This window comes from Dendronephthya gigantea, unplaced genomic scaffold, assembly GCF_004324835.1.
Source record: "Dendronephthya gigantea isolate DGI-Jeju-01 unplaced genomic scaffold, DenGig_1.0 000163F, whole genome shotgun sequence".
NCBI lineage: Eukaryota > Metazoa > Cnidaria > Anthozoa > Malacalcyonacea > Nephtheidae > Dendronephthya > Dendronephthya gigantea.
The window spans coordinates 146,845-268,740 of record NW_021163173.1 but is presented as its reverse complement, the minus strand read 5'-3'; the positions used below and the strand labels follow the sequence as shown (position 1 = coordinate 268,740).

The following is a 121,896-nucleotide window of genomic DNA, read 5'->3' as shown; positions in this document are numbered from 1 at the left end:
TTTTCGTGCTCGGCGGATGATTTTACTAAAGTTCTATCCAACAAAGGTTGGCTTATAAACGGTGAATTTTTTGAACGAATGAAATTTTTGGCCCAGTGGTAAATTAAGCCGCATCATCAAAAAATATCTTGCGCGAAGCGTATGTATTCGTTTGTATTTCAGCAATTTGTTCCAGATGGGCGAGTTGACAGCTCTGAAACGAAAGTAAAAGGTCTCTTTGCCTAAAAACTATCGCTGGTCAGTGGAACACTGACCAATAGCCTAGGTTTTACGTCGCATTTTGGTCGTGTCAAACAAAATTTTGTTCCTTCATAGGGGGCTGGGAAGGAGAGGGTCCGTTTTTAAGATAAAAGGAAAAAATATTTACAATATCATTCAGTACAGTGGAGTAGGAAGCACAATAGTTGGGGGGAGGCACAAATTCGTATATTCATACTGTAAAGACAATCGATTAAAAAAAAAATTGATCATGCACAGGCATGAACATCAATATGTGAGTATTTCGCTACAAGTGTTAATGTCATGGGGTATGTAAAATAGTACAGGAATAGAATTACACTGTTGTTGGTGTACGCTCCTCTTTACGTGAAAAAGAAATAACAATTCTTGTGTTTTCATAATTCAGATAATGCAAATATATCATACATGTATTTTCTACTGTTGTAAACTGAAAATCTCGACCCACAAAACGAAGGGAATAGCATCTCCTGTATCCCAAATTTAAAAATTTCTTGTAAGAGTGCTCCCCCTCAGAATATACGGCATAGGAACGCGATTCAAGCTGCTGCCGACAACGCCGTTTATTGCTTTACAGTAGAATTTGCAGCAATTCGTTCGAAGTTGCAGAAGAGGACTGTGCATGAACAATACACGCTTCAGTGAAGAGGACGTAAGCAAAAAGAATAGAACAGCCTTTTCGTTAGAATAGAACCAGGGGCGTAGCACAGCACAGAAGGCACGTGCCCCCCAAATTTTTCAATTGATCAAGAGTGCCCCCTTTTCTGCGTTTGACAAGTAAGGCCTGTTTTGCAGCCTATGTCGCTGAAAATCAATTTTAACTTCGACCGAGGGACTATTAACTCTTTATAGACTTCTAAACACATTGGCGTATGTCCATAAGCACGGCTAGTTACAGTTCAAGTACTATTTTAAAAGTAAAAATGCGCTTTTTGTTTTTAAACACAATGCAATATATGCCGTTATGCTCAGTTTTTTTAACGGGCCTACATTTTCTTATAAATCCTCTTTTTTCGCTCAGCCGAAAAAATGGCAGCGATTGAAAATTTTTTGGAAGACTGAACAGAATAACTGAACCTACATCTTTAGAAATATGTCCTCCATTATTTATATCGAACTATTTCAGCAAATTGTTCAATAAATAGATCGTCGTTTAACCGGCTAAACACCTTTCAACAACGAGCCTTTGGGAGTAACTTGTTCCAGGGTCTTTTCTGGAAAGTGCCCTGCGACGGAGGTTGTTTTCATACCTGGATGGCTCTGGGAAAAGACATTACTTTACCCAGAGAATGAAAAACCCAACACGAATTCCATTGTTGTAGCTATATTTTTCGGTGTTCTAAATTGCAGAGGCATGTTGTTAAGAGTGTGACAATTTTTTCGTTTCCAAAAAATAAAAAATACGATTAAATTTTGGTCAGGACCATCTAAAGCCGCGTTTACCCTACGTGCTTTGACCTGGCCTGGACCAGGCCTAGGTCTAGATGTGAACGTTTTTTATCCGACCCAGATCAGGTCCAGGCCACAAAATCCAGGCCAACAGCAGAAGGTGGCCAGGACCTGACCTGGGGCAAGATTTTGGCAATGTGAACAGGCTTTACCGAGTCCTGACAAGTTTTGAACTTAATTAATATATAGTATGATTTGTACTGGATACATATAGCATTACCACTTGGCGTGTTTTGGGTCTTTTTGGCTATCCCATATCATCAACAAGGAAGACAGTGTGAACGCAGTGCATATTACCTAGACTTGTGCAATACCTAGTCCAGGCCAGGTCTAGGCCCAGGAGTGTAAACGCGGCTAAAGTTACAAACGGCACTTGAATTCACAGCCCCTGATTGGCTATATATGCATGTGTGAAACGTCATGTCTAATAAGGACGTCATGGTGTAGGATCACCTTTGTACGTTCGCCATTACCACCTAACCTAACGCCGAATCTGGTGCACCAAGAAGGCGGCGAAAGTATATAGATTTGGATTCTGATCAACTGCAACGGGCAATCCATGTTTATTCATATCAATAGTTGCCGTGTTTATCAAGATTTTATAGTCAACAATTGACAAAGAGATCGCGTTCCAGTTCCCAGTGTAGTCGACGATTGACTAAAAGATCGCTTTCAGCTGGAAATATAGAGATCACTAACCAACTGATCTTTATGAAAACACTGCAGTGAACCTATATTGATGTTTGCGCCTGGGTACGAGGATGGTTTATACACAATTACACATGACGATCATATCTCTGATTGGGGCTGTATGTGAGAGGTGCTCATAAAATAACTTTGTTATATTTCTACAGCTTTTACGTTAACATAAACATGCTATTGACACCAAGTGCACACATGTCTGACCAAGTCTGTGTTTGTTAGATATAAAACTGACATATTTTTGAGATCCAAATGTACATAACAAACTCCATATGAGCGGCGATCGATGATGCCGTAGGACAACCTTGCGCAGCCAAACAATGTTCTAGTTCGCCTTTGCCACTCGACGGTTCATCATGGTAGATGATTCGCCACTCGACGCAAATTATGCTACTATATTAAACTGTCTAAAAGTGGGAATTCGCGACATATTTATCAATTTCAAATGAGGTTGCAGAAAAAGGTCTTGGATGTAGACCATGCCGTTGAATGATATCGTATGACAGTATCATAAAATATTTGCGAGTCAAAATTCTCGAACGTGTATGATATAAGCTACCTTTCGTTATTGCATAATTTTGTTTATTCTAATGTGCGTTCAGTAAATTTGTTCAGGATAGCGGCCAACTTGTGACTGGATGCACAAACGATCATTGAACAGTCGAACATTCGGATAACTGTAATTTTGTATACGCATTCTATCATGACGATGAAGAATGCGTCATTTAGACGCAAGAATTTGATCTGTTTTTTTGCCTCATTTGTTTATACGTCTATAATAGCCTAACGTACAAGGTATCAAGTCAAAGCTACTTGTTTTTATACATATCTTAACAGAACCGAATGACATTCCATTCGTTTCTATAATTACACAACTTCTTTGCGCTCTGATGATCATAATAAATAGGGCGCTTCCGCACTGGTGTGAATTTAAATGACAGTCCAGATTTCCAGCAGACTAGGAAGAAAATTGATCAAAGCTATACAGCGAATAAGAAATCGCTTAACCAAATTACAGGCTAAGAATGATTTTGTACATCGTAATTCATAAATTCAAAATTCGGCATATTTGTCAATACCGCAGCGAAATTTTGTCTGTATTTGGGTTTATCTTGGTATTTACGTCCTTGCCATTTCCGAAATAGAATGTGTATGCCATACCATATATGGCGAATGTAACAAAATCCTTTGGAATGTTGCCTGCGTATGAAAAGGAGAGTTTTTTCAGGCAACGGGCACATTTAATGCGCCACACCAACGAGGAATACAGCACTCGAAGCCAAGGGTCTCACATTTAGCGTGAAGAAGCAAGAAGCAGAAGTAAGCATTTCAAATTTACTATTTTCTGTTCAATAGTATGATATTAGGAAAACGTATAGCTTCAAACGCTGACCCTTTCGTTCGATATTTATTTTTTTAAGGTAAACAGATTTTGTATTACAATGGCTGAAATCTGTCCAAGTTGCGATCAATCAGTTTTCTCAGCAGAAAAGGCCGCGATTAGTGGAAAGAATGGCGAAGTTTGGCACAAGCAATGCATGAAGTGTAGCACTTGTAAAAAACGGCTAGATAGCGTGACATTTAACGAACATAAAGGTTTGTATGAATAGTTATCCAAATATGACCGCATGATAGTCTGTGCAGGGTGTTTAATGTTTATTATGCTATTTGTCCCTTTCCTGTATGTGTCTAAAGTCCTAATATACAAATACCGATAAGAATTAAATAATTTTTTGCTTCAGTCTTGTCTGTTGAATAACCAGATTTTCAAAAGAGCTGCGCTGCTGTGGCCACGCCTGAACCAAACATTATTATTAGGTGCACAGCTGTTCTGTCATCTGAACTTCAATTGAATGTAATTCAAATATCATTTTAGATATTTATATAAGCTTAGACAATATTTTGCCTGAACTAACTTTGTCCAACGATCGCGAATTTTCCCAATAGGATAAACATTCCTCTTCAGGCTGTTCATAGTGATAATTGTGTATCAAATGACAATGTCAAAACATCTGTTCTAAACAACAGCTAGTCTAATGGTCTGTTCCTTTGATGAAGCTCAGGGACAATTTATCATTGCAAATTGCTAAGGCACTTTTGAAGAATAAACCTTTTCTTTGCTTCGTAGTGAAAATTTTTAGGGCTCGACGCACGAATTGTATATATATTTCAGTCCACAGATGTTAATCGCGAGAAATGAAAAGAGCTTATATGCAACAGTTATCTTGAATGAAAATGCTTTTATGAAATAGTTCACGGTCAATCGAATCAAGATATGCAAAGAATAAATTGAATCATAATTCGCGAAGTCGAAATGTAGAAAACATATAACCAAGGCTTCGAGAAAATAAGATGAACTGCAAGCTGATAAGCTATTAATAGGCGTGCCTTTGAACTAAATGAGATAGTACTAGACAATTGCTCAAAATTCTATGCGTATAATGGAGTATATTTTCGGTTTGTGTCCGCATAAAAGCTTAATTGAAAAAACAATGAGCACATGTTTTGTTTATTGTATGTCACAGACAGAATAACGTTTACTTTGACCGGTGCTTTGTTGGTGATATTTTTTTTGCCATTTCAAGCATTTATGCGTATTGTCATTCATGGCAAATATGAAGATTACATTAGCAATTTCAATTGAACTCGTTAAGTACGCCTTAATATATTTTCATTCAGACGAAGCAGGCATGCATCACGCAGAGCTGGCATCCAACGAGTACACTATAACAACGTTCGTATGCAATGCTTGTCGCTTGTTTTCAAACCCACGCAAACAATAATAATTTAAATGTGAATTCTTTCCATAATATTGCTTGGATCTATCCGGCACTTGTCTTTTGAAATCAAATTTCAAATCATCATAAGTTATAACTTACATGCAGTCATTTTATAACACCTCTTCCCGTTGTCATGGTAGCAGTGACGTTTTCAAAGTTTTTGAGCAAAACACAGCGAATTTGGTAGTGAAAACAATGTTTTTTAGATCTTTGCTTTCGCGGTCTTCCTGTTGTTTTTGAGCGATATATTCCTCAAGATCCCTTGAACGATCTCACGTTTAACGTGCCGATTACGCGACAGAATGTTGTAGAGCTGTTTTATAATATGCGCAATGCCTGCTATATGACCTTAGTTTTTTTTAAATACATTAATTTTGAACCTTCTCGAAGCATCGAAGTGCGCTCTGCATGTTCTTTCCGCAGTCTTATATGCAATGGCAAGGACGAAGACACACAATAGAAGCCATCACACGCCTAACTCGATTTTAAACACATGCACGCTAATATTATTTTTAGAAGAAAATTTGAAGTGAGCGAACAGCAAACAAAAACTCGTGTTCGTCATTGAACAATTAGCTATCTCGAAGTTGAGAAATCTTGATAATGAAAATGAAGCATGAAAAGTGAACTAAGCTGTCGAAAACTTGCAGGGTTTACTTTCAAATGTGATTTAAAGTTTGCCGCTCCCGCGGTTAGCGATTTGTCGTTAACGTCGATCTCAAGGTCTCTATGAGTATAAGTGCAGTGATATATATATTGTTTATCATCAATGTGTCGGCGTGTGTTGCCGTGAGGAAAGCTGTGTGTTACACAAACACCCCACTAAGAGCTTACTGCGATCCTGACATATAATATATATTCCATTATTCTCAGGACAACTCTTCTGCAAGGCTCACTACAGCAAAGAAATCGGGGCTAAAGGTTACGGATTTGGACAAGGCGCAGGAACATTCCACTACACGGAATAAATGGACGTAAATCGTAGTGATATGCATCGAGGTTTATTTTGTATAGATTTTAAGGGAATTATCGAAACTGTCTATGTTCCTTGTCAATTGCTGGAGTATTAATTGCTTTATTGTAACTAATGCTAAAACACAAATAAAACATTTGTTTTTAGAGTAAACACTAGTTCAAAATATTTCTCAAAAAGCCAGTATTGCGCAGTGAGTACATTCTTTATCACTTAGGGCTGCGTTCCACTGTCGCGTTTTTTGTACGTAGCCTACGTATACGCACGTAAAAGTTTAAAATCGTTTAAATGATACTTATGAAATCAACGATTGAATAGATGCATAGGGTTGGAATCTGTTGATGATTTGGTGTGTTTTCCGGCATAGAATTCATTATACAACAACTTACAAGGTTTTAAGCCTTTAAGTGCGTGTACTTACGTGCAAAAAACGCGACAGTGAAAAGCAGCCCTTATGTTAGTTATGCAGCTATACTAATTCTCTATATAATGATGCATGAGAATCTTTGCCCTATATTAGACATGGGCGGTTCTGATTAAAATCAACAGTAGCCTGTCGGAAGTAAACTCTATTTTAGAATTCCTGCTATGCTATTATCCAATTTAGTCAAGAATAGGCGCCGCACTAGTCATGGGTGCGCAGTGCACCTCGCCTATTGCCAAGCCACAGCCCCATGGACATTGGCCATTGTAAAATCTCTGTGCAGCTTAGATTTAGTTTCTGTAATAACATTAATTAAGGCACCAGTTTTAAATACTTAAATGGGCTCAATGCGGTGAAACACATACGTGTATGGCTACCAGCTGTGCAGCACCAACATAAATCCAATCGATTTATAGTTTCGAAGGCAACTAGCTGTCGTTAAGAATTTATGCTGGGTTGACAGTAATCCGAAAAATCTCGTACACGCATTTTTCAAGGTTTTAGGACATTTGGAGTCCTTACCCATAAATCGCCAATTCTGTCGATGTGAAATAGTGCGGGTTTAAATTTGTCTTTGTCTTTGCTTTTGGTGTATTAAAATCGGTCATTATCGACAACACTCATGCAGAATTCTATTACAACAACCAACTCGCCAATATGACTAAATGTATAACTATAAGCAAAGTGCCAAAGTTAATAGAACCGAGTTATCAAAGCACGATTCACACTTGTACAATGGCAATTGAGTTAAAAATATGTCACAGACAATGTTTATAGAATCGCCAAGTGCCCAAGTTCAGGTTACTAGAAATCTTGTCTTTAATTATCTTTGAAGCCCTTTCTCGCGAATCGTGTTTATTAAAATCGGTCATTATCGACAACACTCTTGCACATAGCAAAATTCTATTACATCAACCAACTCGACAATATGACTAAATGCATAACTATAAGCAATAAATCAATAAGGCTGAAATATAAACGTGCACAGTTTCGTGTTTTGATCTGGTCACTGCTTGCCATTTAAATCCCAGTGCAGACGTCACTTTTACAAGGCTTATTTTGAACTCGAATCCTCGTAATAATGAACCTTCAACCTGCCCTATTTTAGTTGTACATAAAGTTCGAATCCACCATTTTTGGTTCTACCAGACAATATATGCACCCAAACAAAAACTTACGCACAGGAAATTTTGGATTGGATTGCCAACTTCGAACCATATATGGTCAAGATATACCTCATAATTAACATACCAAAAATTAATCTCTTGATCAGTTTGACAGTGTCGGGTCTGAGACAAAATTGGGGAATAAATCTTTCATCTGGATATCATTTAGAGACAAATAAGATGGTATGATTATTATCGATTATAAGATATCTACTTTAGGTTTATTTAGATCAAATTAAACTCATCAGAATTCACTCAAACTTCTGTTAATTCGCCTTCGGAATGCATCAAACGGCCAAAACAACCGCAGGACATCAGTTTATATTAATAGATTATAATGTCAGTTAACATGATTGTTGTCCATGTATTTTGTAAACCGAGGATGTTAGTATCCAGGTGGTCGGTTTGCGTGAGTTTTAAGTCTTTTCACTGAAACGTATTTAGCGTATAGTACCAATCAAGGTACCAATAAATAAGAAACTAAATAGACTGTATAATTCTGACATATGTATACATAATATTGTATATTTACATGCACTTGCTTTATGTTGTATCTTTTTAGCCATTTTGTAAACATAATTTGCATGAAATGGTGATAATTACTGTAATGAATTAGAAAAGTTTAAATTGTATAAGACCTGCAATAATTATTTGACATGGTCCTAGAGATGATCATAGAGAGATTTGAGTGTTCTAGAAATTTCATCCATGTCTAGGTGACAAATAGCTGCAGGTGTTGACCTTCATTTTTCACAGTCAGACATTACCTGATCTAATGTGCTGGGGGTTAATGACATAAAAGATTAAGGGAAGTTCAGATTCAATTGGTAGAATCAAACATGATAGAACACTGCACAAACGAGCTTGTCTATTTAAAACAACTCCACTGTACTCACACAATGATGAAGTAAATAGTATAGCATCAAATTTTATTCTTGCATATTGATGTATTTAACTAAGATTCGCCTGTACCATATTATTACCATGAAACTTATGGGATACTGCACCAATTTTCCCATGAAACTGATAACTTTTTGTTTAATAACATGAGTTTGCAGAGTTACACACTTACACCACACCGAGGGCCTTAAAGGAAAAAGGAGAAAGGAAACATAAATATGATACTTAAAGTTACTACTGCAAGTGGCATATAGCTCATTTACTAAAGTTTTCCACATAATGCTCAAAATACAAAAGATTTCCAATTGTTCTTATCTACAAAAAGGTTCAATTTTCACTATACTAAAATTCAGTAAGGCTAAATAATAACATTAATTAATAGTTTTCATCCCACTACACAAAAGTATAATTATGTTAAAAGTATGGTTAAATTAATAACAGGGTGTTCCCAGTTGTGGGTCCAGGGTAAGGCTGAATAAATTACTACAGGTCTATAACTTTTAATACCATTGGTGGATTTTTATTTAAAAAAATTCTTTAGGAATTTAAAATTAAGCCTCAGCCTATTCCTTTGCCGGCACTAAAGTGTATAGGCCACTTGTGAATAAAACCTGAAAAACCTACAACCTCTGTTACTGGTTGTTCAAAACAATTATGTGAATCAATAGTCAATCACTAAAACCTCTTGAAAGATGTGAGCATAGACATTCTCAGGGACAGACAAAAAACAACAATGCAAAACTTTGCAATGTCTTTTGCAACACTTGTGATATAGGCCTGCATGTATTAAACATAATGCTATTTACGAATATTGTGACAGTGCTCTTTATTCACAATCATATGCTGTAAAGGGCCTCTTAGGAGCAGGAAAAATTCTCCCCAATGCCAGAAACAATAAAAGTTCAAGAGAAAGAAGAAGGGGAAAGTGACTATGTTATGAGTGTGGCAATGAAAGGGTTTGTGGGATTTGACATCCCCCAATAATTCACTGAAATTTTAAAACGTTGGTCAAAATGCTTTGTCATTGGTCAAAAATACATTTATATTGCAAGGAACATATATACACCATAATTTATATTACTCCCTTCAGTCCCTTCTGACACTCCTTTGTCTGGTCTGGTTTCGAATAAGACTGGTTTAATTAAAAGTACTTGCCTAGGATGTAGACTATAGTTGCTTACTTTTCTGAAATGAAATAATTTTGAAGATATGTAAATTTTCTTGGAAAATGTTGATTCAAAAAGCCACTTCCCCGTAACCCGAAACTGTGTTTGATGTGGTAAATATTCCATTATTATAATGTCATAAAATTTTAAAACAAACACGCACCTTTACGCCTTTTATAAGTTCTTCAAAAAGCGTCAATTCGCTTTCAACGATTTCCGACTGCAGGATGCATCCTGGAACATCCGCCATGTTTAATGTTTTCTGTGGCTTTTAGTAATTTACAGGGTTGGTACGCTTTCACGCATGTGCAAAGCCAAATGATATTTTAAAAAAAGCCAAATGGTACTAAAAAAAGCCAAATTTCATTTTTTTTAAAAAAGCCAAAAAAGGGCCAAATCTTATCAATATTTTGATGCCGCAATTAATTGAATTTATGTAAAATAGGGGCGGACCTCTGCGAAGTGTAGCTAGAATGTTTGTCATTGGTTAGTTTTCAGCTTTACGATTGGCTGAATTTCCTGAAATCTGATTGGATGACAATAGAAATATGTTATCCTCTGACAAGGATGCACAATTCTTAGATGTTGCTTCATTATTTAACTTTCGTATTTAAATACACTAAAAAATATGGAAAATTCCTGCCACTTGATAAAAAAGCCAAAATAGAGCCAAAAATCCAAACATTTTTTTCAAGGCCAAACAAGAAATAAAAAAGCCAAAATCGAGTTATTTGGCTTCAAAAAAGCCAAGTTACCAACCCTGGTAATTTAGTGCCGCATATCAGGTGTGTATGAAGTGTGGGTGTGGGCGTAGGGTGTGACATCCTTCAAAAGGAAAGAAAAGATTAACAACCAAAAACAAAATTTTAACAACCAAGTAGAGGCGGCGTTAAAAGAGCGAGTCAGCAAAACCTAGGGGCAGAGCACGTTTTGTGCTTATTACGTAACAGCTTCTATCTTAATGATATTCTTGGAAGTTTACATAGTGACATCAATAAGTAAATTAGCTTGTAGGTACACCACGTAAGTATTTAATACTTACGAAACATAATATTCTAAAATCTAAATCTTTTGATGAAATTGACGAAATTGCAAGTGGAATGATTTTCAAGATTCGTCACTTGGGATGTTCAAATGGCTTTCAATAAAACTTCAAACGTAATTCAAACAGGTTTTTTAACCAGACACGTATAAGAATCGAAAGGAATACCGTTAACCCGAGCCTTCATCAGTGCAATATTTGCGTGGTGTACCTACAAGCTAATTTACTTAGATTCTGTCTTGCCCCGAAATGGCTGTTACTGATTTTACGTATTATCGTTACAAGCACTCTGAAATAAAAGCGTTTCTTGTGCTTGTTAAAACATTCCCCTATAGGTTCTAAGGGCTGCAAGAAAAAGAGATAACGCCCAACTGTCGTATACGGGCTACAGCGCAATATATGTGTCTAACCGGGTGCAGCGAGACGAGTGGTTCACTCAACGCGAGAGTAAACGTCGTTTTGAAAGTTGAAACAATCAGCAATTTTGTCCAAACGAAAATTGGGGACTGTTGACCGCACAGTGAAATGGGACTGCCTCACTGGTTTTCTTCATACTAAAATGGTCCATCTTTAGATTTCAACATTTAAAAAAGAGTCCATGGTCATGGAGTATGTGAACTTCGGCTTAAACGGCATTACGGCAATAAGAAATTTAGTCCACAAAACTAGATTGTTACTCGGTAAAATTTTCCCCCTATACTACGATAAAACGTCTGCCTGTGCTGTGTTCTTGATAGGACCGATTGCTCTGACGTAGTATTTCGTACGAGTTCTTCTTCTCCTACTATATGCTTTCTTGTCTTACTGAAAAAATTGCTATACAAGAGTTTATATGGTTCGCCACACAACGAAGCAAATTACTAATTATTAATTATTCCTGTATTGTATGAGAATTTACGTTTTTTGCAAACTTTATGCTACGTTCATCTGTCCACCAAATTCCTATTGTTACATCATGGCTTAAAGCTTTTTATAATATAGCTACTCACTATATATGAGCTATTCCGCAATCTGATTGGTCGAGCTATACCCACCGTATATCAGCTCGTATACGGAGGGTAGCAAAACCAAAGAAAAAGCAAAATGGCTGACAGAATTATTTTTATGTGAATATATATTAAATTGTTAATAAATACTTTTGTCGCTCAACCATTGATATTTGACTATATATTTTATATCGCGGTATAATGGTATAGTAGTTAAATATATAGCATGTGTAACTGACAGCCCAGGCCGCCTGGGCAGGTTGAGCTTTTTATATATAATACTGGCACAGTTCGGGCCCGAACCCCCATCTAGACGAATAAAATGGGAGAAAACGTTTGATTAACCTTCTTAACGCATTGAAGGGATGAGCCCCAGATCTGACTTTCTCTTGGGCAACATCAATAAATAAAGCCTCATTTAAGGTTTGACACGGATGAAATCTATTTACAGTATTTGAAATCTATTTAGTCCAATATATAGCCCCGTTTACACTACACTCGAGTTATTGGCACGGCACGGCTAAAATGGGTACCTGTACCCATTTCATCTGTGCTCGGCCTTTGTTTTGGTCGCCTGAACACTAATAAAATTTTGTACGGGTACCAATTTTAGCCGTGCCGTGACGATAAATTGACTGTAGTGTAAACAGGGCTTATATTTGGCAGCACCATTTTTTTGTACTGTACCAAAAACTGAGTGTAGTGTAAATGAGGCTTAAGACGTTTTGGAAGATAGGTTTGGAAGATAAATTAGGGGGGTGGGGAGCGACTGCCCTGATGATGCATGACCGAGGCCGAAAGTGCGTTTCTCTATAATTTAAACTTCTTTTCATTCTCTGATAGAGTGGTTTTGGTGGTGGAAATCGTTGCAAAGTGTGTGGCAAACCTGTTTATCATGCTGAGCGTGCAGAAGGAAGCAACGAGTTTCACAAAATGTGTCTCAAATGCACATTATGCAATAAGCTCTTAGACAGCACAACTGTTACGATGCACGAGGGTAAGCTGCTATAAAATAGGCTAGCTTGTATATTTAAAAGTTCAAAAGGTCCCATAACGTGTTTTTGATTAAAAAAACCTTAAGGCTCTGTCGCAGGGTGCAAATTTTTTTAAAACTTGCAATGCAATTCTATTTTTGAGAGATGTACTGTATATTTGGCAATTACGAAACCTTTGTATTTATTACACTCATTACGTTGCGTTTAGACTGCGAGCCCGGCACCGGTGCTCAAAGTCAAAACTGGTTCATAAAACATGCTGAGTACAGTGCCCTTTTTATCACTGGAGGTAGTCATGTTTAATATAGGCGCCAGAAAAAGTGACGGGCACCAGTGCTGGGCACTCAGTCTGAACGCAAACTTACCTCTTAAAGACTCTTCACTAATATACGTCTCCTGATAATACAATTGCGTTGCAAGTTGCAAGGAAAATTTGCACTGTGTAAAGGCCCATTTACACTATGCGATTTGTCGTATACGCTTCCCCTACCCAGCGTATTTGAACGTATACGTATGAACAGTGTTCATTGAACGCATGTACATAGGTGAAGCTGTAAATTCCACCCTGAACAATACGAATGAAGATTGTGGCATAGGCACTCTTTTGAATTCGTCAAAACGATAATTGCATACAACTTATCGTGCAGTCCTTTTTATTTTTCATACCAACTTTTGATTTTAATATGCTAAATTTTATAAGCGAACTAATGGAGATATGACCTTTTAAAATGCAGGATGACTCTAAAATATAAGTAAACTTTCTAAAATAACTTTCTAGATTCCATGCTGGAAGACTTTCAATACTATATAACCTCTAATTTTAATTTAAATATGGTAACTTCCACTCAGGTCGTGTAAAACTTCATCAATGGTTGATGGGGAATGTCGTTAAAAGCGGGAAATTTGAAGGCCCAGGTGTGAAAAAATAGCGGACCATGGGCACGAACCGTTTGTTTTAGTTGAAATTGGCAGAAATTTAAGATGAAATGAAATAGGTTGAGAGGAAGAGAAAAGAAGGGAAAATGGGGAAAGAGAAAATGTTACATAGTTAACAATTGCAAGCTCTGCTATAGCTGCCAAATGCTTGAAGAATTTTTTTAACTTTCTTTTCTCCGGTGAAAGAATGTAATTTTTTCACCCCAGTCTTTTCATTATTCCATACTATATATTCAATACGTGACTCGAATCTCACTTACATTGACAGACAAAGCATATTGCAAATCCTGCCATGGTAAGAACTTCGGGCTGCATGGCTATGGATATGGCCAAGGTGCTGGGGTGCTTTCAATGGATTTTGGAAAAAGTGCTCCTGGTTCTACGGCACCAAGCGCGCCAAAGCCGCAAGGAACAAGCGTGTTTGACGGCAAACCCGTCGCAGGTGGTCCGGATGATTGTCCCAGATGTGGAAAGAAAGTTTACGCGGCTGAAAAGAAACTTGCCGCAGGAAGGGTATGTCGTGAAATATTGTATTTAAATTTTGTCGAAAAGGCAAAAAAGGCATTGATTCTGGCATTACGTAAACCCCTACGCGCGTGCCTTTATTGTTATAATTTCGAGAACTTACGTGGACGTCACGCGTGCGACCAGAAGGAATTTAATGTGGTAAAATAGCGCGATGCCTTTTGTGTTGAAATTGAGTATAGAGTAAAGCAAAACGAAGACATTAACGTTATTAAAAGAACAAAAACATACAGAAGTATTTCATTTTGAAGAGTATAGTTGATGAATTATTACATTTATTTACTGAATTTGCTTAAGTATGCTTAGCATGAAAGCGAGGTCATGACGTAATTACATTGTTACTTATTATAACATTGCACTGCCCGCATATTATTGTTTTGTGTGTAATCAAGCAAATTTGGAAAGTGACCATTCCTTAATAAAACCATTTTGAAACCAGGAAAATTTATTACATTAGCTCGAGGGAGCAGTCCAACATTAAGGCGGATTTCCATTTGGTGCAAAGTGCAAAACGTTGTGCGATCGACTTTTTGCAATACATTTCAAAAGAAACGATCGCAAAAAATCGATTGCGCGACATTTTGCACTGAATGAAAATCCTGCTTCAGCGTTGATTGAGTGTTGAAAAACTATCGCCGCGCAAAGTTACAACTTAATTGTTTCATCTTAATACAGCCCGGTACCGAAGAATTTTTTCAGTTCAACATTTAGTTAAATAGGGAACAGACAATTGACTCTATTGATAAATTCTGATCAAAATCGCGGTCCGTAAGGTTGTATTTACTGCTCAGAGCCTCAATGCTATACAGTGGCGTACTGGAGACGATAATTGGGGGGAGGGCACATATTCATATATTCAAGTTGCGCAAGATTAATTTCTTTTCAAATCCATTGTCTTTACAGATCGTTAACATGCATGAGTACATGAATATGTACCCCCCCCCCCCAATTATCGTCTCCCGTGCTACAGTTTTTGCCTTAGAGCTCTATATTCACCATCTTAGGACAAATTCATTAACACTATTTGAAACCTTATCAATGCGGTCTGAGGTTTTACATTTTCGTAGTAATTTTTTTACAACTAGTGGTATACATCCTACGAATTACAATACTATAGAATTTTATTTACTTATATTCAACAATTTTTAAGAACAAAACAAGTTGATGGTCGCGTTTATGTAAATTTCCCCATTCGGAGATCACGAAAGTGTTGCCTGGCTGTTGCATGGTCATAATATGACAGAAATATTTTATTATGCCTTTTAATGATATTAATCTTTCACCGGTTCATTTTTAGTCATTTCATTCTCGTTGCTTGCGGTGTTTCGACTGCGGTAAAGGACTGGACAGTGGTTCACTGAAGAGTCGAGAGTCAGCCATATATTGCCAAGGTAATATTTTGTTTTTTATGAAAATCTCAGGCTGAGCTTTTTAAAATTTATATATATATATAGTTACCCTAATCATCCGGGTTTCCACTAGGGAGTTTTTTCGCGCGAGGCGACTTTTTTCTTTTGTTAATTTGTATTTGAGAAATTTGTTCGATATGTTTTGAAACAAAAGTAAAATGTTGCTTCGCGGTAAGTTATCATTCCTAGTAGAAAACCGGCCTTATTCCTGTCAAGAAAGTGAACAAAAAAGTTTTTCGAAGGCATATTTATATGGTGTACTCATCCGAAAGACACGTTTGATAATTTTTTTTAATTTTGCAAAAATGCAAAAAAGTGTAAATAAACCAATACAGCTAGAAAGAGAATAATGAAACTAAATTGCCCTGTTCGATTGAGAAATGTTATTATATAGGCCTTTTCCAAGTAGGCTTAATTTCTTCATTTTCCTCTCGCAATTCAGAAGATAATCACGGAAAAAATCTCGTTCGATAAAAAATAATTCAGCCTTTAGTTTAGGGACTGCTTACATGATTCAACGAAGATTACCGAGATTTAACGAAGCTTGAGATGATTTTGTCTTTTTGATGCCAAAAAAAGCACATGCTATTGTTGCGATGACTACACGAAAGAATCGTGTTGTATACTCATTTTAACACCTCGAAGTCATCTCACGCTTCGTTGAATTTTGGCTGAGCGGAATTAAAATGATTTTGAGGTATTGAAATGAGTACCGGTATATAACATGATCCCGGTAGCCGTGTAGTCGTTCTATAGTTCTATAAAGACGTATTTTAATGCCTCAGAATCATCTTACTGGCTTCGTTAAACCTGGCGTAATCAGGCTCATGTGAACAGCTCCTTAGGGCCTGTTCATATGAGGTGGGCCAGCCCGATTTAGCCGGGCTAGCTCGGCAGTGCTGGAATTTCGCCCTAAACCGGGCTGGCCCGTCTCATATGAAAATATGAATTTTCGTCGCGTTGTATGTAATTCGAACAATAGACAGTGAGATAATAAGCTCAATGAGGTTGTTATCTCGTTATATCTATTGTTTAAATTGTATTGGACGCGATCATAAACGTATAAACTAGGGCTGAGAAGATAATTAACTAGCATTTGCTTGTTCGTTACGGAGTTCATAAAATATTTTAGGAGACTCCTTGAAAAGCTCCGAACTTCCTGTTCAGTTTTCTCGGCTGAGCGGGCTCATGTAAACAGTCCCTATAGGAAATGCATGTTGCTTGTTGATAATATGGAATCTTAATATGGAATAAAGAAATTTAAAGTGATTTTTAAATTTCTCAGGAATAATTTTTTTTTACCGTTAAGGATGTTATGGTAAGCAATTTGGTCCGAAAGGCTATGGCTTTGGTGGAGGAGCTGGAACACTCACGCACACGCAATGAAATTGGTCTACGCTGTGTCATCCTTTTGACTTGAATTTAATAAATTTCTAGGTTACTAATTAAAAATTGAGAATGGTCTAAATCAACTGAACCCCCATTTATATTTGCATTCATAATGTATACCTATAATAAACGATTACAAAAATATTGTCATAGTATGGATTACTTAGAAATTTGTATTGGTCGTAACAAGGTTAGTTCGTTTTGAAATAATAGCAAATTTGTTTACATTTTCCAGGCTAAGCCAATCAGAATATTTAAATTTTTGTACTTCAATCATATTGTACCTTTTTACCGGAAATAGTTAATAATGATGCATTCTCAAAATTTTTTTGGTTTTTCCAATGCCCATAAGAAAACAGTTTTTTGTAAAAAATGTTTTTGGACAAAATTTTGGGCCAATATTGTGCAACAATTCAGTCAAAGATAAAGGGAGATTGTATAGTTTTTTATAGATTTTTAAAAAGAAAATTAATTTGTTTTTATAGTTTAAAGGTTTGTTCACACCAGGGCTCATCCACAACTTATTTTTTAGAACTGCCTATTTTATGTTTTAGAACTGCCTATATTCCAACAGAACTGCACCTATATTCGATAATTACGTCACAGCATTATCGTTTTTAATTTAGAACCACCTTAACTGAGAGGGATTTCAAGTTTTACTCTCATAAGCTACGTGGAAAGATGCAAAACATCCTTCTTCAACACATGCATGAAAAATAATTTTTAACTTTGAGAAACAAGTTTGAAAATAAGCCATAACACAAGAACGAGGCTGCCGGTCGTGGCCTGGTAGCCTCGTTTTAGTGTTACGACTTATTTCTACACTTATTGGTCAAAATTAAAAATTATTTTTCATGCTATGCTTTCCACATAGCTTGTAAGAGTAAAACTTGAAATCCCTCTTTGTTAAGGTGGTTCTAAATTAAAAACGATGACGTTGTGGCGTAATTATCGAATGGGTTTATTAGAACTGTCTTTAAGATGACCATTGGTTGGTTCATACGATCCAATTTTGTCGGACCCAATTAACTTCTGGCGTATAGAAATAATAGAATGTACTCTGTTACTGATAAGACTAAAAGCAAGAATATGCAAAAATATCAAAAAATCAGTCAGAAGGCGGAGCAGTAGACTTTCTATCATGACGATCCCCAGATCAGTCAGCATCTGAGAAGTTTGCCTTGTGTTGACATAATAAGGCCTCTCACAGTTCTTGGCTTATCTCCATCTGTTTTTGCAGCAGTTGCCCACTCACCACAATAGGGTGGTAGCCGTCGATAGTTTCTGGTCTCCTTGGAACTTGAGCCTCAGGGGTCAATTGTTAAATAGCAGGTTAAATTTAACCCAGAGTTAGTGTTAAACCTGGGTTAAAACTGTGTTGTTCAATGCAGAATTAGTGGTTAGTTAACCCAGGGTTAAAATTTTTAAAATAGGATTAAATGTATTTTGAGGATTAAAAAAAACGCTTTCGTTTGGTCAATAAATGAGCGTAAAAAAACCGAGCCTCGAAAAAAACTCGTTGCAAAAACGCTAAATCACGTTACAGAATTTGCAGATCGCGCGAACAAAATAGCTTAGTGGAAACGGGCCGTTATGTTACACTATGCAATTTTCCTTGCAACATGCAATGCAATTATAATTTTAAGGGATGTTAATTTGTAAAGAGCGTTTAAAATGCTAAGAAAACGCACAGTTAATAGAATATACATTGTTTGGAGACTAAATAAAAGTACAATACAACTCATTATCTATGTTATTATCCAGGTTTATGCAAAAAATGGTTCCTTTCTCCTCACGTGTCTATTGTATTTTAGCCAAATTTACCAGTGGCATTCGTCTTGCTAAGCTCATCAACCTTGACTTCAAAAATATGTTAATTATAAAATTGCTATTGGTTTATCCGTGCAAAATACAATAGACATGTGATGAGAAAGGAACAATTTTTTGCATAAATCTACCTTAACGTAGTTAATGAGTTGTATTGTAGTTTTATGTGGTCTCCAAACCATGTATATTCTATTAAACTATTTTGAACTTTTTCCACAATTTTGTTCAAAATCAATAACAGCGGTCAATAATTTCGAGATACTTCATGCTATTTCTTTGTTTACAACCCCGCGCAAGCTCCACGCAAGTTAACTACGTCATTAATTAATCATCCGACAAACTAGGTTTCGTGCAACGCAGTTAATTCGTGTAGTTAACTAATCATAGTTAAGGATTTAACTACAGTGATTAGTGCTAATCATAGTTAAAGTTAACGACGTTTTTATACAACCGGGCCCAGGTTGCAAGGAAAGTTGCATAGTGTAACACCGGCTTTAAGGCCCACACAGACATAACGTGATTTGGAAACGCGGGGCGATAATTAAATTAATTCTAATGCTCTTGTAGATCACCAGTGATAATGCATTTTGACTGCTTTGGCCTTCATAGATTCCAAATTTTGCGACCAGATTTAATTCATGTTTCTGAAAATTGAAAATTCACGTCCGGTGTGTGTCGGGCTTTGCTGATGTCTTGGTCCACAGTAAAATATTTGATTTACTCTAAGATTCTTATTTAAATTTATCCCCCAAGGGATTATTTTGCCAGATGTCTTTTGTTGCCTGGACATTTGTTTAGAAAGTTAGCAAGGGCTTTGTAAGTGCTCGAGTTAGCCGAAGCATGGATGTTTTTCAGTAACTATATGTTACTATGTTTCAATAACTAGGTTACCTATGTTTTTCTTATTTCCAAAATGAAAGACTTCTATTCCACAAAATCTTCTTCCAATCAAGATCCGACTACTGCTGTACCATTTAGAGAAAATCATCACACATCTGTAGAATACAGAAACTGCAAAAACTTATCCTTAGGTTAATTTACGACCAATCTAAAATATCTCCATCGAGACCTCTTTTTATCCAGTCTAAAATCTTACCTATCAAATATCGAGTTATGTTTAAAACAGCAATCTTCGTTCATAAAGCTTTAAATAACCTTACTCCGGCATATCTTACTGATGTTTACACCATTAACAGCCAGTAGCGTAGCCAACCTGACGATTTTGTCCCGATATGTAAATTTCGATTTATATTATAATTACTAGGAGTTACTATCGCAAGTGAAATGCTGCCTGGGAGAAAGATTTTGTGCGCATACCTGCTCAACAGTTGTATTTGCGCGTTACGAGATAGGATGTAAGCTTATCATTCTGCCAAAAAACGTATGCTAGTCAATAGTGTTTAAATTTAATTTGTTTTTGAATATAAAATCAAATTGCGATTGCTATAATATAAACAGAAGCGCCGAATCGAAGATAGGAACGGTATTGAACTGATGGCTATGGCACATAATTATAGTCATAAAGTGGATTCATCCATTCTTTATAAAATTCTTCACAGTTACACGTTTTTCTATTTGAAGATTATTTAACAAAGAATTATTATTTTATATAAATAAATAAAGAGAAGACAATCACATAACATCACATCACATTACATCACATTAGTTAACATAATTGATTATCACATACATGACATAAAGAAAAGAAGAATTCCATGTACATGGTGACACTGTATGTATGCATTTTGTCAAAAAAATTTATCTCAGGTTAAGTTTATATTATCACATTTTGTATACTACTGAGATTATACCATAGTTCAATTGGATTAATTGATAAGTTGTTCGTTATTCCTCTTTCAGAAAGCTACAATTATCGCATTCCACGTATGAAAATATCTTAAGTAATAACATGTTTTGGAAGTAGAACACTGTCAATATTACATCAATACATGACGTTATTCGAAACTGCCAGATCCATGAGACTGAATGTTAATTTGGTTCATGTGTCCACTGGTAGCACACGACCGACAGGTAACAATATACCATACACGTTTCTTCACTATAACTGTATTTTTCTTGAGCAAAATAATGTCTCATCACTTGCCTCGATGAATCATTTTCAAAAAATGAGTGCACATAACAGTATTGCAGGTTCATTTTGTTTTCATTATTGATTGTAATGCAATTGTCTGATTTTGGCAAAAATCAGAGTCCAGTGGCAGTAATGTCATCAGTTTCTGATCAGTTAATTCCTTTGTATATTTATCCAGAAAAAGGGAATCTACAAAACAAAAGAGCGTAACCTTAAGAATACAATTAGCCTAAAATATGTCGTAAAAGGGGAGTGAGTACGAAAACAGAAAAAACTTACCAAATTAATGTGCTGATGATAATATTTTCACACATACAGTGACAATAACATAGAGAAACATACAATAACATAGAGAAACATACAAAAAACATTAAGGAATAAAGATAGTAATTTATACAGAATAAAGGTTATGGGATCTACATCACAATCCCATGTCTAATTTCAAACCTATAATATGGTTTGTCAATTTAAAAGGCACTGCTGTTGGTAGTCTGTGCTAAACGATCTAGGCGGTTTTCTTCCTCAAACCTGTATTGTAAATTAGCTGATGATTTCAAGCTTGTTAATCGCTCATATGTCATGGGTTCAATGACGCAAGATGAAGGAGACTTCACTCTGCTTATGGCCACGTATGAAATTCCAATATCTATCCAAGCCTTTGGAAGAGTTAATCCTTGGTTCTTGTGTATTGTTAGAGCCCAGGCGAGTCTCAGAGGCAGCTGTTGCCGTTCCTGAGAACCTGTTTCTGACTGTGATGAAACTGTGATTGGACAAATTAAATGCAAGATGGTTTATCCACATTAAAAAAAGGACCTCTATAGTTCTCAAACTCAATAATGACTGCAATAGGTAGGTCAGGTGGTTGATGGTTGTTCTGATAGACAATATCAACAACTGTTCCAGTAGCTCCATTACAGAGGCCAACACTTGACCACAAATTCATGGTTAACATGACCCTAGCACCCTTTGCTAGAAATACTACAGGCTCCAACCCAGACATATCATCTGAGGACATTTTTTTGGCCAATGCAGAAGAATGGCGAGCATTAATATGAGCAATTGGATGCTCAAGTTTTGTTAGTTGTTCATTATTGTAATTTGCAACTTGTTCATTACTATAGAAGAGTCTAGTAGCATCTTCAAAGTCGCATAAATTAGTGACACTTGATGGTTGACGTGTCAGAAGTAATTTCCAGTCATCGGCTGTTGGCTCCCCTTTGCGAAGTCGTAACAATAAATCTCTGAACTGTATTTGTTCAGATGTCATACCTTGCACACGTTGATTTACAGTGAGCTTAACAACTTTGTCAAACATATGATATGCTTGGAAACCTTGTTCACCAACAGCATTTGATGGTTTGGTATGGTAAAGAGGCTTATCCAGTGGCGGCGCCAAGGGGGGGCAAATGCCCCCCCCCCATATTATTTTCTGCCCCCCCCCATTTTGCCCCCCTTTCTCAAATTATTGCCGTAAAAGATAATATTTAATAGTAATAAATTGAAATACAAAATACAGCTACACAGCTTACCCCAGCTACAGGATAAAATGGGCGTGACTGTCAATTGTTGACACATAGTAATCTAATTTTAGTTCTGACTAATTGAAAGTTATGATATATTACAAATTACTATGCATGTTTCGAATGTAAACATCCTATATGACAGTATAAGATTGCCGATTTGAACTTGAAGATGGATATCAGAAACTTCTGTCATGTCGAGAAGTCGAGTGCAGATGAAGTTTGTGCGCCTGCCGAAAAACGTTCTAGAACAGATTTGCTACATAGTGATGAATTAAGTGACATGGGAGCGTCCGAAGTAGAGGAGGATGACGCTGAAGATATTCTTGGACAACCAGAAGACGTAAATATTTCATCTTCATCAATCCTGACTTCGCAGCTGCAAAAAACTTTAACTAGCGCCGGGCCTGGAGACATTTCGCTGTTACCAGACGACGGACCAACGCAGCCAGGATTAAAAAAGGAATTTCACTTTCCTAAGCATTACCAGAAATTTGCGACATGATAATTTGCATATATACTAATTTGCATTTACCTTTCAGCGTAATGGCCTTCAACTTTTACTATTAAATACATATAGTAAATACACAAAATCTAAAAATGCCGTTGACCTAGATCTTGCCCACTGTTTGCCGACCTCTGGATCAATAAAACAGCCGTTTCCCAACGTTTTAATGATCGAATTACTTACCTTAGGTATTTCTACGTTCGGCCAAATGATTGTGAACAAATGGGTATATAGCCTTCGTATTATTCAAGTTACAGATAAGACTGATAATATTTTTGCAGTAAAAATCCGCGCCGTACAAGAAAGTTTATACACAAATACGAAAGACGATATCTTTAACAATTTTTTTTGGTACATTATACGTCAATTTATCAACTATCTGAATCGAAATATTCGAATCAATGTGAGCGATTTTAAAAGTTCGTGGACAGAACACGGACAAAACTTTGAGCAATATATCTTTAAATTTGGCAGAATGCAGAAATTCCCAAGCTAAAAAATTCTGTCACCAAAACGCTTCTAAACAGCTGCTCTACCGATCTAGAGGTCGGCAAACAGTGAGCAAGGTCTAGGGCAACGGCATTTTTAAGTTTTGTATAATTACTATATGTATTTTATAGTAAAAGTTGAAGGTCATTATGCTGCAAGTTCAATGCAAATTAGTATACATGCAAATTATCATGTCGCAAATTTCTGGTAATGATACACGGTCGACGTTTTACTCCTGAGTGGTTTAAGAAGTTCCCCTGGCTCGAGTATTCCGTTTGCGAAGATAAAGTCTGCTGCTTTACCTGCCGTCACTTTTCCACGGTAGCTAAAAATACTTCACGTCCTTTCGTGACCGAGGGTTTTTGTCAGTGGAAGAAATGTACTGGTGAAAGTCAACAAAACAACAGACTATCAAAACATAAAAACTCCCAACTCCATGTAGACAGCGCGACCAGGTACAGTGTTTTATAATTATCCAAGTATCATGGTTGAAAGTTTAAAACAATTTTCAAACCTTTTGGCGCAGTTTTAACAATTTATATTTATTTCTGTGTAGGTACAAGGCTTACATGGAATCAAAACTTGCAAACCAGACAGTCACAAGTTTACTTAATGAAGGTCACAACAAACTAGTCGAACGAAATCGCAACTACCTCAAAATCATCGCCGATACCTTGCGACTGACCGCAGTTCAGAATATTGCTCAGCGAGGACATCGTGAATCCAACACCGACGATGACAACAACAATAGAGGAAATTTTCTTGAAATATTGTCCTTTACTGATGAAGAATTATTCCGAAATCCTAAAGGACAGACTTGAAAGCGGACCCCAGAATGCCAAACACGCACCACACTGTACAAGATGCTATTCTTGAAATTCTCAGTGATATAATATTGATGAAGTTACCAAAGAAATTCAGGAAGCCGAATATTTCGCTCTTTTGGTTGATGAAACAAAGGACTTGTCGAAACAAGAACAGCTTACTTTTGTGCTTCGATATGTGTTTGAGTACGAAGTGCACGAAGAATTCCTTGGTTTTAGAAATGCAGAGAAGCTCACCGCCGAGAGCCTTAGTGATGCTATTCAACGCCGAGAGCCTTAGTGATGCTATTCAAGATGAAATGAAACAGATCGGTGTTAACATCAACAATCTTGTCGCTCAGGGTTATGATGGAGCCGCCATCATGAGTGGAAAATGTTCCGGTGTACAAGAGAGAATAAAAACAGTTGTACCGCAAGCTCTCTACGTGCACTGTTTCGCTCATCGTCTGAACCTCGTGATTGTTCAGGCAGTAAAAAGTGTTGTGCCAGTGGCTGATTTTTTGCAGCGTTGCAAATGTGTTACAACTTTCTGAGCGGTTCCAATGTGCATTCAAGATGGATTGCATTTCAGAAAGACATGTATCCCGACCAAAAGCCGATTGAATTTAAAACCATGTCCGATACTCGGTGGGCTTGTCAAGTGCGCGCCGTCAGTGCTATAAATGATCGATTTGAATGCCTAATTAAATTTCTTCGTCATGTTGATAGCACTGATAATAATCGTGATCGAGCACTAGTCGCTCGCAGTATTTTAGATCAAATTGATCAGAAATTTATTTATTGCATGCTCCTTATGCATGACGTGTTACTTGAGGTAAAGGGGGCATCTGATACGCTCCAAAATTCCGTGACACTATTTCAGGATCGTCCGATATGAAAAGATTGGTATTATATCCTACAATTGATGTTTTTATAAGTGAGCTCAGAAGGCGTTTCAGCGAACAAAATCTTGTAATATTTCGATCACTTTCATGCCTAGATCCAACATCAAACGCATTTCTAGATTTTCATAGGATTTCACAGCTTGCAAGACATTACAATTTAAACTTAGAAGATATCCAAATGGAAACAAAACAGGCTAAAAGAATGCTTGAGAAGTCAGGAAAATGTTTTGAACAACTTTAATTTGCAGAATACTTGAACCCTTTAAACTTAGCATTTTCGGAGCTCTGTAAAGCTGTCAAGATTGCTATGACCCTCCCCGTTAGTACTGCGGGCTGTGAAAGATCATTTAGCAAATTAAAAATAATCAAAAACCACCTAAGAACGACAATGGCGAATTCTAGGTTAAAATTCTTAACAGTAATCAGCATTCATAGAAAAAGAGCACTAAAAATTGATTTGGAAGAGGTTGTAGATAGGTTTATTCAAAAGTTTCCGAGATGCCGAATTACCCTTGTTTAAATTACATTGAAAATTATTATATACATATAAGTGTATTTTAGAGTCTTAAGTTTACAAGGGGTACGTAATAATTATGCAACCCTGTTCACATTGTTGATTAATAACTGTAACGAAGTTGATATTTGTAAATAATAAAAATTAAATGTAAAGGGAATGGTTGTCTACCGTAATGAAAACATAAAGGCACGGGTAAACAGCAGTCCTTTTTCAAAATTCTTATTACACACCGGTTTATGGATTTCTGTTTGAAGGATTTTGCCCCCCCAAAATATTAATTTGCCCCTCAAATGCCCCTCCAAATTTTCAGACCTGGCGCCGCCACTGATCACATCATCTTGTTAAACGGCGAAATAGCAGTGATATTATTAAAATAGGACCAGAATCAACATGTATTAATATATTCTTACCCCAATTCAATCTAAACTTAATCGAACAGCATGAAACGCACGGTTTATTTGTTTCTCTTGGAGGAATTGCCGTATCATGCGAGCGAAATCGAATCGCGCATCAGTAAATTACTCAGAGATTTCGAGCTGTGCACCACAACTCTTGGGAGACAAGATTGGGACGTAGATAAATACGGTCACATACACATGTTAAATACTAGTATATTTCGCGCCATTACAGACTTGCGACGACGATCTATGCGACTATCTGGGACCAGTGAACTCTATATACATGGAAGGCTCGGTCCAGTTCAAAGTGTGAAGCCAAACATGGCGGATCATGAAGGCTGCTTGGGTACCGAACCAGTCCTCCACGAAGCGTAAAATGCGCGAACCGCGCGTGGAGATTAAAAACAGGAATTATAAAACTGTGACGAAAAATAAAAAAGCTAACATTTCGGACGTTACAAAGTTTTTAAAAGTACGAAGTTTTTAAAAATGAATACATACAATTTGTTACAACCTTACCTGGCAATGTTATTCTCTCTATAGAGGTAACTTATGCCGTATATTTGTGTTGTGTTTACAAAACTGACCGAGTTCAACTCCTACACCTTGCCGCCATATTGAATTTTAACCTCTCGTTTGTGGAGGTTTGGTTCGGTACCCAAGCAGCCTTCATGATCCGCCATGTTTGGCTTCACTTTTAGATTACGCAATGTACTAGAGCGAGCCTTCCATATATATAGAGTTCACTGTCTGGGACTGAGAGAAGAAGGAAAGGTTATTAATTCAGTGTTTCGTGCAATTAGATATACGGTGCGACTTCGTGAGGAAATCTCCAAGATGACAGAAACCCAATACAAGGCTCGCTTCAATATATAATAGAATCTTTCTAAAGTTCATTATATATAGCATTCATTCCTAAAGTTCACAATGGCCGTTCTCGATCTCGTACTTTATGTAAAAACAAGACGCCAATTCTGGCGGTTACTGCGTCACGCCAATCGTTTCATGCAACCGTGCCCCATTTCCTGTCAATATTTATTCCTTTAGAAAAATGTTTCTTTCTTAGGGTTTCTAGTAAATAGAGCACTTCGTACAGAATATAGGGGTAAAACTGCATTATTGGTGCTAGGTATTTGTAGCTAACGATATACGTGAATAAGGCTGAGTTTGGAATCATGTACTCTGGGAATCAGTTTGTACTGAAATTCAATAGGATCGGTCTAGCCGTCTTTACCCTTGAAAGGAAGGTGCGGTTTGATTGAAAAATGGCATAGAATGGCATACAAGGCTTTCATAGCATACAAGGCTTTCATGGCATACAAGGCTTTCATGATTCATGTGATCGTTGTCTGTAAACCCGTTTTAGTGTAGGTTTACCATCATCAGTGTGTGCTAGTGTATGCAGTGTGAGCATATCAAACAAGACAAGACGAGAATCCAGCATTATGATTACCTGTACGTATTTTCTCGAACGACAGACGTCTAGATTTCCTGCGCTATCGGCCATGCACAGCGACTCGTGTACGTGGTATTTTATATGACGTGCATTGTGCATGCAGTTTCCTGCTTTTGGTTCGCACGACCCGAGTTCGAATCCCGGCGACAACAAACTTTTTCAATTTTTTGTTTCAGTAAAATATTTCTTTTGTGGGGGTTACTAGGCTTAGATTACTATTTGAAGTGTGTTTAGCACGAAAATATTTCGATACGAAATCAAACGAGTTCAAAATACGAGTATCTTAGTTGGCCTGCGCGGCCAGGAAGACCGGGTCGAAAACGTAAAAAACACAAAAAAAACAAAAAACAAAACACCGACGGCAATTTAAGACTGCGTTCGCGCAGTGCGCGACGCAGTAATAAATGGAAAATTAAGCGTTGTGAACCTAAAATACCGTCGTCAACGCAACTTTGTGGACTTCGACGTATATTGTATATTGTATGTTCTTCGACGTGTAAAAGTGACAAAAGGAAATATCACCCTTATATAGAGGATACAGTTATTTAGAAAGAAACAATTGGATCAATGCTGCTATAAAACAGAAACAAAAAACATCTACCATCTGCTATTTTACGAATCCCGGTGTAAAATACATAAACGAAATCAACTCACCCCTTGGAATTGATCACACGTAAATTGTTTTCTGTGCAATGTTGTTGTATTTATATTGACTAGAAGTCCTCTCGTCTAACGGCTGCGAATGCAAGAACCACTTTTTCGCTGTTTTTTTATGATATGTCTCATTGTCTGACATATTGTGCAGTAAACGTTTGTCCAGTTTGGAAATTTATATCGCAACGGCGATAAAATGGAATGATGAAGGCTATCGATCGAAATAAATACCAAATTAAACTAAATATTTTGTTAATTATTTACAAAATGATAAAAATTGCAGTAGAATATTTCAACATGTCGGATAACCAACCACTGGCACTGACCGGCATTTTGATTGGCTTAGCCTGATAAATGTAGGCAAATATGGGGATTAGTTCAAAATTTCAATCCAATTCAATCACTGTGATTCAATTAGCCTTTCTCTGTTTCTCACGATAACGTTTTGGGGTACTTTCAATATTTCTTAAATAACATAAAAAACATGAAAAGCAAAATTTTAGAATAAACAGACCATTTGAAGAACAAATTCAGCCTAAAATGAAAGAAATGCGCCGTTACGAGGTCTTACGCTGATGATTTTGGAAAAAGTACCCCAAAAAGACTATTTCCTCCTTGTCCCACTGGGCGATAACGCTATAAATTCTGACACTGACACACTGACGTGTATATAATTCTATTCGTGCGAATCATTATTTATGAACACGACAAACATTCACTCCAGTTTCATATAAGAAGATCATACTGCGCGACGCACACGCAGAGGTCACGCACATCTGTTGGTAAAACGCGGGAAAAATACAATGATAAAGATGCTAAAGTTTAGATAACTCCTTTTGGAATCGCATATTGTCCAATCTTTTTCGAATCACAGTATGACAAGAAGCGAGATTAGTGTGCGCGAAAAATGTGAACATTAGGAAATATAGGTGAGTGATTTTAATGTGTGAAAGGATTTCATGTGAATGAGGTATGGATTTCTTCAGTTCAAACAGAGGAAGGGAGGACAGAAGGGGCAGTTTGCCCCCAGCACCAGGGTCCCAAAATACTAAGGGAATTAAAATGAAACTATTGTTGGAAATATATAGACCTTTTTTCAACAAACCTAAGTTTTGGGGGTTTTATAGTTAAGTTGAGGTAATGCAATTTATTATTATATTTAATATTCAAAAAAAATTCCCCTAAAGCTGAAGGAAAACGAAGTAAGCTTAATTGCATGTATCAAATTATTTACACGTTTTTGCTTCTATGTTAAAACAAGCAATTCAAACCAAACATCATCATCTATGAATGCAAATTTAAGTGGAACAAATGATGAAATTACTCTCTAAAATTATGATTGTACCATTGATAACTTTTAAATCTGTATGTAAATTCTAAGATCTAGGTAATTAATGGTAATTAATTTGTAATCTATAACTCGTCATCTACATGCTGTTTAGCAAATATTAAACCAGTTGTGCATGTGCTTGCATTTTTCAAAATGACAAGTTAATTTTTGAATATGGTAAATGCTGCCATATATTATACCAAAAATGATATTGAAAAAGCTGAAATTAATGTCTGGCAATTTTCAACAATTTGGGCAATGCCAGAGTTTTAACAATGATTTTTAACAATGATTACATATTTAAATATGAGAGAAAGCATTGATAAATCTCTATTAGTGCATGCAAGAATATTAAAGTTGCCAGTAAAATATATCCTCGCATTTGTTTCTTCGAACTTTACAACGCGTCGTTGTAAAATTCTCCCTTGTCGTACGAGGGGGACTAAGGAGTGCAGCCTTCCTGCAGACACGGTGTACCGTCCATTTTCCGGCACAAATATCAGATTATATTCTACATTCTCTATTCCATGTACATCGACACCTGAGCAACTTTAGTTTTATTGTCAATGGGGTTACTTAAAAAGTCTAAACTAAAACCGTTGGTAAAACACTATACGATCCGATAACGAAACACGCGTGTGTGGAGGTAAAGTCCCGCAAATTTTGGCTTCACGAAGACAATCAGGAGGTATCGTTCCAGTTGTTTATTAGGGAACTTTAGATTCGCTACGGCTACGAAATCTAGTACGACTACGTGATTTTTTCCATTAAATATCTACAAGTGCAGGCTTTTTATCGTCCTTTCTTTTGCATACCACATCTTTATAACAACAGTTGCACCAAACTGATGTACTGTTATAACTTTTAGTAGCACTTAATGGAAAAAATCTCGTTGTCGTACTAGATTTCGTAGCCGTAGCGAATCTAAAGTTCCCTATTACAGTCCACTGACCTGAAGTCCTGAACTCTGTATATATGATACACGCTATTGACACACGCATTTCTAAGACGTATTGACCAATTAAGCAAGAGACCAAATCGACTAGTGCGTCAATACGTTAAGTAGCTAACTAAAAAACGAGTGCTGAAACGAGATTCTAACACCAACCAACACCTGAAAACTACAAAGTTTATTGGCTAGTCGTGGATCACTCCACATTGTAGAGGCAACATTTGCGTAAAAAACCCACGAACACGCGTGAACAACAGGAAATCCTCAACAATGGATCCACTGGAGTAAAATCATGTGAAACGTCAAAAAACTCAACAAGACTGACGAAGTTGACTGAACGAAAAATAAACGAAAAGACGAAGCATAAGCAGGAAGAGCCAAGACACAAACATCACGAACATTAATTCAAACTATATAATTAAAATATCCCTAGCTCTAGTAGAAAAATAGACAAAAAAACACTTAAATAAAAAAAACAAACAAAAAAACACTAGCTTTCCTGAATGGAGCTATATGTTGAATAAATTTGTGTCAACACATACACCGTTTACATATGCAAGTTAAAGAAACCAACAAAGAATAAAGAATAAATAGAAACAAGAAGTATTCAAGACTTGTCTCACTCTCGGGTAAAGGAACCAGTTGAACACCTTCAGCGCTGCGGATTTGGATTGATTTGTTATTCTTATATTTCTGCTTATATATTCTTATCCTGCATTATGCTTTCAAAATGTAATGTTTTCAGTCTCAATCAATAGATCCCTTATTCTGTAAACGTTGCTTTTACTTTATACACTCGTAATAATCATATATAAAAGCACCCAGCTTTTGTCGAACAATATTATGTGAGAGATCCCGCTAGCCTTATATTGCTTAATACGCCGTTCCAGTAAAACATAGCACCACCATGACTATACGTTCAAAATGGCGAGACTCTCGTAAAAATAATGACACGATGAAGCGCTATAACAGTAATTGTGTGAACCATATCTTATGAATTAAACTAAACTTAGGCCGGTTTAAACGTCGAACTTTTCATGTGCCGAATCAAATGCAAATGAACTTAAACAAAGACTTTTGCTCATTAACATGAGGTTCGGCACATGAAAAGCTCGACGTCTGAAACGGGCCTTATGCTAACAATTTTATCGAATTAAGTTTAACCGCGCAAAATAAACGTAATAATGATTGACACAAGAGCTTGTATCCCCTAGACTTTGCATGAATGTTTGAGTTTTAACAGTTGGACTTGGCAACAACCAACGACTTTTTGGCTGAAAATCCCAGGTCTGTCACTGCATGCATGGAAGAGGAATTTGATGAGTGCGAAGGGCCACAATAAACTATACTTTACATGCACGACAGGCTAAGTGACATTTTCCTATTCTCCTTGATCAATATTGACCTGTCTGCTTTCTTACAATATTGAATATTGTATTGTGCATGCATGATATAGCTAGAGAGTTTCGGAAAGAAGGAACTTGCATACATTACACTGAAACGGAATTCAAGAGGCAAATATTCTCCCGTTCAGCTAGTTTTCTGCTTTGACTTATACCGTATAAAATATATGAGATCAGAAATCTCAAATTCATTAAACTACACACGTGAGAAACTTGCCTCTCGAGGCGAATTCCTCACGAAAACTTTCCAGCGCACACGAGAATAACTTGCTGAGCTAAGGTCTTTAGGTCAGCTGATAGCTTTCGTGTGCGGCTGGCTTTACTTGCAGTGATTGGGAGCACGACTACGTACGAGCACAGAATAGACATTATACCAAAAGCTTCACTTCTTGTATTTTCCTAACGTTTTTGTGTCCAAAATTTTCAGAAGCGCGCGCGTCATTTCCACGCTATCCTGCATGGTGTGCGCACGGAACTTTTTAGTGGGGTACGAAGTTCCGTGCACACACCAAGATGGCATAGAAATGGGAATGAGCAACGAAACTTTGCATCGTCCTTGGATCCCTAGTTATTAGGGAGCTTTAGCAGTGACTACGAGAGTACGAGTACGACTACGAGTACGAGATTCGTCATTCTCGCGCGTTGTTTGCTTACGCTATCAGCCAGAACTGGTAGTCGTTCGGCTTTTGAGTACGAGTTTGTTGGAAAATTGAAAAAGCCCAACGACTACGAGTTTTGGCTGATGGCGTAAGCAAACAACGCACGAGAATGACGAATCTCGTACTCGTAGTCGTACTCGTAGTCGCTGCTAGACCTCCATAATTACTTAAGACTGGCGGTGACGCACAGGTCAAGTTGGTTTTAGAAATGTTCACAATTTAGAAAACTTATCATTAACTTATAGTAAAAATTTGAAACAATAACTCTGTGAACCATATCTTACAATTTAAACTAAATTAACTAAGCTTACTAGCTTTTTGCTGACGTTATACTTTCAAGTGCTTAACCGCGCAACATCTACATACGATTGATTGACACAAGAGCTTGGAAACCCTCGACCTTGAATGTTTGAGTCCTGTCAATTGAACTCGGCAACAACATACGATTGTTTGCCTAAAAATCCCACGACTGTCACTGTAAGAACGGAAGGGCAATTTGATGATCACGAAGAATCACAGTAATATTTACTTACCATGTCATACTAAGTACCAAGTTCTCCTTGCAATGTTCCGGCTTGTCAATATCGACCCTCCTATTCTTTACCATATTGACTATTCTATTATACATTATACTTATACATTATACATATTAATAACTAATCGTTCCATAACGCGTACACCGTGTCCAGGAGGCTGCACTGCTCATTCCCCCTCATACGCTATTGGGCCCTCGCCATTTGACGAAACTTTAACGTAGACATTCACGATCACATTAGCTGATTGCTTTGGATTTCAAAATATACGGTATTTCGCGCCAAAAAACATTTGCGACGACGAACAAAAACACCCTAAAAAAAACAACCAAACGAGGCGATTTTTAAACTCCGTCGCCTACGCCGGAGTAATAAGAAACCCCATTTAGCTGCGCTAAAATACGATTACAAGCCTTCTTAAATTCCAGCTATCGAAAGACCAAACATCTAATTAGTTTTGTATTGTAAAACAAAGCGGATATGCATGAATTTTAAGTGTTGCGTTTTCTTTATACAGGGTGTCCCAAAAAAACGCAACCACTTAAATATGCAAGAATATTAATATTGTTCGGGTTTGCACCATAGTTCAGCTAAAATGACTTTTAGCATTGCAAATGAAGGATTAAGAGCCATTTTCAATTCCCAGAGGTGCTTATCTATTGCGCTTTAGAGCTGTATTAATGTTCTGCATATTTAAGTGGTTGCGTCTTCTTTTTGAACACCCTGTACACCCTGCATATGCACGTAAAGAAATATTTATTAGCATGAACAGAATAAAGCCTTTTGTAAGCTAGCTATGTGTTTTGCAAGTCTTATGTCGAGACTACGAGAAATCTTAAGCATGCTTTATAGTGTCATCAATATAGGCCTGTTTATATCTGTGGTATATTTTGGCAGTGATGTAAAAATTTTGTTCTCAGAATGAGCAAACTAATTGCATGAGAGGCTTTTACCTTCTATTTGCGTCATATTTCCGTCAATGTGCAATTCCGCCAGTGTGCGCCAGGATTAAGATAAACGCTAATACTTGCCTTATTATTCAAACTTTGCATACGTGATTATGCAAATACTCCTTGTTCTCAAGCACTCTCGGGGTCTTCCGGTGTCACTCGAAAAGACGCCGATCTGATTAAGATGGTTAATGTCACAATGGTACAAAAAACCAATGCAATATCCACTGCTAATCTAAATTGCAATGAATTTTTTTTACCTACAGTCTATAAATTCATACGCTCCTCAGTTTGTTTCAAAGAATTGAATCTTTGTTGACAAGTGGGGTGAAGGAGCTCTGATTTTCTAGATTTTTGTCACCATAGGGTAAGTAATGCAGTGGGCATCTCGTTTTCATTGACATAGCCTTTTATACGCTTATAGTTTTGGGTTTTTATTCTTATCCATAGAAACTATCACTTTTGCAAAAACATGATGTTGATGTGGATATATTTTCTTTGCATATTGGTAGGTTAAATTTCTGCATGTAAAGTTTGCCGTAAGAATTTGAGTGCAAACTTGCGCATCGGTCAAATTTTGCCGTTAACTATGGAATCAGATATACATAATAGTCTATAATTATGTGAAGTTCTATTAAGGCGATTGTAGTTTGCGTGATTAAGATTATATTAGTAAACTCCACCTCATATTTAGGAATTTAGCGCTACTTTTTTTCAGCATTGCTAACTAAACTACTCATTGTAAAATTGCTTCGAAATTTTTCCTCATTGAAGGCTCCAACCGAAGGCTCGTGGCTAGAAAGTCTATCCCGAAAACCTGAAAGTGAGTAAAATAACGAGTAACAACACCTTCATATAGGTATAGAATGACCCAGGAAGCTGGCAAATCATAAGACTGTGATGGGGAATGTGATACACAGGGGGCCTCCATAGGTTTGAAAAAATACTCCTTTGTTGGTCTAAAATCTCATTTTTGAAGTAATCTTTCTTAAAAGCTCTGCTCTGGATCCCTGTTTTCTAGTTGGGAATTATGTTGTATTCGCGCACTTCCCGAAAGCTTTGCCTGAAGTAAAAATAAACGCACGACTATCCTTTTATTAAGACGTTTTTTAAGTTCGGATTGTGATTCAATATCTCAAGCTTGTAAATTAGAAGTGTTTCATTTACGCAAACAAATTGCCGCCATAATTCATACAAAAATTTTGCACAACTGAAGAAAATCGTTAGCTCAATCAAAACCTGCGTATAGCATTTTCTCATACGAAAAAATAAATCTATCCCTGCAATTAAATTTCATAAAAGTAATTTGCTGAGTAAGAATGATTTTTATTTGATCATTCTTCTGTGCATAACGCTCTATATACACATTTATAATATATGAGTATACATGCCCTCTTCAAATTTTGACTAATTTTTGACAGAAATAACAAGAAGAAAATAAATCGGCACAGCTAGAAAGAGCATACTCAAATAAGCAGTGGCATATATAAATCTCTCGATAATTGGGCCCTGATGGGTACTGTCACTTTCATAAAGTGACATATCGGAATAGGTGTATAACATCTCATATAGTGTTGTGTGAGATGTGTTGCAAATCATGAGATATTAATGAGTTTAACTTGATCCGTGGCTTGACATTTACGATACCCCTCTAACCGCAAACGGCAAAGTTCGTTTCAAATTTTCGAAAGAAATAACAGGTTCCTTGAAATTAGCCGTTTGTCATTGGTGGTTTGCCAATGTTTATGTGTACTTTTGATGGATGTGGTTTCTCGTTAAAACACAATATCATAGGCTATTTGGGCGTAAAAGTATCAATGTATAAACATTGAAATCTGTAATTTACATGTGTGCAGGATCGGTCCACGTCGATTAAGCTTCGTTTTGACATCAGGCTTAATACAACTAGTGACAAAGCATTCTTTATTCATCCATCCAAAATTTCTAATTTAGGCCAAGATAAGAGAAGCTTGGCTGAATTTGCGTATATGGTTGCCTGTTTTACTAAACGTTTTCCTACTGAGTACATTGATCATGGCAAGTACTGTGGAAAAACACCACCAGGAGTGACCGGACAGCCAGTAGACGCTCTTGATAAGTAAAAATCTTTTAAAATCTTGAAACCGTCCGGCATATCTTGGAGTCATAGCACAAACGATTCATTTTATAATTCTAATCTATGTTTAACAGTTGCTGTAAAATACATGATGACTGCTATGGTGAGGCAGTGAGACTTGGAATATGCACCAGCGTCGGAGTTTATATCCATCCATATTTTATAGACCCAATTAAATGCACATGCGGTAAGTTGACAGAAAGCATAAATAATGTAAAGCCAGGTTTTGATGTGAAACTTATTTGCATTCAAATTGGCACATAAAAAGTTCAATGTCCGAAGTGGGTTTACTACCATAGCCGACAGAAACCTTTACGAGATTATTTGAGAGGTCCAGGTCTCTTTCGACCTATTCGGAAGAATGTATTTTCACTCTCTTCCCAACGAAACCAGTTTGACATCTTTACAATTTTAGAATTTTGTTGAAAAGTTGCATGCGAAGTATGAACTCCCGGTTTGTTCTATAAGACAGGTTAATGGGCAGTTAAAACGTTGAGGAGGAGTTATGTTTTAGATGCGAGATGGTTTGCTATGAAAGTAGTGTTTGCGTTGAAGTTCGTAAAGCTAGAGCTAAACCCATGCTTACCCGTTGGTTCCGTAAACATAAACCGTGGTCTTGCAAAGGTCCTTACGCGAGACTTTCTCTTTATAAGATGTGTTTGTGTACCACTCCCCCAGAATGACTCCATTCTGTCCTCAAAATCTTTAAGTTGAGTATAATTTTAGTTTTTTGACCACCATAGGCTTACCAGGGCGTCGCCTATTAGACGGAACAAAGGATACGTGATACAGTCTACTACCTGCTTTATAGCTTGCGCGATCTCACGTATGTGCTTCGCTATTTTCTAGTTCGACCAAGATCATTTCTGGGAAAACTTAGCAGAGATTGTGGAAGACGTCTTTGTGAATGTGACTACAAAGCAGCTGTTTGTTTCAGAAATGCGAATCCGCCAAGGTCTGGTCGATAGATGTGTCAACTATAACGCAAAATGTACAGAATGGGCAGTGAAACCCTCATTTGATGGGAGTCCACTGCAAATTGAGCTGCGGAAATGCTAAAATTGTTGCTTTTATTCTTTGAATTGCTTTTAGACTGGATGAAATAAAACTGATCATAGCAGAAATCCGACTCAGTGTGTGTTTAATTTTAGCGCAAACATTTTGTCTGCATGCAGTATTTCGCCGCGTCAATACCTCGGGAGCAGTGCCTTTTTTAACTATATATCTGGGGGGGCAATTGCCCCCCCAGAGAATGCATTTGCCCCCCCAGTAACTACATTTCTGCCCACGTAGTGCGACACAGTATTGCTCATTATTGCTCTGAGAATTGCTGTTGATTTACTTTGATAAAGAGACCATGCCCTTCCATAGCCTTTTCCACAGCCACCTTGCATGTGATGCATAATGTTCTTCGACAAATATTTCACAGTAGCGATAAATTTCATAGAATCAATCCAATAAAATGCTAGCTTTCTAAACCTTGCCACTATTTCCTAGTATTTCCGCTCGGCAGTTTGTTGATAACGCTATTTTTTTCGCGACGGTTTTGTGGCAAATTCCGGCTTTTCGCCTTTTCGTAATTCGTACATTTGTTAAATGAATATTTCCCGCGAAATTTGGCCAGGCTTATGAAATATGAATATGGAAAGCAATATTAAACAGAAAAGAAAAAATGTTGCCGAAAGCAATGAAAACACAAAGTGTCAAAAGTTGACAAATTATTTTTTCGTGGTTCCTAAATCTACGAATACCGAAGCAGTGACATCAGTTGATGCTGAAGCAAAAACGAAGGTGACAGATCAGGAAAATAAATCCCCTGCTGCGAGCAAAACTGTTCAAGTTGAACAAGTTGACCCTGGTACGGTTACAAATCCACCTATAAATAATGAACAAAAGAAAATACCTTGCTCTTTAAATTCATACAGAGGTTTTTTGTTGAATATCAACAAAATACAAAATAAGGTGGGAAAAGAAACAATATCGGTTTATAGCGAGAAAATTGGCTCCCGTAAACGACAGCTTGCTAAATGCAACATCTGTTCGCAATTTGAGGAACAAGCGAAAAGGAGATCAAGGCATGGTATTGTTTACATAGCACATGGAGTAAGATGTGATTCGGAAGAGAAACTCAAAAACATAATAGATCATTTGCATAGTGAAATGCATCAGGCAGCTTTGGATGCAAAAAAGCACAAGGAACTATGGGACAATCAGGACCTAAATCATCCTCTGGTAAGAGTTTTTAAAAATCAGGAACAAACAACAGTAGAAAACCTAATCAAACTTGCAATTGACGTTTACAATGACAGTAAACTGCTAACACCATCAGCATGGTCATGGCCTTCAAGAGCCCTTGCCACAGCACATGCTGACCAGCTTATTTCTTCTCTGAGTGAAAATGGATTATTGCAGAGTCCATTCATTCCATTTGAGCCAAGCTCAATAGATTTGCATTACAGAGATCCAAACATTTACAAAGAAATGCTTGACACTATCGCAGAGCTTGAGAAAATGAAATTGAAAGATGAAGTGAACACAGCCATTAAATTCTCCACCCAAATTGATGGATCTGTAGACACCATGCAGCATGACAATAAGTTTCTATTTCTAAAATACAACTCTCCTGATGACCCATTAGATATTAAGACAAAATTTGTTGGTGTAACTGACTCAGACCTAAAAGGAGCTGCTGGCTTAGAAGATTGTGTTCTTACAGGCTTAAAAACAATTGGAGTAGACAAACTTGTAATGAAAAAAAAATTTGCTGGTGTTACTACAGATGGTGAATCTGCTAACACAGGATCTAAATCTGGCTTGTGGAAGAGGTTAGAAGATCATGTAGAGAGAAAACTGATGAACTTTTGGTGTGCTTGCCATCGTTCTGACCTTGCAATGGAAGATATGGAAGAAAGTGTTCCTAAGTTAAAAGTTTGGAAGTCAAATCTACTTTCCATCCCAGAATACTACCATAAGTCTGCTGTCAGGACAAAAGAACTGAAAAAAATTCTTCCTACCATGAAGGCTTTCCCTACTTACCACAATGTGCGGTTTTCCCAGCATTTAAACAATGTCTGTATTGTTGTCCTTCATAATCAAATTGGATGCCTACAGCACTGGGATAACATTTCAAAAAGTACTGATTTTGATACAAGGGAAAGAAAGCGTGCTGAGGGTTTCATTAAGCTGTGGAAAAAGAATGGAACACAGTCATACATTACTTCCATTGTGTCTGATGTATGCTCTGTGTTTCAGATCTTGCAGAAGCAATTCCAGAAAGTTTGCATTGTCCTTCCAGACATCATGAAGCACAGAGATATAGCACTCTTGAAGCTCAGGTCTATGTTAGGTACACCATATGCTGGTGGTTCTGAAGAAATGTGGATAAAAGAAAATGGTCCCTTACATGCTGATGGATCCAGACAATCTGCTGAGTCATCGATGCAGTCAAGGCAAGCAAAGAGAACGCATGCCTTAATTGATGGTTATCCGGGGAAGATCATTTACTACCATACGAAATGAGATTATTAATGCAGCCATTAACTTCCTTGAGCAAAGGTTGGACAATGAGCAGGAAGGCATAATGAAAAACATTGTTGACATCTGTGGTGCAAAATCAATAAATGAGTTTGTTGCTGCTACAAGACCGCTACTCGAATGTGCAGGTATAGTTGGTGATGATGTGAAAGGATTCACTGACACTGTTTTTGAGACATTTGACGATCTGAAACCCAATTCACACGTTTTGGAAAAAGATTACACAGTTAGGATACTACATATGCTAAGGTAAGCAAGCAAGCTGTGTTGCTAAAAACCAAAAGTACCTTTTGAGAATTGAGATATATAGTATTTTTCTTGTTTTTCTTTGTATTTTCAGACATAGCACTGGCTTAGTAAGGGATCTGCTGTCTGCAATAGTGGTGATTTCACCTGATAGCATGACGGTTGAAAGAAGTGTTTCAACATATAATATTTTGTACTCGAAGCTGAGGACAGCAACAAATCAGAAAACTTTAGATGATAATAGCCTGGAACGGTGTCCCTACTGCTTCATATGACCCAAGGCCAGCCGTTGTATCCTTTTTCAACAAAAAAGACCGACGCAGTGCAAGGCCATGTCTTGAGACATATAAAAAAAGAGATTTTGTGACCAAATTTTTTTCGTAATGCTGTACAACTGCTGTACAAATTTTTTTCTAAATGCTGTATAAACAAAGAGTTAAAATTATTGTTTGCACTTAAACATAGGTTTCCTTCTGTCTCGCGCGTTCGCCAAACCTCGTCGGCTCATTTTTCGTTTCGCCTTTTTTCTGCTTTGCCCCCCCAGTGAAAATTCCTTAAAAAAGGCACTGCTCGGGAGCTTCTAAAATACTACCTTAAATACAAAAATTCTAGATACTATTCAAAACTAAAGAGCCGTGGTAAAATAAAACACGGCGATCGCGTTCACATATTACAACCCATAATTATATTGTCCTTTTGCCATCCAGTGCCATCAATTTAGTTGGACGTACCTTATCTCTATCGCTGTGTTCGCACAACTTGTTCTAAGCTGTCGACAAGTATGGAACAACTTGTTAACAAGCCGAAACAAACTTGATGAATCAAACTGAAGACTTGTTACAAGATTGTTTAATGCAGCACTGAAAGTGTCAAAATACAAAATTTGCTCGTCTGTATGAGTCAACAAAGAAAACTTGTCAAAGTAATCTCAGGACTTGTATGCGGTTGGCCAGCGGACTATTGAATTTTGCAATGGCAGCTAGCATGAGCGCCGTACGGTGGACTGATTTGGCGATATCAAATCTGCTAGAATTGCTCAGATCGAGAGAGAGTTTATCGAATATTAAGTCCGAATCATATAGGGATAGAAACAAAAAAAGACTGAATACGCAGAAATCCTTACGTTGATAAAAGACGAAGTTCCTGGCATTGATCTTGCGAGCTTAAAAGGTAAATTGATAAAATACATGTATGAACTGTGAAACTCAAAACAGTGTTTTGAATGCTTATTTCAACTTTCATTACATGCTCTTCTTTCCCCATTTTCAATAAATGTGAAAGTCATAGTAAAATATTATTCATATTTAAAGTGTTATCAATAAAGACAACAATCAACAGTTGTACACAATTGGTTCAAAGTAAATTTAAAGCCAACTCCAGGTGTATTAGAAATGTATTGCAGTGTTGAGAAAACCCATGATCGAAACTTTCTAAAATATTTGGTCATTATTTTGCCTTTTGTTAACTTGCTTCCTTCTCAAGATGTTCAACTTTAACCTAGGCAAAATCCAAAGTCTACGAACTACATATGGAGAAGAAGTTAGAAAAATAAAGTCTGAGGGGACTGGGAGTGGTTTAAAGGATATTTATGTCCCAAAATGGAGGCATTTTGACGAGTGTTCATTTTTGTGGGTAGCCTGCGCATGCGCGGCTAACCACTATGTAGTCGAAAAAGTGTCCGGATCTGTGTGTGTGTGTGTGTGTTTGTGGCGATCGTCGGATAATCTTCGGCAATCGTCGGATATACGAAAGATGACGAACGGTACGTTCTACTTCCGGAAAATTTCGTTGTTTTCGAAGGACGGAAGCAACGTTAATACGTTTGTCAAATTTTAAAGCGAAGTTGAGTACTTTAAAGACGAAAAAGCGGTGATCGGTGAGCGTTGAATCTACAACTACAAAGTTGTCTACAACTAGAAAATAAATAAAACATTGCCTTATTCGGCAAATGGTAGTAACAAGTTGTCCTGTTTTATAAATTATAATGCAATATTTCACCTGTCAATTTCTTGCTTGTGGACATGCAGCTATTAAACCAAATACATTACCTTATTGCAAATGGTAGTAACAATTTGCCCTGTTTTATAAGATATAATGCAATATTTCACCTGTCAATTTCTTGCTTGTGGACATGCAGCTATTAAACCAAATACATTACCTTATTGCACATGGTAGTAACAAGTTGCCCTGTTTTATAAATTATAATTTGGCAAATGGTAGTAACAAGTTGCCTTGCTTTATAAATTAAAATTCATTATTTCACCTGTCTTTCTTGCTTGTGGACATGCAGCTATTAAACCAAATACATTACCTTAATGCAAATGGTAGTAACAAGTTGCCCTGTTTTAAAAATTATAATTCGGCATATGGTAGTAACAAGTTGCCCTATTTTATAAATTGTAATGCAATATTTCACTTGTCAATTTCTTGCTTGTGGACATGCGGCTATTAAACCAAATGCTTTGGAGTTCAAAAAACAAAACTGTTAACAAAAGTGCATTTCAACTGATCAAAAATCTTTAAAATATTGTTCAGATACATAGATAAATCCTTAAAATATTGTTAATGTGAAACATTTGAAACAATTTCGGACTCTTTGTTATGTGACTGTAAAATGATCTGGCAAATCAAGTAGTTTATCCTCAATGAAATCTTTGCTTAGATCTTTCTCTTTCTAAACTAAGCTTTATGTTATCAGACGATGTGTGCCACCTTCCCGGAACCTTACTCTCCTTTTTTTCTGTTTACCTATTCTGCTTAAAAAATTTCATTTCCTATCTCTTGTAAAAATGCTTTTATACATGTTTTGATCTGTCCTAAAATGTATTTAATACAATAAAATATTATAATTTATAGATTGTGTAATAAATCGACTTTGTTATAACTGTATTCAACCAGCAAACTATAGGGCGTTTATTCCGTTGTCTATGGCATTAGAACATACGACTAGAACATAATATTTTATTGCATCAGTTGATATTTACTCGCCACTATAGCAGCTTTATCGTATTACAGGCTACCCACATGTACGCATTGCGTACCTATTTTTAGAAGATGTCATTGTCTCAAACCAAGCAATTCTTTCTAATACTGAAACCCCAAGAAAAAATGAGGATTTCTCTCGATCTATTGATGATGATCTGGATGAAACCAATTATGAGATGACTGCAGAAACAGAAAATCAGCAGCAACCACCAAAAAGAAAAAAACAAAACAAGAATTGGATGGAAACTGCAGCAACAGCTTTGACTGACCTTGCGAAAGGAGCAAAGGCCCCTTCTAGTGTAAATGATGAATGGGAGATCTTTGGGAAAGATGTTGCGCATTCTATACGAGCAATAAAGAATGCAGAATTACAGCGACATGTTAAATTTGCCATCCAATCTGCAATTTTTCAAACCACACAGCAAGCAATCTAACCACAGCAAATCCAACCACAGCAAGCCTCTCAAGGTGCATAAGGATCAAGTCCTTATATCTGTTTTAATACATTTTAAGACAGTGGTGCAACATATCACACCTTGTAGTAGGTGGACTTGTGTAATAATCTTAATGTACATTATTTAGTTGAGTTAACTGTAAATCCAGACTGTCCCTACACAGGAAACTTCTGCCATCCAGGTAGGTGGGCTGGGACATGCAAATCATTCATCACCCATAGGGTCTCTAAAGGGGAGAATGAGGTTAACCTTACAATTTTCTGTGTGGGGAAGGTGTGGATATGTTTTGGAACACATTTTAGAGTTAAAGCTCATTTGAAGTACAGTTTATTTATGAAGCACATAGCATTTTTTCTCTCAGCATGTTAACAACAATGCATTTAACTCTTTTTGTGATGATTTGATGTTTTTTTGATGATATTTTGCCATAGTATCTGTGAACAATAATACACAGTATTATGTTAAATTTATCATTACAGATATACCTGTAAAGTTATATTTACAACAACACTTAAAACTTTAAATAATTCACTTTAAATGGTGCAAATTTGACAGTAAAATGGTCATTCTACCATTGCCCACTGAAAATCTACAGCACCGCTTCAGAGAAGAAGTATACTCTCAGAGTTTCACAAACTTCTCTTGCTTGTAGTGTCGATGCATTCCCACTTCGATCTGGCGTAGTTCTCATAACAACACCTGAATCATCTACATGATTCCTCCACGAACCAGGTCTAATATTACCCAGTTCATCCTCTGTATCCAGGAACCCTGGGCGATTATATACCCCATCTTTTTTCAACATTAGGAAGTTGTGGAGGACAAGACATGCTCTGACAACTTGCATTGCGTTATCAATATCTAATTCCATTGTTCGCAGTAGTATTCTAAACCTTGCACATAGTATACCAAATGCATTTTCAACAATGCGTCTAGCTCTGGAAAGTCGATAATCAAAAACTTTTTCATCTCCCATGGCTGATCGATGCGCGTATGGTTTCATGAGATTTTGTTACAGTGCAAATGCTTCGTCCCCTAATATAAAATATGGAATGCAAGGAAATGCACTCTGTGCAATCTTGGCTGGTAAAGGGAAATGTTCAGATTTACATATTTCTCCCAGACACCCATGCTTAAAAATACCGCCATCTGACTGACTACCTGCTGATCCCAAATCATAAGCAATAAACTGTGCATTTGCATCTGCAATTGCTAGCAAGACAAACTAAAATGTTTTTTGTAATTAAAAAACTCAGAACCAGTGTTCGGTGGAGCTTTGACATTAATGTGTTTTCCGTCAATAGCTCCAACTGCGTGGGGAAACTGCCACTTTGACTCAAATTCGTTTGCCAATTGTAACCACTGTGATCGGGAGGTTGGTAATTTCATGTAATCTTTTTCCAGAACTTCATATATAGCACGACACAAATCAGGAACAAATTCTGAAATTGAAGCCACTGATATACGAAATGCATATCTAAGCTGTGTGTATGATTCCCCAGGGGCGAGGAAACGTAAAAAAACACAATTTATCGTGTGCGGTAATAGAATCCCGCATGGTTGTGTTTCTCTTCGCAATATAGGGCTTAACTTTTTCCAAAAGTTTATCAAACAAATTGACATCCATTCTGAAAATTAAATCGAACGAAGCATGAAAATTGTTCAAAAGCCCAAATATACATAATTCAAACACAATCAGTTAACAATAAAATATCAATCTACCTAAAAAAATTGTGAAAGCTTCCATCATCTGTTGTTCTCAGTTCTGGAACTAGATTGCTCGCAAACCCTTGCGACACCCGACGGCTTTGTGTTGCCCAAGGGCTAGTCCACCACCTTCGATTAATGTGTCTCTTTGAGTACTCATATTGCATTAACATTACAACACCTAAGCCACAAGCAAGAAACCTTTGTTCTCTTGTCAATTGCATTAACATTACAACACCTAAGCCACAAGCAAGAAACCTTTGTTCTCTTGTCAAACTAGCATACGCCATGATTATTTTTATTCAGAAATATTTAAAAAATGGCGCCTTTTGGCGCGCTCGCGGTGTCCGCTGTACGTTTACATCGCTGGCTGCAAACTAAATTGTCAAAGTAAACTTGTTGGCACGTTCACACGAGCAAATAAAACTTGTCGAAGAAAAACTTGTCATAGAAAATTTGTTGTACATACACACTTGCAATTGCCAATTAAAACTTGTCACATAAAAACTTGTCATAGAAAACTTGCTCGCCTGTAAGGGGCTTTAAAATTAACGTTTTAAGTTAAAACTTCGGGAGAATGTAGTCGAATTACCGGCGTTTAAACCGATGTAATTTTTATGCTATTTTTATTTGTAATTAGCAAGATATTCAGGCCGTAGCAAACGTTGTAGTATATTTTAGTAAGAAAACTTGCCAACCTTGTCATAATATATTAAACCAAGTAGACTCACGTACACGCGCGAGCGCCACGAGAACGAAAACAAGTCTGGGCTGCATGCCTATGATCTGCATTGAAAAAATGCTGTCAGAGTTGTCTGTTAATCGAGCCAAAGAAGATATACCAAATATGTGTTTAGAATCATATACGTGTAGAGTGCTCGATATACCGAAGTGTAGAGTATAAATAAAACGAGAATAAAATACAATAGACTTGGTTTACTTCATAGGATTTTATTCACCACAAATTTGTTTCGTATAACAAGCATTATTATATACACAAGCGCCAGATATGAGGTATGCTGCAATTTCATTGGTTGGCTCATATCTGTCTAGATATTAGCTCATATCTTTCTAGTAGAGAAAGTAAACAAAATGGCTGAAAGATTTGGGCAGTTGAAAGCCAAGCTTTAGTTGATAATAGCACACCAAAATACACCGAAAGGGCGACAAAGTTTGTGTAAATAATAAAACAGTTATTCTGCTCACTCTCGTCGTATATGGCAGAGTTTTCATGTATTACTATAACGCACTGTTTCATAATACGACAGCTTATAACATAATTAATTGGCCCAATTATCCTGTCTATATACGAGGTAAGGTGTCCTGAGTGACCATTTACTCGTTTTTTTTGGTGCCGTTTAGTCTTAAATGATTCTTGACTGCAATAAGTAATGAATGTAATCTTTCTTAACTTTAAATGTGTTTGAACCCGCTGTTAATTAATTTTAGGCGAGTTTCATTCGCTCCAAGTGCTGAGCCGATAGCTCAGGACGCGCGCGCACTGTGAGGAAATGTTATCGAGAAAAATAGTAACAACAGTGATGAAAAGGATTTTGTCAAAAGAGAGCGCGAAATATTTAATGAACAAGCTGATACGAACAAAGTCAGGACAGACGTGAATAAAAAGGGAAAATATAATAACTTTAACGAGTGTGAGAAAGTTAGTATAAGTACAAAGTCAGCGGCTCTAAACGATCAAAACAGAAGTGTGACGAAAACTGCTTTGCCTCATAGCCGTGACCATATAGACCACGTGGCAGCGATTCGTACACAGCCTAATCAAAAGATGTCGTTTTCCAACAAAACACGCGTAACTAAAGTACACACGCAACAAGGCACTTCAACACCACAAAATGCGAATGATTATCAATCCATCCCAACGCGTATCACAAATAGAGAACAATTGAGGAAACATCGAAAAACAATTAAGGCAAAACCAGATTAATCCATTTTAGCAGAACAAATTTAGTAATATTAATAATGACCAGGGTTTTCGTCCAAGATCCAGACAAAAGGCAAAACTGAAATGGTTCAGTTACTATTACTAGAGAATTTAGATGAAACATCCGTTCCAAGAGGACACAATCCCTCAAATTGCGTCCCTATTGCCCTGACGGTAATTGATTCTCCGGTTGTATTCCAAAGTCAGAACTCTAACGCTACTAAAGTTGTTATCCCCAATATTAATTCTAAAGATAAAGTTCCTAAATTTTTACTATCAAATGTAATGTCACTCGCACCGAAAATTGATGAGATTAAAGACGTTAATGGTGTGAGAAAAAGCAAAGACTCAAAGGAAAATGAGGGGAAAAATACCAATAAGGGTTCCAACAAATACAACATATGTTATGTTGTGTAAAGAAGCTGGGCGTAAGTGGAAAAACTTCCACAGTGATTTGTATGACGAGAGTCAAACATACTACCTATTGTATGAAGATGGGCAGCAAGCTGTGTTCATACCAGGTTCAGACAAGGAACCATTCACATTAGCCAGATACCATGAAGAATTAGGGAAGGACTTTAAACGCATTACATTATATCTCTGCGCACATTATGATTTCATGAAAGCAGAAGGCCTCCTTGACGACGAATATGTTGATGATGAATTTAATCCTGCTAGAAGTCATAATCATTCCACTAGTTCCCTTTCACACATTTCAGACCAGATTGAAGAGCCTGATAACCCTGCTAAACGTCCTCGATGCAATGGTACAATCAGTATTGACCTTACAGCTGCACCAACAGCAGATGTAAAGCCTGACTCACAAGATAATACTGATAAACCTATAAAGCTTGACTCACAAGATAATACAGATAAACTGTAAAAGCCTGACTAAAAAGATAATACAGACAAACCAAATCAAATGGAAATTGATTTTCAGCTTGCTAACAGCCTGCAAGATTTGTATGACACAGAAGAACCTGCGGTTTTATCTGCTTCATAGCTGAACACTTAAGTGAAGATCTATACCCCACGGTTGGCATTGTCAAAATGTTAGCGAAAAAAGTGGATTCTTCTGACAAACAGTTGTTTATTGCTTTAAGGCGAAACGCAGAGCCAAACAGAGTACTTTCAATATGGAACAGAGAAATAAAGAAAAAACCTGCTTCAGCAAGGTATGTGGTTAGAGTTAAATTCATTGGGGAGAAAGGGATAGACACAGGTGCAATGGGAAAAGAGTTTTTCACATTAACCCTTGCCAAGATGGGTTCAAGTATGTTTCCTGGTGGAATACCTATAGATTCAACATTTCATGTCCAAAATGGGAACTTTAAGGCATGTGGAGAGATCATAGCAGCAAGCCTGGCTCAGGGCGGACCTGCACCCCTCTGTCTTGATGCAAGTGCATATGATTTGATGGTTAACCCTAATGTATCACTCCAGGAACTAAACTCTGAAATACATCTAACAGCATGTGACAGAGATTTGTTAGATTCTATTCTGAAGGTTGTAATTGAAAATATCAACACCATCATTGACCACGGTTACACAGGAATAATTCATGAATCCCACCTTGATGAGATTAAGCAGTCTATTGTTGTGAGCATCGTGTCGAGGAGGTTAGTCTATCTGAAGGAATTCATGGATGGACTGGATTCTTATGGGTTAAGAAATGTTATACAAACCGACTTTAATGCGTGCAAATGTCTGTTTGTCCGAGATAACCAAGATGAAACTGCTGTTGATGCAAATTTCCTTTTTTCAAAGATGCATCCAGAATTCTCAGAAGCTAATAGCGTTCGGAAAAAAATCAAAGAATGAATCATGGATTTCCTGCAGGATTTTGTGAAACTCTGAGAAGAAGTATACTCTCAGAGTTTCACAAACTTCTCTTGCTTGTAGTGTCGATGCATTCCCACTTCGATCTGGCGTAGTTCTCATAACAACACCTGAATCATCTACATGATTCCTCCACGAACCAGGTCTAATATTACCCAGTTCATCCTCTGTATCCAGGAACCCTGGGCGATTATATACCCCATCTTTTTTCAACATTAGGAAGTTGTGGAGGACAAGACATGCTCTGACAACTTGCATTGCGTTATCAATATCTAATTCCATTGTTCGCAGTAGTATTCTAAACCTTGCACATAGTATACCAAATGCATTTTCAACAATGCGTCTAGCTCTGGAAAGTCGATAATCAAAAACTTTTTCATCTCCCATGGCTGATCGATGCGCGTATGGTTTCATGAGATTTTGTTACAGTGCAAATGCTTCGTCCCCTAATATAAAATATGGAATGCAAGGAAATGCACTCTGTGCAATCTTGGCTGGTAAAGGGAAATGTTCAGATTTACATATTTCTCCCAGACACCCATGCTTAAAAATACCGCCATCTGACTGACTACCTGCTGATCCCAAATCATAAGCAATAAACTGTGCATTTGCATCTGCAATTGCTAGCAAGACAAAACTAAAATGTTTTTTGTAATTAAAAAACTCAGAACCAGTGTTCGGTGGAGCTTTGACATTAATGTGTTTTCCGTCAATAGCTCCAACTGCGTGGGGAAACTGCCACTTTGACTCAAATTCGTTTGCCAATTGTAACCACTGTGATCGGGAGGTTGGTAATTTCATGTAATCTTTTTCCAGAACTTCATATATAGCACGACACAAATCAGGAACAAATTCTGAAATTGAAGCCACTGATATACGAAATGCATATCTAAGCTGTGTGTATGATTCCCCAGGGGCGAGGAAACGTAAAAAAACACAATTTATCGTGTGCGGTAATAGAATCCCGCATGGTTGTGTTTCTCTTCGCAATATAGGGCTTAACTTTTTCCAAAAGTTTATCAAACAAATTGACATCCATTCTGAAAATTAAATCGAACGAAGCATGAAAATTGTTCAAAAGCCCAAATATACATAATTCAAACACAATCAGTTAACAATAAAATATCAATCTACCTAAAAAAATTGTGAAAGCTTCCATCATCTGTTGTTCTCAGTTCTGGAACTAGATTGCTCGCAAACCCTTGCGACACCCGACGGCTTTGTGTTGCCCAAGGGCTAGTCCACCACCTTCGATTAATGTGTCTCTTTGAGTACTCATATTGCATTAACATTACAACACCTAAGCCACAAGCAAGAAACCTTTGTTCTCTTGTCAATTGCATTAACATTACAACACCTAAGCCACAAGCAAGAAACCTTTGTTCTCTTGTCAAACTAGCATACGCCATGATTATTTTTATTCAGAAATATTTAAAAAATGGCGCCTTTTGGCGCGCTCGCGGTGTCCGCTGTACGTTTACATCGCTGGCTGCAAACTAAATTGTCAAAGTAAACTTGTTGGCACGTTCACACGAGCAAATAAAACTTGTCGAAGAAAAACTTGTCATAGAAAATTTGTTGTACATACACACTTGCAATTGCCAATTAAAACTTGTCACATAAAAACTTGTCATAGAAAACTTGCTCGCCTGTAAGGGGCTTTAAAATTAACGTTTTAAGTTAAAACTTCGGGAGAATGTAGTCGAATTACCGGCGTTTAAACCGATGTAATTTTTATGCTATTTTTATTTGTAATTAGCAAGATATTCAGGCCGTAGCAAACGTTGTAGTATATTTTAGTAAGAAAACTTGCCAACCTTGTCATAATATTAAACCAAGTAGACTCACGTACACGCGCGAGCGCCACGAGAACGAAAACAAGTCTGGGCTGCATGCCTATGATCTGCATTGAAAAAATGCTGTCAGAGTTGTCTGTTAATCGAGCAAAGAAGATATACCAAATATGTGTTTAGAATCATATACGTGTAGAGTGCTCGATATACCGAAGTGTAGAGTATAAATAAAACGAGAATAAAATACAATAGACTTGGTTTACTTCATAGGATTTTATTCACCACAAATTTGTTTCGTATAACAAGCATTATTATATACACAAGCGCCAGATATGAGGTATGCTGCAATTTCATTGGTTGGCTCATATCTGTCTAGATATTAGCTCATATCTTTCTAGTAGAGAAAGTAAACAAAATGGCTGAAAGATTTGGGCAGTTGAAAGCCAAGCTTTAGTTGATAATAGCACACCAAAATACACCGAAAGGGCGACAAAGTTTGTGTAAATAATAAAACAGTTATTCTGCTCACTCTCGTCGTATATGGCAGAGTTTTCATGTATTACTATAACGCACTGTTTCATAATACGACAGCTTATAACATAATTAATTGGCCCAATTATCCCTGTCTATATATACGAGGTAAGGTGTCCTGAGTGACCCATTTACTCGTTTTTTTTGGTGCCGTTTAGTCTTAAATGATTTCTTGACTGCAATAAGTAATGAATGTAATCTTTCTTAACTTTAAATGTGTTTGAACCCGCTGTTAATTAATTTTAGGCGAGTTTCATTCGCTCCAAGTGCTGAGCCGATAGCTCAGGACGCGCGCGCACTGTGAGGAAATGTTATCGAGAAAAATAGTAACAACAGTGATGAAAAGGATTTTGTCAAAAGAGAGCGCGAAATATTTAATGAACAAGCTGATACGAACAAAGTCAGGACAGACGTGAATAAAAAGGGAAAATATAATAACTTTAACGAGTGTGAGAAAGTTAGTATAAGTACAAAGTCAGCGGCTCTAAACGATCAAAACAGAAGTGTGACGAAAACTGCTTTGCCTCATAGCCGTGACCATATAGACCACGTGGCAGCGATTCGTACACAGCCTAATCAAAAGATGTCGTTTTCCAACAAAACACGCGTAACTAAAGTACACACGCAACAAGGCACTTCAACACCACAAAATGCGAATGATTATCAATCCATCCCAACGCGTATCACAAATAGAGAACAATTGAGGAAACATCGAAAAACAATTAAGGCAAAACCAGATTAATCCATTTTAGCAGAACAATTTAGTAATATTAATAATGACCAGGGTTTTCGTTCCAAGATCAGACAAAAGGCAAAACTGAAATGGTTCAGTTACTATTACTAGAGAATTTAGATGAAACATCCGTTCCAAGAGGACACAATCCCTCAAATTGCGTCCCTATTGCCCTGACGGTAATTGATTCTCCGGTTGTATTCCAAAGTCAGAACTCTAACGCTACTAAAGTTGTTATCCCAATATTAATTCTAAAGATAAAGTTCCTAAATTTTTACTATCAAATGTAATGTCACTCGCACCGAAAATTGATGAGATTAAAGACGTTAATGGTGTGAGAAAAAGCAAAGACTCAAAGGAAAATGAGGGGAAAAATACCAATAAGGGTTCCAACAAATACAACATATGTTATGTTGTGTAAAGAAGCTGGGCGTAAGTGGAAAAACTTCCACAGTGATTTGTATGACGAGAGTCAAACATACTACCTATTGTATGAAGATGGGCAGCAAGCTGTGTTCATACCAGGTTCAGACAAGGAACCATTCACATTAGCCAGATACCATGAAGAATTAGGGAAGGACTTTAAACGCATTACATTATATCTCTGCGCACATTATGATTTCATGAAAGCAGAAGGCCTCCTTGACGACGAATATGTTGATGATGAATTTAATCCTGCTAGAAGTCATAATCATTCCACTAGTTCCCTTTCACACATTTCAGACCAGATTGAAGAGCCTGATAACCCTGCTAAACGTCCTCGATGCAATGGTACAATCAGTATTGACCTTACAGCTGCACCAACAGCAGATGTAAAGCCTGACTCACAAGATAATACTGATAAACCTATAAAGCTTGACTCACAAGATAATACAGATAAACCTGTAAAGCCTGACTAAAAAGATAATACAGACAAACCAAATCAAATGGAAATTGATTTTCAGCTTGCTAACAGCCTGCAAGATTTGTATGACACAGAAGAACCTGCGGTTTTATCTGCTTCATAGCTGAACACTTAAGTGAAGATCTATACCCCACGGTTGGCATTGTCAAAATGTTAGCGAAAAAAGTGGATTCTTCTGACAAACAGTTGTTTATTGCTTTAAGGCGAAACGCAGAGCCAAACAGAGTACTTTCAATATGGAACAGAGAAATAAAGAAAAAACCTGCTTCAGCAAGGTATGTGGTTAGAGTTAAATTCATTGGGGAGAAAGGGATAGACACAGGTGCAATGGGAAAAGAGTTTTTCACATTAACCCTTGCCAAGATGGGTTCAAGTATGTTTCCTGGTGGAATACCTATAGATTCAACATTTCATGTCCAAAATGGGAACTTTAAGGCATGTGGAGAGATCATAGCAGCAAGCCTGGCTCAGGGCGGACCTGCACCCCTCTGTCTTGATGCAAGTGCATATGATTTGATGGTTAACCCTAATGTATCACTCCAGGAACTAAACTCTGAAATACATCTAACAGCATGTGACAGAGATTTGTTAGATTCTATTCTGAAGGTTGTAATTGAAAATATCAACACCATCATTGACCACGGTTACACAGGAATAATTCATGAATCCCACCTTGATGAGATTAAGCAGTCTATTGTTGTGAGCATCGTGTCGAGGAGGTTAGTCTATCTGAAGGAATTCATGGATGGACTGGATTCTTATGGGTTAAGAAATGTTATACAAACCGACTTTAATGCGTGCAAATGTCTGTTTGTCCGAGATAACCAAGATGAAACTGCTGTTGATGCAAATTTCCTTTTTTCAAAGATGCATCCAGAATTCTCAGAAGCTAATAGCGTTCGGAAAAAAATCAAAGAATGAATCATGGATTTCCTGCAGGATTTTTTGTTTAGGCTAGAAGACGAGCCAAATGTTTGTGGTCACTTGTAACCATTGATGATGAAAGCACAAGTGCCGAAGTGCTCAGGCACTTGTAACCATTGATGATGAAAGCACAAGTGCCGAAGATCAAGACCATGAACATCTTCAGGTACTCACCCCTGACTGCATCCCTGCAGGCGTCATGGGATGGCTGTGAGGCCAAAAACACAGACCTCTTGATGGACAACCACTAAAAATCACGGTTAAATTCAATCATGACTGTGCTATGTATAATCCAGACCATCGAATCTGCTACCCAACTGTTGGGGCTTGTTCTCGAGAAATAATGTTTCCTGTCGCTCATATGAAAACTGCCAAAGAGTTCAATGACGTTTTTATGGTGGCTATCTCCAAAGGTCAGACTTTTTAACAAATAATGAACCAAAAATAACATTTGTAGCGGTATACATTATAAAAATGCGCGCGTACGTTGCCTAAATGCGATTAGAGTTCATGGTATGCGCTTCGTGTTAGTTTACGCATTCCTTACGGTGTCGTGGTTATGTTTAGGAGCAAATCTGCTCTACGAAGTTGAAAATGAAGCCCATAAAAGCTGTTCTTTAGAAAACGCTCAGTACTTAACCAAAATTTAGACTGCGTTTCTGAGTTTTCCACGTTTGTCGATCGGAAACTACGTAATGTTAGTGATTCATATTGTTTGGTTTTAATGTTATTTGGTTAAGGTAATAATGACAATGGTTAGAAGCATATGCTTTGATATTTTATGTTTATAAAACACCTGAACCTCCATGAACAATATAATTTTTTAATTATGAAACTAATCACCCGAATTATTCCTGTCCATTTTGAGGTACTCTTATAAGTCTTCTGTAGAGACTGTTCGCTTCTTGCCAGTCATTTGGCATATCTAGTCGAAGTGCACTTCTTGCATAATTAAAATAATCTTCATACTCATCAAAACTTTCCGTTTTAGCCGCCTGGCTTTTCTTAACTGCGAACCATCGGGATCCAATTCTTTTAGCATATCCTGGACTATTATACGTGGAACACGCAAACCTTCCATTTCTAAAGTATGCCATATTGTCCGGTACCCTGCGCATGTCCTAGGGCCATTGATAAGTTCTTGAACATGTTGCCTTACTACTGCAATTTCATTGTCTGAATCCTCCCTGTTTGAAAACCCTCTCCTTCCAAGTCCATAAGCTTTTAGCCGTCGCAATAATGTGCTGTAACTAATTTCATGGTTATGGCAGTTGAAAAGAAATAGAGGAATTTTATTATAACTGAATCCACGTCGGAAGTAATATTTGATTTCAGCTTCTTCGTCAATGTCAGCTTCACTGCTTGAGTTTTCAGCTTCACTGTTTGAGTTTTCATCTTCACTGTCGACATCTAAAGTAAATGCTCGACGATAACACTATCTTCATGCAAGTCTGTAGGAAAAATAACACTAGTTACTAGTCCTTAGTAGAGAGCTGCTATGGCCATTGGTCAGAACAGTGCACTAACATCACACAGGACATTCATAAGCTCAAATACCAGCAGTCATGAAGCTGGGGATGAAGGAAAAAAATGGTATATTGAAATTCTGAGAAATCATTTCTGTATTTGTTTTAGTCTGTTGCATGATAATCATTCAGATTTAGAGACAAAGTCTGAGAATCTGAGATGGACAGAACCTCCTAAATCAAGATCACGTTTTAACTCACTGACTGGTACTGTGCCCTAATCTATCCTACTTGAGTTTCATACAATGCGATTATATTAACATATGGCAAAGTTATTACACAGTAAATAGATAAATTTGGTAATAGTTTCACCTGCACCCCGGGGCACACAGTAGGGTTTGTGTGTGATGTGTCACTCAGTCAGCACCAAGGTGGTGCCTCATGAGCCACAGAAATTTGATATCTATATTGTCACAGCAGGACTGTAGCACTAAACCAAAAGAGCTCTATGCCTTAATGGTTCACAAAGCTGAGCAATTTCAGTCACAGTAGGTATTATTTTAAAAATAGGGAGCTCCATAGATAAACATGGTGCCCCAAACAGCACCAATTTTGTTTTGTTTCCGAGGCCCGAGGGTCTAAATTTAATAATATTTCCATGAGTCCCCCTAAGTCCCCGAACCTCCTAATATTTGGGCCTCTACGTTTATGCTTGTAAATATATGCCTCTTCCTATCAAGTACAAACATGCACTACAGAAGTAGGTCCCCGAACGTACGACCCCCAAATCTCTTCTCTATGTACGCCACTGCCTGCACCATTGAAAAGCTGACCTCAATTCAACAGCGAGTAATTAATTCACCGGATTAATTCGTAATACATAACATACTTCCTGGCAGATTCCAACGGAAATCGTATAAAAAACAAAATATATGACACATAACATACCTTTTCCACAATGGATGCAATAGTTTGCACCCTCCACTGTTTGATTGCCGCAATTAGGGCAGAACATACTCGCTCGAAAGTGAAAATGGCGCGAATAGGATCATATCGGGATACATTGGGGTGTTCACACCATCAATCTATAATGTTATTCCAGCATGAAGTAACGGGTGAACCGCTGACCAAACCGCTGACCAGTTGTTGAATTTTATTTTGCTGTGAGCAATTTTATTTCGCCGTGACTAATTGTATTTGCCGTAAGTTAAGTCGTTTTGCGTGTACAATTCTCTTTTATTCCAGAAGAATTTGTTGTTGCTAAATTGAACTTGCTTTTCTCGAATCAAACTTGCTTTTGCCGTGTTAAACTTGCTTTTGCCATGACACTTATGGGCCACCGTAGATGGCGATTTTAAACCGTCAGTAGATTTTGTAGTTATTAGCTTGAAGTAAGCATGAAGATGCAAAATTTATTACACTTCAGATGATCTTGCATGCGTCTTGACTAAGTGGAATAAGATTCTCGCCGCTATCGGCCCAGGAAAATGAAATTAACAATTAAAGAAAAAATGCAACACAAACGACTTCATCGCGTGAATCACAACAAACCGAGCAAAATGCTGCTTCGTATCAATGCACTCTGTGTCTACGAACATTTTCCACGAATCATGGGAAAAATTTATTTATCTTGGTAGCTGCAGAAAGAAATTTCCGCAAGAATTAAGACTGGAAGATATTCACCACAAGTTTAGAAAGCTGGAGAGGAAGAGAATATTAGAACCCAAGATGGTCAATGTGCTGTGAAATTCAAGTACAGATGGGTTCATTGGAGTACAGAGAAAGCACAGAAAAATTAAGAAATTTTTTTTCTGTCTGGTTTAGTAACAATGTGAATGAAAGTCAAATATTATCTTATTTAGAGGAGCGTAAGGTTAAGCCTACTCAACCTGCTGCTAAAAGCAAGCAGAAAGGAACACTATCTGCAAGGATTCATATCCCAGTGGCTGATTGTTCCCTAATACAAAACAAAACGTTTTGGCCAAAATTTGAAAGCTGTAAACCATGGCAAGTAAATGGCCATGGGAAACAAAATGGCAATAGCCGATTTCAAGCGACCCAAAAGGGAAACTATGCAACTTACGTATGATGAATAATATTCCTGTTATAATAACTTGACGCAAATATCGCTCACCTTTAACAAAGCCAGTAATTTAAATCTGACGTCGACAGTTCAATAGAACACGTAGACACCATCAGCGCCCCAGAAACTTAAAATCCGTACATGTGGTTGGACGTGAGCCAAGTAACCCACAACAAATTCCAAAATGTCTAGTGTTAAATGCAAGATCAATTGTAAAACCAGACGCTCTTCCAGCATTATATGCAGGCCTGAATGATAACGCTATTGTATGGTGGCCCATTGTTATCATTGTAAATTCAGTATATAATTTTATTTTAAAACTATATTTCACGAACAAAATTAAAAAAAAAAGGAAAGAAATAAATTTAAAAAATATTTTAAAAATACACATAAATAAAAATATATATATATATATTTAAGAAATTAAAAAAAAACCAACATGCGATTTTCGTTTTCGATTCTGAAATCAAATGTTCTCGACGTGGCTCATCGTTATCATAGACCAGCATGCCCTGCAGCCTTGTACAATAAAAAAAATCCACTGACCTTATTACCTAGTACTGCAGTCTGCAGATTCAACATGGTGGCAGGAGAAAGATTTCAAAATACAGATTGGGAAGATGATGAAGAATTGAGAAATTATATAACGAAATACGTAATGCAGAACTTAAAAAGGGCAGAGGTTTTGGATTTTATAAAGCGTGACTACCCACAATATGCCTGGAGCCTTCCTACTCTGAGTAGAAGAATGCGTGCTTTTGATATCAGGTACGTTGATTTCAGGGTGCATTTGAAGAGCGTTACGCCGAATATCTTCGGCGTGGACGCAAAAAATCCTGGCGTAACGGCGTGCAAAAAAGATCTTTTTAGCGTTCTGGCGTATAATAAAATATCGATACTCAATAAAATGGCGTAATTTGGCGTCACAGCATCCTCAAACGAGCCATTGCGAGTGTAGAAGTAATATATGATAATATGAACCATTTTTTTACTTTCACAGAAGACTGAAAAGAGACAAACTCTAGTCATGCTAAATTTCCCTATTACATGACGTTCTTCATCAATCAGTTTTAGGCACGCGGGCCTCGCATCCTTTGGCTTTGCCCTTCTTGAAACACGAAACTCCCACTTTTTTTAGTCCCGGATGAGTCGGATTTGGGTCAATGATCTTGTAAATCTCAGGTCAGTCTTTAGTCTTTTATAATATCAATTTGTTATTAGGATTATTCTGGATAAAGCAGGGCCTATTCTAAGAAAATTTCAATACTGCACACTTGGGTCATCAGTGATGTCCATGACGTCACCCAGTGACGTCATCTTGTGACGTCATCTTTGAATTGTTAGGCTTTTATATGGACATAATGATAACATGCAGGGTGTCTCAAAGAAGTAAACCTTTCAAATTGAAATCAACCATAACCCATTGTAGTAATGCACTGATGCGACACGAATGAGTAAAGCGCGGGCAAATTACCACAATGAATTACGGCTAACTGAAATTTGAAAGGATGTACCTTTTGACACCCTGTGGAATGGCAACATGAAATATGACAACATCTACCTGACTGTAAATTGTTTTAATAACACAACAAATATTTATGACAATTGTTTAAAATTTTCTTTGTGAGAGTTCATTTTTTTTGACACAGACATTTTTTGTTTTTTCTTTCATCTTTTCTGATGCTTCACTGAAGGTTTTCAGAAACCATTCTTGTTCTTTAGCCTTTTTTGGTTCCACAGATCGGTGCGAACGTTGCTTCCACCAGTAACCTACTGCCGGCCTTGGGTTAAACTCGGCTAAAACTGGCATATTCAGGTTAACGTACAGATAATGCGAAACAGTTTCATTTGATAGGCAGGAACGATCAGATGTCTTGAGCTTGTTATACAAGCTAATCAGCCTTTCTACATCAGCCGAATGTGGTGTACAGGCTGCAATCCTTGCGAAAACAACTGCTAAGCTACCATAGTCACTTCGAGCCTGCGCAAGTATTTCAACTTTCTGCAGTAAGGACAATGATTTTGATCCAAGTAGTCGAACCGCATCACGATACTCTTCAGAAATATTCGCCAATCGTAGGTCACAAGCAATTTTCTGATGCACCATCACAACATCATCATCTTTTGCTTGAAATGAAATAAAGCACTTCAGCAACTTTTGCAGGTCCTCATCAAATGAAAGCCTTTGAGCCAGAAATGTCTTAACGTACTGTTATGAAATTGCGTGTAGTTTCACTGACATACAGGTGATGCTCTTTTCTTCGGCTTTCTCTCGCGCTCTTAAGCTTGATATCCATAAAAAGGTTGTCTTCTGGTTGATACTGTTTTTGAAACTCCATTTCCCAGCCTCCAAGGACTGGTGAATGCCGTAGATCATCAAACCGTCGCATCACATCTGACTTCCAGTCAGGCAAATCAGTAATGTTAAAGTTTTCCAACTGAATCTTCTTGTGGTATCTCGAAAACACGAATAGCAAATCAGCTACAAAAACCAACAGCTTCAAATTTTCCAATCTAGTCAAAAATGCGTGATATCCTTGTGCAGCTGCATCATGCATATTTCCAAAATATGTTACCAGTGCTGTCCAAGAGACCAATATGGAATCCAAATGAGACGAATTAAACTCACTCCAGCGTACCTCAAAAAGTTTTGGCAGTTCATGAAGCTGAAATCCATTTGCTTTTGCCACATCACGAAGTTCTCTAGATCGAACTCCTGATGAATGGAAATTGGACGCGATTGCAACCATTGTAGAGAAAAGGAACTTCACCTCGGCAACATTATTCGATACTGCTTTCCATGCAAGATCAGTTCGATGGGCAATACACCAAACTTTTAACAATGGCAAACCATACGCTTCATGCTCCGACGTTAGGGATGCCCAAAGACTAGTTTTATCTCCTGTGTTCAAACTTGTCCCGTCTGTTACAATAGATGTCATTTTACCTGCTACATCAGACCAACTTGATGTTAGACTAACTGCATCCTTTACAGCCTGAACGTACCCTGGTGTTCCTCTTGATTTCGGTTCATTAAGACCCAAAAACAGAGCCCCTGGCTTGCCATCTTGATCTATCTTTGCAAGAACATGACAGTTGTCGATTCTTCTCCTATCAACTGAAGAATCACATCTTAATGATAGCGCTAAGCTGTTCTTTAGTTTTGTTTTGATTCTGGTTTTGTCAGCAAGAACAATACAGCTTAAGAAATTCTTGTGCTGAGTAGGTGTGACATATTGCAATGTAGAATTCGAAGGGTGAAATATCTCAAAATCTTGTGTTACATCAACTGCATCTGACATCATATTTGCAACTTCTCTTGAAGGCCAGCTCCACGCTGAAAGGGTGAGCTTTTTCGCATCGTTAAACACGTTGATCATTAACCCGGCCACTTTATTCTTTAACTGAGCATTCGATTTGTTTATCACGCTACCCAATTGCGTTTTTTTAACTTTTTCTGATGAACTAAAGAGAGATATTTTTTAGCTTCAACAGCTTTTTTGTGCATTTCACTTTTCAGGTGACCAATGAGGATCACTTTCCGTGGGATGGTTCCTTCCAGAGTGCATATCGCTGGAATTCTCTTCGAGTTCCTAAACGCTTTAGTTGTTGCCTTTTGCTTTTGACATAAATTGCATCGAACGTAGTTCCTCCCCTTTGAGTCTCTCTTAAAGTATTCAAAACACGAGTCCTCGATGATTTCGTCTTCATTTGAAGAACTTGATGTGTTAAAGGATTTTGAAGTGGAAGGACGTAATCTAAGACTAAGTGCATTGTCAACATTGGAAAATGACGATAAGGAAAAAGAGGTGCTGGAGCTGGATGTTTGACTATCATTATTTGTATTATCAGTATGAAAATCATGAAATTCACTTCGTTTCGAGTTTTTAGGTTCTTTTTTTTCGTCGAGGTTAGTGTTTTCAGGAGAAAAGTCAGTAATTTCTTTTATTTCCTCGCTCTCTTTCGTTTTTCTTTTCAGTAAAAAACTTAGAGTGGGCTGAATTGTTTTAGTCTTCTTGGACATGCCTTCTTGTGGCTCTGTCGAGTCAGATAAGTGGTGTTTTGCAACTTTTTTCTTGGGCAAAGTCAACGAGCACGTATTGCAAATTCTTGTATCACGTTCATTATCTGACAGAAGTGTCGCACACACAACATTATGCACTGGGTTGTTACATACATTGCAGCGATGAGAGGTTGGCCGTTCCACATCTTTGCATATACTACAAGTTTCACTCATTGTTAAATAATTCATAAACAACACTAGCAACTAAATGAAGAACGTGCTCCGAGCTGTGATTGGGGGCTAAAAATACACTTGCATTAGTTATTCCACGCGAGCACGCGTCGCGAGCGAAAACTTGCATACGAATGTTTACACGCAATGAAACAACACTTCAAATATACATAAAACCATTGAATAATACCGATATATTTTTCGTTATATTCTCCAATTTTCTACTTAGGGCTTTCCTTTCGTGTTTGTAGCATTAAAAAGCATTAAAATACTTAACAATTTCGGTGAAAATATTGGTGATCGCCTTAATAGTTCTCTACTATTAAGTTATTTCCGATTTGAGAAAGAATATTTGCAAAGTTTACATGTAATTTAACACCAACTGCCCAAGCGTTGCCAACAAATTAAAAAAGGAACGAGTCTGGCCTTATTACCATTTGCAAGCGACCGTTCGGCGCAAACGTTTTCACGCGTTTTCTTACGTTTCAAACGTGCACGTTAGGCAAACCAAACATACATGCTGAAACGTATAAACTAATTAGTTTAGACTGTGAGTTGACATTGTTTGACATGTCACGCCCACATGTCCAACAAACGTAAGCGCGCACATTTCTAAATATACTTGCATGTGTTAGTTCTATATTTCCACACATAATCTTCTGTAGCTTTTACATTATGCATGTCAATAAATTTGGTAGATCATACAGCCTTGGTAAATCACTTGATAGTGATTTAAGGCGTCTAATTATTGATGAATGCCTTAAGTCTGGTGGAGATGCAACTGTTGGTTACTTGCCCGTCACTTACGTAGAAATAGCTAGTCGATTCAGTATCTCTGCAAATACAGTTTCCAAAATATGGAAGAATTTTTGCTACCAAGGACGAAAGGTTGATCCATCACCAAAAGGCGGAGATCATTCAAGCAAATTTTCTGAAGGGGATCTCGAACTTCTTGAGGTTCTTAAGCGAGCTCATGGCACAATTCAGCTGAATGAATTATATGCTATACTTGAGGAATTTGGTGATTGTGGTGAAGTTTCGTTGTCATCGATTTCACGAGCAATAAAATCCAGACTTCTGTCCGGAAAACGATATACTCGGAAGCGTATTACCAGCGTAGCCTTTGAGCGCTTTACTGATGAAAATATGATTTATACTCAGCTTTTCATCAACTACCTATCTTCAAAAGATCCGAGAAGGATTAAGTTCTTTGATGAGGCGGGGGTTAAGACGCCGTGCATCGGTACACGTTTATACGGAAATGCGCCGTCCGGGGAACGCTGCGTGGAAATTGTTCGAAAAACAGAATCTCCAAATTTTACTTTAAATTTACTGATTTCAGTCAATGGCCCTGAATATTACAACATTCTGGATGGCCCAACTGACACTGTAAGGTTCTGGGATTTCTTCTGGGAGGCTTCTCAAGCAGCACATGAGATAACTCGACGTCCTGCTCTCGAAGTAGGGGATATCGTTGTGATGGACAATTTAGCTGTCCACCACTACGAAGGCGGCCAAATTCTCGAAGAAGTTTTAGCTGAGATGGGTATCGAGCTATTGTTCACCCCAACATATTCTCCCGATCTTAACCCTATTGAGCTTTGTTTCAATAAAATAAAAAGAACTTAACGGACGGTTTTCAGCCGACGTTCATCGTAATCTAAAATTAGCTGTTGCAGAAGCGGTCGAAAGAATATCAGCGTTGGATACGAGGAGGTTTTATCGTCATACAGCTTATCTTTTTCCTTTCGTTGGGTGATGCTTACAAACAGTAATACATTGAAACATTTCACACAAAATACTTGTAACATTTAAGTTTCGTATTTTCGTACATTGATATAACAGAATGATTCAGCAATATCATTGCTTTGGTAAAGTTGAATATATCTGTAAAGTTTGACATTGTGTTAATTGTAAATATTACATTTGACCTCACAAAACTTTGATAACTGCATTTAAAATGGTATTTGAGGATTTTGGGGTAGGGTTTTTTTAAGAAATCGTTAGTGGGTGGGCATGAACAAATTGTATTAACTATAAATTGTACTGAAATTGTTAATTGAAAAATAGGGGAGTTTGTAGGGGTCTGGGGGAACACCCGCAGATAATTTCCTGTATTTTTTAGTCTCCGACTTGATTTCCTGCATTTTCGGCGATACTTACTGTTGCACCATCTCGGCGGAGTGAGGTTTGTTGGGGAAGGAGCTTTCGCCCGCCAGTTAAAAAGGCCCTGTTTTCGGGGAAAAACAGTGTCATATAATCAATTTATCGGCACGGCATGGCTAAAATGGGTACTCGTGCTTATTTCATCCATGCCCCACCTTTGTATTGGTAGTCTGAAAACTAATAAAATAAGGTACGGGTGCCAATTTTTGCCGTGCCGTGCCAATAAATTGAATGTAGTGTAAACAGGGCTATGTCAGTTTTCCGCCGCGGGATAAAGGTCACGCGTGGCACGCAACTGACAGTTAAGTAATAAACCTGACTGTCAGCAATAATTGTCGTTATATTTATTACAAACATGATGATATAATTGATAACAAAATAACGTTTTCTCAAACTTATGGTTCGAACTTGAAGAGTACACAGTCACAGGTTGCTATAAACAAAATGATCTTGCAAAGCAAATCAAACCTCTCAAACTCGGTAAGTTTTGAAGACAATTACAGTAATAATATGCCGAGAATAAAAGTATAGCAATTATCTATAAAGTATGAAAGTATCAAAGATATTTAGCCTATTCTAAATCTATAGCTAGCACTCTCAAAAATATAATACGAACTAAATATATATTGTTGATCAATGGATCAATGCATGAGTGCAATACAAACGAAAATCGAAATATAAATTCATCAACCGATGGCTTGGATGACCCTCATGAAATGTAAACAAAATTAAAACAAAATGAAAATAATTTACAAACTTTATACTGGTTAGCTATCTGTTCAAGTTTATATCTAGCCTTCAGTAATACATTTACCCGGTATATTTAGTTAGAATAATATGAAAACTTCTACTTATAGTTGCTTCTAAAACTAAATACTATGATAGAACAGTGTCTATGATATAACACAACATACATGATTGAAAAGCTTTCTTACTTGAGACATTTGTCATTTCCAGACGAGAGAAACATTAAATGTAATGCTGCATCCCTGGTCTCTGACTCTGTCGATGTCAGAACTTCTGATGCACTAGGACGTGAAATAGTGTTGGGCGCAGCAGTGGTTTCGGATAAACTTGCAGCAGTACCAGTGTTTCCAGATGAAATTGCAGGATCACTGCTCGCATAAATTACACGACAGGAATCAGATGGATGAAACACTGGCTGTTGAACTGTTGGCGTGTATGGATAGAAATATGGGTTCATATTCCCGTAAGAATAATTTGGAAAATCTTGAAATGTATAACTTGGCGCAGTGTTGTTTAATTGATAAGGTGTCGGAATGGGTTCGGGACAAGCATTTGCTACAGTTGTAAAGAGAGATCGCTGCTCCTGCTGAACTAAAGACTCCTGTTGAACTGAAGAGTCTAATAAGCTTTGTTTCAATACCATGTTGAGCTGCTCTGCTTCTTCTTGAACATTTGATGGCGCGCAACGATGAACAGAACTTGAATGCGAGCTGGACGTAGCTTGGTCGCTGGGATTAGGAAATGAAATCCCTTTTTCTTGCAAAAGAGCTTTGGCCGGATTTGTTCTTTTCAGCGCCCTGGTTCTTTTGGTTTTGACTTGCGACATGCTTGAATTGGCATTGTACTCGTCTCCTGAAACATCTTCTCGTTCTAAGGCGACCTCTAAAATATCCGAAAGTTTGTGCTTTGCAGGTATTCTGCCTTCGAAGTGTTCTTTACAGTGTTTCTCGAGAATATAGACGTGTTTACGCAAAAGTGCCCATTTCTTTATTCCCCCGTCAATATACTGGTTTCCGCTCTCTTTCATAAGGGCCTTTTCAATTTTATTTGACAAACTTTCAGACAGTTTATTCGCTTGTTCTTCCTTTAGACTTAGGTCTTTCTCGAGTTTAGCAATTTCGTCTTTGACTTTTTTTATCGAATTACGAGCCCCGCGAGAGTCTATTTCACCAGGGTGCAATTTTTCTTCACCACAAGCAAAAATAGATAAGCATTTTTCATAGTCACAATGACGTGCAGTATGCCCTAAACGCATGTGACAATTTCGGCATAAGTTACCTTCGGTTGGATTTGATTTAACTCGTAATATTTTCCTTTGCACCTCCTGTTCGTTGCTCTCGAGTTTGTAAAGTTCAGACCTTTTTGCGGCTATGCGATCTTTAACTTTTTTCACATACCTTTGAAAAGGTGTTTCAGCAACAACAGACTGAGCTTCGTCGGAAGAATCGGAAGAATACATTGTTTGTTCTTTTTGGTCGTGCTCAAATAATCTTTTCCTTGCATCGCGAGATACAGCAGGCCGTTTCTCTTGAGGTTTCTCCAGTGGTTTGGTTTCTTTCATCCCCAACGGCGTCCAGGCGTCATCAACACGCAAACACAATCGGACCGTTTCGTAGTCTCCCTGAAGCACTGACTTACATGAACGAACAGCATCCTGTACATCATTTTCTCCAGTAATGGTAACAAATGTACCCTCATCGTCACGATATTGGATTCTCAAGGACTTTGGATCCCGTCCATCTCGATAATAGCTGCCCACCGTGTCCCAAACAATTTCAGACAGCATCGCTAAATCCAAATCTTTCAGACTATTAGATGAGATTGAACTCGTTTTACAACGATCGTAATCACGACCATATATAATTTTTACTTGTACTGACATTTGATTCTGTAAAATCGCAAACGCCTCAATACGAATGTTATGTCTGAAATCTTGCTGGAATGACGCCCTTACGTTTGTTGGACATGTGGGCGTGACATGTCAAACAATGTCAACTCACAGTCTAAACTAATTAGTTTATACGTTTCAGCATGTATGTTTGGTCCGCCTAACGTGCACGTTTGAAACGTAAGAAAACGCGTGAAAACGTTTGCGCCGAACGGTCGCTTGCAAATGGTAATAAAAATCCACGTTTTAATATCCAAAACGGCCACGGAGCAATCCCTGCCCCGTACAGAAACTGCTCCGTGATGTTACTATGGTTACTACAATACATACATAACATGGGATCCAAGGTGGATCAATGGGGGTATATAATAACACTAATTGACTTTGCATTTTCGCGCGTAATTTTAAAATTCTACTCATTCAATGATTCTACTTGGCTTGTCTTCTCGCTCAAATTACATATCATAAACATAAAGTAACGTAAATATATAACACGAAGGAAAAGCTATGGAAGGATTAACAGGTTAGTATAAAACATTTGTATGAAATTTTAGAGTGAAAAAGCAAGTAATTTATATCTTCGCCGGTTTATATTAATAATATGAGACTTGAAATGAGACAAGAATTGTTGATGAAAGGCGTATCGTGTTAAGGGTCGTTCATAAAATATATGTGTTTAAAAGAGACACACAGGGGGCGAGGGGTATCACAAGTTCATAATAAGCCGCCATTTAAGGCCATGTTAGGGGTGGCATCCATACTCAACTTGCCACGAGAAACGTCAATTTGACGTTGGTGGGTGTGTGGGTTTTTTGTTTTGACGTTTTCCCTGTGGCAGTTTGACACTTTTTACAGAATAATTATACAGTATGTGGAACATATATCTTTTATTAAAATACGCGCTTTAAAACACAAACATGTACAAACCTTTCACCAGACGGTAAATCAAGTCTTTAGGTTTATTTTTATTGCCCAATTGATACTAATAAACAAAGAAAAGCGCCGTAAATATTTTAAAATTGCGAAGGCAAAAGGACTTTCGTCGATCTTTTTATATTTACATTAATTTTCATCAATATTCGCCCGCGATTCCTCGGTCAGCGTATGGAATTCCCATGACAGCAATGACAGCCCGGCGAAAACAATGATAGTGGAAACAGTCTAGTTTTATAAAAACGGCTTAATAAAATGTCTTTCATGCTGAATGCTCATTCAAAGTCAAAGAATGCAAGGTTGTCTTCATATTTTGCCTCGCCAAGAACGACGTACGAAAAATTTGTGAACAAGAAGTGGTGCGAACGCAAAAACATTCTTGAAACGAAACAAACTTTCATAAAAAGGATATTACCAGAATGGAAAAACTTGACCGAAAGCGAAAGGGTTGAATTCTTGAGTGCTCCGGCGCCCAAAAACAATCCTATGCGGATTAACAGATATTTCACAGAGGCACCAACTTCCACAAATACAAAATCTATATCTACAGTCACAAGTCGACCTCCATGTCCACAACGAAAAGGAATACCAAAGTCGCAGGAATCGAACCAGTACCCCAATGTCGATATAACAAACAACGCGCACTCTGCACTACAGGACAGGGAAACGTTTTTGCAATCAAACGAATTAGTATTAATTAAAGAGTTCCTGCGGGATATTGGTTTCCAAAAAGATTTCGATGATCATGTTTTCAGGGATTCCCAATTTGTTCAAGCTGCTACAAACTTGTCATACAAATGGAAAACCTTTGCTGAGTTGAAGAAGGAGTACACCGTTGGTGTTACGTACTCGAAGCCATCAAAACTGAGAGATGATTTAGAGAGCATTCAGAAACAAACGTCCCTTATCTTGGACATAGTAAATAGACTAACGGAAATTAAAATCGACGATACTATGAATTCCTTTGCATTGTCAAGAAGTTACCTGAAAAAAGCAGAGATCATCTCAGAATTTCTCACTGCTTCGGCAACATTAAATACTTTAATTAACGATCGTTCTTTGACACATGCGTTAAACCGCCGAATAGCTCAACAGAAAAAATGCTCTTCCTCATATATATTAAACTTTAGAAGAACACAGAACGAATTGCTGAGTTTTACTTGTGAAAATGACAGTAAATTGACGTGGAGTCAAGTGTTTGAGACACTGATTGACATGCAAAATTCAAATACCAAAAAATTTCCTATTGAAACCTCAGAGCTTATTCGCGTAGCGCAAATTATAAGTACCAACATCGTGTCTAACCGAACGGAGCTGCAGATAAATTCGAAGGCAATTGAAGTACTCGTAAAGCTGTTCCCAGTCATGTATGTGTTTAACAAAGATACTGAATATTTTATCAATATTCACGAATTCATTTACTCACCAGGAATACTCGAGACACTTCTGTTTTTACCCCAAGAAGAGTTACGAAGTCCTGAAGCTGCTGAGATTTTCAAAGATGCACATAATGCTGTTGATCCAGAAAATGAATACAAAAACCAAAAAGGTCAACCCTCCTTGGTTTCCAAATTTCCAGAAATCGTAGATATCACAACACAGTTTATAAAACAGCACGGGTTTGCTGCACAATGCCGTCGCCGATCAGATACTGGCAACTCTTCAGGGGTAACAGCCTCCCAGATTCGAGAACACTTATATAGAGTTATTCCCGAATTAAGGGACCATACTATATCCCTGTCCACCATTCGACGTCTCTTTCAAGCCCCCAACAAGAATTTCAACGCAAGCTCGCGTTATAAGGGGCATGTTGATGCAAGAGTTGGGGTGAAATCGAATACATATCGAGAATATCACGAAGATGCACACTACCTTTTCGCAAGAAATAAATATCGCAGAGAACTTGCCAGTCTTTTTCCTAAAGAGATTGGTATACTGTCTATTGACGACATGTCAAAAATCAAGGTAGGAGCACCTGCAGTTTCTCGTTACCACCAAATCAAAACGTTCTTACCTGTGAACGATCAACCCAACCTAAATGATCATGACTTTCCGGTTCCTGGTTATCTTCTAGGAACCTCAGGGTACATGTTTCTGGAGCAAAAAACCAATGTTCCTGAAGAAACCTTATCTTCGATTTACGACCAAGAATGCACGGGCATTGAAGTCAATGAAGATTTCCAAAACATGCAAGTTACAGGAGTTAAAGGATCACTCTGTGATGTGTTGGCTCATCAATTGAAGATACATCTTAACATTATCGCCACCTCTGAAGAGATTTCAGAGGAAGTTACCAGAGAGGCAGGGAAAGATTTATCGGATAAAGATGTCCATTACCAAAATAATGCAATAATTGAATTAAAGGCAGCTGCAACTCTATTTTTAACGGACATTACTGTTTTTGATGATGACAACCAACACACTGTAATTAAAGCAAAGAAAAGTGTCGAAGGACCCTTGTATGTTGTGCAACACAAAGATAATACCTTCGAGTCTGTCACTTTCAAACATGAAAGTACAAGTCCATTCGGCGTCATCAACGGGCTGGACCTTCAAAGCCTTAAACACGATAACCTTGGAAGAGCACACTTGCCAATGCCTCACACAGGACCAGCTTCATTATTTGTCCGATCTAGCAAGTACAACCACTCCACCATTTCCACCCATATCACAGATTTGTATTCCCTCCTGAGATCAGAGATGGACACGTCATCGCGCAAAAGCTTTATGTTTGTCTCCGACAGCGGACCAGATTTTAGTCCATCGTCAGTTTTGAATCAACTTTTTCTTTATCGCTTATTCAAACGTCTTGATTTAGATTTTTTGGCAGTGTTTACGTATGCAGCAAGGTACTCTGCCTTCAATCCAATAGAACATTTGTGGTCCTTAATGAGTAACAAATTATCAGGTACGTTTCTAATAAATATTTGAAAAGAAATGCATCACCAAAGTACAAATAATTATGTTTGATTGAACATTTCAAAAACATGCAATATGTGTCTTACTCTGGAAATTTCCTACCAATAATTGAATAAATGTTTTAAATTAAATTGTTCTTCTTTACTATATAGGTGTGGTATTTAATCCAGTCGTGGACGGAGAAACTAAGCCCCCCATTCAGCAGAGTAACCTCAGCGCCGAAGAATTGGTGCAGAAAGAGAAAGCTGTATTTGACAAGGCAATGACAGAATTGAAATCATACTGGGAAGGAGTTTGTTTCGATGGTCATGACGTTTCTACCAAGATCACGAAGACGAATAGCGATCAACTGCTGTTTGACGACTATGAGAATGTAAAAAACTTTCTCAAATGCCCAATCCGTGATTTGCATAAGTTCAGCAACCTTAGCATGGAGTATAAATGCATGTTTAAGCACATCGATCGCCATGCCAACGAAGTAATTTTCATGAAATGTGACAACCACTTGTGCTGCGGCGAATGGGAATCTGCCGCCCTGAAAGAATTTCTAGAAAAATTCAAGATGAAGTTGTTTGCGCCGACATCAACAACTACATGTGGTCATTATGATACCTTTCTTCAGTCTTCTATCAAGGTTGAGCATGTTTTTGGTAGCAGTGGTCAACCAAGTGTTGTGAAGGATGATTTGGGAAAATGCGATCACTGCCCGAACTACCACTTTAAATCGAAAACAGAAAGGGAACGCCACCAGTCATTATTCCACCGGCGCCAAAAGGTTCAGCAACAAAAGCCACGAAGCTTTGTTTGCGACGTCTGTGAAGCCTCCTTTGGAAGTCTGTCATCTCTCAATCGCCACAAGAAGGAAAAAAAACACACACGAAGAGACCAGGGAAGAAAACGTAAGAATGGCGAAGCTCCTTCACGAAATACCAAAGCCCGTACCATACAAGATATGCTGAGAGCAAATCCGATGATTGAAAGCGAAGATAATGCAAACGACTCGGAAGAAGACAATTGTTCAGCGTCTGAGTGTATCATTAACACAATTACCGTGAAAAAGATCAACTGGGTTGAGTGTGAAATATGTTCAAAATGGTTCCACATCTACTGTGTAACCAAGGAAGAAGCCCAAACTGAACTGAATGACTTTATTTGTAATTCTTGCAGCAAAGCTTAAGTCAAAAAGAGGTGTACAGTATTTCACTGCACTTTTAACGTTTGTTAATATTGTTCAGAATAAAATAACATTTGAGGTTTTTTCTTTGTCTCTGATTTTGTACTGTTTTAATCGTTTGAAACTTCGATTTTAAACCATTTAATACTTAATTGCTGCCATAATGCAGAAAAAATTGAACGGGCAATGTTTACACTAGCCTTATGATTATTTTTGTATTGAATGATGGAAACATTTAATAGCTATAATATACTTGGGAAAATATATTTGAGTTTCGTGTCATTTGAATATAAGTTTAGGTCTTTTTTGTACTTGGTTTGAAATAGCGAGGGGTTGCTGCATGCATGTATTTCTAGTATACAAGTTATTACTTATTACGAGTATTTTCGAGTATATTCACATTGCCACGGATTGACGCTTCTAGGGTGGGTGGGTGTATATGAACAAGAAACGTCAAATTGACGTTTCTCGTGGCAAGTTGAGTATGGATGCCACCCCTTACACGTTCAAATTTTTTCTTGCAACTTGCGATATAATTCTACTTTTAAGAGATGTAAATTAGTGAAGATTCTTCAAAATGTTAGTGTAGGAAACGCCATGGATTGTATTGAAGACAAAAGTTCGGTAGTTGCCAAATTTGCCTCGATCAAAAGTGGAATTGCACTGCAAGCTGCAGAAACATTCCAAAAATAGGTCCGCAAAGCGTACACATGGCTTCGCGCAAACTAGACTGGGAAAGAAGGTCCCATTTGCGTACGTTTAACACTTACCTTATACCTCCTTTTCGTCAGGAGAAGTTATGAAATATGCTTCGAGGGATTTTACTCTTCAAAGTATTTTAAACCTTACAAGAAGGGATGCATACGAATGTCGTTCGCCCAAAGTTCAATCTGTTCGCCAGGAACCAGAAATTCAGGTATACGTCGAAGAGAAAGAAGTGGTAGACTTTCCGCCTAAAGTTATCTTTTCAGAAAACCTGTTGCGCCAAAAGATAGCAGAACTTGAATTTAGCCAAAGACAAAATGTCGGGAAGTATTCTTATGTAGAAAGTTCGCTCGGACGTTTTGATCTTACATCTTTACAGCACATGCTCCGCATCCACACTGCACGCAAGATAGGCGTTGCTGTTCAAAAAGAGCTAGAGTGGTTTGCTCAAAATCACCTCGTACCATCTGATGTTCGAAGCCAACCTCCTGGTTTATCCATAAAGGCCTTTCAACACCTGCTTTACTCAAATCGCTACGATCAACACATTTTTCCTTACAACACATCGGCTGATGAATTGGCAAGATTATGCTGCAATCGTTGGTTATCCGATGATCACTTGTTCTGGTTTTGCGAAAAAATCAACTCTGGCCAAAGTGAAACGCACTGCTGCATGCTGACATTTATAAACGACGTTCCAAGAGCAGTTACCCGTTCCTTCACAAAAAAGCCTAAGCCGAAAAGGGTTGTTTTCTTAATTAATGTTGGGCGTTCACAAGGCAAGACCTTTATGGCATCAAATAATCGTGCGGGGTGTCACTGGACTATTTGCTATGTGGACATTGAACAGAAAGTAATCAGTTATGGAGATACGCTTGGATGGGAAGTTCCAGTTGGTCTGCTAGAGAAAGTAGAGTTATATATTAAATTTTGCGTTGGAGATGAAAATTATCGGTTTGAAAGTTATCATGATCCAAAGCAGACAACATCAGCAGGGCATAAGTGCAGCTTGACTTGCGTTGGACATTACCCATTGCAATCATGCGCTAGTGTTTGTGGACCAATTTCTATGGTAATGGCGGCAATAGCTGTGAAAGCGCCAAAATTTTTCCAGCACATGACAACGGAAAGGTATATTACCTAGTATTAATTAACTTCCTTTTCTAAATAATAACTAAATTATCTACAATATTAATGTTAAGCTGTAATTGTCATTAAGTGTTACAAAATAACACTGACGTTTTGGCTGTAATTGTTCTGCTGTGTGTTATGCTTTGAGGCAAATAGAAGTTTGTCGGTTTTGTGTGTAAAATGTCGTCGAAATCGAAATGGAAATGTTGGTTTTTTACGCAAGCAATTTTTTTTGTTTTAGATATCAGGGCAAATCTCGATCTACTTCCCAGAATTACCTAAGGTTTCCGACGAGGTACGCTAATTATCTCAGGAAAGTGATAGCGGCGTGGATGGTAGAAGATGAAGTGAATATCGATTACGTGATTCTACGCGAAAATATTAGCTACTCATGCAATACAGATGAAGAGCAGTTGCACGAGCGTAGCAGAGATTCTGAAGAAGCGGGCAGTTTATCGGAGTTAGTGCAACAAAAATCATGCAATCCAAACATTGGCAAAAATAATTGTAAGCCTGCGAAAAATTTCGTCCCTAACCACCAAGAAAAATTAGAAAATGTCAATGACAACTCCAGTTACGGCATGGATAAAAGCAAAAAAGCTAAGAAAGAATTCAGCTGTCCTCACTGCAACGAGATTTTCAACCGAAAATTTAATCTTAGACGTCACGTGGAACGAAAACACGCTGGATCGTCAAATTCTGAGCAGGATGAAGGAAATTGCAAGTGCCATCATTGCGGTTACAAATGCAGGCAAATTACTGACCTGAGGAAACACTTGTCTAAACTACACCATGTGATATTTCAGGAAGAAACCATAACTTTACACAAAGGAAGTAAGCACTTCAATAAATCACAAATGTGCAACCAAGACATAACGATAGGAGTTGCAATCCCACTATCAGAAATTTATTGTTTATCGATCTTACTTAATTATACAGAATTTGAAAAATGGAAGTCCGATGTCGAGGAAAGAAATAAATGCTCTTTTGTTAGAGTAACCGGAGCACGACAAAGCAAAAAAATGGATACCATCCAGTATTATCAATGCAATCGGTCGGGAAACCCTCGTACTGTGTTGAATAAAAAACGCATGGGAAAAAGTCAAGGTATGCGTACTTGTAAAAATGCGCACAAAATGTTGATAGGCGTCGCACATTTCCAGCAAATTTGATTGTTCTAAACTTCTAACCAGGAATGGTTACACGCATAATGCCCCGCCGGCGCGCTAACAATTATATGCACTTTCTGGTACGTTTTATAATAATTTCAATGGAAATGGTCAGGACAGGGCATGCGAGTCTACTTCGTTCCTAACTACAAGTTAAATATTTGCAATTGCTTTAAATAAATCGCTTTTAAATAAATCTTATGTAGGGACGTGTAAGATATTACAGAACTGCACAGCGACATTAAAGGTTGTGACGTCTCCAGAAGGGGAAGTGACAGTTTATGCTTGCTATACTCACCACGGGCACAACGAAGAACTACAGCACACCTGGGTAGCAAAAGGCAAACGCGATGAAGTGGCAGCAAAACTAAAGCAAGGGGTTAGCATCGAGAAAATACTAGATGACATAAGGAACAACGTCACTGGTGACGCACTTCAAAGACATCATTTAGTAGAAAAAAAAGATATCCTGAATATTCAACAGGCGTATGGTGTGAGTGAAATTCAAAGACATGCAAACGACCAGGACAGTGTACTTGCTTTGATACACGAGTGGGAAAATGCAAAGGAAAATCCAGTTTTATTTTACAAGCTTCAAGGGAAAAAATCAGAGAACGATTACCCCCTCGGACTGGATGATTTTGTAATAATAATTCAAACAGATGTGCAACGAACAATGCTTCAAAAATTTGGTGATAAAGGAGTTTGCATCGATAGTACGCATGGAACAAATGCCTATAACTTCTCTTTAAATTCTTTGTTAATTGTCGACGAATTTGGTTCTGGGTTCCCTGTCGCCTGGTGCTTGTCAAATCACGAGGATGCCACAGTGATGAGGATTTTCTTTGAAGAAATAAAAAAAGCATGCGGAGAAATAACACCTAAGTGGCTTATGAGTGACATGGCAAACCAGTACTACAACGCATGGATTGCTGTAATGAACAATCGACCTATAAAACTCGTGTGCACGTGGCACGTGGACAAAGCCTGGAAAGAAAACTTGAGACAAAAGATTAAAGATGAATGTAGTCAAGCTGAAGTTTACCGAATGCTAAGAACTCTCCTGGAAAACACTGACGCACGTAGCTTCATTGATGAGATGAACACCATGATAGACATTCTTCGAAGTGACGACGCGACAGCTGAATTTTGTAGCTATTTTTTGGAGGAGTGGTTCCCACGCAAGAACGAATGGGCGTATTGCCACCGGGTTGGATTGGGCATTAACACGAACATGTTCGTGGAAGCGTTCCATCGCGTCTTCAAGCATGTTTACTTGGGAGGAAAAGTGAACAAACGGGTAGACAGCTGCCTTTTTCATCTACTAAAGTTTGTGCGGGACAAGATGTTCGAACGGCTTATCAAATTGACGAAAGGCAAGCTTACAAGGCGAGTTAAAGATATCAACGAAAGGCATGGATCCAGTAAACGATTGATGACTACGTCTGTTCTCAACCAAGGCGAAAATGTCTGGCATGTCATGTCTGAAAAAACTGCTGGACGTGTCTACATTGTTAAACGTCTAGCTAGTGTGTGCCCTCACGAAAATTGCAATCTTAAGTGCCAAGTTTGCAATAATACCTGCGTACACACCTTTACATGTACTTGCCCTGATTGCCTTATTCGTGGAACAGTTTGCAAGCATATTCATCTGGTTAGCCGAGTTTCTACTCCGAATTCAACACCCACAACAGCGAAACAAAACTCAGAATCGTCAGCATTAGACGATGAGCTTTCCGAGAACGCAACACACGCTGAAGTAGAAACCTTGTTTAACCTAGTGCGCAATGAGGATTTGTCAAATGCAAATTCATTAGAAAAGCTAAAAAAGTCAGTCAAAGAGAAATTGGAGACTCTAATTACAGACGTAGACAAGTGCACAGATTATGAAGCTCTGCGAGAATTCAACAAAGGCATCTTGGCGAAACAGTGCCTGCTTAGATCTATGGTTGAAAATCCCAGAATGCCAAAACTGCTAGGGGAAGGGTCGAGACTACCACACAACAAGAAAATTGAAACACAGAAACGTTTTTACTCAACAAAGAAGAAAAGAAAGAGGTGTGAGAGAGTAAAGTTTTCAAAACCAACTAGTGAAGAGAAAGAAAATATATTCAAAGAAAGAAGAGGTATTGTAAATGTGTTAAAACAGTATACCTATGTGTTTACTCTGTTTTAGACAAACAAATGAACAGAAAGACAAACATTGAAAAACAAATATCAAACTGAAGGACGAACTGGCAGCTACACTAACAGATACACATATTAGGTAATGGAGGAAAATAAATATGTTATTTACATGTTTCATTCAGTCTCAAGAGATTTTCAACATGAAACTGCTGATGAAGATTGGACATGCTATAAGTGCAAAAAGTCAAGAGAGGTGGACATGATTCAATGTGATACTTGTGATAACTGGTTTGACTGGTAAGAAAAATTTGAATCTCAAGATTATTTGTTATTATTAAAATTATGAAATAATAGTTTTTGGTCCCAATTAATATATCTTTATATATTTCTTCCTTTATGATTTTTCAGGGAATGTGCAGGAATATCCATAGAGCCTGGTGATTGGGATTGTGATGCTTGCAATAATTAACAAACGAGATTGAACATGATATGAAGAATTATCAAGCCGACGGTTGCAGTTATCAACCGAAGCCCGAAGGCTGAGGTCGATAATGACAAATTAAGGCTTGATAATTCTTCATATCATGTGAAAGCCGATTTCACTAATTGTTTTATTATTTATTTAAAATAATTAACATTACAACTTTGAATTGTTCGCTTGAATTTGTGTCGATTTCACATTTCCCTCCTTTGGGACGGTTGATGTCTTCGCCATTGGTGTGACGTCGTAACGTGGGATACGACCAATATAACTATATATCACACGTTATGACGTAATAGCGTGCATGCAATAAAAAAGTCGTATCACACGTTTTGACTTCACACGTTGGACATGACGATTTCACATATAGCCAATCAGCACTGTAAATTCTTCAAGTGTAATGTAAGTTAATCCGCATGTGACGTAATCAAAATTGTAATGATGAGGCTAGAGAATATTCAAGATGCCGAACAGTGGGCTACTTTTAGCATAGGTTACCCGAAGATGTGTTTTTCATGGCATTATCCCCAATTAGCATTTTGATTCGTTATAATTTGCATTACATGAAGTAGCGTCAGCATTCATAATTGAAAATTGTCAATGATCTTTATGCATAAACATAGGCAGCCCAGAAATCTGTTTATAATCAGTCTTCGACTGCATTGTTTACGCGCGCGGTCAGCTTCTCCTGCCTGTACTAATTACTGTTAATTACTGTATTATATATTAATATATAATACAGTAATTAGTACAGGCAGGAGAAGCTGACCGCGCGCGTAAACAATGCAGTCGAAGACTGAGTATAAACAGATTTCTGGGCTGCCTATGGTATAAATGTATACAAGGTTGGCAAGTATATTACTGTATAAATCATATATCAATAAAAAATACATCAAAAACACTTCAATTTCTTAAAAAAAAACCACTCAGTATGAGCACGAGTAAATTTTAAACATGTATCTTGTAATTTTTTGGTCTTAAATCACACCAAAAAGACTGAATTTATCGAAAATTCGTCAAAATTTTAGCGACATTTTTTCAAAACCATGCGGGATGATAGTTGCCTGCCTTACGTCACAGATTTATGCCCTGTGATTGGCTGACTTTGGCGATTCGCCCAAGCAACGCCCACGCCAACTCAAAATGCTAATTGTCGATAAATGCCATAGTCAAAATATTTCATGCGCAACCCAAAGCACGATATGACAAATCTGAAATATAACTTTTACGATAATATTAAAAGATCTTTCAAATAAGAGACTAATATAATACTAAGTTATTGTTGCTTTTCTATGACAAATTGACATTTATTGAAGAATATTATACCCCCATTGATCCACCTTGGATCCCATGTTATGTATGTATTGTAGTAACCATAGTAACATCACGGAGCAGTTTCTGTACGGGGCAGGGATTGCTCCGTGGCCGTTTTGGATATTAAAACGTGGATTTTTAAGGCCAGACTCGTTCCTTTTTTAATTTGTTGGCAACGCTTGGGCAGTTGGTGTTAAATTACATGTAAACTTTGCAAATATTCTTTCTCAAATCGGAAATAACTTAATAGTAGAGAACTATTAAGGCGATCACCAATATTTTCACCGAAATTGTTAAGTATTTTAATGCTTTTTAATGCTACAAACACGAAAGGAAAGCCCTAAGTAGAAAATTGGAGAATATAACGAAAAATATATCGGTATTATTCAATGGTTTTATGTATATTTGAAGTGTTGTTTCATTGCGTGTAAACATTCGTATGCAAGTTTTCGCTCGCGACGCGTGCTCGCGTGGAATAACTAATGCAAGTGTATTTTTAGCCCCCAATCACAGCTCGGAGCACGTTCTTCATTTAGTTGCTAGTTAAACAACACAATTCGCCATTTTGGAGGTCTATTACGGTCAGGCTTACATGAAGTACTCGCCTTTTGTGGACATGAAAATATCGTAATTACTGGTAATACACTAATACTAATTATTTACTAGAGCTTGGCCTATGTTTGGCCAATCTTTGTTTGTGCCTTTTCTCATTTTCTGGTAAAAACATTTTAGAATCCCTAACTTTGTATTTCAACTACCTAGCTCCTTAGCACATCAAATACAAACTTTTAAATTTCAAATTTCAATACTGCACACTTTCTCATTCAATACTGCACACTTTTTATTCAATACTGCACAATGTGTGCAATACTGCACACTAAAATAGGCCCTGGGATAAAGTGTTAAAGCTATACTTTATAATGTGAAAAGACCCATGTTTTATAATTTTACATTTAAATCTCAGATGGCCCATATATGTCATGTTTGTGGTAGAGAGGTCGGAGTAGCACATTCGTGCAAAACGTGCAAGAACTTTGTCCACATTGCGTGTGGAGCTGCTGAGGGTGAAGAGGGGTATGGTCAAAAAGTTGTTTGCAACATCTGCGAAAATGGTAAGTAATGCTGATTGACCAAAATATAAACATTTATTGATAGATTTTATTGGATCTCAATTCTTAAATACTGAAGACTAAAGTTACAAGACTAACAAGAGCCGTTTTCGCAGACTGCTTCAAAATCATGTTAAATGTACCCTTTTCCTTACTGACACAAATTTAACTGAAAAAATTTCAAAACCCTTGACAGTTCATAATAATAGTGAATAATTGACAGTGAACAATCATATATACTATTTTAAAGTATTACAGAACATTGTACATGGACATTTTAACAGAGTCTTGCATTAATTCCAATATAGCAACCGATTTGCTTGTCGACTTGCCAAAAAAGAAAGCACCAAAACGTCAAGTTTCATGGGATTGGAAAAAAGGAGCCCCTCTTCCAAAAAAAGCAACAACCACCAGCAGTAAATAAAAGCATTAAGTCATCTGAAACGTATATATGTATCGAGTGTTTTGAGCTATCACTTCTCGGAAAAAGAGATGCGAAATTTGCTTCCCTATATGTATGTTACGCAAAGCTTTATTGTGTTTAGAGATATGCATATAAAAATAGCTGCAAAAATAGGAATATCAATAGCATGACAGGGATTAGTGAATGATTTTTGCCACAAGACGCCTGAGTAAATATAATTTTTCGGCCATTAGCAAACATTAATCGCCTTTCCCTTTCATGTATGACATATCGTGGGATTAAATAAGTAATAAGAGGAAAATATTTATAATCCTCTCAGAACTAATACCTGGATAAACAGTCTTAAGTCTTCACTTATCTTAATGGTCGCATTCTTTAAAAAAGTGTGCGTGCTGAAGGCCATTCAAGTTCTTATGTCAATCAATTGTGTTAAAAATGTTGCTCGGTCAAGCATGTAATAGGTTACGTCATCAAAAGTTCAATTCGATAAAATAAGAGTGAAAATAGTTTAAGTTGAAAGATATTGTTCACAGACGTATTGTTTGTAAATTTTACTAGTTGTTGATGATAAACATTTTAAGTTGTGAACATTTTTAAGTATTGATCGATTGAGCAGAAGACCAACTCGACTAGTGCGACAACGCCTTAAATAAACAAGATATGAGAGCTGGAACGAGCTTCTAAGACCAACCCACATTTCTAACTTACAACGCTGATTGGTTGGATAAGAATCAGCCCAATCTGGTTGATGACGTCTGCAAGTTTCCCTCAACCGTTACTATAAAAGGGCGTGCACAACACCCCAACCTTCAGTGAACTAGCGAAGTGAACTAGCGGAGTGAACTAGCGAAGTGAACTAGCGAAGTGGACTAGCGGAGTAAAAAGCATGTGAAACGTTAGGAAGCTCAACCTTACAGAACAGACAAACCAAGACAAGAACTCAAAAACGACGAAGATCAGAAGATCAAGTGGAGAGTAGAGAATCCAGTAAAGAAACTGAACATTAATGAACATTAGTTAACCTACTACTGTAAAAGATCTCCTACCTCGCGCATATAGAAATAAAAGAACTTAAGATGTAGAAGAGATTCATCCAGTGTAAACCGTCATAAAGAGAGATGGCACAAAGGGGAGGAAACACGCTTGTGCACTATTGTCCCAATTACTGCACCAGAAGTTCGATTAATGCGCAATGACTATAAAAAATCCGAAACCCAGCAACGAACCTCCCAAAAGACTGAGTCGTCAGAGCTCCTGGAGAAAGATTCAAGCCCAACTGATCAACTAAGTCTAGTTACCTTTCAGTCTATAGATTTTAATCAAGAGCCAGCAAGTTCCGTAGAAAAGAAAAGTCAGGCAACGTTGCTTTCATATAGAAAAGCCGATACATCTTCATCAACTTCGATTAATGATGTGATGGGCGCAATTAAAAATTTGTCTCTCAAGGTAGACAGATTTCAGATGCAACATGCAACCCTCGAGCAGATGCTTTGTGAGGATGACAGTTTGCGACTGGCTATAACTAAAATTCGTGAGGCAAGAAATATTTACTATCTAACCGATGCATCAGAGTTAATAGAATTCTTTTACGATGAAGAATCAGAAACGGGCATACTTCGTTGTTTAGCTTGCTACCAAATGCATCGAACTGGAAAACCCTTCATTGGCCGTTTAAGTCCGTTCGAAGCACAGCGCAAAGTAAATCCTTCCACGAATGATACAATTTGCTCCTGCATCCTCCTAAATAAGAATACCGCTCGGCTGTTGATCGAAGGAGGTAATCAAGTGTCCTACAGGCAGAAAAAGTCATGCATTGATCATCTTTGTCTTATTGGAGATGGTTCAAATGTTCATAAGAATTCAATGGAGATATATCAACGAGAGAAGGAGATTGAAAAGAAAAAGGCATTAGCCACAAGTAATGTATTCCGTGCTGCTATTGCAGACCTTAAACTTGGGGCAGCTGCATTGCATTTTGAGACGCTAATCTCACTACTAGCATGTTGCCCAGTTGACTTCGAACACGGCACTTTAGAACGAACTGACGAGCAGTCTAAGGGCCTGTTTATATGATCCCGTCTAGCCAGGACGAAACGTTTCCATCCCGCTTAGCCGGGAAACTCGCCTAGGCGGGATGGCGTGTTTATATGGAGCGAATCAGTTTAAAACTAGACTGAAAGCGCGGGAAATTCGAACAGGTATATATAAACATATATATACTATATAGTTGTGGTAGGTTGGCGGATGAAGAATGGCAAAGAAATTTTTGCCTAACACGGGCTGCATTTTTTGAACTAGAAAAAGAGCTACGAATGTACATTTCACCTGACCCTAGTTCTTCAAATTACAGAGCATTGTCAACTGAAAAAAAATTGGCAATAACACTTTACTATCTTAAGGACAGTGGATCCCTTTGAATGACAGCAAATACCTTTGGTGTTCACGTATGCACGGTTTCGAAGACAATATACGATGTATGCAGAGCAATAACTTATCGATTAGGTCCCACATATATCAAATTGCCACAAGATGAAGAACAGATGCGAAAAAGGTAGCGGAATTCGAAGCAAAGTATGGGTGTATCCAAGCTTTTAACTGCATAGAGCACGCATGCTGCTATCAAAAGGCCAACGGAGAACTCCCAAGATTATTATTGTTACAAGGGATTTTTCTCCTTAAATGTCCAGGGTGTTTGTGACTATAGGGGACAATTTATGGACGTTGATTGCAGGTGGCCTGGCAGCGTTCGTGATGCCAAAGTGTTTTACATAAAATATGTAAAGCTGCGGGAAAGAGAAATATGCGAGATAAAATGTGTGGTAATTAATTCGAACAAGGCTAAACGAAGGACAATCTCCAATTACCCAAATAGACTGGGTTACCGTCATTTTCAGGCAAGAAAGAAGGGATTGCTGAACAATAAAGACAGGATTCAAAGGACAAAATATGCGAGAAATGCCAAAAAAATACTGTGTGACTTTCCGGACTTTTACACAAGGCATGTGTCATTTTACTTGGATGGTGTCTCTTTTAGACTGAAAGGAGAGGGGCTAAAAATAACTGCTAAAGGAAACAAAGAGCTGGCGGGTGGTAGGCGACTACATCTCATGGTAGCCGTTGCATCCCAGAAAGAAGTGATTTTGAGCAAGCCATACGAAAAAATGGATGGGCCATTCTTCGCACGGTTTGTAAAGGAAAATTTGAACTTGTGTTTTGCCAAAGCAGGTCGAAAGTTTGCAAGGAAACGGATATTTGTTATGGACAGTTGCCCGTGTCAGAACAGTAAAGTAGCTTTAGCCGCGTTGAAATCTATAGAATGTTCACAACATCGAATACCGGCGCCGGGTCGCCTGACCTAAACCCGATCGAGAATTTATTCCATATCGCAAGAAACAACTAAAAGAAGAGGCAATGCGTTTGCAAATAACTAAGGAAACATTTGAGGTATTTCGTGATAGAGTAATTCGTTGTCTAAATAACATAGATGTTGACATTATAGATCGCACAATTAACAGTATGCCAAAACGTATTAAACATATAGTAAGTGAGAAAGGTATAAGATTGAAGTACTAATATTATTTTCTGTAAAATATAAATATGCTTTAAATAAAGAGAAGTATCTGTATTAGCAAATATTTCAAGAGCGAGACACGAGATTGAACAATTTGGTTCCCTGATCTGTGCCGTTTGTTGCTGATATAAGCAATAATTACCACTTTATCAATGGTATAACTGCATGTTAGTTAATCATACGGTACACAGACGTGTACCAGGAATACTTTAATTATTTATCTGTGTATTCTTCAAGGAATTGGTACATGACTGTGTACCGATATGCTCTCAATATGGTGCCTAACGGACCATGCACTTGCTGTATATTTGTATAAATTCACGCGAATTAATTTTAATATCATCGCATAATTAAAACCGTTCTGTTTTGCGCAGTAATATATTACATTAAACAATTATTGATACATATATATTTTTAATCGATTACAGCATATGAATTTACAAAGATTGCACACAACTAAAACTAAGCGTCAAGATATAAACTCTTTCCCTATATACATTCATATATTACAGAGCAATTACCAGTGCTGTTACAGTTACAGTATATTTGTAACTAGTTACAGTTACAGTTACATTGTGGTAAATGTAACTAGTTACAGATACAAGTTAAACTTGGGAAAAAGTAACTAGTTACAGTTACAAATTACAATGAAATTTTTGTAACTAGTTACAAAGTTACATGATTTATTTCCTCTTAGTTTACTGAGTTTCCTCCTCTTATATCATGAGTTTCCTCCTCTTATATCAATAACAATATAAATACAAGATGAACTAAGTGATTAATAATTGTCCCATATAATAATTTAGTGAGTCACTCATAGTCATAAACCAGAAACACTGACATAATAAATGTTTATTATAACATCATTATCCGTTGTCCAATCCTCCTTAAATTTAGGGTGAAGAATAGCGGCAGCAATAACCTTCCTGTCTTCAAAAATAGATTCAAACCGTCTATCTACTCCATTCAAGAGTGCTTGTACCAAGGGCTTGACAGAAGGAATATCCAACTTCTTTGCGAGTTTGTCTCTCAGAATAGATATTGTTGGCGCCAGATATCCCATGTAGGCGTTGGAATGGTTTGTTTCTCCCTGTAGGATGTTCAGAGCTTGAGCTACTGGTTTCATGACTTGTTCATAATTTTTGAGGAATAAGATCTCTGCAGGTTTAAGTCTAAAGTAAAACAAACAAGAGTAAAGTAAGCAAAGCCAAATGAAAATGAATCAGGTTTATTTCATGCCATAATATATTGTTAATACCATTCGTTGCAAACATACTTAGAAACCTCCAACTCCAAGCATACATTATGAATAGTATTCTCTCCCTTTTCTTTAATTATTCGGTTCAGGCGTTGAACAGACATAAATATGGAATTCCATCGAGTTGCATTTGGTTTAATCAGATTTAAGCCACACAATTCTTTAATTTTTTCTGCAGCTTGTGCAGAACGAGATGACTTGTTCCAGAGGGCTTGACACTTAGCAAAGGTACTTCTGCTCAGTCTCTTGTAGCTTGGGTCTGCTTCCGCCTTTTCGGCATCGGTTGTTGACAGACTTAATGGCGAATATACTTGATAAATAAGGCCATGGATGAGCCACCCTGTCAGTTTCTTCTGTTTCTAGATTATAAATTTCTTCGAGATCTTCGTCCGATTCAAGCGTCGACATAACGTATTATAAAGCAAAATTTCCAAAATATCGTGCAAAATATTTTTCAAGCACGTGGTATTATGCTTCGTGCGGCGACGATTATTTCCGACGAATTCCGACGCGTCACCGCCGCCAGTAGTCGCCACTAAAGGCATACACGCGCTCAATTCCCATCAAGATTTACCACAAAAGAATAAAAAAGATTTATAAAGCTATAAATGTCATACAGCTAAATGAGCTAATAGACTAATTAATATATATTGTTCAAAACAAAAAGTAACGATCACACGACTTGCCCACTTGGCAATTGTAACTTGTAATCGATTCGTTTTTAAGGTATTTTTTGTAACTAGTTACCGTTACAGTTAAGTCTTCCAAAAATGTAACGAGTTAACGATACCGTTACTCAAAAATGTAACGATTACCTGTAACTAGTTACTTGTAACGAAGTTACTTACAGCACTGGCAATTACTGCATATATGCTTGTTGCCTCTGTATTACCTATATATGATAAGCTTTGGTCAATTATATTACTGTTCTTGAAGTATTAATTCCGCAAAACATCTGGGGCAAGAAATGAAAACACGTTCCATCTGACTCTCATCATTTGAGTCTCTGTAGCGTCTAAAACACCACCACGAACGTATGTTATTTCCTCTTAAGCTGTACAAAATATCAGTACATCGCCGGAAAGAGCCACGTCTTTGCTAAAGTGACTTTTAGGTGCAGGCAAATGCACCAACTGGCCCTTTAACATCAATAAAAGGTCGTGCCAAGGTATAGTTTGCTTCGACCATCGAAAATCATTCAAGAAGATAACATCGGCATTTTCTGCCCCAACCCATGCAAATGTTGTAGTCGCCGGATTTGAAAACGTGGCATACACAATGTTCAGTGGGTTTAATAACTAGGGATCCAAGGATAGTGCAAAGTTTTAGCTATAATGCAAATGCTGTTATACTTGTGATTGTGCAAAAATGCGCGGTTATCCAGGTGATCTCGCGCTCATATTTCAGCCAATCAGCGCTCAGAAAGTTTGTGAAAATAGAAATCCATCTTGAAGTGTTTAATCGATTATATCTTTTGTTATTCTTGATGGAACCATTCGAAATTTTGTGATTATGTTTAGTTATAAGAACTATAGCTCTGATATAAATTTGGAACCTAAATAGAGTATATTTCACGAGATATTACGTTGTTTCAACCGAGAAATGGATTTTTATATGACAACTAGTCCTAGTCCTTTCCCGCCATTTCAGATCACCTGGATTTTATATTATATATATATATATATATATATATATATATATATATATATATATATATATATATATATATATATATATATATAATATGAGTAATTAAATCTTCAGTGCATGAAATATTTTGTTCAGTATTTATAGATATTTTTGCTCAACAAACAGTAATAAAGTCTATAACACCTGTATTCAAAGATCTCACTCACACTCATACTCAATGAGTGTGGCATGGAAATTGTGTCGATGCAAAGATTTAAGCTAAAACATTAAGAATAAAGCTTTATTGAAGTGGAAATAACTCTAGAGTATAGGGACCACATATATAAGTCTATATAAATGCAAACCAATTTCCGTGACGTTTGTGACCCAGCTGAAATCAGAAACTCGCGAAAACCACTGACAGCGTAGTAATTTAAAAGCAATATTTCCTCCACCCATCAAAATCAAACATGCATTTAAAAGTTATAATGATGCATGTTGTCGAATTTCAAATACTTAATAAATTTTAAAAAATGGCAAGCGTATAGAAATTTTCAGGCGTCACTACGGCCGTATATGTTAAAGTCGACCCATATAAGAGTGGCCTATAAACGGGGTATATATTTATATTTCATGCATACACACAATAGAAAAAATGCTTCAAGCCGACAAATGTTGCTATGCTGCAAGAAGGAAGGGGATTAGAAACTCACAAAAATCCCAATTTTCGCACACAAGGGGTATTTCTACTTATATATTACGTTTATTTTTACTAATATTACACTGCAGTTTACTTGTGAATTGACGCTTCATGTTTCAACTTCCGAGGTAAAATATTATTGTGATGCGTATTATATTATCAATATATTTCATCTATTATCGAGAAAACAAAAGCTACGGCAAGGTGTGCGTCTAGCTCAATTTTTACGTACATCATTATTTTGCGAGTTGTGCTTTTGAGGAATATAGCTCAAACAAACAACCCGTTCTCGCCTGAACTGAAGTATTAAATAAATGATGTAAACATTTTATAATAAAATATTTCTGAGAAGAATCCCACAAGATACTTTCAAATTGCACTATACTGTATAAAGCTTAAAGTAAATAAACCTTGCATGATTTACATAACCGATGCGTGAATCGATCACTTGTCCTGACAGCACGAAAATAAAACCAAACATACTCAAATTACATTACTATAGTCGCGATATTATATATGGATATCAACCATAACAATATAATTAGCCTTGAATGCCTACTGTGTGGATCCACAGTTTTCATTTTGAAGCATTTTTTATGACAGTAAAATTGGTTTGTGCATAGGCGTACGGGACTTTTAAAATGAGGTCGCGCAGATGAAACATGGTCTAACGTAATTAATGTAATAGTTACTTTGCCCTTCTTTTGGACTGATTGGACGCCTGTATATATTCAAAACCGATCCGTCTATTTACATAACCATATGCGCGCAATCGCACTATAGCCTACCTAAATAAAATACAAAGCACTAAATAAATATAGCTCTATGAAGTTGTGCTGTAAGAAAACGAACTAAATAATATTAGCACTTAATTGTCAACATTTTAGCGTGAATTAACTGCAATACGTAAAATACAAAACAATCCTATGCTTCATGAAGTTTGTGTTGTCTAGCACTCTATTCAATGAAGTATACGATCTAAATAAATCGCGCAGTGTAATATTCGATGCGTGTGTTTATAACACGATGCGTGCATCAATGGATCAGTTCAAATATAGTGTTGACGTGTAGTAATAGTGCATGTCGTGTAGCACCTTAGCATACCATTTAACCTGATAATACTGATCGGCACTTGCTAGTAATATCGCCATTTGCTTCAGATTTGTACATTTTAAACAGAACTGTCTCGCTCCATTGTTTCTCTATAACAAATAGTAATTATTAAGCACTGTTATGGTTAAAAAATTTTTAACCTCCATAGTCGATTATACAGCAGTATCAATTGCTATCAAAACATGTTAGATTCGTCAAAATAAGTCGTGTATATTATGTTATGCGTGTAGTTAAAATACGATAGTGCATGGATGTGGACGTATTCTTTCTTGGTTCTGCGTTTAATGAGTTCACAAATTCTCGAACATTTGCTCGCTTTTCGCTTAAAATATTTCAAAACAACACTTCGTCGCTCCATCGCTCCTTATTGTATTTTGCGCTTCTGAATATTAATCGCGGCCTTATGCGCATTAATGCGCTGTTCAAGATGAAATCGCGTGTACCGGGGGGAACAACACACATATCATCGTAACGAATGTTATAAAATTTACAATAACCACAGTAATTCTTTCATATTTTGTTTAAATTGGAAAATGCTAAAAGAATATACAAATCAGAAAACTATATACTTGATCAAACAAACTTCCTGATACCCACCCACATAGGATCAAAGACGACAAACAAAAAACACTCCGCCCCCCGGAGTTTACACTATGACTGACTGACTGACTGTCTGATGTGAATTTTCGCCACTCACCACAATACTGCAAAGTTTCACAGAAACTTTGCACTAAAAATGTTTTTCCACAATTGGCAGGCCCTTTAATATAGAGGTCAAAATTTGAGGTCAAAATCACGAATATTCTCTATAACTACAACAGTTTTACTGAATATGAGAGAATAATACCTCAGAAATATAAAAATGTTGCTAAATTTACGATATTTTGTCAAATTTGAGGTCAAAATCACGAATATTCTCTATCACTACAACATTTTTACTGTGTATAGGGAAATAAAACCCCAGAAATATAAACATGTTGCTAAATTCACGATATTTTGTCAAATTTGATGTCAAAATCATGAATATTTTCTATCAATACCACATTTTCACCGTACTTAAGAAAATAAAACCTGTGAATACTACGGTATTACGATATTAGGTACATTGCAGTAATCAGTTTACATTTTTTTCAGCTATCAGTCCAAAGTACGGTAAAATATTACTTGTCAACGAACCCCATTTAGACTCTCACAACAGCGCTCCAAAGTTTGTTACACCCACTGGTTACTGGTTACCACACCATGTAAAGTTAACACAGGGTTCTTTACATGAAGCATCAGTAATTGCACGGGTTATTGTGATAGTTCGCGGAAAATTTTGTAATTTTGGTCAAAGATTTTGGTTTGACGCAAGTGGAGAAACATGCACTTCTACTCAATCTACAATCCAATATTTATATTATAAAGTTTTTGCACTTTTTAAAATATATTTATTCATTTCAATATTGTTTTGATATTTAATTGCTGCCGATTGCAATGAGGAAGTACAAGAAATCTTTCCCTTCGAAGGTAAATGCGCTCATTAGTAATTCTTATTTAATAATACTGCAGTTCCCTTTTGAATAGCAGTAGACTTTGATATTTAATTTGCATTTAAACCTTATTAGCATTGAATATTCTAATCATGATTTCTTTCTACTAATTAAGGGGAAAATGGCACATGCTGGATATCAAGATGTAAAAACTATGGAAAATTCTATAATCGATTAGACAATCATTTATGTCACAGCCACAAAGGAACAGCAAGAGTTATGAACGACAAGACTTGCACCTCGAGCACAAGGATCAATGCATGTCAAGCAGAAACCTATAAACCACATGCATTGCATGTAACGAAACTAAACTTGCAACCGGCTGCAGATTCAAATTCTGTCCCCAGCACTCCAATAACTCAGTGACACTGTGCTGTTGCCTAAACAGAGAACAGAAATTTCTTTAAATACAGGTTCTGTGAAAAGACGTCTTTTCAGTCGAGCTACGTTGGTAAAGGAGCTAGGTCAGTAGACACCACAATATTGGTAAGAGGGCCAGCATCTACCTTGCAAAGAAAAGTTTTCCAATCAAGGGTAGAAGATGTAGCAGAATGCCGTAAGTCAGTGCTAAGTCTTGCAATTCCACAAGAGAAAGAATTTACCAGTAAGGAGGGGCAAGCTGGGTATTGTACGTTTTTTAATACATAACACAGCAGCTTATGGTGTTTGTTCCTTACTATGTTTGCTAAACGAGAACAAGAATGCTAATGTCATTGACTACCTCAATACAAGGTTGTGCCAAGATATCTTTGGTCCCGTATCTGTAGTTTTCCTGGAAGCAGTTTACTACCACAGGGTTATGCTCATGAGCTTCTATCGAAAGTTGGGGATGTATCCAAAAATTGGCTCAAAGAAAACAGATGATTGTTTGTATGTGATAAAACAGGCGGAAAGTGTGATTGCCCAGCCCTGGATATTCTATTTCACCTATTTTGCAGAAAACCTTGTGATGTTACTACATTTGACTGCAAGAAGTGCAAGAATTGGGCTATCCCATCACATCTTTGATATGATTTCTTTTTCTGCACAAAAGGCAGTGATCAATTGAAAAAAACACCACTATATATATGTAAAGGTGTCTATCAAGTATAAACAATTATGAAGATATAGTAACCTATAATGTGTGCATCAGTGCAGGCAAATACAAGGGATTTGACTCCAATGTTTATCCCCTTCCTTTGGAAATTTGAGCTACTGCACAGTCCAGCACCCGGGTAAAATGATCAATTCTAATCTCATTAAATATGAAGTTGTCTTTCTGGTACAACAGGCATCTGTCAGCATACAAAAGTCAGGGTTGTCAATAAAAAATACATTAAAAATGAAATCATGAGACATTAAATTTTAATAAACTACACAATATACCATGTTTTGGAATATAGTCCACATTTGGTATTTTCAATTTTATTGCCCCTGATAGTTGCTGCTGGTGAGATTGTTGTGGTGGTGGTTTTTCCTGAAGCTGTTCATTTTGCCTTTGTGGCTTATGCTGCTCTTGTTGTGCAGGTCGCTGCTGCTCTTGTTGTGCAGGTTGCTCCTGCTCTTGTTGTTGTGCAGGTTGCTGCGGCTCTTGTCTTGGATGTGGCTGTGCTTGTTGCTTTTCTTGTGTTGATTGTTCCTGTTCCATTTCTTCATTCTGTTGCTGCTCTTGCGGTGGTTCTTGTTGCTGCTAAGGTTGTTGTAATGTTTGTTGCTGCAGCTGCTCTTTATTAAAGTTGTTGCTGGTCTTTTTCACGATTTTTTGCAGCTAAATGTAAAAAGCAGAATGTTAAAAATATAAATTATCTATCAAATTCACATTCTGCCACTGCTGGGAATTGACGCAAGGAATGAACACAAATTTGAATTTAATGAGCTCAGTGCATGTACGAGGCAATAAATGTGCAGTCAATTCCCAACAGTGAAAGAATGTGAATGGCATCAATAATTTTTTCGATTAATTCAATTATTCAGTGATTTCTTTTTATTATGACATAAAAAGGTATATCCTCAGTAAGCTAAATAGCCGCACTTTCTTGCTGTGTAAAAATTAAATCTTTAAACAATATGTTATGATAATCTGTTGATGTTTGGTGTCATTTATTTAACACCCTGTTTACATATATATTTGCATTACCTGTCATAAATCTTTCAAAAAGAGCTACAATACCTTCACTTTCCTGTGGCTGATCAGATGAATCTTTCAGTTCCATCTGTGACAACTGTATAACCAAGTCCATGTTTGCGATGACTCAGAATAATTGTATCGCAGTTGTGATGTAGCTTTAGAATATCTGCCTTCAGAGACAAATATAAAATCTGTTAAGTAATGTGCAAATGACATTAATAATGAATTGAATGGAGGTTACTGTCCTGACAACCGAAATTTGCCAATACAGTAACTCAAACTGACAATTTTCATTAAGTATAGTACTGACAAACCATTTATTTTCCAGTTAGCAGAAACTTATTTAAATCCTAACTGACTACTGTTCAGCTTACAACATATTGTGACCCTCATTAACATCATTACTATCACAGCCATTATTCATCGCAAGTTTGTTTCACACATCCAAAAGTCTTGTTCATGGTTTGTTCAAACAAAATATTTTTCATTTTGAATCAAGTGTTTTTAGGTGTGTACATTTATAACTCCAGTTAGGCTCTTGCAAAAAGAAACTTGAAAAAGTATTATACAATAATACCAACTAAAATATTGTACACTTGTCCTGTAGTATATATGATATATATGATATGGATAAATATTAACTGATGACTAACCAGATATTCCATCAATTTTCTTCGATTTGTGATATTGGTTGCTTTTTTCTTTTTTATCTTTTCCACATCTTTCCCCTTTCTTGGAAAGATAGCCCCACACTCTTTTCTAGTACACTTTCTTTTTGCCACCGGCTGTTTTAACCCAAATTTTAAACAAGACTAAATAATGAAAAACCCAATAACAGTTAACCTTCTTAAATCCGTCCTTTAAATTGCAGTTTTTGGATTGGGGGGGCTAGCGAAGCCAAAAGAGTGAACCCTTGGGGGGGGGGGCAAACTTATCTATTAATATTTTTCTTGTAAACACTTCAATGAAAACATTGTTCACCGACACGGATAGTGAACACATAATTATGATTACACAACTTACTATAAGGAGTTTTTATTCGTATTATTATGGCTATATAAAAATCGCTATTAAGGAATCACATGTATTTAGATAATTATTGGGGGGCTAAAGCCCCCCAGCCCCCCCCCCCTCCGCGGTCCCTGAAATTTAATATATTTTAGTAATTCCACTATCAGTAATGGCATACATGTTTGTTACCATTACATAAAGACCTTCAATATTTCCTTTTTTCAACTATTATATGTACTTATCTGACAATTACAATGAAGATGACATTCTTGACAGTACTGTACAAACACTTCACATACAGTATGTACAGCATAGTCAGAAAGTATAGCAGTATGGTTCACATTACTGAAACGAGTTAATTTTAGTTCAAAGAGGATAAATAGATTAAAAACACAAGCAGCTGAATTCTTGACCTTAAAGTTTGAGTTTCTTTTTACCCACCCTAATACGGCAGTTGAACAACCTAGAGTCAAGCGACAACCAAAGAATAGCAGCAAGAGGTCACTTCCTAACCTTTGGCAAAACTATTGTGACCAATCGAGTAATTCCAAAGGAAAACCCACCAAACTCACACAGGTAAGTACAGGAGGGAAAAGAGTAAAATAAGGGTTGTAGAATTTCTGTCAACTATTGAGTATGTAACAAAATAATTAATATAGATCACACAAATTAGAAGCTCTGCTCACACATAATTGTAAGGACATACCTCTTCAGGTAGGCCACGAATAGCCTATAATAACATATTATATTACCTTGTATCATAGGAAATGCGATTTACCCGCTTGCAACAAACCCACTTTGGAATGTTTTCCGTGGTTGTGAACATTCCTTCTACATAGAGAGGCTCTTACCTAACATCCGAGATTGCCCAATTTGCGAAGATACATTTTTGACATATGTTGAGAGCTTGGGAAAAACTGCAAACGATGCTTCGGCAACTGTTGGTGATGATGGTGAGAAAAGTGATGATGGTGAGAAAAGCAATGATGATGAGACAGATGCACAAAATGATGACGATGACGAAGGCAAGGATGATTTTGATGAGGGGCAAACAGAAACTGAATTGATGAGAACTTTGTGAACAGTTTGAATGAAAAAATAAGCCAGTGGTGACGCATCTGATGCAGGTCAGAGGATAAAGGGTGAGATGCAGTTTTAAATGTTTGATAAAATTTTATAATTTATGTGCGACATAAAGGGTCTTATCTGTATAATCGGCCAAGTATCTAAGTACCATTTAATGAGTCCGCTATTCTACGTGTGTGAAAACCCGTTTATTCAAACATCAATATTTTTCAGGTTAGATTGAAATTTGAAAATTAAAGTAAAGAACAAGCCTTTCTCTATTGGAATTATTCGGTTTTTGGCTACAAAATTGATAACAAATGGCACCGAGGATGTAGAATAAGGTGCTATTTTTCCACTCCTTTTGTTTACATTTTGTCTACATCTCACATTCTGATTGGTTGAGAACGCAAAACGTAAACAAATACGCTGATTGGCTAACATTTTTCACCCTTGTTTCTAGTGTTAGCACTTATAATTTTGGAAGTAAGATGGTGCATTAATCTTTGCTACTTTTACTAAATGTGTCTTAACATTTGTAAATTTTCATCACTTTGACGCTAAAATGACTGTTTGAACATAATAAGGGTACATATATTTCTCGCTCTTGCATTAAGTCAAATTGAATTTTTCAGAAAGCCAATAAAAAAATATAGACGAATTAAATTAAACTATAAATTCAGTTCTTTATAGTACAGGGGCCGGTTGTATCAAGCCCGTTTAGCTTAAACGGTGGTCGGTGGATATTTCAAAATAGAAAGCAAGGCTAACGTTTTATTCAACAAGATGTTTTTTACCTTGATACAACGATACTGTCTACAACTACATATTCAAAGCATAATATTCAAGTTGACTCATTCCAGAGAGATGTAAAAGTGTTATTTAATTTTGACTTATCCACCGTTTATAAGCTAAACGGACAGTATATTATTATACAACGAGCAATGTACATCAAATAGAGTCAAAATTGGCCGTCATTCTTCTATTTTTATACAAGAGAGAGATATAACCTGCCTTAACCAAACAGTTTTTAATTTCCATACGTTGGAGCTTGAGTTAAAATTCATCAATTATTCATACATACCTGACGGACTTGAATTCGCCATGTTTTATATACATACTGATGTCTGATGCGCATATGGTTTCAATAATTGTATAACCTGCGCATAGCGAGTTAACATGGGAGTTAACATTTAATGATTATCATGAATCCCATTTGGAGATCGTGCTGGTTTTACAGCTGCCAGCCTGTACATTTTAGCCATCAACTACGGCTATCAGCTGTATGGCTTAGATGAACCGGGTGATTTTTTGTGTGTTTACCTCGCATTTTACTCTAAAAGTTTAAGCGAATTTATGCAAAAGATTTACAATAAAAGTTCAAGATACCTGCTTTAACCACTCTCTTCCGCAGAGGCTTGTTGAGTTTTCGAGCATTCTCGTAAGCTTTTCAAGCATTTATATTTGTCTTACACAACGTTTACTAGAAAAGGGAACATGCACCGGGGGAGGCGGGAAGGCGAAAATTGAGAAGGGAAGTCTCTGCCATATAATGCATCGTTCTGTAAACAAACTAGCGATTCTTTGAACACAACATGGTGGAAGCCAGTGTATAGAAGAACTTGAAGAAGCTTTCTTTTCAATTCTTATCTATCAAATTTACGTTTCGTTCATTTAATTTCACTATTTACAAAATGTCATTGAACTAGAAACCTCGTTTCACAACCTGGTATTCAAAGTACAGTGTATGTTTATACATGTTAATACATGTATGTAAACAATTATCGATTGCATGGCTGCTCAAACATTATTATTTTGTATAGTGTTCAGAATATATCTGACAATCTGCTAATGACAACATGCTAATGAACGCCATCTTGAAAGCATTATATGGCAGAGGCTTCTCAAATTTCGCCCTTCTCTTCATTCTTTGCGCGCTCTTGTTGCTTTCTCTCGAAACGTTGTGTAAGAGAAATATAAATGCTCAAAAACCCGACAAGCCTCTGTGGAGGAGAGTGTTGAGAGAACAATCATATAACATCTAACATCACTAGGTTATTTCATCCTGAACATAAAGAACCAGGGAGTGATCACAACAAGAAATGCTCACATTGAAGAAACCATCACTGAAGAACCAGATAGAGAAGTACCACCGATGCAGCCAGACCATCTCGAATCACCTGACACCCCCACGATCAATGACGAGCCGAATACAAGTGACAACGAACCACGTTCTGATGAACCCGAGGGAAATTCATCCGAGGCAAGTGAAGAACACCCTCGACGTGACATACATCCACCAAGACGCTTCGCGGACTATTATCTAACAGCGAACGTCGACTATGCCTATGCTGCTGTGCCCATTATACCCACTTCTTATGAAGAAGCAGTTAACTCAGAAGACGCCGAATTATGGAAAGCTGCCATGGACGCCGAGATCCAGACTCTCGAGCAAAATCAGACATGGGTCCTCTCTCCTTTGCCACAAGGTAGAACCGAAACAAAAGGGCGATGGGTATACACAATCAAACAAGGAAAGTCCGAAAGTGAAGTGCAATACAAGGCTCGATACGTCGCAAAAGGGTACTCACAAACCCAAGGCGTCGACTACGATGAGACATACTCACCAACAACTCGTTTCACGTCAATTCGAGCATTACTACAAAAAGCTGCTAACGAAGGTCTACATTTACATCAAATGGATGTGAAAGCTGCCTATTTGAACGCCCCGATCGACAAGGAGATATACGTGGAGCAACCGCCGGGCTACGAACAAACCGATAGTACTGGCTTAAAGCTCAGTTGCCACCTCAAGAAGTCCCTCTACGGCCTCAAACAGAGTGGCAAAAATTGGCATACCACACTGACCGCCTTCCTGAGGTCTGAGGGATTCATCCCCAATAGCAACGACCCTTGTGTTTACACTCGCTCCGACAGTAATGGTGAAAAGATCATCATCCTGTTTTGGGTGGATGATATCATAATCGGCAGCACCAACCTCGATACAATCGAAGCCGTGAAAGAGATGCTCAACAGCAACTTTAAGATGGACGATCGCGGCGAACTGAAATGGTTCCTAGGCATTGACTTTAAACGTCTCGAAGATGGAAGCTATCAGATGAGCCAAGAACGATATGCACAAGCAATACTACGACGCTTCAACATGTCCGAATGTAAACCGGCTCCTACTCCTGTGACAAAAGGGGCCACGCAATCGAGCACAGCTGATGATCAACAAAACCACAACTTTCCATACCGACAAGCAATTGGAAGCCTCATGTACCTCATGACAGCGACACGACCAGACATTAGCTGGACAGTATCTTGGCTATCTCAATTCTTAGAAAACCCAACTATGCAACATATTACAGTCCTCAAGCGAGTTCTCCGCTAGATACAAGGCACCAAATCATACAAGCTAAACTTCACGCAAACCGACGTACAGCTAACAGCTTACTCCGACTCAGACTGGGCGAACGATCCGAAAGACCGACGTTCCGTGACTGGTTATATTATCACACTGGGTGGAGCACCAATTAGCTGGAGAACCCGAAAACAACCTACTGTCGCGCTCTCATCATGTGAAGCTGAATACATGGCGATAACAGAAGCAGTAAAAGAGCTCTTGTACCTCCGATCATTTTGCTCTTCGCTTGGCATCACCATTTCACAGCCTGTTATCCTATTCTGCGACAATCAGTCAGCTATCGCCTTGACGCAAGGGAGTGCTCTATCACATAATCGTACGAAGCACATTGATGTCCGATATCATTTCGTACGTGAACAACAAGGTATCGACTACCGGCACGTCCCGTCAGAGAATAATCTTGCAGACATTCTTACGAAGCCCGTGACCACAACTTTACACGAGCGCATGGTCCGGATGCTCCAGATTGCGGGGGCATGTTGAGAGAACAATCATATAACATCCGGTGAACTTTAATACCGGATATGACGTTTCATTAAATTAGCGAATCATAAGATACTTGAACTATTACGTCATGAGAAAATCCTAAACGCATGTTGAACGTTTTTTACACAGATACATATATTTTCTTTTTACTCGTTGTTGTTACCAATATATTGATATTATTCCTTGGTGTAATAAATGTGAAAAGAGAAACGATGTCTCTCCCTTCAATTCACTCAACAGAGAGTGTGCTTTAACCATACCTCATAAGATTCATAATGACTTTCAATAAGTGCTCATTGTTTAGTGATAAAAAGGTATGTGAAATTTTAAAAACTTTTTGAGCAGTTGAGCTTGTATGCAAGCGCTGGCAAAAATAGAAAAATTACATTAGTTCGCTAATGCGAACATTCTAGACATGGTTGGTGAGGCAGTGAGACTACCATGTAAGCAAAATTTTTGTATCTATTTTCCTCAAAATTTAAAAAAAAATTTGTACACAAAACTATTTACATGTATTTTCTAAAATAAAAGATTTCAATGAAGGTTTGATGTTGTTATTGTCATGAATTACACTTATGAAAAAAGAACATGAACTCCTTAAGATTAACAATGTAATGAAACGGCCATGCAATGAACTTAAAAATCTTGAGAAAACATGAGAAAACATGAGAAAACAAGTCAAGTTACATTGTATAAGACAATAGAATTTTTGTGTCTTATTTTGGTGGCAATCACATGTGTTGTACAAATGTTAGAACTGATTAATTTTATTAGTACTCAATACTTTATATTAAATTTGCAAGTAAAGTATACTCGTTACATTGTAACAGTAATCTCATCAGCATTTTTCTCACTTGATGTTGGAGTGTTTGCCTTGTTTTGATCCATTGCCATGTTCTTTTTATGTTCACAAAGCCAAGAAAATTTTTTTTGCATGTCCATGTTGGCAAGAGGGGATGCATCAATGTTCAAAAACTGTCATGGTGCCTCCCTGGTGATGTATTGTGAAGGGTTGTAGCATGTTTAAGTCCTTTATCATGATACTTTCATCATCTTTTGATGGTCTTGAAGTTTGAGCTGTAGATTTTTTATGTATCCCAGTTTCAGCATCAAACTTTGTAACAATCTGCTCAACTCCAGCAGCAGACTTTGAGAGGCTCGCACAATTGCAGCTGAAGTTTTGTTTGCTACCATTCCTAGAACAACACTTTTGCATGTGCGGTTGCATATTTTTTGTGCAGTGTCACACTCATGTTTTTTCCTTTCCCTCCTGACCAATTTGCAAATCTTTGCCATCGTATTCTGTGTGCCATTTCTTCAGAAAACAATGCTTTCCTCTGTGCTATACTGGTAAACATCTCAACTGCATATTTTGAAAATGACCCATGGCTCTTGAAATATTGTAGCAATCACTTCATGTTTATGTTATTCCTTTCCCCATCCTATGGCGTTCCGTTCCGGTCAAAACTGCTTAAGAGTACAAATGAAATATGAAACACTATGGCAGTAAGTTATAGCTCGTTAAGTATATTCGAAGCACACAAAATAATGTCGTATTCACAAAATAATCTAACGAAACGTCCCCTGATACAAATGAAATCCGCAAAAACGTTTCCACGCGTTAGAGCGCGCGCGCTATGTACCCCAATTATGTACCGTTTCGTTGCACAAAATAAATTTCGTCGCCTAGCAACCGTACCGTCACACAAAATTAATTCGAACTTAACACGTGAACACAAAAAACACAGAAGTGGACTAGGGTTGATCATAAAAGGAAAATTACAAAATGGCGGCAATAAGGAGTCAATTGGATGAGTTTCAAATTGACGAGTTTTTCAGAGCATTACTAACTTTATTGCAATCATCTTTGAGTGAGAACCTGTCATTTGATTCGGCAGAGTTCTTGGCCCGTCGTCTTGATGCTTATGAAAGAAATCTAAATGTTTTGAATTCACGCCTTCGAGAAACGTACCCCGAGGAAGAACAGTTGTTAAGTGACTTGGGCCGGCTGATTAGAATTATTTATCAACAAAGAGAATTTTGCGAAGCTTTATCTTACCAAAATTTCTTTCTGGAGGAGCAACAAGGCACGCAATCATTTGTTAGAGTAAGTAGATCTGGATTAGGTAGACCAACAGTTGAACTATCGCAAGCATTATTAGAAGTTCTTCACGATAACGTTGGATTTTCGTGGTCTCAAATTGCTCGTAGTCTTGGAATATCTGAGAGAACAATTCGACGCCGAAGGAATTCATTCGCAATGCCAAACAACCGGTCGTTTAGTGACATTCTTGACGATGATCTTGATAACATTGTGCGTGAAGTTTTACGTATAACGCCTAGAATTGGCTATAGGCTCGTCCAAGGTGCATTGCGTAATCGTGGTTTGAATGTACAAAGACGTCGAATCCTAGATAGTCTACGAAGGGTTGATCCAGTTATGGTCACATTGAGAGCATCCAGAGCAATTATACGACGCCGTTATTCTGTTCCATGTCCAAATGCATTATGGTGAGTGTGAAATAATCAACATTAATTTGATTCACCTTATAATTTTGAATCACCTGATAATTTTGAGTTACAAGCAACTAAGAAAATGCTAATTGATAATTTTTCCACTGATATTACTATAGGCATTTAGATGGTAATCATAAACTGATTCAACCATATCGCTTTGTAATTCACGGAGGAATAGATGGCTTCTCCAGGATGATAGTATTTTTGAAGGTAGCTACTAACAATGAAGCACTAACTGTTTTAAAAGGCTTTCGAGAAGCTGTAAATAAATTTAACCTGCCTTCACGAGTACGAACTGATTTGGGTTTGGAAAATATAGAGGTTGCTCGCTTTATGCTCGAAACACGTGGTCTGAATCGTGGAAGCATCATAACTGGAACTTCTGTGCACAATCAACGCATAGAAAGGCTTTGGCGAGAAGTGAACAGTATTGTATGTTGTAGGTTCGTGAATATATTTTCTTGTCTTGAGTCACTAGTGCTGGATTCAACCAACGAGTTACACTTGTTTGTGTTACATTATGTGTACACTCCCCTTATTAACGAAGCACTTTGTGAACTTACTGAGGCATGGAACAATCATCCTTTGAGTAGTGAAAGGAACCTGAGCCCTCGACAGCTATGGGTGCAAGGTATGATTTCTGAAAGAAACACCAACTATAGTGCTGTGTCTAGTGTTCACAGTGGTCAACATATTGACTGGAATGAGTATGGCATTGATGAAGATGGTCCATCGGCTACATTGCAGTCTGATTACAGTGTGACTGTTCCGCAATCGCAAATTAACATAAGAGATGAGCATTTTGGTCAAATGGAACAATTAGCAAACCAAATTCATGATTTGGATGATACAGATGGCATTGTTGCCTTTCTTGTCATTCTTAACTACTTACAACAACTTGACTATCTTTAGCAGGCATAAATGTAGTATATTACTTGCAGTTTTTGATGCACATGAACACTATTAACACAACATCAATTGACAATAAAAAAAATATGGCAGATGTACATTTTACCAGAATGCACTGCAGTCAGAAATCGTTTAAAAAGCATTTTGAAGTTTTTTGAAGGACAGATATAAGAAAGGAGGTTATTTTCTTTGTTGTGTTAAAGTTTCATATCATTAGGTGATTTTCTTCGCATCGTTTGTTAGTCATTTATGCTTGATTCTTGCTATGTATTGTGGTAAAATGTACATGCTGCCATCTTTTTAGTTATGGTCAATTACGTAAGATAATCAGTAAAAGAGTTTAAGCAGCTATAACATGGAATAAATTAGTTGACATTTTTCCACTCAATTTTAACAGACTCTGTCTGTTTTAGTGAACCAGTCACAACTTATCAGTGTAAAATCTGGTCTTACTCAGAAAATATCCAATTGCCAACTGTTATTTTATGCTATATGCTGGAATTTTTTGTTAATATGAACAGAACGTTTGAGTTGAAAACACAACTACTTCATGGAACTTACGATATAAATCGATATAAATTACACAATGCCAAATCCTTCCTCTTGGGTATCTATCGCTGTATCCATGTTCTTTTTAAAATCTTCAAAACTTGTAACAGCTCCAGGCAATTCCAATTCCATTGGGCAGGTGTTTGAGTTAGGAAAGACAGAAGAGTTTTGTAGTACTGTTATTACTGATGGATTGCAGAAACCCATTGGTGGGACTGCATCAGCACCAGTTGCAAACATTAAAAGGCTATTTACCCGTGTAGCTAAATAAAAAACAAGCAGTAAATTTCTTATTAACTTGCAGCATATGTAATATCAGAGGGTGGCATGTTTTTGGGTATTTCAACAGTAAATTCAAAATATAAAAAATTAACAATGTCAATGAACTTTTTTAAATGCCATGAATCCTAATTATGACTGCAATTTACCTGGTAATTCCACATAACGGATAAAATGTTGCTTTACTTCATCATTCACATCTTCATACTCAACAAGGGAGAGAAACTCTTCTGCACTTAGTGGCTTCTTGGTACCAGCAAGAAAAAGTGGCTCAATTTCCTTTGGATGTTTCTTAATTATGTCGACCAATGGTCCCATACCACACACAAACTGGTCAAGCTCTGCTTTCCTTGAGAGTATAATTCCATGAAGGCAGAGCGAAGTCATGGCCTGAAAACGGTTTTCTAGGCTCAGAGCATGTGGAAATCCAGTTTCCACCAACAATTGCTGTACATCACCAGCAACTCCTTTCACATCGTCCTCTTTGCAAATGCTGTCTATCTATCTCAGAAGAAAATTAGTGTAAGAAATCATCAGGCCATCCAAACACGGAAACCATTAAGTTGTGTAAAGAAGAAAATTAAATAGTAAGAAATGAGAAACAGGGGACAAAGCTAAGGAACAAAATTAATAAACCGTAGTTAAGGGTGAAGTTTCAATTAATCTAGACTGGCTGTACACACCTTACTTAAAGCCATCACATGATCAAAATCAACAACATCATCTTGTGAAAGGTACTCTGTTAGGTCATCAGGGGTTGGGTTTTGAAAATATGAATACACAGACATTGGGAAATGGGGAAACCCTGGCCCCCCTTGCAATATGGAAGAAGCCACCATTCGACCAGCAACTTTGAAGAGGTTGGCACGGAGTGCATCAGTGTTATGCATTGGCAAAAAGCGATCATTTCTGCCCTCAAAGAGGCGAGGTGTTGCTGAAGGTGACAACAATGAACGTAGAGCAACGGTAAAGAATTCCCTCTTTGGCCCTCCACCATCAATAGCTGGCTCTCCTTCAAAAGTAACTTTTAAAGGTTTTGTGAAATCAAACCTTCTTTGCTTGAAGAAAGCTATGCAATCAGAGAAAATGGTTTCTCTACTCACAGTTAACCTTGATGGAGCAACAGGTGCTGGCTTAAATCTCTTTAGAATGTCTTGGAGGGATGCTGCATCATTCAGGCAATTAGGAGCATCATTACAGCCATTAGGAGTAACATCTATTAATAAATATATCAGAAATAAGAATGCACTGTGCAATTAGTGATTATTCTAATGCCAAACGACAACTAATCTAAAATATGCAATTGTAATGCCTCAAAAAATCAAAAACACTTAATACATACATGTTGCTTGTGCAGGATTACTTATAATGAAGTCTATTGCAGCATCAATTGTTACAGATTGTTCTGATGCTTCTTTCAGAACATCAGCAGGACAGTCAGGGAACATATCTCTTAATTGTTGGACTTCTAAATCACACAGAGTCCATGCATTTAGATTCATTGTTTGCTGACTTTCCATTGGAGCAAACTGAGACTGATTGGTTACACTTTCAGTGGCTTGATTGGTTACACTGCTGGTGGATGGATTGGTTACATTGCTGGTGGATGGATTGGTTGCACTGCTGGTGGATGGATTGGTTACACTGCTGGTGGATGGTTCGTCACTTGAAGCAAATGTTCTTATGTCATTAGTTCGCTCTGTTGTCATGACAATATCTTCCTATATTAATTATATCATTAATTATGATTATGTGCTATAAATTTATTGATAGAAATTCTTTAGTACTTTCTATGTTGATATAAAATGCAATAATGATGATTTCAAAACTATTTAACTATAGTTTACCTCATCATCTATATCAAATAAATGGCGAATGTAGACTGGGCCATTGCCAGCAATGTGTCTAATTATTCTGGCATTTGCCTCCTGCCCTTCTGCAAGTTTAACAGTAGTTATCTTGTTTCCCACAGATTTAACAAATTCAAAGCTAAAAAAAAGAAGTTGATTAATATATTAATATATACTGTAGTTGATATATATATGGTATGTATATATATGGTATGTATATATATGGTATGTATATATATGGTATATATTATTATATATATATATTATATATATATAAGGATTAAGAGATAAAACTTCAACGGACATACTTTTAAAACCATTTATTGAAAGGTTGTTAAAAACTAGCTACCAGACGTTTCGCTATTTACAGCTTCATCAGTGGATTAAAAGATTTTATCACTATCGTCCTCTATTTATACAAGTGAAGCCAATTACCAAATCCATTGATAACTAAATACTGATAATCCTACCTATACAACCGTTCATCAGATGCTGGGAGCATTTTTGAATTTCAATAGCCTCTATTATCTTACGTTCATTATAATGCCTAACGTTATTATGCATAATTTCCCATGTAATATGAACGCCCTCCTGAGGGTTAACATCATGTGATTTTAAATGTAAATATACTGTTTGTTTGTTCATCTTTAAATGTTCCTTTATTCTAGATCCCACTGTACGACCCGTTTCTCCTATGTACTTAAGATCACAATGGCCACAGAAAATCCGATATACAACATTTTTCCTAAGACACTGATTTTCTTTCAATGCCATCCTACATGTCTCGCAATTCTGCTTACAATTTAGACTTTCCCTGGGCGGTGCAAAAACCCTGGCCAATGGCAAACCACCAACAAACGAGACTTTGATGTTGCTAATTCCGGTATTGCGAATCACTGATAGCGCCCTGCGCTTAAGTTGCTCATTAACAAATGGTAATTTCAGATAAATGGTATCCGTATTCTTTTCCTTGCTATTATGTTCCTCTCTTGTAATACGTCTTACAACCGATGTTAAAAATCGTTTAGGATAGCCATTACTTCTAAAAATCTTCATGATCTTTCGTATCGAACGTCTTTCCGATTTTTTATCAGTAGAGCATATCATAGCTCTTTTAATTTCTCCTACGACTATGCCTCTTTTAGACGAGACAGATCCATGACTATCCCACGGTGTTATGGACTTACTATGTATGGGTTTAACATATAACTCGGTTGAAAACTGGTTGTTATGATCAAGCGATACTAATGTATCTAGGAAAGGTAATTTACTGTCTTCAGGTAACTCTATGGTAAATTTAATAGCATCACTAAGACTATTAGATATTTCTAATAGTTTATCCACATTCATTTTGTCCGATGTTAAAACTACGAAAATATCATCGATGTACCGTTTAAGTGATACAGCTCCTCCTGATTTCTGAATGATCTGTTCATCTATTTCATTCATATAAATAATGGCTAAGGTAGGTGCCAAGTTATTCCCCCTCGATACGAAAGATCATGAAGATTTTTAGAAGTAATGGCTATCCTAAACGATTTTTAACATCGGTTGTAAGACGTATTACAAGAGAGGAACATAATAGCAAGGAAAAGAATACGGATACCATTTATCTGAAATTACCATTTGTTAATGAGCAACTTAAGCGCAGGGCGCTATCAGTGATTCGCAATACCGGAATTAGCAACATCAAAGTCTCGTTTGTTGGTGGTTTGCCATTGGCCAGGGTTTTTGCACCGCCCAGGGAAAGTCTAAATTGTAAGCAGAATTGCGAGACATGTAGGATGGCATTGAAAGAAAATCAGTGTCTTAGGAAAAATGTTGTATATCGGATTTTCTGTGGCCATTGTGATCTTAAGTACATAGGAGAAACGGGTCGTACAGTGGGATCTAGAATAAAGGAACATTTAAAGATGAACAAACAAACAGTATATTTACATTTAAAATCACATGATGTTAACCCTCAGGAGGGCGTTCATATTACATGGGAAATTATGCATAATAACGTTAGGCATTATAATGAACGTAAGATAATAGAGGCTATTGAAATTCAAAAATGCTCCCAGCATCTGATGAACGGTTGTATAGGTAGGATTATCAGTATTTAGTTATCAATGGATTTTGTAATTGGCTTCACTTGTATAAATAGAGGACGATAGTGATAAAATCTTTTAATCCACTGATGAAGCTGTAAATAGCGAAACGTCTGGTAGCTAGTTTTTAACAACCTTTCAATAAATGGTTTTAAAAGTATGTCCGTTGAAGTTTTATCTCTTAATCCTTATATATATATATATATATATATATATATATATACCATATATATACATACCATATATATACATACCATATATATACATACCATATATATATCAACTACAGTATATATTAATATATTAATCAACTTCTTTTTTTTAGCTTTGAATTTGTTAAATCTGTGGGAAACAAGATAACTACTGTTAAACTTGCAGAAGGGCAGGAGGCAAATGCCAGAATAATTAGACACATTGCTGGCAATGGCCCAGTCTACATTCGCCATTTATTTGATATAGATGATGAGGTAAACTATAGTTAAATAGTTTTGAAATCATCATTATTGCATTTTATATCAACATAGAAAGTACTAAAGAATTTCTATCAATAAATTTATAGCACATAATCATAATTTTCAATAAATGGTTTTAAAAGTATGTCCGTTGAAGTTTTATCTCTTAATCCTTATATTATTACCGGACATGGAATTTTCATCAAATAGATCATATATATATATATATATATACACACTCTGTATAATATATATACACTCTGTATACTTACTCTGTTGTTTCAGATAGATGGCTTTTAAAAAGATTGAGGAGTTCCGATCGCAATTGCTGTTCAGACCAAGACTTGTCTAATGACCATGCGTCAATGAATAAGTTCCTGTTTATCAAATCTTGTTTAATATGCCGTCTGGGAAGCTCTTGCCAACGTGGCGATGGCAACAAACAGACATCTTTAATAATAATATCTGCCTTAGATTTACTTTTACTGGCTTTCGCTGCTGTAGTGTACGGCACAAAACGTCCATTGCCTGATCTTGGTAAAGGTCTTGCTGAACTTCTGTTTTGACCACGAGGAAGTCGGAATCTCTCTGAGAGTTCTTCGTTAGCAGTATTAACATTCCTGTTTTCACTGTTCCTCGAACTACCCCGTGTTTCGGCACTTGCAGCAGGCAAATTTTGTAACGAAGAAACAACCGATCTAACAAGCTGAGTTAAATCATTATTTACTTGATTACTCATATTATTATTCATATTATTCATATTCTCCGCCATATTTGTTGCTATGTTCGTCAATAACTTTTACTTCCGTTTCCTTTCAAACGAAAGAAGATCAACCCCAGTCCACTTCTGTGTTTTTTGTGTTCACGTGTTAAGTTCGAATTAATTTTGTGTGACGGTACGGTTGCTAGGCGACGGAATTTATTTTGTGCAACGGAACGGTACATAATTGGGGTACATAGAGCGCGCGCGCGCTCTAACGCGTGGAAACGTTTTTGCGGATTTCATTTGTATCAGGGGACGTTTCGTTAGATTATTTTGTGAATACGACATTATTTTGTGTGCTTCGAATATACTTAACGAGCTATAACTTACTGCCATAGTGTTTCATATTTCATTTGTACTCTTAAGCAGTTTTGACCGGAACGGAACGCCATACCATCCCCTTCAGCACATGGGTCTTTCATTTGCATTAAAAAGACTGTCAGCTCAATTGCATTTAGGTTATAGTATCTGAATTTTTGAAATAGGACATAATTATATATATAATCATGTTTAATACAAGGGATAATAACTTTCCAATAGTATATACCAACAATATATACTATATTTGCAGTGCACATATCATCTTTATCTCAGCCTAATTAATAATGAGAGTGTGTCATGTGTCATATATATCAATAGGCTTGGATGACCAGTCAGGCTGTGCACCATCACCAGTATTGTTTTTGCAAGTATCTTTCTCAGCATAGTCATGATCTAAAACAATGTTCTTTCTTGTTTGCTCCAGCCATTTTTTATACTGACAAATTTCCTCTTTTTCAGGGTCAGCCATGACATACTCATCAATGAATTCACCAACAGCTCTGTCAAAATATTCTTTTTTCTTTGCCAAAGATTGATGGGGTGTCTTCATTGTTCCTATTTCACGCATGGAACTTGCTTTGTACAAGTGATCATAGGCGAACTATTAAATGTAGCGGTAATTAAATTGAGTAGTTTCACTTAAGTGCCAGTGGCTTGGCCAGCATCAAAATGGGGGGGCATATTTATGATGCGCATGTCCAATTCCTTCTGAAATCGATTGTCTTTTACTTTTTGTTAACAAAAATATATGAATAGGGATCCCCCTAATTATCAGTGCTGGTTATGTTGAAATTTTAGCTACTGCATTACCCAATTTTTGAAGAATTAATAGTAGTAGGTTAATGATGTTCGAATAAAGGCCGATGTACGTATGTCAAAAAGCATCCTTGATTCTTTTTATTGCACATATTAATATTGTAGAACACTTATTGCATTTATGCAACCCAAAGAGAACTCAATCAAAAGGTCTTTAATATATTTTTAATATAGGTTAAACATGGTAATGGCCTTCACCTTGATCCTAAAATAGTCAAGAGGTATTCATCACACAATTACCTGCACAAAAGCCATCTTTGTGTGGAACATTTCTGTAGTGTGCAGATTGCGGACTGCAGTGTTCAAACCGATCCTGAATTTAACATCTCAGTTAACAACACCGAGAAGGCACTGCAAACTCTTTTCAACTGCAGGCCCCGACGAAATTAGAACAGGGAGTCATATATAATTTGTGATTTTATTTTGATGAAATTTTTTGATCTAACAAATAATGATTAACAAATAGATAAGTAAATATAAGTATAGGTTACTTTGTGTTTAAATCATTCTATTTTTGTCGCATTCTATGTTAATTTTATAAATGTCTGTTTTACTTACTTCTTGCCGGGTCTACGCATTCTACATAATCTTCAAATAATCATACATAAATCAAATTAAACAGTTTAGCAAACAGAATAGCAGTCCTTTTCACACAAACATGCTCTCGCATCTCAACCTAAATCAGTTCAGTGTATACTGGTTCGTATTACCTCAAGAATCTCGTGCAATTAATTAATGAATGTCAATCAAAGTTAATATTATTAAGTTCCTACTTATAGTCCATCATCGTTTCGAAACATCCTCAGGCCCTGACAAAGCAGAATGCTTTGTCCTCATTCTTTGTCTCCTTCCGCTGGATGGATAACTGCGATCCCTTCTTGTCCTTTCCTAGAGATACTTCAATCATGCATCCAATTTTCCTCGTACTGCTGTTCCATCTTGCATCATTACAATATTGTCAATTTGTACATTCAATTTTGCTGAATTCCATTTATTTCTTGGGACCAACAGTGGAAACATGTCTCTTGTCCAGCGTCTCCAAAACAAATCTACTATTCTTTGGATGAATTCAACTCTCTTTCTTGGATTCTTCATTTCTTGGAAAGGACATTGCGGAACCTCAGGTGACGCTCTTGTTCTTTCTAGCATACCTTTCTATATAACACTTGGTTTTAAAGTCAAGTCTAAGAAATTCATTTTGACAGTTTTCTAGCCACTGTTCTTTGGTTTTGAAGTCTTTATCTTCGACTATTAAGTTTCCGTATTCTTCATGTTTCGAGACTACATTGTCAAATGCCTGCTTCACTTTAGTAAGGTACTCTTTTACCTCCTTTGCTTGTCTTTCACTTTCTTGTAGAAGCACCAATGCTCTTTACCCAGTCTCGTCAACGAAGCTTATGCCGCTCGAAATGTATCTTTGCCATTTTAAGTGCCTCTTCACTCATAATAATACATACAGGAATTCCATGCTCAAATTTTTCTTTAGAAATAGAGTGTTATAGAATATCAGGTCAGAAAGTAGAACAGGGAGTCGTATAATTTGTGATTTTATATTGATTAAATTATTCGATCTAACAAATAATGATTAACAAATAGCTAAAAAACTCAACCTAAGTCAGTTCAGTGTATACTGGTTCATATTACCTCAAGAATCTCATGCAATTAATTAATGAATGTCAATCAAAGTTAATATTGTCAAGTTCCTACTTAGTCTCTCATCGAAACAATCATGAAAAACATCACAGCAACGGCACAAGACCCACGTCTTCGATGTATCTTCGCATGGTACAGTTCCCCCAAGAGATAGTCACGGACAATGCGAAAACCTTCTGCTCCTCCCAATTCACCAACCTCATGGCAGAATTCGGAATCAAGCACTGAAAGATAACCCCTCGTTACCTGTGTGCCAACAGAGAAGCAGAAAGGCCAAACTGCAGTATCAACAAAGTAGTGAAGACCGCAGTCACCAAATCCTGCGACTGGCGTAAAGCTGTCAATGACTGGCTACTGGCGTACCATACCACTCCTCACACAGTTACGGGACAGCCACCGGCAGACATCATGTTTGGACGCAGGATTCAAGACAAACTTCTATCCTCACCTCAATGTCAGTGACCAGTGACCACAAGAAGTACCGTCAGCATGATGAGAAAAGCAAAAAAACTTCCAAAGATTACCACGACATGAACCAAAGCCTGCCACCATTCAAGTAAAGTGGGTGATTCTGTGCTCATACGCTCCAAAATGAAAGGTAAACTGACATTACCATGGCACACAACAACATTCTGAGTTACAGCCGTAGAAGGGGGATCAGTCACAATCGAGAACGATGGGATGGGCAACGCTTTATGCGCCACACCTCTGATGTCAAGAAAGTACCGACTTCAGACACTGCAAAATCCGACGTCACCTCTGATGCCAAGAAAATGCTGACTCCAGACATGGCTAAACCTAAACCACCTTTAGCAGGCCAATCAAGGACCCGCCGATCAGCCTGGCAGCAGCCAGCTTATTATGGTTTCCCTCCAGTCAAATGAAATGGACCAGTCCTCTTGTCATCCAAGAAGGGGTGAACTGTAGGGACTGTTACATGAAGTGTAAATAACACAGGCATAGGTCAGCGGGCTTAAGAGAGCTCAGTGAACTCAAGCGAGAGGACTGACATGTTGATATTATTTTAACACGGGTTCTTTATATTAATGTACAAGACTTTTCTCAATAAATAAAGAACATCTTTGCACACAACACCAAAGTTTTCCCTTCCAAATTCCTTATTGTTACAGCTCGTCTTCTGTCTGCAATAGACAGCAATACCACATCATGAGAGGCATCACAATGCCCTTGATCTTCAGATTGATTTGGTACCCTTTTCATTTCTTCAGGATCCGATTCTGAGTCATCTGATATGGAGTTACCAGTACCTTCAATTGTGTCACGATGAATGTTTGATAAATCATCAAGTTTCATGCAATATTCTTCCAACCAGAGACAATTTCTTCAACAGGAATGATAACAGGCATTTCATTGTTCTTAATTGATACTGACATAATATACTTTAACTGATGTTGGCAAAAGTTTGAAATATCTGCAGTGCCTCCAATCATCCACATTCCAGTGCTCATCCAGGCAGAAACCAAATACATGGCAACCACTTCCATTTTGGCAGGATTCATGTGGCTTGTTGATTTGTAACAGCCACCATTTTCACCACTAGGTAATCTTCATTGACACCAGATTAACTGCAACAATGTCACTAGGAACAAATGTATATTTGTTACCTTCAATACGTCTCTCAGGCCTTGTTTTACTTGTAAGGCATGCATTTGCTCCTGGAAATTAGGGTAATGACATGCCATCTCTTTATTCTCATTTTGGAGCAAGGCATCCTTTTGAAAGATCCATATCCACATTTGAATCCGTACAAATCCCTGATATTCTGACATGGACAAGATTTTGTTAGTACATTCAAGCAGCCATGCAGCCTTCAGGTCTTCCTGCATGGTTATTGTCCTGTTAGGTCTATCTTTAGGACCAAGCATTGTGCTCCATTTCCTGTATTTTTCAATCACTTTTATTGAGGAAAGGTTTGAAGCATGTGTGGGCTGGTAAGCAATGTATTTGTGTGAAAATATGAATGACAGGTTAATTAGGGGGATTAGCTATCAAGAACTGGCCATATCATACATTGCATTGTTTACCTGGATCATCCCATTTTCCTAGGGCAATAAATTTTGTAGGCATATGCCTGTTTCCCATTCCAACAAATTAATACTCTGCATCTACAAAATAAGGATAGGAAATCAGTGGCTTGTTTCGAATCATACCATTCTATTTACTATTAAGTAGTAATAAATATATCCCATCCAAGGCATCTTTTTGGAATGTCACACTACTTCCTAATAGTTAGCGTATCTATATTGTGTCTTACCTGTCCATAGGAAAGCCCCATTGCCATTACATGCCACATATAGAGGTCTTCCAATAATCGTATCACTTTTTGTTTTAGTTGCAGTTGGTTTGTATTGCACTGGGACAAGTGTTGCTACAATACCCCCCATTCAAGTCAATTGCAGCGTTGGTGATTCGCCATTAGGACTATCTTGTCATCTCTCACAAGGCTCCTTCAAGGAATCAAACACAAAGTTATTTGAATTGTTTGAGAAAGGATACAATTGCTACATGCCTCCAAAGGTTGTAGTGCTTCCCGAAGTTCTTGTTTTTAAACAAGAACTTCAGGAAGCACTACAACCTTGATGGAGTGTTAAAACACTCCATCAAGTGAATTCCATCAAGTGAATCCAACAGTGTTAAGAGTAGCATGACATTGTTCAGATGATGACCACCATTGTAGTCCAGAGGTGGCTTTTTTGACTCCAGTGTAATCACAGATGGTGCAGGATTCCAGTAAGATTTTGCTGGTGCAATGAAATCTCTTTTCCCTTTAAGCCCATACCTCTTCCTTCTGAGAAAAAATCTATGACCCCTCCTTATGGCAATGTTGAACATAGACTCACAAAAGCTTAATAGTGTTGGCCATTTAGTCCAATTTGTAACAGGATTGGGTTGGTTTAGTTGTTCAGAAATAAAAGCATCCACATTTTGGCACAGAAGGTGATCACTGGGTATGTAACCTGCTTCAATAAACATTTTAGGCCAGTGCACTAAATAATTTCCACTAATTAAACTTCTAAAAGGGGCACTAGAAACTTTTGCATTCTCATATTTTAACAATGCATCTTCAATTTTCAAAAACATAGGCATCTACAGTATTATAATACTGATGTCATTGACACTTTATTCTAATTGTTTTTGCAGACAAAATAGAAGCATGCTATCATAGCCCATGTGTATCATACGACTAGTAAACAATAGTATAGTGATGATTTTCTTGTATGTTTGCATGGTGACTTTAATAATTAACTTCTAGGTACACTATGCAAGTATTGGATACTTCATTTCAAAGCTTTCGGTCCTTCACTGATGATGATATTGCACTGATGAAGGTCCAGGTTAACAGACCGAAAGCTTTGCAGTATTCATACTTACGTGGTGTACCTACAAGTTAGTTTGATCAATAGTATAGTGATACTCAATTGCAAAAAAAGTTTTTCTGAAACGGTACAGTTTAAAGGGTAGTAGATAAAGATGCTTGCGTAAATATTATTATTATTATTATTAACAATATTTATTCAGGGAGCCCACTCGCCAAAGCGATTTTCAGTGGGGCCCTGTTATAAAAATATGTCAAATCTATAGTTAATTCATAAAAAAAATAACATATACAATTAATAGTTAGAATAAAAATACACAATCTCAGTTAATTTGCAATAATATTTATAATAAATGTCATAGTTTACATGCATAGAGTAAATTTTTAAAATCGCTGTAGTTCAGTTTTAAAACTTTTTAAAGTTTGGGCATGTCTTATGTTCTCTGGTAAGGTATTCCATTCAACTGAGGCTTGGTATATAAATCTTTGCTTGCTCCAGTTGGTTCTCACTTTAGGAAGATGGATATTATTCTTCCCTCTAGTATCATGGTTATGAAAAGTACTGTTCCGTCTAAGATTAATATCATAATTAATTTCATAATTTAAATATTTATACATTGTAACAATGCGGTGAAGCCGTCTACGCGTGATGAGGGATTGCCAATTCAAGAGATTAAGAGCTTCACTCGCCGAGCTATGTTTTGGTCTATCCAGGATAACTTTCGCAGCTCTGTTCTGAAGAATTTGCAGATTTGCCATCAAGGTGTCATTATTCTTGTCTCCCCAAATTATATCAGCATAGTCAAACAAAGGGGCAATTAAGCTCATATATAGCGTTTTTCTTGTTTCCAGTGTTAAAAGATACTTAACCCTCTGCAGTACTCCAATCCTCTGACGAATCTTTCTGGTAATTTCGTCAACATGGTCGGCCCATGTTAAGTGCTGATGTATGACAACGCCTAAATATTTAAAATACTCCACTCTTTCCAGTATACTCCACTCTTTACAGTAAATACTGAATTATATATCCATTTTATAAAAATGGGTGAATGTAGATGCATGTTTTTAGTTGCTCAAACTTCAAGTGCTCCTTAAAGAATACCACAGGCCAGGACATCAGCCCTGACCCGTGGAGTAGATAATATTCGTGCTGGAGTGTTTTTGGAAGGATCGCTTTGTTGTTAATCTGGTCATTTGTGATGAAGTAGTTCTTCAGCCATGCCTGCAATTGCTTGATGCAACTGTCAGGGTTGCCATTTTCTCTGTGTTGGGTGCTCATATGGTGTATCAAAAATGAAGGTTGATTCATGTTTCCTAGGATCTTAACATCTCCACAAATTGGACAAATAATTTGAAATGGATTCAATATATATCGGTTATCTACGGAAGCCGTGAAGGGACTTCAGACTTTGGACTCCTGACTTCAGAGTTCAGATTTCAGAGTTCAGATTTCAGACTTCGGACGTGGGAGGGTTAAAATACGGAAATGCGATTTTTGAGTACAAAACGTATGTTGCTGTTTCTCTTGCCGCAATACTGGCTATTCAAATATGACAAATGCAGCGTGCTCAAGGGTAAGTTGAAGTAATAGCATTTCATTGACTAATTGATAGGTTTTATACTTCATTAAACACTTTATTTTTATAGGCTTCTTTCGGTCTATTTGTCTTGCTAGTAGAAATTTTTCGTACGGACGGACAGATTATTGAATATACATTTTCCCACTTGCAAGATGGCCTGGATCATGAAGAAGTTGAAAGAGAGTGTTTAATTTGTAGCTACTTTCATCAGGGTTTATCATACACCGAAATTGTGTTCGCATTGCTCAGGATTCATGGCATTTTGTTGTGTGTCAGACAATTAAAAAGGATACTACCACGCTTAGGACTAAAGCGGAGATTTGATGATAATAGTTGTTCAGGAACCTAAATTACCAAATTTCAAAGATAAATATTTCCAAAATTTGACAACTGGGGCTCCAATACAATATTTATCATTGAATCAGGTTTTTGGGGGCACCCTGTATAGCATGCACAGGTAAAAGGGACTGATGTGATGTGCCAATAGGCATCTAATTTACTAGTTTTCGGCATGCATGGGAGACATTGGCACCATCAATAGTAACCTTTTACCAAACCTTTAAAGGAAAAACTTATCTATACTAGTTCAACGGCAAATGAAAGTAACTTTTCTTCCTCGAAAAACTCCTTCAATGCAAACACAGGCCAAAGACAGGCGTGATAATTACAGTAAAACCTATTTGATTACACAATCAACAACTAGGTTTCTTTGACTTCCAGGTGTCATCAACGAATAATGATCCTGCTGTCATAGCTGTCATTGAGCATGACATGACCGAAAATAAGCTCTGAAGTCTGAAATCTGAAGTCTGAAATCCGAAGTCTGAAATCCGAAGTCTGAAGTCTGAAATCCGAAGTCTGAAGTCTGAAATCCGAAGTCTGAAGTCTGAAATCCGAAGTCTGAAATTCGAAGTCTGAAGTCCCTTCACATCTTCCGTAGTTATCACCCAAAGCTAGCTAAGCTAGCTGGGAAATTATTAAATTAAATGTTAGGGGTCTTTTGTTGTTGTGAATTAACTTATTAAGATTGTTGTTGCTTCCACAATGCCAAAAACGTCCTATAAAGTACAAGAAACGATTTTGGATTCACCATATATACACAGAAAGACAACAAAAAGGAGAGCTTCATCTGCTTGTTGAAGAACTAAGTATCTATGACCACGAATATTTTTTTCAGTGTTTCCATATGTCTCCAACTCTTTTAGAAGAGCTTCTCTCCTGGATTGGACCACAGCTCCATATAAAAAACAACCAAAATGCGAGAATCAATTGGCCCAAAGGAAAGGTTATGCATGTGTTTATGCTTTTTGGTGACTGGTGATGCCCAAACCACCATAGCAGCCCAGCTACAGAATAAGCCCCGCAGTTGTTGGTAGAATAATTAATGAAACTTGCATTGCAATATGGAATATTATGATTGAAAAAGGCTACATCAAAACACCTTGTCAGGAGGAAGAATGGAAAGCTATTGCTGATGAATTTCGAAGGCAGTGGAACTTTCCAAACTGTTTGGGTGCACTTGATGGCAGGCATATCGTTATGCAAGCTCCTGCCAATTCTGGGTCAGTGTACTTTAATTACAAGAAAACATTCAGCATAGATTTGTTGGCGATATGCAATGCACATTACAAGTTTACCTTAGTTGATATTGGAGATTGTGGGAGACAGAGTGACGGCAGTGTTTATAATAATAGTCATCTCGGCTATGCAATTGAAAACAACAAACTTAACTTTCCTGCACCTACAAACTTCCCAATGTCTCAAAAAATTGTCCCATACGTATTTGTTGCAATAACTCCTCAAATGCATGCAGATATGCAACGCAATAACTGCTCAAATGCATGCAGATATGCAACGGGAACTACAGTTGGTGAATGGAGGAACACAAAACACAACACTTTAGGTTTACAACCACTTAGAAGAATTGGCTCGAATAACTACTCAAGGGATGCATCCTAAGTAAGGCAAGGATACAAAGAGTATTTCAGCTCAGAAGGAGCAGTCGACTGGCAATGGCAGATAGTTGATAGAACTGCTACGAGCTATGACAGATACGTTGACAAATTAAAGGAATTGTTTTAATATGTAACAAATGTTTAGATCTCAACTTTATTCTACATCCAGTTGAAACATTTTTAAATGTTTATTGCACTTAAAAAATGTTGTTTCTAATAGAAAATATTTAAACCACAAAAAAATTTAAAATACAGCCTGCATGCCAATTTGACAACAAATCTGAAACAAACATTTAACTGTAACATAACTTGTAACAATGCTGATGTGGACAGGCTGAACAAGAAATATTTAAGGTTTTGATTTCAAATAACAGATTACAAGTGGACGGTAGGTAGCCATTTGGTTAACTCACAGCAAACTAAGAGCATAAAATGCAATTAAATGTAAACTAGACAGTTTAGATCAATTTGAGTAGCATGATTAAAACAATGTAAAGGTGATGAAATGAGAACCTAAATTTTTTCTCCATGTCACCTTGGTCATCATTAAATTCAATTTCAAACAATTGTTGACTGAGCTTAATCATAGCTTGTCTTTTCTTTTTAGGTGGAAGGGAACGTATATAGGGAATTAGACTTTGGCAGTACAGAGATACCTCATCTGATGTGCTTCCATTTGAAGATGCTTCATCCATTTTTTGCTCTGTCCTCACAAGTTGTTTTAGTATTGCTAGATCGATAGCATCCAGACGTGTTGTCTTTGAAGCATGCCTGCTATTTACAGGAGGAATAAATGGGTCATCACTAGCTTTCGCTTTGGTGTTCTAGAGGGGGTAGTTGATGTTGCACTGGGACACGGGTCACATTCATCTCTTCCAGTTAATTCCATTGACGGAGGAATATTGGATTCTGTAGGTTGGTTTGCTGTTTTTTCATGAAGGAATCGCATCTGCTCAAAATATATGCACTGTGGCAAAGCAGATGCTGGAGCACCTGACTTGGTCATCTGTTGCCTCTTGTCAAGACACTTTTTTTCGTTGTCCTTCAAAACTCAAAAACGCAACTGAAATGTAGTATAATATGTCTTGTGAGCATGGAAATAAAAGTGTATTTGTTTTGCATTAACAAAAATTACATGCACTACATGCTACATACATAAATATAAGAAAAATACTGCCCATATGAATCTTTTTCTTTGATACAGTTACTTTACATAAATCAACCTTGTAACATAAAATAGGAGGGGATCACCTTAACCCCAACCCAGAGGTAAAGCTGACAGAATGCAATTACTATAAATTTGACAGTCAAGTTTGGCCAAATTAGGAACTGAAGTTACGTTTTTGTGATGTGCATCAAGTTACAGGAATCTAAATGGAACTTATCCTATTGTTATACTGGTAAGTGTTTTAGAAATATATATATAGAACTAAAGTTGTCTTAGAACTAAAGAAAAATACACTTGGAGGAAGTCATATTTAATTTATGACCAGCAATGCCCAACAACCCTTCCTGTGCCATTCACAAACATTTGCATTGTTTAATACCCTACAGTATGAATCCCAATATGCTCTGACATGAGCCAAAATAGTCATACAAATTGTGTTTACCGCAACACTTGATCCCCGCAAAAGATCAATAAGTATGTTGCATCAAAATATGACACATAAAAAGTAAAACTAGTGGAGGAAACAGGAGGCTACATCAAAATACAATGCTTCTACCCAAAATTCTTTCTACAAATCAGCATATCACACAACTGTTATTTATATTCATTCAAATCACTGTGGCACTGACCCGAATTCTTATGTAACTGTACTTCAACTATTTGTATTTGTTTATTTTGCTGAATATTAATATGAATTATAATTTTAGTAAGTAGATACCTAAATTGCTAAAATTAAGACAGCAATACACCTTGCAATTAAGACAGCAATACGACTTGCAATTAAGACAGCAATACGACTTGCAATTAAGACAGCATACGATAGGACATTTTTCATACGCGCTGCCCATTGCAGCCTCGTCATGAGCAACTCCTTTCAAATGTTGGTTACAAACCAAACTATTGCTCGGTTTAAGATCACGATGGACAATGTTGTTGTTGTGCAAATGGTCTAACCCATAGATAATTTATCTCAATTTTAAAGATTTTGTTTTTAAGTAGCTATCAACAGTTTCATACAGGCTGTAACCTTAAATTGTAACAGCTTATATTATTTCGTATCTGGAAATACAAACTGTCAAACAGCAGCATTCATGCGTCTATTGTGTATGATAGTTTGTTGTGTATAGTCTGGACTGAAAACCAAGTTACTTCAGTGGTATACTTTAAAATCGCAGGGAGCTTTTAGCTCCCAAAAGTTGTTTTAAAACAAAAGGATTTACAGCTTCCGATATTTGCCTGGAAAAGCATTTCCAAAGAAAAAAACTTGGATCTGGCAGTTTTGGGTCGGTATATTTGGCTACATATGGTAGCTTTTCGCAACAAAATATCGTTGTCAAGAAACTTAAAAGTCTTAACATCGACTCCCAGACGTGCTTCATAAAAGAAGCATAAATCCTGAACAGCATTAAGGGCCACCATAACATAAGTTTGTTTATAGGATTTTGCAGTGAGCCGTATGCCATTATGATGCAATACTCAAGTTTCAACTTTGGCTATTTTCGTGTAGAGAAAATGGTGAGAAAATGGTGAGTTCTCTTGCCGACTTTCTACAGTTTGTTGACACTGAATTCGAGTTTTCATCATTTTCGGAGTTGTTGCCGATTTCCGTCAAGGATATAGTTACTGGGTTAGAACACATTATATAATATTTATGAATTTGGTGTAGTTACTTGGGAATCTTGCTAACACTCTGAACTGAAGTAATAATGTAGCCGCCAGAAAGGTGTGAAAACTGCCAAATGAAATATGATGAAGACCCTGCAGTTAATTTCCTTTCAAATCAAACAAAGACTCATTAACCATGCAAGCCAGACCCGCTTGTAGTTCAAACTTAGCGTTTTACAGATTTTGGGTCCGCATTCTACAGATTTTGAGTCCATGTTTTACAGATTTTGAGTCCAGTCCAGTCTGTGTTTTACAAATGCAGTCCAGTCCGTGTTTTACAACATGCCCTCTTTTGCCTTTTCCATTAAATAGGAAATTAAAAACATCATGCCGGAACTGAAAAACAGTAGGCAAGATGTTCTTGGATACCAAATTTTCCTGTATTGCTATGTGTAGGGCATCAGTTCCAGCAGAAATCAATTCCCTCTCCAGATTGGATTTCCAATATGTTCTGTTAGAGATAGAAGTTCCTAAATCAAGGTAATAAAAACACATTTGGATCAATTAAAATCTCCAATTATCCGGCCTCAAAAAAAATGGAACTAAATGAAATTCTCTAACTTTAAATAATTCAGGTCCATTTACTGAATACAGTTATACAGAATTAATTATTCAACTGAACTAGTACTCAAATAAAAAAAGCCAAAACTTTAAAGGATCAGGCAGTTTATTATTGAGGCATTTCATTAAAGTTTAATGAGAATTTTTTTTCGATTTTTTTTTTCTAAAATAGGTCATTTGGACGAACTAAAGGCTGGGTTTATTTAGGCCGAGATTTATTTTCGCTCATATAAATGGCCCTAATGTATAGATTAATCAACTTTGAATGTATTACTGCGACTAAAATAATGTAATTAACAGCTCTAAATAGTGGCTCAATTGTTCTAGACCCAGGTGTTGATCTATTATCTTTCTCTGTGGACAATGATTGTGATATAGCCTGTACAAAATAAATTACTAACAATGAAAATGTTTCACTTGTACATCAAGACAGAGGAATAAAATTATGGGGAGACATTACATAAAAATATGTAATGAAGCATACCACATTTGGAATTCATTGCTTAAAATAATTTCTATATAGTTTCATCCTTTTGTATGTGCATATAGTACCAAATGTAATTTTATTTTAATTTGATAAAATGTTGCAAAAGTGCTTAGCATTTGTTATTTTATTTTCAATCAATGGTAACAATTTTATATACCATAGCTACTTTTGTCTACTCTGTTACTTTGTTTAACATCAGAAAGGTAGATCCGGAGCCAGTGGTATAAAGAACAGTTATGTATATGAATAGTTAGGGAAAAAATTAGCTAAAAAGAATTGTGAAATTTTGGAGTTCACTACTACAATTGAGAAGGTAAGAGTTTTACACAATTGACCACAGGATTGGTCCAATGGAGACAACCAAGTGTGGACATAATCAAAAATCTACTTAATTACACTATGAGCTATGATATATACAAATATTAGCTATAATATATACAAATTAGTGTTGACACAATAAATATAGATCGCCCTGCTTAACTGCTTGAATTTATCAGCCTCTGGAGACAGCGAATCGATTGAGCAGACTTAAGGTGGATTTCCACTAGGTGGAAAAGTCGCATGATTGACTTTTTGCACACGCAATTACCGCTCGCTTTTTTAAGTGTATTTCCATTTCGTGCACAGCCGTATGGGGAACAAAGCACGCCAAATTTAAAAACAATGGCAGCTATCAACAAATGGGTTGCTTTTCGCAGGTGGCTTAATGCAGCAAAAATACTTGTACTTCTACTTCGATTACGTATGCGTCTAAGAAGAAAGAGAATGGAATACAAGAAGAGTTTATGGATATAAAAAATTTTTGAAGAGAGAGAAGAAAAGAGTGAATACTACATAATTGTCAGAGAAATGGAGCTTTGAAAGAAAAGAAATGGAAAAAGGCTGAGTGTCACGTTGCGTTGATGAAAAACACGTCGTTATTCAAGCTCCACCACGAAGTGGGTCACTGTATTTTAATTTTAAAAAATAGGTACGCAATGCGTACATGTGGGTAGCCTCTAATACATTTGCAAATCATTGGCTGCGATGAAGCTATGGTTTGGCAAAAAAATTCAAGTTTGATTCAATGTCAAATTACAGGCTGCTATAGTGGCGAGTCAATATAAACTAATGCTTATAATTTTACTTTCTACTGCCATATATTAGCCAGTCGAATTCACGAAATCGATTTTTTTGCACAATATATTT

General features: G+C 37.2%; 5 protein-coding genes and 2 pseudogenes across 5 annotated transcripts; 6 read left to right on the top strand and 1 right to left on the bottom strand.

Annotated features, from left to right (window-relative positions):
* Window positions 1-7,871: 7,871 nt before the first annotated feature.
* Window positions 7,872-17,315, top strand: LOC114537720 (cysteine and glycine-rich protein 1-like). The gene is made up of 5 exons (XM_028558816.1): window positions 7,872-7,914; window positions 12,669-12,822; window positions 14,025-14,269; window positions 15,579-15,672; window positions 17,000-17,315. Exons 1-5 carry the CDS (start codon window positions 7,912-7,914, stop codon window positions 17,074-17,076), a joined length of 573 nt encoding a protein of 190 aa, XP_028414617.1. The 5' UTR covers window positions 7,872-7,911; the 3' UTR covers window positions 17,077-17,315.
* A 17,040-nt stretch (window positions 17,316-34,355) lies between these two features.
* LOC114537746 (basic phospholipase A2-like) lies at window positions 34,356-37,242 on the top strand. The gene is made up of 6 exons (XM_028558837.1): window positions 34,356-34,442; window positions 34,526-34,583; window positions 34,850-34,898; window positions 36,029-36,173; window positions 36,266-36,378; window positions 37,041-37,242. Exons 2-6 carry the CDS (start codon window positions 34,548-34,550, stop codon window positions 37,157-37,159), a joined length of 462 nt encoding a protein of 153 aa, XP_028414638.1. The 5' UTR covers window positions 34,356-34,442; window positions 34,526-34,547; the 3' UTR covers window positions 37,160-37,242.
* A 10,176-nt stretch (window positions 37,243-47,418) lies between these two features.
* Window positions 47,419-48,917, top strand: LOC114537733 (annotated as a pseudogene).
* A 4,459-nt stretch (window positions 48,918-53,376) lies between these two features.
* LOC114537719 lies at window positions 53,377-54,211 on the top strand (annotated as a pseudogene).
* An 8,031-nt stretch (window positions 54,212-62,242) lies between these two features.
* Window positions 62,243-63,196, top strand: LOC114537732. Its single transcript, XM_028558826.1, has one exon. The coding sequence runs from the start codon at window positions 62,243-62,245 to the stop codon at window positions 63,194-63,196; it is 954 nt and encodes a 317-aa protein (XP_028414627.1).
* A 36,343-nt stretch (window positions 63,197-99,539) lies between these two features.
* On the top strand, window positions 99,540-101,256 carry LOC114537731. The gene is made up of 2 exons (XM_028558824.1): window positions 99,540-100,264; window positions 100,387-101,256. Exons 1-2 carry the CDS (start codon window positions 99,540-99,542, stop codon window positions 101,180-101,182), a joined length of 1,521 nt encoding a protein of 506 aa, XP_028414625.1. The 3' UTR covers window positions 101,183-101,256.
* Window positions 101,257-101,265: 9 nt separating this feature from the next.
* On the bottom strand, window positions 101,266-107,090 carry LOC114537744 (G2/M phase-specific E3 ubiquitin-protein ligase-like). Its single transcript, XM_028558836.1, has 6 exons — window positions 106,675-107,090; window positions 103,855-103,996; window positions 103,350-103,728; window positions 102,691-103,223; window positions 102,157-102,508; window positions 101,266-101,991 (listed from the first exon to the last, which is right to left on the bottom strand). The coding sequence occupies exons 3-6, from the start codon at window positions 103,714-103,716 to the stop codon at window positions 101,759-101,761; spliced, it is 1,485 nt and encodes a 494-aa protein (XP_028414637.1). The 5' UTR covers window positions 103,717-103,728; window positions 103,855-103,996; window positions 106,675-107,090; the 3' UTR covers window positions 101,266-101,758.
* Window positions 107,091-121,896: the final 14,806 nt, after the last annotated feature.

What these genes read in the sequence shown, in the direction of transcription:
- LOC114537720 (XM_028558816.1), top strand. An exon ending in AACTGTTACGATGCACGAGG is followed by an intron (nt 12,823 to 14,024) that starts GTAAGCTGCTAT and finishes TTACATTGACAG; the next exon opens with ACAAAGCATATTGCAAATCC. An exon ending in GTCAGCCATATATTGCCAAG is followed by an intron (nt 15,673 to 16,999) that starts GTAATATTTTGT and finishes TTTACCGTTAAG; the next exon opens with GATGTTATGGTAAGCAATTT.
- LOC114537746 (XM_028558837.1), top strand. Translation starts at nt 34,548, where the DNA reads ATGATGTTGATGTGGATATATTTTCTTTGCATATTG. An exon ending in TCTATCCCGAAAACCTGAAA is followed by an intron (nt 34,899 to 36,028) that starts GTGAGTAAAATA and finishes TTTCTAATTTAG; the next exon opens with GCCAAGATAAGAGAAGCTTG. An exon ending in CCAGTAGACGCTCTTGATAA is followed by an intron (nt 36,174 to 36,265) that starts GTAAAAATCTTT and finishes TATGTTTAACAG; the next exon opens with TTGCTGTAAAATACATGATG.
- LOC114537732 (XM_028558826.1), top strand. Translation starts at nt 62,243, where the DNA reads ATGCATGTCAATAAATTTGGTAGATCATACAGCCTTGGTAAATCACTT.
- LOC114537731 (XM_028558824.1), top strand. Translation starts at nt 99,540, where the DNA reads ATGGCGGCAATAAGGAGTCAATTGGATGAGTTTCAAATTGACGAGTTT. An exon ending in CCATGTCCAAATGCATTATG is followed by an intron (nt 100,265 to 100,386) that starts GTGAGTGTGAAA and finishes ATATTACTATAG; the next exon opens with GCATTTAGATGGTAATCATA.
- LOC114537744 (XM_028558836.1), bottom strand. Translation starts at nt 103,716, where the DNA reads ATGACAACAGAGCGAACTAATGACATAAGAACATTTGCTTCAAGTGAC. An exon ending in TAATCCTGCACAAGCAACAT is followed by an intron (nt 103,224 to 103,349) that starts GTATGTATTAAG and finishes ATTTATTAATAG; the next exon opens with ATGTTACTCCTAATGGCTGT. An exon ending in ATGTGATGGCTTTAAGTAAG is followed by an intron (nt 102,509 to 102,690) that starts GTGTGTACAGCC and finishes CTTCTGAGATAG; the next exon opens with ATAGACAGCATTTGCAAAGA.